Raw genomic sequence first — 121,360 nt, forward strand, 5'->3', positions numbered from 1 at the left:
GCAAGAAACCTTTCATCAGTTCAGAAAATAGGAAGAATAGAATTGCCTTTGTTAAAGAACACCGCTAGTGGACAGAAAAATATTGGTTCAAGGTGCAAATTTAATTTGGCTTCTTCCAACAGCATTCTTCAGACTGTGTTCATGAACATCTTTGATAATGGTTTTGTTATTGACAAGTCGAGGTCCAAATTTAAAACTAATGAAGTATATGTGGGAGATACTGCGCAGATCTGTTAAGCTGAAGAGGGTACCAAAATAAACCAAATTTCTATTAAATTCTCCAGTCTGAGCAGGTCAAGATTCTTCAAGGACACAATATTAAACCCAACTGAATGTATGCCTGCAAGATAAGCAGTTATAATAGCAGCAAAGTCTTATGCAATGAAATATTAACATTACTTGGCACAGAAAGATGTACTTTTCTTTTCCTTTCACTGTATTAAACATTTGATTTTTTTGTCAAAACGTATAGAGCTCTGAAGCTTTAAACTGAATTTCCTAATAATAAGCATTGTTATTAGAATAATTATTTTATTGTGGAAGTGTGATATGTTTATTTTAAGTATATGCAATAAATTAAACAATACTTCCAACAAAACGGTTGACAAAACACTGTCAAAAAATGTTTTAGCACCAATACACCACTTATGGTGCTCCCAGCCTCAGCAATCAGTAGTTGTCATTGCCAGATACTTTGCATACTCCGATTTGCTTTGTTTTGCAGCGAGCTACTCTTTCTTTTCTTACTTTGAAGTAACAGAAGTGGCTCCTCTAAGTTGATTGTGGTCTTTGGTTATGAACCCCACAACCTCTAAATGAAGCACTGGGGGGGGGGGGGGAAGAGCCGAGCAGAATGAGGCGAGGAAGCAGCAAAACTGTGCTCCATGATGGCTGCCGAGTGGAGAAGAGCAGAAAGAGGAATGCAGTGTCGGCAGCTTGCAGCAGTGCTGACAAAGTGTCATTAATTGTACCTGAAAGACCTGTCAAGATGATGTTCATTAAAGATCACTGTCACTTATGTTTGTTTCAAGATGATCACTGGCATCATTGCTTGAGGGCGCATGGTATTAATGATAACTTCAATTGCATCTCCATTATTCCATACACTTGCTCCAGCTGGTGTACTTTCTTGCAGTAACCTTGCCAGTCCTGTGTTTTACACTTAGCATGAAATTGCAAGCAGCACTCAAGGAATTATTGCCCACTTAAGTGACCATCCTTACTCAACTGAATAGTAGCGGCTTCGGACAAGAATATCATCATAACGACCGGGTGGGCGGTGTGCTGATCTCACACCCCTCCTATCCGCATCCTCCTTTGAGGATGACATGGCAGTCGGATCGTCCCGGTAGGCCACTCATGGCCTGATGACTGAGAGCTAAGTGACCATCTTGTCAGATTGGAGATATCACCTCATTTGTTGACATATTCATGCTCGAGAGTTTTAACTATAATTTACGTACCAAAAACAATGAAAAATTAATGTAGATGAATGTACGAGTTACAAAACTATGAACTGAAATTAAAATAAATGACACTTGGAATCTGTTTGCACATTGCATTTATTAAACGCAGACAGCAGTAATGTTTACAAAGTGTCATTAATTGTACCTGAAAGACCTGTCAAGATGATGTTCATTAAAGATCACTGTCACTTATGTTTGTTTCAAGATGACCACTGGCATCATTGCTTGAGGGCACATGGTATTAATGATAACTTCATCAATTGCCATCTCCATTATTCCATACACTTGCTCCAGCTGGTGCACTTTCTTGCAGTAACCTTGCCAGTCCTGTGCAGTAACTGAAATGAAAGCAGCATTAAGAATATTCCGCAATCTTTCCGTCAACATGTCAACAGTGATGATGTTCTCCCTGAAATTGTGTTTTATTTTAGCCTATGCCAATTCTACTGGATTTAGATTGCAGTGTTATGACAGTAAGTGCACTATTTTGTGGGCTCCGCTCTCAGTAATTTTATCCACAATATGAACTTTCACAGCGGGCTTGTTTTCCTTTATTGTAGATCACAATTCAGCCTTACTCATTAAGTTGTTGCAGTTTATTTGCCCATCTTGCAACCACGCTAACATTGTAATCCTGTAATCATATTTATTAAGCATTCTGTCAAACTTCCTGCTGTGATCTGGCACATTATCCATACAATCACAGAAATGGGTGGAATATTACAACCAACCATATCTGCATCCCCCTCCCCCTGCCCCTCTTATCTACATCTGCTAGTTTTGTCAAATTCAAGAAGTTCCCAAGTTAGTGGAAATTGTTTCTTGTATGAAACTTCCTGGTAAATAAAAATTGTGTCCCAGATCGGGTTCTCAGGTTCAAGTTCTGGCTTGGAGCACAGTTTTAAATTGTAAGGAAGTTTAAAAGCAGCACACACTCCGCTGTGTGATAAAAATTCATTCTAGTTAGTAACTAGCATCTTGGTGCAAGTACTTCTCGAATTTGTCTTTTCATGGAAGTTCTTCTCAAACTTACAGAAGTTGTGTGTGTTCAGTACTGGTGCAAAAGTATCATTGTCAAAAAGGAGAATGGCACAAAGACAGGTGGGCCAAAACAAATGTACCGTTGAAACCCCTAGACACATACAATTGGCACCATCAGCCAAGGAACTGCGAAACAAGTCAACAGTCAATTTATTTCACCAGAAAGCAAAGAAGAATTTTTTAATGGTACTGTAAACATTAATGAATTACATTTGTGATATAAAGTAGTGGGTACTACTCGCAAAAATCAAAGAGTAATTAAAAGACAGTCTCTTGGCGAGATACCACGCCCCGTTTTTGTTTCCTGTTATCGAATACTTGAATATACAATAGACAAGAGATGTTCGAAATTTGCATATGACATTGTCAAGGTTTTTAATCAAAGTGAAGTTTTCTGATTTTAGTTAACTGAATAGTGTTTCTTGGTAACATCAATATGTACTACTCTAATATTGTTTCTGTTTTTTTTTTAATTATTTTTTGTGTTTACTCGCCATTTTCATTCACTAACAATAATACAACAACAGTGGCAACTGCTCTGGTTTTTAAGAATGACTGCACTTCTTTAACAGGTACTTTTGGTGAGTTACTGAAAAACTTGTTCCAGTGACTTGAAGTAGTAAGCCGAGTAAGTTTTTGTTCTTGTTTAAACATCTCAGCAAGGGCTTGCAGAAGTTACTTGCTAGTGGAAGCAAGCATTTTGTAATACTTTGCATGTAGGGGAAGCTTGACGTTGGCAGCAGTCATAGACAAATGAACATCTTTCAAGCAGTGCTGATTTTCTCCGCTTCTGACAGCACTCATGGCCAAACAGTACTGGGAGTGCGTCAATTAAAACAAGGGTTTTAATTTCATTGACATTATAGAATGCCACAAAGCGATAAGAACAAGTGGTGAACTGCTTGGGAGTGTTTGGTTATAGCTGACATCATAACATCTTGCAACTAGGCTGTCACCAGGTGTCCTGACCCAAGGGATCATTTTGTTCTAAGGAGCCTGAATGAGGAAGGGTCATATCAGTTACTGCTACTCAGCATTGCAAATGTGGCAGGGGACACAGTAAGCACATACAGATACACACAACACACATCTTCTGGAGGTAATCTGGCACTAGATAGTCAGTTTCGACGTCTCTGCACATGAAGTACCCCAAACAATTCACAGTCTGAGAGACAAATGATTGTCATTGATAGTTCAGGCGGGCAGACAGTAATGTTGCCAAATTTCGTTAGGGCACTTTGCGCCCGGTTGCTACTACATGCGTACTCTAGAAGCAAAAAAAAGTGTGACGAACATGCATGTCATATTTGTACGTGTGAATCTGTTTACAGTTGCTACTTGGTAATATATGAACTCAAAACATTGAAAAGGGTTATTTAGAACCTCATATGCTGAAATATCAAAGTTATTTGTTAAACTTCACAATAGAAATGAAAAATATTTTTGCAAATTATGGAAGATTCCTGATTTTTGTTTCTATTGTTAAATTTAGCATTATTAATTAATTCAACAATTAGTGACAGAATAATTTATCAGTATGTTACTGTCATCTTTTTTGTTGCCAAAGTTGATATCTTATCGTGAACAATGGAATGATATGGGTCCTTTATCCAAAATGATCATTGATGGACTTGTCAGATTTTTCATAAGTGGTGTCTTGTTTTTAAAACATACACTGTTCATCTCTTACTGGTAATTACCTGTCTTTTTAATGAAGCATTAAGAAGCAGTTTGTCAAAAACTGTCTGATGTACCTAGATGTAAAACAGTAATTCTTCGTCCCTTTTTGACAGGCACCACCATGGTCCCACTGGGCACTCCATCACTCCAGCCTCTGTGTAATTAATGCCTAGCATTAAACTAAGTTTCATCTATGCACGCTATATTTTCGAATTTCACACCCACGATCCTGGGAAGAAATCTGCACTGCCATGCAATTACATATGTCCTTTCCATTAATACTTTTCATCCATTAAACACTGAATAGTTTACGCTTATGTCTTTCAGCACTGCATGCAATGCAAATTTGCTTGCTTTAAGAAGATTGTCTTTCTGAATTAACAAGTAATCTAGATAGAATGGGATATTCTCTTCTCTTACGATAGCTATATATGTGATGATGATAAATAGTGTCTTTCTTGAAATTGTATAAAGTTATCACTTGCTTCTTTCTGGCGTGTGCAGCCTTGTTGTGGCACTCTACCACAATTTATACTGTATTGTTCTTTCCCTATCATTACAACAGTGTTCTTGTTTATTTTCAATGCTTTTTCTGTCCTCTTAACAACCTGAGGAACAGGAAATACCTTTTCTTTCTCAAAGTAATCCCTCACTGAACACACCGACTCGTGGGCCTGGCTGTGCACTACACATTTCTTTCTTTGTTTCACTTCATGTGTTGGGCTGACACTACGCATCCCACTGATCATTGTTTAAAATGAAACAGGAAAATAAAGACTGGAAACAACAAAAAGGAGAAACTATGAACTGAACTGTTTAGACAAACGACGAAATGACAGCACCTGTTGTACACGAGATACTTACTGGTATGTTTCAGAGACGTGTGGCAGGATTGCAGAGCAGCAACATGGCTCATGGTACTTGCTGCAGTGTAGTGTCTTGTTGGCTGGCTACCTGCAGATGTTACTGAGCTGTCAGTACCTAAGACTCTATATATTATCCATTTCAGTCATAAGTGATACATAGATTTCTTATTAATCTTGTTTTATTTGTGTGTTAGTTATCTCTGAATTATGGAATTTTAGTGCATACCTTGTGCAGAAAAGCAAGGACTTTTGTTGAAGTGATACTTGCCTGCTTTAAAGATACTGATATACAAACCTGCTAAAATTGCACTTCTTTATAGTCAACATTTTTAAAGCCTGTTAAAGCCAGTCGCCCAGACCACGGTATTTGATAGTCAGCCATTAATGCAACCAACTAGACAAGCAGACAAGACTTCATGGAAAGTAAACTAAAGTGGTATAGCAAATGAGAAAAGAACATGTGACAGCTGTGGATGGGTGAGTGTCATATATATGCTTTTCCTCATCTTTTATATGTAGTTTCTATTATGCCATTTATTTATTTGTCCTGTTCAAATGTGTGTGAACTCCTAAGGGACCAAGCTACTAAGGTCATCGGTCCATAGACCTACAGACATAATTTTAACAAAAGATAAAATTATACAATATTTTCTTACTCCACACATTTTATAAAAACAGTCTTAATCAGTGAGGCAATTTTGTTTTTCTAGGTATTCCCTTACTGTATAGAAGCAGTTCTCGACCAAGTAATCCTTTACAGTTAATTTGAACTTGTTTAAGTCGATTATTATTTTTGTGGATTTGGGTAGTGCACTGTACAGTTCGATGCCAGGGTGGAATTGGTAATAGCACTGTGTTTGTCTCTGGTACATGCACATAATTTATTTGTCTTGTGTGATAGCTATGTACAGATTCATTGTGAGCGATGCTTGGACTGCCACTGTTTAGTTTTTCTTTTATAATAATTACATTTTCAAGTATATAAATACATGGACGTGGTAGTATTTTATTTTTCCTAAATAGTGGCTTGCATGATGGTCTTTGATCTAACCCTTCCATTAACCTAATAACCTTTTTCTGCAATGCAAGTGATTTCGGACTAGCTCCACAATTTCCCCAAAACACTACACCATATTTCAATATTGAATGAACATAAGCAAAATGCATGGTTCTGAGATTATCATGTGATATACAGTTTCCTATTACTCTCATTACAAAACATGTTTTGATCAGTTTTTTATTCACATAGTCCATATGTGGAACCCATTTCGTGTTTTATTGAATCTATATACCAAGAAATTTTGTACTCCTTGTTTTTTTTTTCAATTTTTTGTCCACTTATTTATACAGGAGCTGGTGTCTTGTTCTGGGTGGTGAAAATATCAATTTAACAGTTTTTTTTCCAGATTTATAATCAAACTGTTTGCTTCATCATCTTTGTGACTATCTTAATGTCATTTTCAAAGTTTTCTTTGCTGCTTCCTGTAATTAAGATGCTGGTGTCATCTGCAAATTAATATAGCTTACTGTTTTTACTGTTTGTATGTAAATCATTTACACATAGTAAAAACAGAATTGGACCCAATATGGAACCTTAGGGAACTCCATGTTTGACCACTAATAAATCTGACTGATGAGATATGACTGTCCCATTTAGTTTGTGTGTTATCTCTATGAGCTGTTTTCTTTCATGGAGGTATGATTTAATCCAGTTATGTGCTGCTCCCCTAATACCCCAGTTCTGAATCTTACCTAGTAATTTATCGTGACTGATGGTATGAAACATTTTTGACAAATCTAGGCATATACTTGAGAAATGTTCCTGCCTATCTACGGCCTGTAGAGTTTCATACACAAAAGAAACGATTGTTCTTTCGGTAGAGTATTATCTCCTAAAACCATGTTGAGATGCCGGTATGTATATTATACTTATTTATGAAATTTGACAATCTATTATAAAAGAATTTCTCTACAATTTTAGAAAACACACACAGTAGAGAAACTGGTCTATATTTTGACACCTCTTCCTGGCTTCCTTTTTTGTGTAGTGGTTTAACTTTAGCAATTTTTAAACACAATGGAAAGCTGCCAGTTGAGAAGGGCAGGTTTACGAGCTACATCAGTGGTTCATAAATTACATCTACACACTTTTTTACAACAAAATCTAGTATATTATCTATGCCTGATAATTTTTTTTATTTTAGAAGCTTGATTCCTTGTCGAGTGACTTGTGTGTTAGTTGGTATGAGAAATATTGTGTTTTTCCATTATCACAATTCAAACTTTATGAAAAGCAAGATTTGACAGATTGTACCACCACCAGCAAACAGTTCCTTGTAACAAAGTTGATATGCTGCTACCTTAAGTGGATAATTATGAAAGTTGAAAAGTGTGGCAGTGTGCCTTACCTTGAAGTATGTAAAACAGGTCGAGCTCTCTATTAGTACTACACAGAAATTTAGGTTTTTTCCAGTCAACACTGTGTCATAATGGGCATTTTTAAGATTATTTCTCAAAAATGATGATAACAAAATACATTAATGTAGTTATCACTGAATTTTAGCCAACAAAGAAAACTTGTCATATATGGGAGCTAGGAGGCCGTCACCACTGTTTGCAACAAACGAGCAGATTAATCTTAAGTAAACACATTCCATGCATATTTCAATAGAATTTAAGTTCCAAAACACTGATGTATGGGAAAGTGACTGGATCAAAATGACCCTGGAAATCCTTGGCAGCCTGTACATGTCAAAATGGTCTCACATTCAAACACTTAATACATCCACATAAAATTATCAATATGATGAAACTAATTTTATTTCTCTAGACCACATACAACATAAACACCTTAATAAATTATTTACATTATGTAAATGATTAATACAATGCAGTCAAAAAGGAGACATAATTTTGTCTTTCACAGGAACAAGAAGGAATAGTTATAGTAACAATAGCAGGTGAGAACAACTGCATCAAAACACATTGTGCTCCCTCTCATTTCTCCAGTTTCACTGTGACTTCAAATAATGACATCCAGCATACAGTCAGTAAATAGAACACACATTGCTGTTTCAGTTTCAACACACAATTATGGTAGGTACTATCATATTGACACATTGTCATGTACTAACACTGATGCTACAATGTGTAGATCTCAGTAAAAATTTACATCAAAGACTTTTTTTTTAGGTTTTCTAACTAGTTATTCCATGTAGACACTCAATAAAAAACAATATAATGACTACATTCATGGACTGATGAAATTATATTCATATTATAATGGAAAATGTAATTCTGTCAGAGACAGCAAAGGAATTGGAAGAGCAGTTGAAAGGAATGGACAGTGTCTTGAAAGGAGGATATAAGATGGACATCAACAAAAGCAAAACGAGGATAACGGAATGTAGTCGAATTAAGTCGGGTGATGCTGAGGGAATTAGATTAGGAAATGAGACACAAAGTAGTAAAGGAGTTTTGCTATTTGGAGAGCAAAATAACTGATGTTGGTCGAAGTAGAGAGGATATAAAATGTAGAATGGCAATGGCAAGGAAAGAGTTCCTAAAGAAGAGAAATTTGTTAACAGAGTATAGATTTAAGTGTCATGAAGTCGTTTCTGGAAGTATTTGTATGGAGTGTAGCCATGTATGGAAGTCAAACATGGACAATAAATAGTTTGGACAAGAAGAGAATAGAAGATTTCGAAATGTGGTGCTACGGAAGAATGCTGAAGATTAGATGGGTAGATCACATAACTAATGAGGAGGTATTGAATAGAATTGGGGAGAAGAGGAGTTTGTGGCACAACTTGACAAGAAGAAGGGACCGATCGGTAGGACATGTTCTGAGGCATCAAGGGATCACAAATTTAGCATTGGAGGGCAGCATGGAGGGTAAAAATCGTAGAGGGAGACCAAGAGATGAATACACTAAGCAGATTCAGAAGGATGTAGGTTGCACTAAGTACTGGGAGATGAAGAAGCTTGCACAGGCTAGAGTAGCATGGAGAGCTGCATCAAACCAGTCTCAGGACTGAAGACAACAACAACAACGACAACGACAACAACAACAACAACAACAACAACAACAACAACACAACAACAACAACAATGGAAAATGTAATACTGAATGAGAAAAGAACACCACTCATCAAAATTAAGAGTCATTTTGTAGCATATTAGGAGCATAAACAAAGTGTTGTTTACTGTAACTCGGTTACGGAACAAGGAATTTGCAGTCTATATTTTCCCTCTAACACAAGTTCAGCATGTGCCAAATTAAAAAAGGTTATTAGTCTCATACACAGTAAGCAGGCCATTAACAATCCTTTCAATAACGTTGTCTTCAATTTTCCATAACTATTTTTCAGATTTCTTGAAAAATATTTACATGCAGAACACAAGATGTTCAACAGAATTATTTTTCCCCCTGAACTTAAAAATCATGTCATTGTATTTACGATACTAAATGTGTGCTGATTTAGAGGGTTGGAGAGTCTTCAATATATGCCTCTGTAAAACATCTACCAGAGACCTTTCACAAAAAAATGCCCTGTGCCCCTGGAAGAATGTTCCTCGTATATTAGAAATGAGCACCCGACTTTTGAGTCCAGCCCCAAACAGTTCAAATTTGTTGGGAAAGTTTATATCAGCAGACACTCCATTGCAGAGTAAATGTTTTATTAAGTAGCTATTTTAAATACAGCAAGAACATATGTAAGTAAGTGAAGAGTTTAACATTCAATCATCTGCTTCATAAATGGGTATCCATTTTAACTTTTGCCCCTATTGTACATAAATGTTGACTATATATTGCTAATGTCTGAACTGCAGGCCAACACACTGTGCATTGATTTGAAATGGCCTGCATTACATTTGATGAAAAAAACAGACCAAGTTTCTCCATATACCAGTAATATTTTAACAGGAAAGTCACTTCACTACTTTTCATAAATATACCTTAAAATGTTGATAGAACTATCAACTGCATTGGACACTCAATAATACTGACTCAACACTCAATTATCCACAAGTTTTTGCTAATAAAATGTACACAGTTAATTGTTAGTACTGGAACTGGTGACTCCAGGATGCAGAGATGATTTGCTGCAGCTAGTGTAAGAGTCCTGCTGAGGTGAGCCCTGACGATTAATGGAGACAGAATTTGAGGATGGCCCTTCGCAATCTTCAACTTCTGCTTCTGAAGACCTCCTGCCTGAATTTATTGGCTTTGGACAACTGGCTAACTCACTGGAGGTAGCGACAGCAGTGCTTGGAAATGTACCATCAGAGGTAACTGCTGCAGCGGAAAGAGTTGAACCTGCAGCCTTGATAGCTGTGGCATGCAGAGATGATCCTTCACACCTAACAGCTGTAGTGTGCAAAGAGGACCTATCAGAGCTGATCGCTGTTGCATGTAAAGAGGACTTGTCAGTACTGACAGCTGTGGCATGCAATGACAATCCATTTGATATAATGGCTGTGGCATGCAGTGATGACCCATCAGACACAATTGAAGTGGCGCGCATCATAGAACCGTCAGAAGAAACTGAAGCAGCAGTCAGCGCAGAACCGTCAGATGACATAGTGGCAACCTGAACAGATGAGCCAAAAGTAGAGAGTGTGACATGTAGTGCTGACCTGTTGGCAGGGACTGCAGAGGTACCTTTTTGGGCTAGGCAGTTGGTTGCTTGCTGCACAACAGGTGAACCTGCAGCAGTGCACTTTATGAGGGGCAGTCCAGCTGCACTAGAAGTCTGAGACAGTGGCGGCAAGCAGTTGGATGTGCCAGACCTGTTCGTAACACTCTGGCATACTCTGGATTGTACAGTGGTGTTTCGGCGTATTAGAGGTGGACCAGCAGCCGTCGCAGCATCCGGTCGATGTCTGACTGTTGGCCCAGAAGCAGCACGAGCACGCTGAATCACAGGGGTGCCAGTAGCAGCATTTGCCCACTGCACAAGAGGTGAACCTGTAGCAGCATTGGCCCAATGCGCATATGGATACATGCCTTGTGAAGCTGTGTGGATTGTGATTGGTTGACCAGCAACAAATGACGACCTCTGGGCAGCGTTCATTGCACTGGCTTGCAGAGGCGGCCTGTACAGATACGAAAAAAATTATTAATTTGCAGTACATTAAATGAAAAACAAAAATAAATTTAAGGCAAAAATGTATGTTTTAACAATCAAACCAAAATACTTAGGTACTATGTCTGCCACTAGCTTTCACAAATTTGTAAAATATCATTACAATACACATATTATGCACATTTGTTCATTTATTCATATTATGTTAACACTCTTTTGCATTCTGTTGGTGTTTTGTTTAGGTAACAATAAGTTACACACATCAACAAGTTTTTCGTTTTTATAAGTACTTGTGCCCTTTCATCATGGCGGACGAAAGAGACAAGACTTACAATGAAGGCGCGGACGTCTTGTCTGACGTTCCGGACGACTCGGCTGACTGGGAAGAAGACATTAGATATCAAAAAATGAAAGTGAAGCAGAATTGTAAGAAGATAGTGAAATACGTCCAAGAAGAATTCGGTGAACACTACGGTTGCCAACTGATTCGGTTAAATCAGATGAAGAAGGCAGTGCACAGTGGTCAGACTGATTTACAGAGGACCAATACTAAATTTGAAGGATCCCCGGGTCCAAACATATTTCCCAAAGATACACAGAGCATCAAGGATATCGTAGAATTATACATTGGGAATGATCTGTCTGAATATATTAGCAACAGAAGGAAACTGGATCAAAAAAATGCCAAATTTGTTGATGTTGCAGGACCCAAACTTATTTTTCCGACAGCAACAATAAACCGGATAATGCCGACTGGCTTGTCAAAGTGTAATTTGTAATTGATTATTTCTCCAAAAAGTTTAAAGAAACGTTTAATCTAAGTCAAAACATCTCAACTGATGAAGGAATGACACAGTGGTGTGGTCGATTAAAATTTAAAGTTTACAATCCGTCGAAAATTACAAAATACGGCAAATTCATTCGGATGCTGTGTGATTCGGTTACGGGATACATTTCCTCATTCAAGAGATATTCCAGTGCTGGACAGCGTTTAGCAAAAACAGTGATGGAACTATTGACACCTTCTGATGGAAAGTAGCATCACCTCTGCATGGATAATTATTATAACTGTGTAGAACTTGCAGAGATGTACCTTGAAAAGAAAATTTAAGTTTGTGGAACGATACTGCAAAACAGAGGATTTCCGGAAAATTAAAGCACGCAAAAGTCAATGTGTTTGAAGGTTGTCATCAACGGAAAGGTGACAAGCAGCCAGCAACAAGCCAAGTAATCCGAATTAGCACTGCTGGCACTAAGTGAATAAATTTGTACGAGACTTGCGGACAGAAAGTGTTAAACGCAATGAAAATGTCTCTCTCTTGTTAAGATGTGCAACCTGGTGTGCTGTATAAACACCCAGAGTGTCTCTTGTAAGAGCTGTCAGGTGCATTTTCTTTGCTATTTCCTCAAATATTTGCAACTTCAGTTTTGCAGTATGTAGCTGGAGTCAGCCCAAACAAATAGCATTCATCACATCTTTCACACAACACCCAGTGTCAACGGAAAGCACAAGTTTGTTTCCCCATTACAAACAAAATTATTTTTAAAGCAGAATTTTATGCACCCCATTTGATAGAGGAGTCCCAATGTAGTCTAGTGTCATCAGCAGGGACATGAAAACAGAACAATCAGTACTCCAGCAGTGACTGAGCAGCACTGCTGCATGGTGGTTGGTTGGTTGATTTAAAAGAGGGGAGAAGGGACCAAACTACAAGGTCATCGGTCCCTTGTTCCTAATAAAACATGTGACAAGCATGAGAATAAAACAGACGAGACATATAACACAAAACGGAAAGAAAGGGAGAACCACAAGAACGAAAGAAACAAACACTAAAAGGAACAAAAGAGGAAAAGAAAACAACACAGAGTCGCTAGAAATAGAAGAGAGTAAAACAAAAAACGCAGATTACAGTGGCTGGCAGATCACGAGAATAGAAAGGAAAAGCCAGCCACTCTGCAACACATTAAAACCTCCACCCTAAAGGCACTAGGGTGGAAGACACAGAGGGACAAAGGAAACGCGCGAAAACTTAGATCAAATGATAAAACCCACCCTCACGAATAAAACATAAAACTAAATCAGCCAATGAGGCGTTGTTAGATAAAATGAGGGGCAACGAGTCCAGTAGCCCAAGATTTCGTTGCTGGGCAGTCAAAGTGGGACAGTGCACCAGAATATGGGCCACTGTCAACCGGGCACCACACCGACACTGCGACGGGTCTTCATGGTGCAAGAGGCAACTGTGGGTCACCCAAGCATGGCCAATGCAGAGCCGGCAGAGGACAACTGATTCCCTGCGAGAGACCTGCATGGATGACTTCCTCGCATTCAAAGTCTCCTTAATGACATGCAGTTTGTTGTGCGTACTGTTATGCCATTCCGTCGCCCAAAGCTGAAAAATCCTGCAGTCTAAGTCTGAACGCAGGTCAGGTTCAGAGATGCCCATCTCCAGAAGCGGTTTCCGTGTAGCCTGTTTGGCCAGCCTGTCGGCAAGTTTGTTGCCTGTGATGCCGACGTGTCCTGGGGTCCACACAAACACCACTAACGACGGGACCAGTCCAGGGCATAGATGGACTCCTGGATGGATACAACTAAAGGATGGCAAGAGTAGCACTGGTCGATAGCTTGTAGGCTGCTCAAGGAGTCAGTACACAGAAGAAACGATTCCTTGGGGAATGAACAGATATACTGAAGTGCATGAGATATGGACACCAGCTCGGCAGTGAATACACTGCAGCCATCGGGCAAGGATTGCTGTTCAATATGGCTTCTGTGGACAAAGGCGAAGCCAACATTACGATCAGCGATTGAGCCTCAGAGTAAACCACTTCAGATCCCCGGAACACTTCAAGTGACAGTGGAGAGCCGCAGGGTTAACGGTGTCCTTAGGGCCACGCGAAAGGTCCAGGTGAAGCTTCGGCCTACAGCTACATCATGGAGGTGTACGTGAATAGACCTTGTGGAGAGATGTTGGGAGGGAAGGACTCCAGTTCAGACAGAAGCGATCGGACGTGAACCACAATCTTTCACCCTGGCCTGGGCCACCTATGTGGGAGGTGAACTGCCGTGGTTGGGAAAAGAAGACTGTAATCAGGATGTTCAGGAGAGGTATGAATGTGTGCAATGTAATTGGCGAGCAGTTCTAGATGTCTGATCTCCAATGGAGGGACTCCAGCCTCCACCAGTATGCTGGTCACCGGACTCCTCCTGAAAGCTCCTGTCACTAGTCTAACTCTGCAATGGTGCAATGGGTTGAGCAAACACAATGCTGAGGGCACTGCCGAACCATAAATCACACTCCCACAGTCAAGGCGGGATTGAACAAGGGCTCTGTAGAGCTGCAGCAGTGTGGAGCAATCTGCAACCCAGCAGCTCAGCAACGGAGGGCATTGAGATGCTGCCAACACTTCCGTTTAAGGTTATGAAGATGAGGAGGCCAAATCAAACGAGTGTCGTAAATCAGGCCTAAGAATTGATATGCCTCCACTACAGTAAGTGGTTCATCATTAAGGTAAAGTGCTGGTTAAAGACAACGGTACGACACCGACAGAAATGCATTTCAAGCTAGAAATACACAATTAAATTTAGTGAACACTAGTTTGTATGAGCAAAACATGGAAGCTGGCAGCAGGCTTGTTAGTAGTGAAGATTATGTACCTGATGGTCTTTATTGTGTTCAATTACACATAACAATATGACCTACTGTAATAAGTCCACATAATTACCACCACCACAACCCTCCAGCCTATATTAACCACAAGATGTATTACTAACTGGTGGTGTAGGTTTCAATCTTTAATAAAGCAAGATAACTGGTTTACAGGGAAGTCATAATTGGTTATGTTTAGGCACTTTTAGGACTAACAACAGTTGTAACCACGTGCTTACCTGTCAAAAGAAAGTTAAAGCTAAATGAGTACAGTATCAGAATGTTCACATAAAATTATTCAGGAGGCAAATCCATGGAAGATTGCCCATTGAGAATTGAAATGTGAACAAGTAATGTTCAAAATTCAGGAAAACCACATGCACTTAAAAAGTCAGCTCCACTAGTAACTCTTCCTTTTAGGATTCACCCAAATCATTTGATAGCTATTTTTCTATCACATCAAAAATATCTTGTCCTACTTCTAAACTTTGTAACTACAGAAATATGACCAATCAAAAATGTTGTTGCAATATAATTCAAATTATACAACAAAACTTTTTCAAAATCTATTTTATTATTTTACAGTTTTTAAGTTCCTGTACCAAAAAATGTTTTCTTTTACTACAAAACATGTTGGTTAATGAAATGCCTCAAATATAAAATAAATTTCTCGGAATTTCTAGGAGAGCTTTACAAGAAAATAAGAAGAAAAGTGTTTGGTTAGAAATTTGCAGAAAACAGAACCTCATATTAACGCTATTTTGTGAATCTATAACAATAATTTGAAAGACTTTATTGCCAGACATGCATGCATTACATATCATTCCTATCTATAATGTGAGATTGCTCTACATTTCACATTTTATACTAAACATTTTTTTCGCATATTACTTTCTTTGTGTTAAATAGAGGATGACAGCAGCAGAGACAGCCAGAAACATTTGTTGCATGTGTGGGGATAATGCCATTGGACAGAGCATCACAAGAAAATGGTTCCCTCATTTTGAGGAGGATTATTACATTCAGGAAGATCTTAAAGGATTTATAGAGAATATTTAAAGGCATTAATCCACGCCAGTGTACTCGAGAATTGGCAAACGTGATGAACTGTGATCATTCCACCTTCGACAACATTTGGATGCAAAGTGGAAGAGAGATAAACAAAATTTTAAAAAATTGGTGTGTTTATGCTAACATATGGAAAAGAAAGGAATGGTTGAGCCAAAACAAAGAAAGAACTCCACATAGAAAGACCTGCATGCACCTACAAAAGAATGTTATGCATCTGGTGGAACAGTGACAGTGTGTTGTACTATGAATTGATTCCCCAAGGTGTAACCATCACTGCTGACATTTATTGTCAACAACTGAGATGTCTTGCAGATGTAATACAGAAACAACGAGCAGGAAGACTGCATGAAATGATGTTACTCCATAATAATGCATGCCTACCCACATTCTGCTAGACTGAGACAAAACACTACATAAGAGCTGGGTTGGGAGGTCATTTCGCACCCACCTCATTTACCTGACCTTGTGCCCTAAGATTTTTACCTTCTCCCTTCTCTATTAAACAACCCACATGAAAGTGTACTCCGTACATGTCTCAAGTTCCTCACCTGAAAACTATACGTGCGGAATCAAAACGTTATCCCAGCGGTTGCAGGCTGTCGTAAATAGTGCAGAAAAATATATTACTGACGACTGAAGTCTATGTTATGTTTATTAAGCTTGCGAAAAATTCTATGAGCTTATCACCAACCCAATGATAATCATTCATCCTGTTCCATTTGTGTGTGGAGTGCAGAAAGAATGACTAATTAAAAGCCTCATTGGGGGCAATCTGTGAGTGGCTGCAATATATTCATAGATTCCTCACTTAATACTAGCTCTCAAAACTTTGTGAGTAGGCTTTTGTGGTAAAAAAATGACTATCCTTCGAATATATGACAGTTCAGTTCTTATATATTTCCCCGAGTTGCGCCAAACAGATCTGTGCCCATTCTTGCTGCATTTCTTTGTAGGAGTTTAATATCCCCTATTAGTCCTATTTGGTATGAGTCCCACACACTTTAGCAATATTCGAAGATGGAACGAGTATTTTGTAAGCAGTCTTCTTTATAGACTGACTGCATTTTTCCAGTATCCTACCAATTAAATGAAGTCTGCCATTGGCTTTACCTATCAGAAGATGGTTTGAAGTTTTCCTCCTTGGCTGTTTTCACAAGTATTCAAATTATTATACCTTGCAGGACTGGACATATTTGGCCCTACAGGCCATTTTCAAGTGCAGTAGGTGTCAATGTGTTGGACAATTATCCCATTAATAAACAGTGATACAGCCAATCTGAAAACAAGCACATAACGTGCAAGCATCAGAATTAAAACCAGAAATCTTACTGCATGCAATAACAGTCATTTTTATAACTAATGCCATGTTATAGGACACTATAGGTGCTTGCTTTTGTTTAACACCGTGTGTAGGGAGTGTGGGAAGAATGACAGCTTAAAAGCCTCAGTGAGTATTTGACAACAAAAGTGAGCACATACAGTGTCCCATAACATGACAATAATTACGAGGGTAATTTAATAATTAGAGACACAAATTGGCCTGGAGAAAAAAGCATTTATTTTTCCAAAACAATACTTTTTCTACTTTTCAACATAATCCCCTTGACCATTTATGCACTTGTTCCAACAACAAGCTTTTTTATTCCAGCTGTAAATAACTATCTTAATGTTTGAACCAATTTCCCACAAAAATTTTCACGTCCTCATTGTCCTGGAACCTCTTCCCATGTAATGCCTCCTTCACTGCACCAAACAAATGGGGATCACTAGGTGCTAAACCAGTAATTAGAGGGGGGTGAGGCAGTACTTCCTAGCCCATTTTGTTGATGGTTTCATAGGTTAGTTGAGCAATATGAAGACGTGTTGTCTTGCTGGAGAATCACACCTCTCCTCTTGGATCCACGTCGTCTCTCTCTCTCTCTCTCTCTCTCTCTCTCTCTCTCTCTCTCTCTCTCTCTCTCTCTCTCATGGCTGGCTTCACCATGTTTAAAATCAAATCCGAGTAGTATTGGCTGTTCATTGTACACTGCTCTTCAAGATAATCACAAAAAACTCGACCTTCAGCACCCCAAAACATTGTTAACATGAAGTTTCCTGCTGATGCTTCGGTTATGAATTTTTTCTTGACAGGTGAGTTGGTGTGCTTCCACTCCATGCTTTGTCTTTTTGGTTCTGGCTCTTAGTAGTGAACCCAAGTTTCATCACAAGTTAAAATTTTGTTGAGAAAGTGTTCACCTCCTCTTGCACAACGTTCCTTTAGCTCTGTGCACTCTCTCAACCTTGTTTCGTTGTGTAGCTGCATCAACTCCTTTGGAACCCATCATGCAAATGTTTTGTGGTACTTCAGCTTGTTACAGATAATGTTATGAACTGTACTAGTACTAACTTTAACCTTATCAACTATCATTTCCAAAGTCACACAGCAGTCGGCAGGAATCATGTCATCAATTTGACTTTCAAGTGAGGAAGTTGAAACTGCAACTGGTCAACCAGAACAGTCTTCGTTAGTCGCTGAGTTGCGACTCTTTTTTGAATTGCTCAACCCACTTGTAAAAATTTGCACGATTCATACAACCTTCACCGCAAACTTTAGTCATTCTACAGTATACAGGGAGTTACAAAAAGGTACGGCCAAACTTTCAGGAAACATTCCTCACACACAAATAAAGAAAAGATGTTATGTGAACATGTGTCCGGAAACGCTTAATTTCCATGTTAGAGTTCATTTTAGTTTCGTCCACCTACACTTAATGGAGCACGTTATCATGATTTAATAGGGGATGCTCTACCTGTGCTGCTAGAACGTGTGCCTTTACAAGTACGACACAACATGTGGTTCATGCATGATGGAGCTCCCACACATTTTAGTCTAAGTGTTTGTACGCCTCTCAACAACAGATTCGGTGACCGATGGATTGGTAGAGGCGGACCAATTCCATGGCCTCCACGCTCTCCTGACCTCAACCCTCTTGACTTTCATTTGTGGGGGCATTTGAAAGCTCTTGTCTACGCAACCCCGGTATCAAATGTAGAGACTCTTCGTGCTCGTATTGTGGACAGCTGTGATACAATACGCCATTCTCCAGGGCTGCATCAGCGCATCAGGGATTCCATGCGACGCAGGGTGGATGCATGTATCCTCGCTAACGTAGGAAATTTTGAACATTTTCTGTAACAAAGTGTTTGAAGTCACGCTGGTATGTTTTGTTGCTGTGTGTTTCCATTCCATGACTAATGTGATTTGAAGAGAAGTAATAAAATGAGCTCTAACATGGAAAGTAAGTGTTTCTGGACACATATCCACATAACATATTTTCTTTCTTTGTGTGTGAGGAATGTTTCCTGAAAGTTTGGCCGTACCTTTTGTACCAGCCTGTATATTCACTGGTTTCTCACAATCAACAACTAAAAACTGAACAACAGAACACTGTTCAGCTAATGTGGACGTTTCAAGCGGACTCACTATCTTGAAATGTATTTTTGACGTTATAAACAAAACAATGTTGATAATCAGCTGATCAGCCCTCATCCCAGTGATGCCAAATTAAAGCCATAAAAGTACCAAACTTGCCCTACAAACAGTTTTTTCCCCAGACCAATGTGTGTCTCCAATTATTGAATGACCCTTCTATAAACATTACTATTGCTGCATGCAGTATGCTTTCTGGTTTCAATCCTGACGCTTTCATGTTTTGTGCTCACTTTCAGGTCGGCTATATCGCCATTCATTAACAGGATAATTATAAAATACATTGATACATACTACACTTGAAAAATGGCTTGTAAGGATAATCATGCAAGGTATAATAAACGGAAGACTTGTGAAATATAGCTATGGTGGAAAACTTCCAAATGTCCTTTAACAAATATGTGGCTGCACGATTCATTATATCTCAGATTGCATATCAAACATATTGCTTTTTTTTTTTTGTGTAACTCTGAAGATAGCTCTGACGCAGGATGAGTTCCCCAAAACATGGTTATATACAGTAATATGGAGTGACAGTAAGAATAATATACTTGTATAAGAACTATTTTGGTGATTCAGTCATTAAGTACTCATAGAATATAATACACAGTTGACAGCTTATTTGAGATATAATTGACACGAGTATGCCATTTAAGATTTTCACCAAGCCATATACCAAGAAATTTAAGAGAGCTCACATTGGACAGCTCTTGGTTGTTAAGGAGCGTGATGGAAATTTTGCATTTTTGAGAGGCTGAAGCTAGTATGCCATTTAAGATTTTCACCAAGCCATATACCAAGAAATTTAAGAGAGCTCACATTGGACAGCTCTTGGTTGTTAAGGAGCGTGATGGAAATTTTGCATTTTTGAGAGGCTGAAGCTAGAACTTAGAACTACTTAAACCTAACTAACCTAAGGACATCACACACATCCATGCCCGAGGCAGGATTCGAACCTGCGACCATAGCAGTCGCGCGGTTCCGGACTGAAGCGCCTAGAACCGCTCGGCCACCGCAGCCGGCCTTAGTCACACATTTGATGATTAGACTTCAGGGAATTATCCATGCATTCAGTCATTTTCATGTTAATTTTTGACAGATTCTGTGCTTGGAAATACAAGAACGGATGGTTTGAAGTGCTGTGGTATCTATTTTGTTTGTTAAGTGAACTAAAGTAAAAATGCAGTGTACACTGAATCACGTATACAAAAATAATAAACCATCTATTTATGATATGGCACTACTCATATGTGAACAAAATATATTCATACACCTTGACCGCAATTGCCTTTATGATGTAACTGCACACAAAGTGTACCTTTCGTACATTACCATAAACTATTCAGGCCCGTGTACAATACACATCTTGGCATTTGATACTCTCTACAGATGAATTATTGTGCTAGGAAACACAAAGGGAAGGACAAACATATTGGGCTATGTATGCCTAATTTCGAAAGTTTTACTAAAGTTATAAAATATTACTAACTGCGTCACAGAACTAAGTCATCAGTTTCCAAAAGACTGGAAGTTACCTGAAATTTAAGAATAGCATTGTCAAATTTCCTAACAGGATGAGAGAGGTTCCACAATACATAGTGTATTTATTACAGATAGGCCATCTGTTCTCCACCAGTGATTAAGCACCAATTAATCTAGCGAAAAATCGATCATGAAGTTACCAACCAAGTCTCATAATACAATAAATGTTAAAAGGTATTTAATTTGGTTCGCAGCAAATGTCAATATATTAGAATGATGGCACAGATGAGAGAGATTCTGGTTGTATGTAAAGTACATCAGCAGCAAGACAATACATTCACTGCATGTTAGCAGTGGCAATGTTACTGATCACATTGCTACTAAAGTTTTGTTAAGTACGGTTCCCCAAAATTCCTTCACCAAATAGGATGGAGTGAATATTCTGGAATTCAATTTAAGAACAGCTGCTAATATCAGTAACTTTGAAGTAGATATCCTTGGTGTAGCGAAGTAGCTTAAATCAATTAAGACAGGCAACTCTTCCAGTCTTGACTGTATACCTCACAGGTTCCTTTCTGAGTACACTCCATACTTAGCAATCATATGCAACTGTGCACTCAACAAAAGGTCCATATCAACAGACTGGTAAGTTGCATATGTCACACCAATACTCAAGAATGGAAATAGGAATAATCTGCTGAATTACACACTCATATCACTGACATCTACTTGCAGTAAGATTTTGGAACATATGCTGGTTTGGAACATTATGAATTACCTCCAAGAGAATGATCTGTTGACACAGTCAACATGGCTTCAGAAAATATCATTCACATGAAACAAAATTAGCTTTTTATTCGCAGTGCTAGTGCTATGGACAGGGGATCTAAAATTAATTCCATATTTATAGATACAACATTCCTGGTCTCAGTTGTGTGAGACTGTTCATGGCAATTGATGGGAAGCCATCAAGTAAAACAGAAGTGATGTCAGGTGTTCTCCAAGGAGATGTCCTTGGCCCTCTGCTGTTCCTAATCTATATTAAATAATTTAGGATACAATGTGAGCAGCTCTCAGATTGTTTGCAGATGATAATGTCATTTACCACCCACTAAAGTTATCACAAGATCAAAACCAACTGCAAAATAGTGTAGACAATAAATCTGTATGGCGTGAAAGTGGATCTACCAAATACCTATGGATTACCATTCTGAACAACTAAATTTGGGATGATTACATAGATTATGTCTTGAGGAAGGTGAACCGAAGGGTGTGCTTTATTTGCAGAACACTTATAAGATTCAACAGGGCTACTCAAGAGACTGCCTACACTATACTTGTTCATCCTCCTCTGAAGTACTGCTGTGCAGAATGGGATCTGTACTGGATAGGACTTACAGAGGACATTAAAAAAGTTCAAAGAACGGCAGCTCATTTTGTACTATCATGTAATAAAGTAAGAGAAACCAACATTTGCACATAAAACTCTAAGCATTCGTTTTTCAGCACACTCTTTGAGACCGGAACTGTAGAGGAACAGACAGAAGGTGCTTCGATGAACCCTCTACCAGGCACTTATGTGTGAATTTCACAGTAGTCATGTAGATGCAGACAAACAGTATATTTCAGTCATCATACGAAAGAACAGGATGATTTTGACCACAAAAATACCATAAAGTAAAACTATCATTGATGACTTTCATCCATCATGCACAACGAAACAGTATAATCTCCACACCAACAAAGCAGAAGACAATGTGCAAGCCAAAAAATACTCTTACCTAAAATCAAATTTGTTAATTTTTTATCTAGTAGAACAAAGAATAGATGCAGCACAGCAGATATTACCAACATTTAGCTATGATCATATACTTCACTGCTGATGCATGCTGCAAGGGACTTTCAGAATTGATTACCAGAATCACCTCAGAAACTACTGATGGAAAAGCCATCTTTAAATACTTGTGGATTTGTAGCAACCATTAACTTTCAGACAAGTCTCAATGCAAAAACTAATTTTTATATCTAAAATAATGTCAATGTGAGTGGTGGCAAATCTTAAGAGTGAGTGAAGTCATCACAGCAAATACTCCAGAAATATTCAATATAGCATAGGGCAGGCAGCTGGGGTCACGCCACCCCAAGTAGAAATTCAAACACAATCTATTGAGATGCACTGGGTGGCGATAATGCAGTGCGTAGCTTGACATGTACCAACCAGGGAAGAGTTTAACCTAGACTTACAAATTGAATAAATTGTTTTGAATCCAAGCAGTGTGATAGTTAACAGCAACTGGTTTATTATTTACTTCTTTTCAACTTGTATTACCGCAAAACCTTTTTTTTTTTTTTTTTTTTTAGTTAAAGTTGATTCCTGTTCACAACGAAATAGTCTGTAACTAATATTTACACAATGAGGATTTCAAAGTTCAGCTTATCAGAGTTCATTTTTTGTGCTCACCTACAAGTCAGTGCTCTAATTCTACCAGCCCTACAGCTAATAACCACTGCAAAACAGAACAGTTAATTTCACAACTGAGTGCTTTGTAAGTCCCTTCTAGGATACTAACTGAAGCATTATATCTGATCTGCCAGGGGCTAGTTTTGAGTGAAGGGAATTAGACAAAATGGTTAGAGCAAGCAGAATTCCACCAGATCTTTAATGAAATATGTTTTACACTGAAACAAATCTTAGCTGATTATTACTAAAATTAATACCATTGAGAATACACTTAAAATAATATGGAACAGTCCTAAAGAAACCAAGTAAACTGGCGAAGTAACGGAGAGATTTAGTTATTAAACAAAATGACTTAATGAAGAATTAAAATACACACATAATAATCATTTTTTCTAAACAGCTGTCTATTCATAGCCAGGTAGCCAGTTCAAAAGGAAAAATGTTACAGTATACGCAAGAGACAACATTTATGTAATCAATCTGAAGTTTAACTGCTACTACAGAAATCAAGAAAATAATTCTCCTTCCTACTTTTCCCTGGCGTTTATTCCATGTCTTCATGGGGTCAGTGTTAAGATGCCCTTCCTGTTGCTGCCAAACCTTGCCCCCATCCTGGGCAGAAATCATTGACCACATTATGTTTGCATCTAGTGTTATCGATGTGAAAGAGTGGTAACATTTTCAAAATGTTTGCAACTTGTGTAACAGAGGCGAGATGTAAGTACTGGCCCAATATTCACCTAGTAAGATGTGAGAAACTACCTGAAAGCCACATCCAAGCTGGCTGGCACATCGGCCCTTGTTGGCAAACCACGGGGCAGATTTGATCTCGAGCCCAACGCACCTCCTGAATTGGTGTGCTAAAGTGCACAGCTACCCGGACAGACCAAATAAACACAATAGAGACTAATGAGGTATGAAATACTGAAAGCCTGTTTTATCATATTTTCTGAACACATAGCAGAATATTTAAATGAGAAAATTTTATTCTTCTTTTTGTTTCATGTATTTGGTTATACAATAATAAATTATTCCACATAAACTGAAATATAGCACCACAAAGGTGCTATTGATAACGGATTCACTTTATAGCAAACAGAGACATGTGAAGCATGAAACTTCCTGGAAGATTAAAACTGTGTGCCGGACCGAGACTCGAACTCGGGAATTTTGCCTTTCGTGGGCAAGTGCTCTACCAACTGAGCTACCCAAGCACAACTCACACCTTGTCCTCACAGCTTTAATTCCGCCAGTACCTTGTCACGTACTTGCAGTTTCAACTCTCTCGAGATGGTATCCGTCCGCTTCAGCAAACTCGCTGAAATCGATGCCCTTCCTCGCCCTACATCTGTTAAGGAACTGCAGGCCTTCTTGGGGAAAATGGCACACTATCACAAGTTTTTACCATCTGCTGCTTCAGTTGCTCAGCCATTGCATCGCCTGTTGCATAAAAACGTGCCTTTCACTGGTCCGCGTCATGCGATGTGGCTTTCCAGAAATTGAAGCCTATGCTGAAACAGGCCCCATGCCTGGCTACTTATCGACCTGGCAAACATCTTGTTCTTGCCACGAACGTCTCTCAATATGGGGTCGGTGCAGTCCTTGCGCACCGTTTTTCTGATGGTTCTGAACAACCCATTGTTTATGCCTCCAAACCGCTCACAGATGCCCAAAAAACTATTCTCAAATTGAAAAAGAAGCTTTGGCCATTATTTACGCTCTTCATAAGTTTAGTGTTTTTCTCTATGGATCCAAATTTTATCTTGTTACGGATCACAAACCACTTGTTTCCTTGTTTCATCCATCAACGTCACTTCCCGACAAGGCTGCACTCCGCCTCCAGCGTTGGGCTCTTTACTTGTCTCGTTTCAATGGTTCTTTGAAACGGTATGGCCAACTTCCTTCCCTGATCTGATGGGACCAATGACCTCCCTGTTTGGTCCCCCACCTTAAATCAATCTACCAACCAACCACACAGAGGCTCTTAAGGGTAGTGAGAGAATTGAAACATACAACACAATTAAAAAGCCTGTGTCACTGGGTATGCTGGGTGGCCTGATATAGGGTGAATAGCTCTGATGTAAATACTGAGCAGTGTTCTGGAAGCCGATACTGAAAATGACTGGTTCAAATGATGAAGGCACATCACACACCTCAGTTGGTCTTAGAGCTATCAGTGTACACATACATTCTGTCACTAAGTTGTGTGCAAAGGTTAAGAATATTAGTGCGACAGAATCTGGAGTAGTTTCCTCAGGAAGCGGTTGAAGTCCAAGGTGAACATGAGCTGCCAAATGAAGCTAAGGTGGTGAAGGGTTCGCACCCATTGGGAACATGACAGGTACACTAAGATTAAGCTGATGGAGCAATAGCCGAAAGCAAACTCCGTGAGGTAACAGAGAAGGACAACACGCCTCATACTGGCAGTCAGTGGAGTCATCCAAGGAGGTGGCATAGGATGGGTGGCCAGGCATGGCACATAAACAGCTTGCATATCAGCTAATGAGGACAGCATGCCAGTACGACAGCAGTATTTCACCAGGTTCTGTACAGCCTCACATCGAGGCTAGTGTAAAGGGAGCCTGTGGCAAAATGATTTCCATGATGGTGGATTGTATGAAGACTGCATAAGATGGCCAGACATGCAGATGAATAAACGAAACACCCACAGCCTAGTTTCAAAAGTCAAGGAATCCGTACAAACCGAGGAGGGTGGTCCAATCTGCTCCCTTGGAAGTACCGCTTAGAACCTGTAGGACACAGAGACTGGATGCAGCATGTGGCCAGCTAAGAAACATGGGCAGATCAAGAAAGTTTTCTATCAAGCATGAGCCCCAGAAATTTTGTAGTTTCAGTGAGTGGAAAAGCAACAGGCTCAGATGTAAAGGCAGTGGAAGAAACTGATTCCACCATCAGAAATTCATACAAATTGATTTGTTAGTGGACATCAAAGTCTATTGTCAATACTCCATAAGTAAAGATGATAGCGACATTGCTGAAGACGCCACTCAAAAGGACAAGTCTGCAGAGAACTGCAATACATCGCTAAGTCATAGATGAAAATGGAACCAGAGGTGCCTGGCGGGAGGCAGGCCATAAGAGAGTTATTGGCTACAGCAAAGAGGACGATGCTCAGGATGGAGGGATGTAGACATTGCAAAGACAAAAGTTGAAGTGAGGAAGGATAAGGAGGAGTGCAACAGATTGCAGGTGAGTTTTCACAGAGATGGTTTGGCTATTGATGTCATCCTGGAAGAGCAATGAGCAGCATGACTCCCCAGTGAGACGGAGTGCCATCCTCGCCTCAGGGATGAAGGATGAAGGCATGGGGGGAATGAAAGCTGACCAGAAGGAAATGTGCGAGGTCAAAAGCAGTCTTGGAGGCAGGAAACAAGTGGATGCTGCAATTCCAAGAGCAGTTCTAATTCCTCCTTGTTAGATCCAATTCTGCGAATGTTCCATTGGAGAGGAATCATAATGGGGAGAGGGGAGGAGGGAACAAATGAAGGGTTGCCACCTTGGTGACTGACGAGTCTCAGCTTTCAAAGACTCACTGCTACAAGGTGCAAAGGCTGGAGGATCCTGTTCAATGAGATCTAGGGAGGCGTCGACATTCTCTCTGTGTAGGACTGCGGACTCCAGGGCGGAAAAACGGTATGCGGTGCGCACCGGTGAAATGGATGGGTCAGGGTATCACATGGTGACACCACTGAAGAGGATTTCCGAGTCAGGAAAGGAGAAGGCCATTTGCGTTTGTTTGATTTCTTACAGCCTTTCCAGATGGCAGAGAGTAATCAGATGTTTGTTGGCTGGAGGGTCATAAGAAGTCTTCATGGGAATGTTCCTTTTGTCCTTTTTAGCCTGCCACTTGTGCAGCAGGTGATTTCGCCTCTGTAGACGAATATTTGGTGGCTTGTGTAGCTAGATGAGGAGATGGGGTTGCTATCATGATACTGGGTGATTTTAAAACTGCAGTGCTGTGTCTGAGGTTCCAAGTCTACATGGCCACGTCCTTCGCAGAGCGAGGCATAACAAGAATGATACTGTAAGAGCTAGATGGTAAAACTCAGGGCTTTTGATTAGCCAACAACTTGCAAGTGACAGCGTATGATACTTTTCCCTTCACCCAGGACTCCTGGATGGCCCGCTCATCGAGATACATGGAACATTCTTGGGATGAGGCTGGATGCTCGTTAATGCCACTGGCACAGTGGAGAGAAGTAGACGCACTATCACCCGTGGAGAGAAGTAGACGCACTATCACCCTGGTGGCAACCCTACCGCAAGTAAGACATTTGATCACATTTTGACAGAACTCTTGAGTGGGGCTGTAATGTTGACACTGGTAGCAACACATTGGGTTTGGATGCATGGTCGGACTGTGATGACTTCATAGCCTTCTTTGATGGAAGCACTACGCAATCAAATGTGAGAAAAAGAGGGCGTGTAGGCACCTGAGTTGCATCAACCTGTTTCATTACCCGATGGACTGCAGTGACACCCTGATCAGAGAGGCAAGTTTGGATTTCTCCCTTGGTCGGACCATCAAGCAGCCAAGTGTAAATAACACCACATGAAGAATTCAACATTCAGTGAGCCTCGACACAAACAGGATAGCTGTGGAAAAGTGAAGCTGTAAGCAGTTGTTGAGCTTGAAAATCACCATTGGTCTCCAGAAGCAAAGTTCCATCCATTATGTAAACATGAGCAGGTTTTCACACGGCCTGAAATTGTATCAACACCTTTCTGAATAAGAAATGGATTAACGGTAGCAAAGAACTGACCCTTTTCAGTATGTGTTACCACGAGGAACTAAGATGCAGTTCGGAGATTCTTTAAATCTCTAGCCTCATTCTGTTTATGTTTAGTAGATGTAGACTGAGATGGTGATTGGCTCATTGTGAAAAAATGCCCCACGATTGCCAACATATCCAATGAGGAGCTCCTTCCAACTTGGGTCTACCCCTCAGTTCACATCTCCTGAACTCCTGACAGAGGAGACCAATTGGCAATTTGGAAAGGTAACATTTCACACTATCATCCCTCCCTCAGCCTGACCTGTACTGGGGGTACATGCAAACGCTATCTGTCAACCCGGGGCAGGGAATTACGAGTTACCGAGTCACCTTTTGCATGCCAAACACATGGATCGGTCTTCAGGAGTGCAAAAGGAGGAAGAAGAAACATAGAGGAACCTCAAATGCTGAAGTGGAGGAAGGGTAGCAGATGGGGAAAACAGATGAGGGGCTGTTCTGATGTCAAGCTACAAAACCTCAAAACACATTTCCAAAAATATCCCAGATGTGTTCCCCAATGAAGGGAAAAAAAGAATAGCAGAAGGATAGACATGCAGCACGGAAAAGGAAGAGGTGCTGCAAAGGCTGGGGCCCCATAGTATCCAAGCACGTAAACACTAAAGAGCAGTGAGCCCCTTGTGGTGGGGGGGAGGGTGGACCAATTCTTGTCCTTAGATTATATGAGAGATTGTCTGTCCCAGATTCTGGAACAAAGGAGGAATGCAAAGCCCTACAACCTGCAACCTATGGCTCGTTTAGTTATCGGCTGGCATCCAGTTGCAGGTCAGCTGAGTCCCAGAAAGGGGTGGATAGTGTGTCAACACTCCCAAAGGGGCTGTGGGGGAAGTAGAATGAGGACGAACCACTGGGGGAGCGGATGTAGTCCAGTGGCCCAGAGGGCAATTTGTTGAAGACACTGAGTGTGATGGCACAGCCAATAAAGAGGACATCATCATAGCAGTAGCATACATCGTCGTCATACGTGTAAAATAGGCGATCATATTTCTTTTTGGCCCCTTGATATGTGAGGCGGTCATGGGTCCTGTATGCCTGGATTTTCTTTTCTTGTTTGAAATCAGTGCAGTCTAGTGAACAGAGGGAATTGTGCTTCCCAGAGTTGACATAGATGGGTCAGGGGAACAAGAAGTGTTTGTGTGCAACTGATGGCCAAATCCTTACAGATGGGGCTACTGTTGCAACACAAAGGCATGTGTCAACATTGCATGCATTTGTAGCACCACATGGGAGGAAGAATATATAGTTTGACATCAAAACGATACACAATCATCTTGACCTCCTTAGGCAACAAATTCTCTTCAAATGCCATGATGAAGGTTCCAGTATCCACTCTGTTGTCTTTTGGTCTCCTCTGGACACAACAGACAAAATGCACACCTTGTCGTTTCAAATTATCATGTGACTTGTCATCAACTTGTAAAAGATCTAAGTGGAAAATGATACCCTGAGCCATACTCAGACTTTAATGTGGGGTTATAGCAACAAGAATGTCACCCAGCTTGTAGCAGGTGAGCAGTGCCGTGACTGAGCAGGGGAGTCATTTCAAGCAGAACAAAGCAAATTTTCATTTTTCAAATTGCTGCCACTTTCCCAAACATTTCTCCAAGGTGTTCAATGAAGAACAATGGCTTTGTAGACAAAAAGGAATCCCCACCTCTTCTAGAACAAACCAAGAATTGTGTGTGGATTTCTCACCTTATCTCTGAGCTCTATGCTCCTTGCATGGTGTAACCAGCAAAAAGCAAGGGAACATTTTGTGGTCATACTTCTCCACATTGTAATACATCTTAGCTTCAGAAGAGACTGCTGGGGCTATGCGGCCACCAGCAGAAAAAGTTTAATTCACATAATGTGCAAATCTTCTGCCAGGATACCACCCACACAGAATGGGGGCTCCCCTCACCCAGCCACAGCAACAGTTACCTGGCCAGTAAACTGCTGCCTGACACCCCAATCATGACAGGCACATATTCCTTGGCTTGCATGGGGAGTTTCCAGCTCAGGCACCAACCGTGCAACCCCTACATGGCCAGGGGGCTACCATTTGGGCACAGTACTGTTGCAAGAAAAGAGGGTGCAAAGAGGGAAAGGTGCAAGAAGTGAAATACACACTGCACAGCCCACAACTCTGTAAAATTTAGAAAAGAAGCAGCAAGTCAAGCCCAACTAGGGAACCAAATAGTTCATAATAGAAAGTTGCAGGAAGGTAAGAAAATGAGTGTCTAGTACATAACCCAGATCCAAACACAATCGGTACCAAGAAGACCACCCAACAGGAAGGTAGGTAGAGAGAGAGAGAGAGAGAGAGAGAGAGAGAGAGAGAGAGAGAGAGAGAGAGAGAGAGAGAGAGAGAGAGAGAGAGAGAGAGAGAGAGAGAGGGGGGGGGGGAGAAGTAGTACTGCAACAAGCATGTACTCATGAAAGAGATGTGAGCCCTTAAGGAGGAAGTCATAGGCATATCACCAGAAATAGTACGATACATTTTATAGGATTAATTGACCGAGAAAGTTGTGTTCCTTTTTAGTGCTATAGTTCTTGAATCATGGCCAAAAGCAAGTGAGAAAGTGAAGTTATCAGCTATTTTTGAATCATTTCCTACATAATATAATCACTTTCGTACACCAGCCTGTTGCTTTGGATGTGTGTCCACTAATGCGTGCAAGAAATTAATGCTGTCAGGCAGTTTATAACCAGTGTTTTGTGGGATGCAAAAGAGATTATTCTTCTTATTTATCATGCAAAGAATAAAAGAGTAATTAGTGAATACTAAACAAGTCTTCCACATCACTTCCACACACGTTCGAAGGAGTTCGAAGAAAGATTATAGCAGCCATAGACAGAAATACTGCACATGAACCAGATTCACAGCACAAAGACAATCTCCTCATGCCTAAACCATTGGAGAAAGTGCACTGAAACAGAAACTAACTGGAATACCCAGTCCACTATTGACTTAAAAAAGGTAGTCTATCACTGTCTCACCATGGAGTTCTCACGCTTTCCTCATGAGTAAGATTCTAATTACTACCCATTACTTTATGAAAAGAATATATGATATAAAAATTGTTGTTCCCTCTCTCCACATTGTTATTCATTTTACCCTTTCAACTTCAATGAAAAAGATCTTACATACCTATCTTTACTCACAGATGAAGTATTTCATAACTTAATCAATCAAGATAATGTAACCACTCACCCAGCTGAGAACTGAGATGCCATATGCGGTTTTAGTCGCTTAACTTTTGGCTCCATGTCTTCCCTAGCAGCATGTTCTTACAAGCCTGTAAATCAAATGAAAGGCAAGTAGTATAAAAAGCCAGTAGGCAACAAGAACACATTTATTTGTGCTAAGAAGCATCAGATTTCTTCTCAATAGTTATTTCATCCAGCTTTCACAAATATAGCCAGAAAGTACTATTTGCATGAATCTTTAATGCTACTCTCTGTTCAGTACAACACTGTTTCAATAACAACATAGTAACTGTTCAGAAGTATTTTAAGGATGGAAGTTTACGGAGTTATCACATATACGTTAACTGACCAATGGAGAAAGGTATTTATATCACATTTTGAGTGGAATGTTAAAACACTTATTATGCTGATTTTAATTACACTAAATAATTTCAATGTATTTGTTAAAATACCACAACACAGCTTACACAAACACGAAAAGAAAATTCACAAGTCTGACATGTATTTAAAATTATTTAACATACATACAAGTACCATATCACTAAAAAATGTTTGGGGAAGTATACAGTCATTTGCAAATTGCAAGAACCACAAACTTGTGGACACACACACACACACACACACACACACACACACACACACACACGCTTTAAGAACCATTTACTAAAAAGTACAAAGCCTATATCAGGCTGCAAAACGTGACTACAAAGAGTTTCGAAAATAGCCCTTAATGACATCTTCGAGAGAATTATGGGGACTACCCAAAGTAGATCAAATGGAACTTGGGAAAATGTTTTAAGAAGGAAAACAACTCTACAAAACTGGAACATTATGTGATTCCTCTACTTCACAACAAAGGAGACAAAAAGAAAAGAAGAAGAATCTTAACCAATCAGCCTCTTCTTGGTAATGTACAACATATTCACAAGTTGTCAACCAAATTTAAGAAAAACTTTGTTTTAATCAAACAAAGGAACAAGCTGGTTTCAGAAATGGATACAGCACAATGAATCACTTGCAAGCCATGAGAAGAATTACTGAACATAGCAATGAATTGGATAACCACTTTGCTTTGGCATCAAATGTTTTCATAAAGCTTGTGACTATGTTTCAACATAATCTGTGCAAGCACACCTTCAGAAACAACTACTCTACAGACGAATATATTCTTGAATGTTACTGCTTCAATTGAGCTTTGTCACAATGGTAAGAGATTCAGGTCTTAAATAGTTGGACAAAGTGATTTCATACACCAAAGTTATTTTCAGTTGCCCCTGATGTTATCAAGTCCTTAAACAGGGAAAATGAAGGTAGACAGGTAAATGGAATACACCCGAACAGAGTCATTTCATTGCAGATGTTTTACAGTTTCAGACTCGTGTGGCATGCCGCAAACTTCACATAGTGATGGATCCTCCTGCCAGAGAAGGAAGCAAAGTATGAAAGGGCTATGCCCGATGTGCAGTCTTGTAAGCAAAACCTCCTTCCAGTGGCGAGGCTGACATGTAGCCCGCCAAGCCTTTGTGGTTGATTTGAACGACCACAGATTGTTGTCTGTCACCTGCAACCATTCAGTCTCCCACAGACGCATGATGCATCTGTCAGAAAATGAGATGATGGCATGCAATGGGATGGGACATTGATGGACAGCACTATCCCAACATGCTTCCTTGGCAGCTTTGTTGGCCATGTCGTTATCCTGTATCCCAGCAAAAGATCACCTCCTAGCCATGGTGTTGGAGCCCATTTAAGGAGTCACGGATGAGCTGAATCAGCAGGTCTACCGGATACATTTGGTCAAGTGCGTGCACTACACTACGAGTCTGAACAGACAAGAAAACTCATATGGTGATGTCTGTAAAACCTCTCCAGTGTTATCAGAATGCCATATAACTCCACATCATAATTTGTAAATTGTTCCCTATCAGGGAAAGCAGCAGAACAACCAAGAGCATTCTCCTGCTGGGATCCACCTGTATAAATAATGGTTAAACTATGGTATGTACTTAAAATAGATGAAAACAAAGTTGTTAAAACAAAATCTAGAGTACAAGTTTTTTTGTACTGTATCAAGATTAAAATCACTTTGGGCCTCTGAAGCCGCCAAGGCAGCAGTGCGTTCCATCCCTGGGTGAGTATTTTGATGCCCGAGAGATCCAGAGACAGTCTATAGCACGCATGTCAAACAGTTTTGTCACTTGGGGTCAATTCCTGAACAGTCGTTCGAAGGTGGGTTGGATCACTGAACTAAATGCCAATGACAGGCGATGCTGATATTTCCAGCACCTGTCGAGCCAAAAGCATACTTTGTCAAATCCAGAGTGGTGGTTCACCAGCTTCAGCACACAGACTCTGAACTGGGCAGGTCAGAAAGGCTCCACGAGATATTCGAATGCCCTCACGAAGGATGGCATCTAGCATCCGCTAGTAGGAAGGATGGGCCGATCTGTAGACAATGCTGCCGTAGTCTAAGTGTGATCAAACAAATGCCCTATAAAACTGCAGGAGGCGGGACCTGTCAACTCCCCATGTTTTTCTGCCAAAGCATTTCAAAATATTCAATGACTGAAAGCCCTTTGTTCATAGATCTTTCAGGGGTGGGAGCCACGTTAATTTTGAGTCAAACAATAAACCCAAAAGGTGCACAGTGCCTTGAAAACTTAAGCCCTGGCAAGCACGGTTAAAAATGACACATTTAGTCTCCTCTGGTGAGAACCAAAAATCAGTTGTCTGGGTTCAAGTTTCCAGCCTCTTAATGATCAGCTGTAGCTGCCTCATTGTTGAAAGATCAGAGGAAGATTAGAAGATTGCAAAGTCATCCACAAACAAAGAGCATTTGACAGGTCTCCTGATCATGGGGAAAAGGCCACTGATAGCGATGGCAAACAATGTGAAACTGAGGACACTGCCCTGGGACACATCCTTCTGCTTAACATAGCAATCAGACATGGCATCACCAATCTAGGAGTAAAGAAAATCAAGACATTGCTGCAGATGTCGCTCAGTAAGACAGGTCCATGGAAAATGCAATAGATGGTAAAATTGCCAACAAAAAGGGAGCCGGAGATGCCCAGCAGGAGACAGGCCATTATAGGGTTAATCACGATAGCGAAGAGGACGCACTCAGGACAGAACCCTGAGCGACATTGTTTTCCTGGATTAAGCGCTCCGACAAGGCAGAAGGTGACTGAAGGAAACAGGCAAGCTGCCACGGAAGCCCCTCATGTAAAGAGTACAGAAGATACCAGTTCTCCAGCAGATGATGTGAGCCTTTTCCAAATTGAAAAAAACAGCTGCAATCTGAGATTTCCGCAGAAAACTATTCGTGACATGGGTGGACAAAGTAACGAGATGGTCAACTGCAGAACGCCATGTTCAAAATCCACACTGTGCATTTGTCAGTAAATTGTGAGACTTCATCCACTATAACAGTCGGGCATGAATCATATGTTCCATCACCTTGCAAACGCAGCTGTTAAGAGAGATGGGGCGGTAGTTAGAAGGAAGGTTTTTGTCCTTACCAGGCTAAGGTATGGGTATGAAAGTGGCTTCACGCCAGTAGCTGGGAAATGTGCCCTGTGCCCAGATGCAGTTGTACGTGTTAAGCAGAAACTGCTTGCCTGCAAGAGAAAGGTGCTGCAACATCTGAATGTGGCCGGTGTCTGGCCCTGGGGCGGAGGATGGGGATGAACTGAGAGCATGATCTAGCTCCCTCATAGTAAAGGTGCAATTGTAGCACCCACAATTCGGAGAAGAGAAGGGTATTGCCTGAGTCTCCTCCACTCATTTCCAATGGAGGAAGGCAGGGTGATAGTAGGAAGAGCTCAAAAAGTCCACAAAATGGCAGCCCAAGGTGTTGGAGATAGCAACAGGTTCGGCAATGACATCATTTGCTACTATCAGGACGGAAATTGGGGACTGGACTTTGGTCCCAGAGAGCTGTTGGAATTTGGCCCACACGACAGAGGAATGGGTGGAACTGTTAAAAGAACTAGTGAATGAAATCCAGCTAGCTCTCTTGCTAACCCGAAGAACGAACACGACCACACTTCGCATGCATCTGTTTATAATGAGTACAGTTTGCCATCGTAGGTTGACAGTTAAAAACGTGGAAGGCATTCTCTGAGCACGAATTGCATCGTGGCATGCCTGAGTCCACCAAGGGACTAGGACACAATGTGGTAATGGCGAGGAGTGAGGAATGGAACATTCTGCAGCAGTAAGGATAATGTTTGAGAGATATTCCACCTGGACATCACAACTGGGGAAATCCTGTTCTTTGAAGGTCGCCGGGGAAGAGTAAAACTGCCATTTGTGTGCGCACATGGATGGGGTAGGAGTCAACAAATGGATATCACATGGGAAACGATCATTCGAGTAGGTGTCTGAAAGAATGGACCAACCTACACAATGGACAAACTGGGCAGTGTAAAAGGATATGTCCAAATTGGAATAGGTGTGTGAGGAGTCAGAAAGCAAAGTGGGTGCTCCAGCGTTAAGGTAGAAGAGGTTAAGCTGGTTAAGGTGGTCAGCCAAGAGGGCACCTCTCTGACAGGTCCTGGGAGAATCTCAAAGGGGATGATCCACATTAAAGTTACCAAGTAGCAAAAATGGGGGAGGTAACTGCCCAATAAGCTGAAGGAAGTCTGCCCTGGTGACATCAAACACCAGAGGGATATAAATAGTACAGAGGGAGAAAGTCAGGTGGGGAAGGAAAAGGCAAACTGCAACAGCTTGAAGATGGGTAGTCAGGGAGATGGGTTAACTATGAATGTCATTCCTTATGAGCAGCATCATGCCCCCATGAGATGGAATGCCACCCTCAGGGGGAAGGTCAAAACGAGTAATGTGAAAGCTCAAGGCTGTCATAAGGGCACAATTTCATCTCCTGAAGGCAGAGTACAAGGGGATGCTAAAAGCAGCCGTAAATCCTCTTTGTGGGACCATATGCCACCAACATTCCATTGGTGGACAGTCATGATGAGGAAGTGATGTACGGGTGTCAACTCGGCGGCTGCCGAGTGAAAGCTTGTGTACAGTCGCGACTGTAGGGCACAGAAACAGGAGGATCCAGCTCCATGGGTTCCACAGAAGCATCGGCTTGCTTGTGAGGTCAGTCTGTGGAGTCCAACACTGAGAAACGGTTGGTGGTGCGCACCAGTGATACGGAGAGTGGCCGAGCACAGGTACCACAAGGTGACACCTTTGAAGAGGCTCTTTGGGTTGGTGAAAGAGAAGACCGTTTGCCTTTGATGGACTTCTTCAAGCCATTCCAGTTAGAGGAAGACTAGGGTGTTTGGCTGGAGGAAGTCTACACTGGAGTACTACTTCTGTCCTTTCCTGCCTACCTGTTGTGTAGCTGGTGGCTTCGCCCCTTGAGGCATGAGTTTGTCTGTTTGTTGCACAGCTGGATGGGGCGATGGCGATGCTACCTTGATACTGGGCGATTTCACAACCTCATAGCTGAGTTTGGGGTCCCACGTCTGCGTAGCTATGTCCTTCATATGCGACGGGTGCATGGAGAATACACACACACACACACACACACACACACACACACACACAAACGTGCGCGCTGGAAGTGGCATATAGGGATTCACATCGCAACAGTTATCATTTCCAGAAAGGTATGCCCCTCAAAAGAAAGGATGAAAGCTCTGGTGTCATCTCAATTGTCCTTAGGACCTCATTGGGCGAAATAAACATTTCGCCTTGCCAGATTAGTCCTGGACTACTTCACACTGAAGGAGGAAGTGCCCATGGAAGATTATGCTCTGGGTCATGTTTAAAGACTGGTGAGGAGAGATCATCACTAGGATGTCTCCTAAGTGCTCACAAGCACAAACGGAAGCTGATTGACAGACAGAAAGGGTTTTAATCAGTAAGAAACCAGATTGCATCTTACTAAGGAGTCAACTTCACCAAACGTATCTTCTATATGTTCTACACAAAAGAAGAGATGCTAGGGAGGGAGTTCTTCCTCAAATGTCTCATATAATGGAAACAATTAAGAAAAGGGAGCTCAAACACCAAAGAGAACCAGAAGAACCAAAAAGGGGTTGGTTGGTTGGTTGATTGGGGTTGAAGGGACCAAACAGCAAGGTCATCAGTCCCTTGTTACAAAGGCGGTCAGTTCCGACAGAGGGACAGCTCAGAAGAGTCAAAAACGATAAAAGGTAAAAGGCAAAAGGCTAAAAAAGTGCAGTTGTGTCGTCAATGATAAAAACACAAGGAGGGAAGTCAGTAAATGGGCAACCTCAAGAGAGGAAATATCCCACCTGTGATGCAGTACAAGCAAGACCACATGCTATTTAAAAGCGTTCAACCGCCAGAGTGTAAAAGGGCGGATTGTAAAAGGGATTAAACAAACCTAAAAGGCGATAAAAACAGTAAAAGGGAAAAAAGAAGGAACATGGCCAGGGAGGGGAGTCAGGAATCTCCAAGCACAGCCTACAGTGGGAGACATCCCAACCCTCACCGCCCTGCCCCTACTCCAGAGGGAGATGAAAATCCTTAAAACTGAGAATAAAAACCACTTTCACGGAGGAAACTGAGAACCAGTTCAACCATCCGGGAATCGTCTGCTAATATTAAGGGTAAAGTGCAGGGAAGTCTGTACTTAGTACGCAGAGCTAAAAGAAGGGGGCATTCCACCAAAATGTGGGCCACTGACTGGAAAGCTCCACAACCACAAAGTGGGGGTGGCTCACCACGCAAAAGAAAACCATGGGTCAGCCTGGTATGGCCGATGCGAAGACGACAGAGGGTGGTTGAGTCCTTTCGCGAGAGGCGTAAGGAAGAACGCCATGGGACAGGTGTCACCTTAATCACACGAAGTTTATTAGACAAGGAGGTAGCCTCCCAGGATGTGGCCCATGATTGCGCAAAGTGGGATTTGAGATGAAGCCGTAAATCCGCCACAGGAGGGGTGACAGGGAATGGGGGGTAAGTGACTGCTCCCCCAGCCAAACGATCAGCAAGCTCATTTCCTTGGATGCCCACATGGCCAGGGACCCAAAGGAAGCTAACAGAACAAGCAGCATGGTGGAGATCAGCGAGATGGTCATGGATGGAGGAGACCAAGGGATGACGGGAGAAACACTGGTCAAGTGCCTGAAGGCCACTCATTGAGTCTGTGCATAACAAAACGCGATTGAGCTTGGACTGTTTAATAAAGGCCAGGGCCCGGGAGACCGCCATCAATTCCGCAGTGAACACCCCACATGCATTTGGCAGGAGATGATTTTCCATGCCTACAGAGGAGGTGAAGGCATAGCCCACACGATCAGCAGATTTAGAGCCATCAGTGTAAAAAACAACAGCATCCCGAAACTCAGATAAAATGCGGCGGAAAAAACAACGGAACACCATCGGGGGAACGGAATCTTTCGGACCTCGGCAGAGATCCATCCGAACTCGGGGCCGAGGAACTAACCAAGGAGGTGTGTTGGGGAGGGAACGTGGGATACAGGAAAAGGAAGGAAGCTGAAAATCACGGCGAAGAGACGCTAGGCGGAGCCCAACCGGTAAACCCGCCCGAGGGCGGGAGTCAGGTGGGCGACTTCCTTGGGCAGGGAACAGGATAGAATAGGAAGGATGAGTGGGAGAGGAACGGACAGCGATTGCATACGAAACCAGAAGCTGGGAGCGCCGAACGGAAAGGGGGGGGATCCCAGCCTCAACCAGGAGACTATCAACAGGGCTAGTCGGGAAGGCACCGATGGCCAAACGGATACCACGATGGTGGACCGGATCCAAGAGGCGCAATTTAGAAGGGGCAGCTGAACCGTAAACTTGACAACCATAGTCCAAGCGAGACAACACTAAGGCCCGATAAAGGTGGAGGAGAGTGGAACGGTCAGCACCCCAAGAGGTGTGGGCAAGGAAGCGAAGGACGTTTAGTTTACGGAAACATCCTATCTTCAGGCGTCTGATATGAGGCAGCCAAGTGAGCTTGTTGTCGAAAAGAAGGCCAAGGAAACGAAACTGTGGGACCACAGGTAATCATTGTGCATTGAGATAGAGCTCTGGATCGGGGTGGACTGTCACACGGCGACAAAAGTGGACCACTCGCGATTTTAAAGGAGAAAACTGAAATCCGTGTGAGATGGTCCATGCAGAGGCACGCCGTATAGCACCCTGGAGCTGCCGCTCTGCAGCGGCCATCGAAGAGGAACTAACCCAAATGCAGAAATCATCCACATACAGAGCAGGAGTGACCAAAGGACCGACGGAGGCCACAAGTCCATCTACAGCAATGAGGAACAGAAGTACACTCAATACGGAACCCTGAGGGATGCCATTCTCCTGGGTTCGCGGAGAACTTAAAACTGTACCAACCCTAACCCTAAACGAACGATGAAACAAGAACTGGCGGATAAAAATCGGGAGTGGGCCCCGAAGACCCCACTCATGAAGTGTAAGTAAGATATGATGGCGCCAAGCCGTATGATAGGCCTTGCGAAGGTCGAAAAATACAGCAACCAAATGGCGGCGCTGGGAAAAGGCCTGCCGAACTGCGGATTCCAAGCGAAGTAAATGATCGATCGGAGACCGTCCCTCTCGGAAGCCACACTGGTAAGGGGACAACAGACGCCGAGATTCGAGGACCCAAGTGAGCCGACGGGCTACCATCCGTTCAAGTAACTTACAAACAACGTTCGTCAGACTAATTGGCCGATAGCTGTCGACGAACAGGGGGTTCTTACCGGGCTTAATGACGGGAACCACGATGCTATCCCTCCATTGAGAAGGGAAGTCACCCTGGAGCCAAATACGGTTAAATACCCGGAGAAGATGTCGCTGTTGTGGAGCACTGAGATGTTGAAGCAGTTGGTTATGAATGGAGTCTGGGCCAGGGGCCGTATCATGAGAAGAGGAGAGTGCGGAAAGAAGTTCCCATTCAGTAAAAGCGTCGTTGTATGATTCTGACTGGCTGGGGGTAAAACATAAGGCGGAAGCTTCGGCCCGCTGTTTCTGGGGAAGGAAAGCAGCCGGATAGGAGGCTGATGCCGACGCTGTTGCAAAATGGGTCGCAAGGTGTTCCGCGAGAATCAACGGGTCCGTGCAAAGGCCATCCGGGAGGTGAAGACCCGGGAGGGTAGACTGCCGATGGCAACCTTGGAGAGAGCGAAGTGTAGCCCATACCCGCGACAGAGGGACAGCAGAACCAAGGGAAGAAACAAAGCGTTCCCAACACATCCGTTTGCTCCGTTTGATTAAGTAACGGGCTTTTGCGCGAAGGCGTTTAAAGGTAATAAGATTGGCAACGGATGGATGCCTCTTAAGGTGTTGCAAAGCTCGACGGCGATCACGGATGGCAACGGCAATGTCCGAACTCCACCAAGGGACCTGCCGGCGGGGAAATGGTCCAGATGAGCGCGGGATAGCAAGGCTAGCAGCGTGAACAATCGCGTCAGACATGTCACGTATGACATCATCAATACCATCCGACAATGAGGGAGAAAAAATGACCTGTGCAGTATACAGAGGCCAATTGGCACGTTTGAAGGACCAACGAGGTGATCTGTCCATAGGGGAGCGGGAAGGGAGCGAGAGAATCAACGGGAAGTGGTCACTATCGCAAAGGTCGTCGTGCGGTGACCATTGTAGGGAAGGGAGGAGGGAGGGAGAAGAGAGAGAAAGATCAATGGCAGAAAAGCTACCATGACCGGCACTGAAATGGGTAGGGGAGCCATCGTTAAGAAGGCACAAGTCGTGGTCGGTAATAAACTGGTCAATGAGATGACCCCGACTAGATGGAAATGCACTGCCCCACAAGGGATGATGTGCATTAAAATCGCCAAATATAAGGAAGGGAGGAGGAAGTTGCTGAAGGAGGGCACTTAAGGAGGCAGGTGTAGGAGTTCTGTCAGGAGGGAGATACAGATTGCAAATTGTGACCCCAGAGTCCAGGTGGATCCTAACAGCAACTGCTTCCAATGTAGTTTGGAGAGGAATCCACATGCTGGCAATGTCCGTTTGGACCAACGTGCAAACTCCGCCAGACGCCCGTAGGGGGCCGACCCGATTTCGACAGAAAGCACGGAAGCCACGGAGGGTTGGTGAGTGACCACCAGTAAAATGAGTTTCTTGTAGAACCACACAAGCCGCAGAGTAAAACGAAAGAAGGGATTGCAACTCCGGTAGGTGACGGTAATAGGCATTACAGTTCCATTGGATAGCCAAAGAACGATGAGTCAATTGGGGGGTGAACAGGCTAATGCCAGTCATGCCTGTGGGTCACCACCCGTCACCGACAAGGAGGGGGCGACATCCATGAATAACAGGTCAGAGTCAGGTTGTGAAGATGGGGACGAGACCTCTGGCGACACCAGAGACTCCTTGTCCCGGGACTTGTGCTTCTTCTTTCTTTCTGTTTGGGATCGTGGAGGGCTGTGCAACAAAATGGAGCCAGCCACAGCAAGATCGGGAACAGAAAGAGAGCGGGCGATCTGGGGGCCCGCAGACCGTGGTTCTCGTGGTGGCCGCGTGGCAGCAGACCTTTGGCCTGGAAGGTGCCGGGAAGGGGGATCCCGCGAGGGGCGCCCATGACCGGCAGACGCCGAAGAAGCAGGACACTTCTCCAGCCGGGGAGAGGAAGCGGTGCCCGGAGGGGATGGTGTGGGAACCGCAGGGGGAGGGGGGAGGAAAGGGGTTCGGGACTGGGGTAAGGAATGAGGAGGAGGGGGTGAAGATACTACTGAAGCATAACTAGTTGTCAGGGTCACTGGATGAAGGCGTGTATACTTTTTACGGGCCTCGGTATAGGTGAGACGATCAAGAGTCTTATACTCCTGTATCTTTTTCTCTTTCTGATACACTGGGCAATCCAGTGACCGTGAAGAATGATTCCCACGACAATTTACGCACACAGGAGGGGGAACACAGGAACTTCCCTCATGGAACGGATGTCCACAGTCACCACAGAGGGGGGCCTGCGAACAGCGCGAAGACATGTGGCCAAAACGCAAACACTTGAAACATCGCATAGGTGGTGGGATGTATGGCTTCACGTCACACCGATAGACCATAATCTTGACCTTCTCAGGGAGGGTGTCCCCTTCAAAGGCCAAGATAAAGGCACCAGTGTCAACGCGGTTGTCCTTCGGACCCCTCTGAACCCACCGAACAAAGTGAACCCCCCGCCGGCTTAGATTGTCCCGAAGTTCCTCATCAGATTGAAGGAGGAGGTCTCTATGGAAAATTACACCTTGCACCATGTTCAAGGACTGGTGTGGGGTAATTGACACAGGAATCGTACCAAGATGGGTACAGGCACGGAGAGCTGCAGACTGGGTAGCTGAAGCGGTTTTAATCAACAGCGACCCAGACCGCATCTTGCTGATAGAGTCCACCTCGCCAAACTTGTCTTCGATGTGTTCAACAAAAAACATAGGTTTCGTATGAGTAAAAGTATCCCCATCAGTTCTGGCGCAAACCAGATAGCGAGGGAAAGGTTTCGCCCCCAGCCGACGAGCCTGGCCCTCCTCCCAGGGGGGTAGCCACGGAAGGGAAGGCGGAAGGGGCAGAGGAAGCAGCACGTGAAGAATCTTTTCCAGTCAAAGAGACGGCCGGAGAACGGCCAGACTTGTGGACTCTTATGCGTTTCATGAGCATAGTGTCCGCCCTGATACCACCCACTCCGATCAGGGGCTCTCCTCATGGGCGCCACCCAGCCACAGCAAGGGCCGTCTGGCACGGCGGCCATTGCTGGGAGTTCCGATGCTCCAGGACGACAAGCAACCACTCCTAGGCTTACGTGAGGTGGTCACAGCTCAGGTATCAGACGTGTGATCCCTGTGTTTTCAGGGGGCTCAACCAAAAGGGTACATAGCGACCCCACCACATGGGCTGGCTACCGTGCTGGCTATGGACCCTAGCGTCAAACAATGACGTAAAGGAAACGATGGAATCAATGATGATGGCACACGCCGGAGACACTAGTAAGGTGCTCTTCCCCAAATGGCTCACACTACGGAAGAAAATTTAGTGATGGAGGTCAAACCCCAGAGGGGACCAGAGAATACCAAAAGGATGAAGGAATTACAGAACAAGGCCGAATTGCAAGGTCAGCAGAACCAGGAGAATAGCAGGGCTAACATAAGGAGGGACGCCATAAGTAGGGACACCAAGAGAGGGAGAGGAGAGGTCGGAGGGAAGGATGAAGGACAGGAAAGGAGGGGAAGGGAAAGGAAATGCAGCCCGGAAAAAGAAGGAAGGTTGCAATAGCTCGGGGCCCCGTGCTCGCCACGCACGTACTCACGAAAGGACCGCGAGCCCCCTGGGGGGACCAAAAAGGGGGAAGAGTGATAACAGAAGACAAGAGTGAAAGGGGATAGTGGAACAGAGAATAGCTGGGTCGTCAAGAAGGGGAAGATGAGGAAGAGGTGATAGGATGGCGAAAGGCTGCAATAGCTCAGGGAACCATGCACACCACACATGTATCCGCATAAGAACTGTGGGCAACCATTGGGGGGGGGGGGGGGGGGGGGGGGTCTATTTTCGGACCACTTTTACAAAGAAAAAGAGTCTTCTGTAAATGGTTTTAAACTGGTTTCATCAGAAAGACCACGTTATAAACCACCTAAAATCTAAATTTTATTTTTCACTGTGAGCATACAAGGCCCTAAAAACAACTGTAAGATGGAGGTGCATTGCGAATGGGTCCATATTCCACTGGTACTCAAATTCAGTGTGACATCCTTTATTACGTTTTACAACTGTTTAGAACTCTCTGTGGAAGATATAAAATGTCCTGTTGACTAAGAAATGACCTTTACTCAGAAAACTGCAATTAAGTATTTTTTTCACAACTCTGCAGCATTCAATTCCACAAAATTCTTTTGGCAAAAAATGAAATGGAATAAGGACTCCAAAAAAAAGAACAATTTTCTATTTTCTTGTGGTTCTAATACTTTGAGCCAATCTCATTTCAAAAGTGTAAATTTTTGGGTTCTCTCTTCTCAAAATTTCTTCCTAAACAATCCCATCAGTGACATCTGGTCAGCAGTATCGATTTCCTCGTGACAATCTACAGCAAATTAATGCAACATGTAAAAAAATGCAAGTAGCTTGAAGTACACATTAACTTAGGATCCTAAAAAGAGATCACCTCTAGCTTTGGCCTCTCACAATTATAGAAATGTATCATCAGCTTGGGATCCTGTGTAAAGAAACTGTTACCAGATTTGGGAACCTATGGTAAGGTATGGGAATCTATGGTACAGAAACTCAGCCACAGCTGCTGTTCCACAGCTGCTGTTCCACAGCTATTGGTCGTGGCCCCTAAGGTGATAGGGATACTGGTTTTCTCACTGTAAAAGGAGCTAGCAGTGGTTAAGCCATCACAGGCCATACCAAGACATTTATACGATTTTTCTTGGAGACACTGATGTTCCACACTACCCAGAAACTATGCTAACATGCAGAAACTATGCTAACATGAAGTATATTATACATTAAACCAGAATCAAACTAGGACATCAATAGCATTAAACACTAAAAAATGTCAGGAAGACTGCTGTTAACTCCACCAAAATTTACACAATATGATGTTGGTGTAAAACCACTGGCTATTTAAACAATGTGTATTACAGAGCTGTTATGCAGCAGTTTTACAACCATGGTTTCCACTTCATTGATAATGCACAGTTAAACTGTGAACTTTATAATCAGCTTGATTCTGCAGTTACAACAGAAAAAAAAAACAGACTGAAATATAATATGACAAGTCATGTCAGAAAGACTCCCCTTTTCGGAAGTTTTTCTGAGTTAGTCGTACTTTATCTCACTTCTTAGTCATACAACTTTTGATATCGTCTTACCAAGAGAGTGATAAACAATTTTGGAACATAATACAAGATGTAAAATTAAATTTGCCTATCAGCAGAATATGGGCCCTATTTCCAATGTACCTCCACCTTGTCATGTATTAGGGGCCTATACACTTGAATTGCAAAATCAAAAACAGTTTTGTAGGTGGTTTGGAACATTGTATTTCTAATGAAAATAGTTTAAGTTAGTTTTTAGAAGACTCTTGTACAAGAGGGCAAAAAAAAAAGTGTTGTTAGACAAACTGTCAAATTCGCCCTCAATTTCTGAACAACTGAAAAGCTGTAGGGGAATTAAATTTTACATTCTAAGACCTTGTCTCAGTAAGTTGTTATGTGCAGAGTTTCAGGTGTATCCCACATTACTTCCTTAGATATAAAGGAGAGACGTCTACAGGCGTTAAAGTAACCTCTGGTGTGCCACAGGGGAGTGTTATGGGACCATCGCTTTTCACAATATATATAAATGACCTAGTAGATAGTGTCGGAAGTTGCATGCGGCTTTTTGCGGATGATGCTGTAGTATACAGAGAAGCTGCAGCATTAGAAAATTGTAGCGAAATGCAGGAAGATCTGCAGCGGATAGGCAATTGGTGCAGGGAGTGGCAACTGACCCTTAACATAGACAAATGTAATGTATTGCAAATACATAGAAAGAAGGATCCTTTGTTGTATGATTATATGATAGCGGAACAAACACTGGTAGCAGTTACTTCTGTAAAATATCTGGGAGTACGCGTGCGGAACGATTTGATGTGGAATGATCATATACAATTAATTGTTGGTAAGGCGGGTACCAGGCTGAGATTCATTGGGAGAGTCCTTAGAAAATGTAGTCCATCAACAAAGGAGGTGGCTTACAATACACTCGTTCGACCTATACTTTAGTATTGCTCATCAGTATGGGATCCGTACCAGATCGGGTTGATGGAGGAGATAGAGAAGATCCAAAGAAGAGCAGCGCGTTTCGTCACAGGGTTATTTGGTAACCGTGATAGCGTTACGGAGATGTTTAGCAAACTCAAGTGGCAGACTCTGCAAGAGAGGCGCTCTGCATCGCGGTGTAGCTTGCTTGCCAGGTTTCGAGAGGGTGCGTTTCTGGATGGGGTATCGAATATATTGCTTCCCCCTACTTATACCTCCCGAGGAGATCACTAATGTAAAATTAGAGAGATTAGAGCGCGCACGGAGGCTTTCAGACAGTCATTCTTCCCGCGAACCATACGCGACTGGAACAGGAAAGGGAGGTAATGACAGTGGCACGTAAAGTACCCTCCGCCACACACCATTGGGTGGCTTGCGGAGTATAAATGTAGATGTAGCTAAACTTCACATTTTTTAAGAGTAATTTTTCAGCCTACTTTGCTTCAAATTATCCCTACACAACTTGCTCAGGAAATCTTTTTTATTAATTCGTTTCTTTCAAGACAATATTGTCAAAGATCTTTATGTCTCAAAGTTCCCCAGAACTTGGATGGCTGCCCTACGGGGTCAAACAAATGACTATATCTTTGGAAGTATTGAATTAATGATCATAAAACTTTACTAATGTCCATTGGGAACATAAGCAATTGTTCCAAGAAAATTGCATCACAATCCATGATGGTCATTGGGGAACCTTTATAGCAGTTGGCATGGAGTGACCCAATTTACTGTTCACTTGTACCTGTGAAAGGTGCTGTTCCATAAGTCATCCTTGTATTTGAAGTCAATACCACACTCTTCTCTGCAACAAGTTATGAATTCTTTCAAAGATCTCCAGATCATCTCAGATTTGGACTAGATTGTATAGCTCACTGCTCCAGTACTTCAACTGTATCAAAGGGACTGCAGTACATTTCCTTTCTGAGATGATCCCAGACATAAAAGTCCAGAGGATTGAGGTCAGGTGACCTCAAGAAGCAAGGTACATGCTATGCGCAACCAACATATTTTGATTCATATTGGCACATTGGATATCTTCTTATATCAGTGGCAAAATCTACTCATGACCCATCATGCATGTAATGCATTCCCCAATGTTGTGCAAGGTAAGGTAGATCATGAGTGAAATTTGAGCCTTATTATTATTAGGTGAGGACATGATTAAAAAAAAAAAAAAAAAAACACTTTTTTAACTGTCATTGCCCTGTTGCCCTCAGCAGAGTGTAATATGTTGATTTCAATCATCACTTTACGTCCCTAACTGTGGAGAGAGAATTAAATATGTAACTACAGCTATGTAAAGTATCTCCTGTCACCTAGCACAAGAAGTCATGGCACAAAAAATTAATTTTATTTGATTGTAATTAAAAAGGGTAAACTAATAATTACTGACATAAAAAATGTCCATTCAAAATACATTTGTACTAACTAAGAAAATATTCCAGACTGATGTCAGTGGCACCTTATATCCCCCCAGTCCCAATTATCTCTCAAATTTACAGTAATGTTTTTGCTTCCATTATTAAACACACTTCCACAAATGTCAGTTTTCACTATTAATCATTGTCCACCCTGTATATATAACAAAATTTTGAGTAATGTTTATAGATAAATTAAAAATATATCTCTTCAGACTCACAGCCCTCTCAGAATATTTTTAACCTGATGCTACTTAAGTGATGGCCATGTTAATTTAAATTGGTGGTATCAAAGTAATCAAACCAAGGTCCACTGTGTGGGAAGCACAAATGCTACCATTCAGTTAGAGAGGGGCATTCTAATATTTATGACACGTAAACTCTCAAGGAAAGGTAATTAATGTCTCATGGAGGGTGCCAAATGACATTCACATATGAAAACATTCTCAAACAGGCCCGGAAAACAGATTAACTTATTTCCACCTGTATGGAGATGTTTTGTAACAGAAGTGACTCCTGAATGTCTCTGTTTCTTGGGTACATGCATACATAAAATAGTTTCAATATGAGTGGCGGACCAGTCATAGAATCAAACTGTATACGAAAACCAACTCTCAAATGCTCCACTTTCTGCAGGGATGGATAAAATTCTGCAATGAAACCTTTAACTTGATTCTGCAGTTGAGTTTTGAATGACAAGGTCAAGAAGAATAAACAGCCATGATAGCTGCCACTTCAGTCATCAGTGTTTACAACAATGAAATTAGAGTGGAACTCTCTATTATACGAGGTTCTCAAAACTTGGTCAAGCACCTATTTTTTTTTTTTTTTTCCTTTTTTCACTTCATACTCTATAAAACAATTTCCTAATATGACAATGGATGGTTTACTCCATCCCTGGTGAATAACAAATGTACATTTCTTTACACAGAACAGTTCTTTGGACAAATCTCAAGGAGTGCCATTGTATATGGTAACGACTCATATCAATGACACATTCCCCTTAACTGAGTGTACAACAATATTGACTTGAGAAGTGTGGAAAACAGAAAGGACTTTGCATTTACACTACTGGCCATTAAAATTGCTACACCAAGAAGACATGCAGATGATAAACGGGTATTCATTGGACAAATATATTATACTAGAACTCACATGTGATTACATTTTCACACAATTTGGACGCATAGATCCTGAGAAATCAGTACCAAGAACAATCACATCTGGCCGTAATAACGGCCTTGATACGCCTGGGCATTGAGTCAAACAGAGCTTGGATGGTGTGTACAGGTACAGCTGCCCATGCAGCTTCAACACGATACCACAGTTCATCAAGCGTAGTGACTGGCGTATTGTGACGAGTCAGTTGCTCGGTCACCATTGACCAAACGTTTTCAGTTGGTGAGAGATCTGGAGAATGTGCTGGCCAGGGCAGAAGTCTAACATTTCCTGTATCCAGAAAGGTCCGTACGGGACTTACAACATGCGGTCATCTATGATCCTGCTGAAATGTAGGATTTCACAGGGATCGAATGAAGGGCCACGGGTCGTAACACACCTGAAATGTAATGCCCACTGTTCAAAGTGCCGTCAATACGAACAAGAGGTGACCGAGACGTGTAACCAATGGCACCCCATACCATCAAGCAGGGTGATACGCCAGTATGGTGATGACGAATACACGCTTCCAATGTGCGTTCACCGCAATGCAGCCAAAAATGGATGTGACCATCATGATGCTGTAAACAGAACCTGCATTCATCCGAGAAAATGACTTTTGCCATTTGTGCACCCACGTTCGTCATTAAGTACACCATCACAGGCTCTCCTGTCTGTGATGCAGCATCAAGGGTAACTGCAGCCATAGTCTCCGAAGTGATAGTCCATGCTGCTGCAAACATCGTCGAACTGTTCATGCAGATGGTTGTTGTCATGCAAACATCCCCATCTGTTGACTCAGTGATCGAGACGTGGCTGCAAGATCCGTTACAGCCATGCGGATAAGATGCCTGTCATCTCGACTGCTAGTGATATGAGGCTGTTGGGATCCAGCACGGCGTTCCGTATCACCCTCCTGAACCCACCAATTCCATATTCTGCTAACAGTCATTGGATCTCGACCAACACGAGCAGCAATGTGGCGATAGGCTACAATCTGACCTTTATTAAAGTCGGAAACATGACTGTACGCATTTCTCCTCCTAACATGAGGCATCACAAACAACGTTTCACCAGGCAATGCTGGTCAACTGCTGTTTGTGTATGAGGAATCGGTTGGAAACTGTCCTCGTGTCAGCACGTTATAGGTGTCGCCACCGGCACCAACTTTGTGTGAATGCTCTGAAAAGCTAATAATTTGCATATCACAGCATCTTCTTCCTGTCAGTTAAATTTCGCGTCTGTAGCATGCCATCTTTGTGGTGTAGCAATTTTAATGGCCAGTAATGTATATTGCATCAAGGGAGATGCAATTTTATGTTATGATGAATTACAGCTAATAATTTCAATCATGTACATCAGGCTTACACATAATCAAGATGGGATTGTAAATACGCTTTGTAAAATCAGAGGCAAGATGTGTCCACACACTACATAGCAGGGTTCATGCATCTCAATTTGCCAAAATATCTAAACAACTGAATATGAAGCCCAGAAGCCTCCAATTCTTCTAGCACAGAATAATGCTCTGCAGTTTAAGGAAAGGTAAATTAAAAACAAGATCTGAACAACAAAAAGAAAACCCACAGATTTTTAATTAAATAATTTAGAATCTACAACTCAATTAGTAGCACTGTGTGTTGTTGATGGCATGCTTGAAGTACAAATAACAGAAAATATGTTTCCACAATGAGATTTTCACTCTGCAGCGGAGTGTGCGCTGATATGAAACTTCCTGGCAGATTAAACTGTGTGCCCGACCGAGACTCGAACTCGGGACCTTTGCCTTTCGCGGGCAAGTGCTCTACCAACTGAGCTACCGAAGCACGACTCACGTCCAGTACTCACAGCTTTACTTCTGCCAGTATCTGTCTCCTACCTTCCAAACTTTACAGAAGCTCTTCTGCGAAACTTGCAGAACTAGCACTCCTGAAAGAAAGGATACTGCGGAGACATGGCTTAGCCACAGCCTGGGGGATGTTTCCAGAATGAGATTTTCACTCTGCAGCGGAGTGTGCGCTGATATGAAACTTCCTGGCAGATTAAAACTGTGTGCCCGACCGAGACTCGAATCCGGGACCTTTGCCTTTCGCGGGCAAGTGCTTTACCAACTGAGCTACCGAAGCACGACTAACGTCCGGTACTCACAGCTTTACTTCTGCCAGTATCCGTCTCCGTCTCCTACCTTCCTCGGTCGGGCACACAGTTTTAATCTGCCAGGAAGTTTCAGAAAATATGTTCTTACATAATGAGGGCTGCACTACCTGTTAGCTGTAGATGTTACATTACTTGGGGGGAGGGGAGGGAGGAGAGAGAGAGAGAGAGAGAGAGAGAGAGAGAGAGAGAGAGAGAGAGAGAGAGAGAGAGAGAGAGAGAATGGCCAAAATGATCATAAATTTGAGGATTAGGGCACAAAAATTAGGATTACATACAAAAATCATAAATGTACGCTCAGCAGTAGTTTAATGTGGTTTGAAGTGTCAGACCAACCTCCTTCACTTGAGGACCACGGAAGCAGAAACATGAAAACAATAGCCAGTATGTCTTGTCACCATCAAAGAGTGCTCTATCAGAATGAAAGTTGGGCTCAAACAAGGCACAATGATTGGCTAATAGAAAACAAACGACATTACAGCTTCTACAACAGTTGTGCATGTGTGGAACCAATGGTTAGCATAGGGTCATAGAATCGGAGCAAACGTATGACCTAGTGACACACCTGCTCCCATTGTTCTGGCATTACCAATAACATAGGCTGCAATGTCCACATATGATAGCCACAGCAATGTCGGAAGTTACTGTGGTGACAATTTTTTGGCAGCTTCTGTTGAGTGGCATAACATCAGACATCAACTAAAATGGTTTGCCTTATCAATAGATATAGCATGTAATCTTTGCTATTATTAATCTATATCAACCTAAACAGCAAAAGGTTCTCGGGGAAGACTTAACCCTAGAAAATGCATCCCTAGGTGGCGGATAGGGGAATGATCTGCACCAGCTCCTGGCTGTTTAAGAACAGGAGGGAAATGAAATGCAAGTACAACTGATATACGCGGATTCATTACCTACATTTTTGCAAGTGTGAAAATTCAGTTTTAAATCTAGTGCTACTATCTGTTAACAGTATGTGGAAGCAGTAATGCAGCACCTCATCCCAACACACATCACCTGTTGTGTATGTCAAAACAGATAAGTAGAGACGTGAAGTTGTACTTGACAGGTCTGTGTTTAATGTGTGGGGTAAAAGGAAAGAAAGTGAGCCTGTCAAGAGAAAGAAATGTGTGCAAAGTCTGTATTCATTTGAAAGAAACTAGAAGTTTTAGATTGCTATGAGAAACTTGAGCATATTGTTGACATTCCACATGCTTTGGGTCTTAATGAATCTACTGTGAGAACTATATGTGACAATGCAGAACCAATTCAAAAAACTGCTCCATATTTAACTTACATGTGACTAGAGTGACAATATCTTGTTCGAGGAGATTGGAAAAATGCTACACCACTGGCACAGCCAACAGCACATGCCTCTCTGTGGAGCTGCTATTCAAGCTAAAGCCAAGACATTGTATGCTGATTTAACAGAAGGAGAGGACAATCCAATACTTTTCTCGGCCAGCTCAGTTTGCTTTGATAACTTTCAGCATCACCTGACATTTCATCATTGAACCGTCACAGCAATACTTGAAAGTAATGAAAAAGTGACTACCAACAGAGGGCATCCTGGTAAGAGGGCAAATAGAGATTCTGGATAACATTGGAAGGGGACATTACAATGCTCAATTACCAACGGAGGAAAACACAAAAGAGAAGCTACTGAAATGTCAAAATTGCCTGAAATGTGATGAACTACTTCATGTTTGTTGCTTTTTAACTTATAATACAGATGTATAAAATATCTTTTGAGATTATTTTGTTTATTCATTGTGTTTATTAGGAGTTTTAACCCCAAAGCTCAAATTTATTTACATCTATTTGAAAATAACTAAACATAGGCCTAAAGAAGATGACTGTTCCAAGTCTTTAACTTCACAAAGTTACTCTATTGTCCTGATGTCCTTCTGGAAGCATGCCCATTTTTGTAACTAGTAAAAACAATACATACTCAAATTGTTTTTGTCTTTCTTCCTTACAACATTATTGCAGAATGAAGATACCATAACTAATTTATGAAAAAAAAAAAGAAATAAAATAATTCAGAACTATCTGGGTTAAGAATTTCCAGTTGGGTTTCTTTTCATTGGGAATACAGCAGTTGCAGCACCTTGCTCAAAGTATAGTCCACTTTTTTCAATGGCTTCCTAGTGGTCTTGGGATGTAGCGTCATCTGTGACGTGTATGTACTAGAAATACTCTGCCATTGTTTGAGCAATAATGAGTTTTTTAATGCCATGGTAATCTCGTAAATATAGAAAATCCTTTGATTCATTTTCATAATCTTGTGACTGGAATGATTAATGAAATTCAGGCTCTCTTCATATGTATTCTCACATTTACCTTTGCCAGCTGAAATGCTGGTAGATTACCTTCCTTTGGTAGGGATTGAATCTTTGAGTAAAACTCCACCTGTCACTCAAACAGGAGAGAATTGCCTTTTAATTTCTCCTGGGGACATCAGAATGGCTGTATTAGAAGGGTGGTGAATCATTATTGTAATAACGACCCATCAGTTTGCATTTATGTTTTGAAAAGAGACTGTATACCACCCTGTTTGTCAATCTCCAAAAAATCTGTCACTCCCGCAGCTCACCAATCTCAGCGCAAAATCTGTTTACAAACTAATTTCCACATCACAAATATACCTGGTAGTTGTCACAACTGCTTTGCTGAAACATATCCAACACTTTCATAACTATGTCGGAGACAACCCTTATAGGGTTGGGGGCAGACATGGTCACTCTGATACTCATCATCTGTGGATGGGCTATGATTATGTTTTCCTTGATAAGTATCACAAGTAATGACAGCATTGAGTTCAGTTCTGCAGATGGAGTTTTCAGATTCATTAACAATATCAGTCTAAGCTACTACCCAAAGGAATGCCGTTCACACCCACAACTTTCTTACTCAAGGACCAAACTTTTTATTTCATCTACTCTTTAAAGAATTAACTTTTGCGGATACTCAAGTGGAACACACACACACACACACACACACACACACACACACACACACACACACACACACACAGCATGACTGGATTACTCTACATAATATCACAAGTCATTCCTCACATACATTCAGAAAGGCATAAGTTGTAAGAATTGTGCAGCAAGATTAGTGTTTTACCTAAAGTGCACATTTATCAATATTTCTTCCAGAGCCAGACATTTCCATACAATTCAAATACCATCTATCCTTCAAAAGCACAATCATCAATATCCAGTAAAAAGAGAGCATTGGTAAACATGATTAGGACTGCAGCTGTGGACATTTTTTGCTACATTACAATAATCAGGCAGCCAGACACCGACAATTGCATTGCATTATTAGCACAATATATTATAGCGGACTTCAAAGTGTTGCTTTGTCAAGTGACTACACAAAATTTTGGACTTGCAAGAACTCTACCTGACAACGCAGCAAGCATGCCTTAGAATTTATGGGAGAAACTGAAAATGACGAGTAACTTTGGCATATTAATATAAGAAGTAGTGCTCAGTGTTGTGACATTTGGCGGACGGTGGACGGAGGGGAGGGGAGGGGGGGGAGGAGTTTAATGTTTAACGTCCCTCAACAAAGACGTCATTAGAGATGTGGAAGCTTACATAAGAGAAAGCTGAGGAAGGGAACTTGACTTGCCAAAGGAACTTTGCCGGCATTTCGCTTACGCGATATAGGAAATCACGGAAAACTTAAATCTGGATGGTCAGATAAGGATTTGAAACAATGCGCTCTCTAACGCGCGTCCAGTACCTAAACGACCTAGGGCGAAAGGAGTGGTTGACACGTCTCTTTATATTGTAATACTGCTTATATAATCGTAAAACAAATTTGTCGTTTCTGTGTACACAACAAATAACTTCCATAGCAATCTAGCCCTATGCGCCCAATCGTAAGGTTCACGTAGATCCAACCATGTAGTTTCAATAGAAGACTGGCTCTGAGCACTATGGGACTTAACATCTATGGTCATCAGTCCCCTTTAATAGAAGAAATGAGAGTTAAATATATGGCGCCAGAACAACAGTTATACAAAAAAATGTCAATTCACAGTACTACAATAAAGTACCAACAAATGTCTTCATATTATAAGAACTGACGTAGGCTAGCTTCCACATAATTCCCGGCAACTTCTGTTAAAAAGTCACTTAGTACTAACAAATAATTCATTTACGCCACATACGTGAACAGACCACTCCAATTTTTGCCGATTTCTTTCATGCTCTCCAGACAATACTACAAACGCGTTGTATTATCATTTATTTTCTGCAGTCGGGGCAATTGAAATGGTTTACTCATATCCTCGTTCAACAGTAACAGCACTTTAAAGCACCACAGAACATGTTCGGAGGGTATATACTTTCATTTGGCAGAATATGTACTCTAAATTTTATTATAATTCGTATCTAAAGTAGTCATACCTAGATATAATGATATTCAACTGTTTCTTGTTAGCATGCACACACTATATTAAGAATGATACGAAATACACAAAAGCGCTTCTCTCATAGCGATAAGGCATAAATTAATACAAATACAGTATGTTGCACTGAATTAGAAATTTGTGATAATTTACAACTACTTTATTCTGGAGTTAACAGAGGCATAATTTCATACGAACTTAATATACTTTCATAAACTGCGCTACACACCTGTTGATTCGAACGACAGTCAAAGCTTTCCTATATAGCTATTCACGCTCACTCTTCGCACTTTACAAATGTCAAATTTTTGCATTAAACTAAGTTACACACTGAAAAATACTTACACACATATCACAAACTTTTTCTCTTTCACAGGCAAGTAAACGTTTCCCCTTAACAACACTAAGGTAGGTAATAGGTATACTTGATTATGAGTATCTCAGGAAATTCTGCAAAGGTTCGTTTGAGCAGTTGCCAGCGGGCTCGTGCGCATGCGCAGAGCTGTATTCGCGTATGAGCAGTGTCTTCTCCCGCTTCTGGTTACTAGAAACGTGGCTGTTTGCCGTTTGAGCAGTAGCAGCAAGTAGACAGATGCTACCCGGAAAAATTTTCTCGGCGCGCCCAAGCTCCCAGATACGCGCATGCGCAGAGCAGGCAGTTTGGGAGGGGACTCCTTCTCCGCGTGATCCGTGTATATAGAAAACAAAATAGATTTCTGTGGGCGGGAGCCATCAAGTGAATTAATATACATTCTCATAATCATGAAAGATCAAAATAAGTTAGTAGTTTCAATTTTCTGATTTCATATATTTCCAAGTTATTAGCAATCAACCATTAATGTCTTAATGAAACTGTTTCTGTCAGTTTTGTAGAGAAATTTGCTTCTATTATTTTTTTCCGCTGAGGCAGTTAGTTTATTTGAAACGAAGTTTTTTCATTCCGCACAATTGGCTACTTTCAGCTTCGTTCAATTTCAACTGCAAATTTTCAGTTTCTGGGAGGAATGACATTATACCATTATAAGGAACCAAACATGAGAATACAGTACTGGACCTCCAAGAACACTGGTATCACAAAAACCACATAGAAAATCTGAATATCAGGTACTTCAGAGTGCATCGGGACATATAAATGTGCAATTGGAGCAGAATGAAGCACTTTAGTATGGTTTATGAAATTCCGATGGTGCTGGAGTAGTCTCTGATGTCCTGTTCCTTTTATGACACTGTAAGATCTCTTAATGCTATATACGTACGAACATACGTAAACATTGACTTGAAGTTGACTAAGTAGGCAAATTTGGTCAGTAGCTTTGAACTATATATTTTGTTCCAAATATATTGACCACTGTAGCAGAATTTTACAAATCTGGCCTCTGTGAAACAGTGTTTTTCGATCACGAGGCACCTGTCTAATACTTTCTCTAGGCCTGAAGTTATTTCTTAATTTGTGTTTACATCTTAAATTTATAGAATGCCATTCTGTGCTAAATTATAGACTGGCAGCATACCGTGTTTTATCGTTTTAACTCCCCACATGGCTTTATATTTATTCCTAAAGTAGAATGTGAACTGTCAGTTGTCCAGTTTCTTTGCCTCACAGACAACCTTGTTAATTTCTTACACAGTTTGAAATAGTCACAAAATTTGTTGTCCTGTGTGTAGATGTAAACCTGATTGGAAATGCTACATAACAATATTACAGGGTACGAATTAAAAAAAAAAAAAAAAATCTGTCGAAGTCACCACATAGCAAAATGTTATGGTACTTTGAGCTGTGGAGTCTAGGTTTGAAGTGATATTATGCAAAGAACTGCTTCCTTATTTGCGTCCTTTATCTGGGTGGGATATGATAAAACAGTTGCTCTAAGTACAACTCTATATGTCCCCGTAACAACATGCCGCAGGGCTGCACATGGTCACGTGATGCCCCACCACGCACGAAATTCAACTCGGAAATGCGATGAAAAGCGAATGAGAAGAGCAAGCACAAAGTAGGGGCTGCCTACGTCATAGTAGCCGCGCATGCACAGTACAGCCTGTTGTCTGGAGCTGTCTGGCAACTGCTCAGACGAACAAATGTAGTTTCGGCTTTTCCATTGATTTTGAACACTTCCAAATTCCCACCATTGCTTATTTTTAGTGAGTCTGTGTTCGTACACGGCAACTAGGCTGGGAAAACACAAAGGAGATTGATTCTCTGTAAGGCTACTTGGAGTATCTAGACCATGATTTTACAATGTGAGTGGATAGTTTCTAACTTTTTACTTGCCGGAGAAGCACTAAAAGGTAAAAGTAATAACAAGTTTGAAACTTCCTGGCAGATTAAAATTGTGTGCCAGACCGAGACTCGAACTCGGGACCTTTACTCTAAGACGTCTGTGCAGTATCCTTTCTTCCTGGACTGCTAGTCCTGTAAGGTTCGCAGAAGAGCTTCTGTGAGTTGAGGTATTTGGGCCTGTTCGCAAACATGAAAAAATTAAAACAAGACACTTCGACTACACTGTAGTCGAGTTATGGACAATGTAAGAGAACTCCTGCATAACGACTGGGTATGAAATGAATTCAAATTTTCTTATAACACAACTGTTACTAAAGGTGAAAAGTTAAACATTGTAGCATTGTGTGTACAAATGAATAACGTTCCTGCGAAAAACGAAAATAATGGCGGTAAAAATAAAGTGTACGTGAGTTGCATCAATGTAATCGTGAAGCTAGATGAGTGTATTTCTGCCTCCAGTTAATTATTAGTACACTGAACGGTGATGTGTCAAAACTTAAAAAAGAAATGAGTGAGCCGTGAGACAAACAAAAAATACACTTCTTTCCCGCCTAAATATTCTAACGAGTTGACTAAAGTATCATCCAAAAACAAAAAAGTTTATATACACAAAAATCGCCAGAAAGTGAAAATATCGAACAATTGGTGGTTAAAAACAAATTCCAAGCTCTTTCCGTGAGTGAAGAGACTGAACCAATATCGATAAGGAAAACAAAATTTCAAACCAACCGTGTCGACAGAACGGTGAATCAACGTAAAAATTCATTATCAGGAGAAACAGTGATGGGGGGAAGCTGTCCATACGTTCTACTGCATGTAGTAATGAAACGGTTGTGAAAGATACTGCCAACAAAAACGTACATCACAAATACGACAGTAGTGTATTATTTTTAACGGATAGCCAAGGCAAAAACGTGACTAGACTTCTCTAAGAACACAGGAAATGGTATGCAACAGGTATTGTTAATCCAGTAGCAACAACGAAAAATATCGTTAATGCCAGTCCTCATGACAAAATGTTAACAAAAAATTATTATATGGTGTGTATAGCACGTACAAATGATCTTGCAAAAAAACGAAGCAAATAACTGCGTAGCAGCACTAAAGAAGTTCCTAGAGCGTAATAAACAACGTAATACAATCATTGCACCATTATCACAGAGACATGACTTAATGCACGACTCATGTATGAAAAAAGAAATACGAAAAACTAACATTAAAATAAAATAGATATGTTCTTTTTCGGAAATGCAGCGTCCTAGATACAGGCAAATTAGACAGGTGCCAGTATACCAGGCAAGCAATGCATTAGAATTATGTAGAGAAGAATACATATATGTAAAATGGCAAATGAAGTCATTGGAAACAGAGCGACGGCGAATAGGATAATTCCATGTGTGACCACGGATTCATCATATGCAGCAACAGCGTTATCATCAAAAACAGCAGTGCCATCATTACCAGAGGTATCAGCAATAGTAACAATCACTGCAGCAACATCATGGAAATGGAAATGAGAGTTTGGCGTTATTGCCCGGAGGCCCCTTGCGGGGCAGGTCCGGCCGCCATGGTGCAGGTCCTATTACACTCGACGCCACATTGGGCAACACGCGGGCCGGATGGTGATGAAATGATGATGAAGACAGCACAACACCCTGTCCCTGAGCGGAGAAAATCACCGACACAGCCGGGAATCGAACGGACCCGTAGGACGACAATCTGTCACACTGACCGCTCAGCTGTTGGGGCGGACAGCAACATCATGAGCAGCAACGACTCTTAACAGCTCCATCACCAGCAGTAGCAGTAGCACCAAGAACATCAGGTACAGTTAAGAGCTAACTTAAGACCAAGGCGGTTTGCAACAAAGGAAGATTTTTTCTATCCCACCTTAAAAGACAATCAGATTTTACAGCTGCTGTAGCGGGGGGGGGGGGGGGGCTGTTTGAGGGAGGAGACCAGAAAGTGAGGTCATCGGTCTCATTGGGTTAGGGAAGGATGGGGAAGGAAGTCGGCCGTGCCCTTTCAAAGGAACCATCCCCGCATTTGCCTGGAGCGATTTAGGGAAATCACGGAAAACCTAAATCAGGATAGCCAGACGCGGGTTTGAACTGTCGTCCTCCCGAACGCGATTGGTTGGTTGTTTTGGGGAAGGAGACCAGACGGCGAGGTCATCGGTCTCATCGGATTAGGGAAGGATGGGGAAGGAAGTCGGCCGTGCCCTTTGAAAGGAACCATCCCGGCATTTGCCTGGAGCGATTAAGGGAAATCACGGAAAACCTAAATCAGGATGGCCGGACGCGGGATTGAACCGTCGTCCTCCCGAATGCGAGTCCAGTGTCTAACCACCCGAACGCGAGTCCAGTGTGCTAGCCACTGCGCTCGGTCAGATTTTACAGTTTCAGTTAAAGTTCCTATGTACTGTAATGGTACAAATAAATCCAAACATTCAGTTGTAGCTAATGAAACAGTGCCAGGATTTTGTTGTGGAAATGCATTGATTGCTGTGAAACATTACTCTGCCCAAAAAATGTATTTTCGTAATGTACAGGGATTTAAGAATAAGCTAAACAAGTTAAGACTTCTAACGAGTATCAACAGCGAAATGTTGAATATCAAAAACTGTTAATTACTAAACACTTAATGAAGTCTCTCGAAATAGAATCGGTTGTGTTACCACAATTCAAACTTATGCATCATTTTTTAAGGAAAATATTCAGAGGTGGCGCAAGGTGCATATTTGTAAAAGGCAGTGCTACAGCTTCATGAATGGACAAACACAATTCCCACTCCATATGGAGTTGTCAGGTATAAAATCAAAGGTATTGGTGTTTGCATAATAGCAGTTTATAGATCTCCTTCGGGCAGCTTGTGCTCCTGTTACAGAAATTTTACACCAGTATCAGAAAAAGCAATAAAAAGGAAAACCATGAAGAGTTATGATCTGTAGTGATTTTAATATCAGTTTCCTTAAGGAATGCGATTATCAGCCTAATTTTAAAAATTTTACAAACTGTTACAACCTTTATATGAAGCACGCATCACCATCTATGGTGACCAACCGAAATCTAAGTGCTCTTGGCCAAATAATTAGCAACATGGTATGTACTATTAGGGCTGTAAATCTAGGATTTAGTGACCATAATGTAGTCTTTCTGGAAAGTAAACTTCAACACAAAAATTACAGTACAAAGCAGAAATCTTTATCAAAGCAATGGCCTTAATTTTTTATACTATGTGCACAGAGGAAACTGGGAGACTGTATGGCACTCTCAAACAGTAGATGAAAAATTTGAAAATTTTTTTGAACATTTTCTATTACAATTGCCATTTCCTTTTCTTTAAAAAAATATGTGTAACAACAGAGCATCCTCCAACTGGATCACAGCAAGTATCATAACCTCAGCAAAGAGGAAGAGCGAGATTTTCTCCATCAGCAAGGCTAAACTTCGCAAAAGTGAACCATTTAAGAAGTAATTCACTGCATACAAAAGAATACTTAGAAATGTGATGAATGCTACAAAAAAAAAAAAAAAAAAATACACAATGACACTCGTCTGAAATCTACGCATAATAAAAGCAAATGCATGTTGCAAATAATTAATGCAAAAACAGGTAGGAATAGGAACAGTATTAGTAACATTGAACTTATAGTAAATGCAACATTGATTTCTGACTAAGAGGAAGTAGCTCAGGACTTTTAACTCCTACTTCATTGAAAGTATAGTACAACTAACAGAAGATGTAAAAAGTAATTGCCCCTCAATCATTCCTCATTATCTTCATCTACACAATTGTTCTATACCCAACATCAGAAGCAGAGACAGAAAATATAATTCACAGTAAAACAAAGAAAAATCATCAGCAGGACAAACATTCCAACTTAAAGTGGACCTAACAGTGATTTTTTTTAAAAACTGAATTACATTATTATAAAAGCTTTCATAAATAGTTTAAACACTGTGTTTCTTCCAAATAAGCTTTGTCTTTTAAAAATATGTAGTATTTTAATTTCTAGAAGTATTTGTTTTTGGTATGTTTCAACAAAATATATAGCAGTGAATTTGTTAACATTATGTTCTCTGCCCTGCAGTCAAATTAGCTGTAACAGTGCTTATTTTACTGTAACTGGAAGTTAGAGAAGGTTATTGAGAACCTTACTACAGTTATTGTTGAAGGTAAGGAAATAATGACTTTGAAGACAGTTATGATCTATTACAACTGTTAAATCACAGCAATTACCAAAAAGAGAAAAGTTTCTGTAAATTCCTAATTTAAAATAGCTGGATATTGCATTTTTAGGAAAGTTAGACTAAACATGTGGTATTTGAGAAACCACACCACCGTTATAAAATATTTAATAATTAACTGATAATTTGCTGTACTGGATGTTATATATTTTTTCGTACTGGGTGTTAAATGATTTTGTGTTGAGAGTTAAATAGAATCTATATGGGTTTGAAAGTGAAATGTTACATAACCTAAAATATTGCACCGAATTACACGAAAATATCAGCAGTTTACATTTTAATTAAAATTTTTATAACTGAATAAGTTCATGTGCAATTTTTGTGAATTTAAGGCCATTTTACATTATATGTTCATAAAGTGGAGCCTCCAACAACAGTTGTTAAGTGTAACCAAATGACAACGTACCAAGAAAAGTTAAAACCTGATCCAGTCAAGTACAGGCAACATTTAGAAAAACAAAATGAATGCGACAAAGCTAGGACACTGAAAGTGAACGAAAGGTTGGGTAAAAACAAAAAGCTTGTAGATGAAAATAGGTAGGAGGATCTGAGAAAGAGTTAGATTGCACAGGCAGGAAAAGCAAGGTCTTTTTTAAATTGCAGATACTTCTAGCTCATCTATTGGGACATATAAATGTGTTCACTCCTTTGGAAGAGTAGTTAATAAAGCTAAAAAAAAATCTTTGCCAATTAGTCCCGTCTAAGGCGCTGCCGTCATGGACTGTGCGGCTGATCCCAGCGGAGTAGTGTAGCACTTGACACAGTCACGTTGATTAAATATTTGGAGGTAACATTGCAGAGCGATATGAAGTGGGAGAAGCATGTAATGGCAGTTGTGGGGAAGGCGGATAGTCGTCTTTGGTTCATTGGTAGAATTTTGGGAAGATGTGGTTCATCTGTAAAGGAGACCGCTTATAAAACACTAATACGACCTATTCTTGAGTACTGCTCGGGCGTTTGGGATCCCTATCAGGTCGGATTGAGGGAGGACATTGAAGCAATTCAGAGGCGGGCTGATAGATTTCTTACTGGTAGGTTTGATCATCACTCGAGTGTTACGGAAATGCCTCAGGAACTCGGGTGGGAGTCTCTAGAGGAAAGGATGCGTTGTTTTCGTGAATCGCTACTGAGGAACTTTAGAGAACCAGCATTTGAGGCTGACTGCAGTATAATTTTACTGCCGCCAACTTATATTTCGCGGAAAGACCACAAAGATAAGATAAGAGGGATTAGGGCTCGTACAGAGGCATATAGGTAGTAATTTTTCCCTCGTTCTGTTTGGGAGTTGAACAGGGAGAGGAGATGCTAGTTGTGGTACGAGGAACCCTCCGCCACACACCGTATGATGGTTTGTGGAGTATGTATGTAGATGTAAATGTAGATGTAGATGTAGGTTCGAGTCCTCCCTTGGCCATGGGTGTGTGTGTTTGTCCTTAGGATAATTTACGTTAAGTAGTGTGTAAGCTTAGGGACTAATGACCTTAGCAGTTAAGTCCCACAAGATTTCACACACGTTTGAACATTTTTGAGTCCCAATATGAAAGCAGCTGTTCCTAAAGAACTTGCAAGTGACAGTATTGGACCTGCAATGTTTTCAGCATCTAAGAAAACCAGGAACTCATCAGGTTTCATGTATGAAGTCAAATTACCATTCAAGAGTTCTTGTACAATTGTGAAATTGGTTGGCAGGTACCTAGCAGACAGGTTCTTAAGTATGTCAAAAATCTTGTATCTGGGGAAAGATACCACATGAGAAGCGATGTATGGTGATGTTTATAAGGAAACCATATGAAAAATTCAAAGCTTCTCATCTAGAAGTAAACACTGGCAAGTCATCATTGTTTTCTTTGCATGTTCAGCATGTTACTCCAGCGGATAAAACTCCTCATAATGTTTGTGTTTGCAAGCACCACAGCAGTTTCATGAACATCATAGAAGCTCCTTCAGAACACATACTGGATTTCCCACAGATTCACAAAGAGCTACTATCAGCTATAACATGCAACTAAGAGGATGACAAATGTATGACAGATAGTTGGAATGTTCCAACATTACCTTCCACATTCAAAAATTAACTGAGTCCAATGCCAGTTTAAAATAAATTATTAACTGGCAATAATGGGATGTTGATGTCAATGGTAACCCAAAAGTGAAGAACACTGGAAAGACATGTGAATTAACAGTAGGAGAACATGTGAAAAAAATACATTTTAAATTCACAGGTATGTGTAGAAAGCTCCAAGCTGCATATTTTGAGAGACAGAAGGAAGACTGAACTGAAAAAAAGTGTAGTGCTTGAGATTGATTTCACAGAATATTATTTAATGGTATAATAGACAAATTTCAATCTGCTCACTTGAGTAATAACAAAATTTCCATTTTCACTTGTTTATAGTTACAAAAAGATATTTTCAAACCCAGTGTTACTGTTAGTAATAAACTGTCTCACAATATGTATTATGTATGTGAATTTCTTGATGAAATCATCACAGCAATTAAGAGGGAAGTACCTACAGTTGATCATATTATAATTATTTGTGACAGCTGTGCAAGACAGTTCAAAAATAAATTTATTCTGAGGAACATTTCCCATACAAAGTTTGATTATGATGTAGAAGTGGAGTGGAATTTTTTGCCAGTAGCCATGGCAAAGCAACTGTGGATGGGATTGGCAGCAATGTAAAGTGCAGTGTTTGAATGGCTGTGACATCTAGGAGGATTATTGTTTCATCAGTGGAAGATTTCCTTACTTACATTAAGAAGCATGTGAAGGGTAAGAAAGGTATATATATTGCAAAAGAGGAAGTTCTTGAAAAAAGAGTTGGCATTTAAGGAAAGATGGGATAATGTTTGCCCCGTACCACAAATATAGGGATGCCATCACTTTAGGCTGTACAGCCAGAAGCATTTGTTGACATCAAAAGCATCTCAGTCAGAAGTGAAGAAAGTTGATATTTGTGCTCTGGAAGTTGAGCAAATAAGTGAAAGTACAAGGCTTCACTACAACCAAGTCTACTCTGATTATGAAGAAGCGTTAGGCAAAGTAAATAAGGAGGAAATAAGAGTAGGACTGATTTTTTTAGTTCAAGTTACTCCTGAAAGCAGTAAGGAGAAAATATTGAAAGAATCTAAAACAGTATGTTGGTGTATATGCTAAAGTGCTGTGGATGAAGAACGTGGTGTGAAAATAATCTTTCTGCAATCTTTTGAAAGTGGCAAAATGTAATTTTAATCAAAAGACAGTTATGTTTTTCATGTAAAATGAAATGATATAATGGCTAAAATACCTATGCCAAATATTAAAATAAAAACATAAGGAGTTTTTTATGGATTTGAAAAAATAGTGATGTTACATAAAAATACGTTAAATACGACTGCTGCTCGCAGAGCCTTCAAAATGATAACTTTGTTTCTTCTAGAATTAATAACGTTATTGGTAAAAAGATCGACAGTTAAACTTTAGAATGTAAATGATTCTAGAATTCATAAGCATGATGTAGTATGTAAACCACATTACAATCTATATGACACCCAATAAATCATATTGATTTTTTATATTTTGTTGAATATTAAAATTACATACTCCACAATAACAACTAAATCTGTCTGTTCTTTACTTGTATCTCAGAATTTTATCATCCTGATGTGGTTTTAGTAGTCTATTTTAAGTTGTAGCCATAACACTACTTTCTCCATGAAAAAAAGTTATTTTCGTAAAATTATGCACTTTTCTCATCAATACTCAATTATAGACACCAGTTCTACATACTCATGCAACTCCTGTCAATCATCTTACATGCATCAATAAAAGTTGTTCTTCACCCCAGTTCCCAGAACTCCTGAAGATAGATATTCACTGCGGATATTGTATAACAGGCACAGTCCGTTTGACTTTTCAGAGATGTCACCAAACCCGCCTAAAGATGTAAATAACCATACATGAACAGCATATATTAGATGGAAGGGGTCTGACAGCCGATCAGTTCGAGTCATTCTACCAGGAAGGAGGTACACGGCTCGTGTAGTTTGTAGTTCAACCATGCCTAGACGGTCAATACAGCGGTTCGATCGGGTCCCCATTGTTACTTTTGGCCAGAAAGGGCTCTCAACAAGGGAAGTATCCAGGTATCTTGGAGTGTTGTCTGGACATGGAGTAGATACAGAGAGACAGGAACTCTCGATGACATGCATCGCTCAGGCCGCCCAAGGGCTACTACTGCAGTGAATGACCGCTACTTACGGATTATGGCTCGGAGGAACCCTGACAGCAACGCCACCATGTTGAATAATCTTTTTATGCAGCCACAGGACGTCGTGTTACGACTCGAACTGTGTGCAACAGGCTGCATGACGCGAACTTCACTCTCGACGTCCATGGCGAGGTCCATCTTTGCAAACATTACACCATGCAGTCTGGTACAGATGGGCACAACAATATGGCGAATGGACTGCTCAAGATCAGCATCAAGTCGTCCTCACCGATCGGTATCGCATATGTCTTCAACCAGACAATCATTGGAGACGTGTTTCGAGGCAACCGGGTCCGGCTGAACGCCTTAGACACACTGTCCAGCGATCGCAGCAAGGTGGAGGGTCCCTGCTGTTTTGGGGTGGCACTATGTGCGGCCGACGTACGCCACTGGTGGCCATGGAGGGCGCCATAACGGCTGTATGATACGTGAATGCCATCCTCCGACCGTTAGTGTAACCTAGAGGAGTGTTATATGGTTCAAATGGCTCTGAGCACCATGGGACTTAACATCTTAGGTCATCAGTCCCCTAGAACTTAGAACTACTTAAACCTAAGGACATCACACACATCCATGTCCAAGGCAGAATTCGAACCTGCGACCGTAGCGGTCGCTCGGTCCCAGACTGATGCGCCTAGAACCGCTTGGCCACACCGGCCGGCGGAGTGTTATGGGACCATTACTTTTCACAATATACATAAATGACCTAGTAGATAGCACTGGAAGTTCCATAATGCTTTTCGCGAATGATGCCGTTGTATATAGAGAAGTCACGACGCACGAAAACTACCGAAATGCAGGAAGATCTGGAAAAGATCAATACTTAGTGCAGAGAGTGGCATTTGATCCAAACGGAAACAAATGTAACTTAATACGAATACATAGACAGAAAGACCCCATTCTTTTATGACTACAAAATCGCAAACCAATCACTGGAAGCAGTTACCTCCATAAAATTTTCTAGGAGTATGCGTATGAAACGATTTGGGGTGGTACGAGCACATAAAATTAATCACGAGTAAGACAGATGCCAGACTGAGATTCATTGGAAGAATCCTCAGGAAATGGGTCGATCGACAAAAGAAATACCCTGCAAAACACTCATTAAACCAATACTTGAATATTTCTCGTCAGTATGGGATCCATGCCAAATAGGACTGATAGAGAAGATCCAAAGAAGAGCTGCATGTTTCGTCGGAGGCTACTTTAATAAGTGAAAAAGCGTCACAGAGATGCTCAATCAACTCCAGCGGTAGATGCTGAAAGAGAGGCGTTCTGCATCACATTGTGGTCTAGTGCTGAAGCACTGACAGCATAGTTCATAGAAGAGTCAACCAATATATTGCTTTCTCCTACGTATTTCTCACGAAAAGACCATGAAAATAAAATTAAAGAGATTCGAGCCCACATGTAGGCTTATCACCAATCGTTCTTCCCACGAACCATATGTGACTGGAACAGAAACAAGAGGAAATAACATTGGTACACAAAGTACCCTCCTCCACATGAAAGGTAGCTTGCAGAGTATAGATGTAGATGTAGGTTATGAACAAATATCTATTGACGCTCGTCACTTCTTACATAATATTACAAAATACTTGAATGAAGAAAACTATTACACCTCATGAGTTGCTGACAATGACGATTCTTGGAAACATGTAGAAGTTACACTCCTGGAAATTGAAATAAGAACATCGTGAATTCATTGTCCCAGGAAGGGGAAACTTTATTGACACATTCCTGGGGTCAGATACATCACATGATCACGCTGACAGAACCACAGGCACATAGACACAGGCAACAGAGCATGCACAATGTCGGCACTAGTACAGTGTATATCCACCTTTCGCAGCAATGCAGGCTGCTATTCTCCCATGGAGACGATCGTAGAGATGCTGGATCTAGTCCTGTGGAACGGCTTGCCATGCCATTTCCACCTGGCGCCTCAGTTGGACCAGCGTTCGTGCTGGACGTGCAGACCGCGTGAGACGACGCTTCATCCAGTCCCAAACATGCTCAATGGGGGACAGATCCGGAGATCTTGCTGGCCAGGGTAGTTGACTTATACCTTCTAGAGCACGTTGGGTGGCACGGGATACATGCGGACGTACATTGTCCTGTTGGAACAGCAAGTTCCCTTGACGGTCTAGGAAGGGTAGAACGATGGGTTCGATGACGGTTTGGATGTACCGTGCACTATTCAGTGTCCCCTCGACGATCACCAGAGATGTACGGCCAGTGTAGGAGATCGCTCCCCACACCATGATGCCCGGTGTTGGCCCTGTGTGCCTCGGTCGTATGTAGTCCTGATTGTGGCGCTCACCTGCACGGCGCCAAACACGCATACGACCATCATTGGCACCAAGACAGAAGCGACTCTCATCGCTGAAGACGACACGTCTCCATTCGTCCCTCCATTCACGCCTGTCGCGACACCACTGGAGGCGGGCTGCACGATGTTGGGGCGTGAGCAGAAGACGGCCTAACGGTGTGCGGGACCGTAGCCCAGCTTCATGGAGAATGGTTCTCGCCGATACCCCAGGAGCAACAGTGTCCCTAATTTGCTGGGAAGTGGCGGTGCGGTCCCCTACGGCACTGCGTAGGATCCTACGGTCTTGGCGTTCATCCGTGCGTCGCTGCGGTCCGGTCCCAGGTCGACGGGCACGTGCACCTTCCGCCGACCACTGGCAACAACATCGATGTACTGTGGAGACCTCACGCTCCACGTGTTGAGCAATTCGGCGGTACATCCACCCGGCCTCCCGCATGCCCACTATACGCCCTCGCTCAAAGTCCGTCAATTGCACATACGGTTCACGTCCACGCTGTCGCGGCATGCTACCAGTGTTAAAGACTGCGATGGAGCTCCGTATGCCTCGGCAAACTGGCTGACACTGACGGCGGCGGTGCACAAATGCTGCGCAGCTAGCGCCATTCGACGGCCAACACCGCGGTTCCTGGTGTGTCCGCTGTGCCGTGCGTGTGATCATTGCTTGTACAGCCCTGTCGCAGTGTCCGGAGCAAGTATGGTGGGTCTGACACACCGGTGTCAATGTGTTCTTTTTTCCATTTCCAGGAGTGTATAATGACTTTTCGACTGCTATGTCGAAGCAATCATTGAGCAATATAATACAGAAACCATATGAACTTATATATATTGTTCTGGCGAAGGGTTTCATGTAGGTAAGTACAGTATATCAATTATGAAAAGTTTCATTAATATTTTTACATTTTTAGAGTTCTTTGGAACTCCTTATATTCTAGGCTCGTCAACAGCTCTACGAACTAAGTTCTCCTTGGGCTTACTGCCATGGCACTGCAGGTTATCCGATGTCTACTTCAGCACATAGCCGCCCAGAGGGCAGCAGGTCGCTTACTGTGTATGTCAGCTGACTACTGCAATTGCAGCATGGGTGCCTCACAGCAGTGAGCATACCCTCCTATGACTCATCTGAGGCACTGATTGAGACTGAAGCAGATACAGCATTGCCGAGTATACACTCACACAAAAATACGCGCACACACACACATACACACACACACACACACACACACACACACACACACACACACACACTGGTGCAGAAATTGCATGCCCATCCTATGTGACGAGGCTGCCATTGCACCACAAAGGTGTCTCTGCATCAGCATTGCAGTGTGTGCAAGCAGCAATCAGGTATGTGGCCAGCTGGCAATTGATCTGGTTTACTACACAATGCTGATGCTTCAATAAACAACTTGTTGCCTTTGTGGCTTCCTTTCTCTGGAGGCACCTGAATAGGACTGCAGGAAGCGGGCGTGCAAGGCATGGGGTGCACTGGGTGGCACACCTAGGGGGAGGGCAAAATGAGGCAGATCTCTTACGTCGGATTCGTTTCAGTGTCTCCATACCTGCATGATAGAAATATTTAATCCACTCCGAAGGAAGCAATGTATATCTGGCAGTTCGAATTAAAACACGAAACGTCTGTGTGTTGGAACTACATTAACAACAGCAGGTATACCTACGAGGGGCGTGTGAAAAGTCTGTGCAACCTGCGAGAGATGGCACCACTGGCGCGTATCGAGGTCATGTTTAGTTAGTAGCATCTTTGGAAAGAATGCACACCAAGTTTCAGCCGTATTGCTCTATTTCTTTGTGTTTGGTATTCGTGTAAATCAAGCAAGTCGAGTGATTGTCAAAAAGTGGACACAAAGAATTTCGTGTCGTGATTAAACATTACTCAATGAAAGGCAAAACACCTCAGGAGACTAAAGAGAAGCATGATAAACATTACGGTGAGTCTGCACCTTCGATTAGAACAGTTTATGAGTGGTTTCAAAATTTTAGGAGTGGCCATATGGGCACAAGTGATGCTGAACATTCTGGACACCCTGTCGAAGGTTACGGCTCAAGAAATCATTGATAAAATACATGTTATGGTGATGGATGACAGAAGAGTTAGGGTGCGTAAGATTGCTAGTGCTATGTGCATCTTGAATGAATGGGTGCATAATATTTGCATAAACATTTGGACACGAGAAAGCTATCCACAAGATGGGCTTCTGCGACTGCTCACACTTGGCCAAAAATGGAATCGTGTGAAGTGTTACAAGGATGCTTTGCAGCTGTTTAGGAAGAATCCGCAGGACTTCAAGTATCGTTTCGTCACTGTGGATGAAACATGGATACTTTACTATAAACCTGAGACCAAACATCAGTCTAAACAATAGGTTACCAAAGGAGAAACTGCACCAAAAAAGGCGAAGACCATTCCTTCGGCCAGAAAGGTTATGGCGACCGTCTTTTGGGATTCGCAGGGGACTATCTCGAAAAGGGTAAAACTGTTACAGGTGCATATTACTCATCGTTATTGGACCGTTTTAAAACCGAGCTGCAAGAGAAACCCTGGCGATTGGGCTTCAACAAAGTCTTTTACATCACGACAATGCACCAGCACACACCTCAGCAGTTGTCGCAAAATTAATGGAAATAGGATTCCAATTCATTTCACATCCCCCCTATTCTCCAGACTTGAGCAGTGGGGCTACAGGGGTGCTGGGCCATTGCCTACATCAGGGGCAGGTATGCACTCAGAGGCAATCCTATTGTTCTCCTTTGATTGACAGGTACTTAACCTATTGTCCTGTTAAGTGGTTTTACATGTCACTGCCCATAACCTATTGGTCCCCCTACCCTTCCCCTCCCACTCGCTGCTAGAGGTATACTTTCATGTCTGAGTTATTGGAGCAGACACTGTCACTACCATCAATTTCATTGACTTCTTCATTAAATTCATGAATTGGTTAACAACTCTGGTGGGAAAGTGCCACCCCCCCCCCCCCCCCCCCTGGTGGGAAGTTTGAACTCAATCAGGACAATGCAACCTCTACTAACCTAAGAAAATTGTGGGAAAAAGAGCACGTCCACTAACCTATGCCATCCAACCACCACCTCTTTCTAGGAATTGGCGGGAAAAGGACTCAGTTGATCGATCACTTGGAGGGAATTAGATTTTCCTGTGTGGAATATTGTTTAAACAATTTAGACAATGTACAGAATATATGGAAGTGGTATACTGTTTATTTATTTTAAAAAATCAGTTTGTGGGGGTTGGATTTCTCTTGCTCACCATTCTCGGCTGTTTGGGAGCATGTAGGTCTTGCAAGAAGCAGTTACATGGGGCAGACATGTTGCATAACCTAATGTTACGCACTGTATTCTGGGTGTCTTAATCTAATGTTTGGGCCTTTGTTGGCACTTAACCTATTATTCTGTTAAGTAGTTTTAGATGTCACTCAAACTATTGTACCACCTTTGGTACCAAATTAGGTAAGCAGTTATGTCCTCCCATCGTTTTCCAGTACACTTTTCGAATTTCACATTCTCTTCAACGTCATTTGTGGTGCACTCTTCTTTGTCACCCACCCCCTTAAACTTTTGTAGTGCATTTTACATAAAAATTATGCAAATTAACCTAGTGTTATGCACTTAACCTGCTGTTCTGTTCCATGTCACCCACTTAGACACACCCCCTTTCATTAACTAATGTACCGCTAACACCACTTGATATAAGAAAACACATCCCACCACTCAACACCCTATACCACTGCCACCCCTGCCGCAGCTGTCTCCGCGAGCCACCACAGGGCACAAGCCAGTGCGAGCCATCGCTGTCACAACGCTGCAGGTGAAAGTTGGGTCTCTTTTCATGCATACAATTAGAATTATTCGAGTGTTACACTGACGTCAGGCGCGATCACACTGATCCCTTACGAGACGACGCGTAGCTTCGATGCATGTCCAGGGCCGAGAGATGTTGCAATGCTTCCCAGAATAGCACATGGTGCATTCTTCCTAGCAATCGTCACTGAATTTACCCTTCAAACTGTGGCTGCTGCCAGTGCCAATACGTTAAGGGCAGTGACATGGAAATCGACTTAACAGGACAATAGGTTAAGTACCTGTAAATCAAAGGAGAACAATAGGATTGCCTCTGAGTGCATACTTGCCCCTGGTGTAGGCAACCTGCACTAACAAAATCGCCCAGCACCCCTCTAGCTCCCCTCCACTACTACTGACTTGGCTTCCTTGGACTTCTATTTGTTCCTCAATTTGAAGAAATGGCTGGTGGGAAAAGATTTTATTCGAATGAGGAGATGATTGTAGCAACTAATAGCAATTTTGCAGACTTGGAGAATTCCTATTATTCGGAAGGAATCAACTAATTAGAACAGCATTGCACAAAGTGTGTAAGTCTAAAAGGAGACTATGTCAAAAAATGAAAAAGGTGTACCTCAAACACGTAAGTAGTTTTTATTTTTGCACAGACTTCTCAGACGCTCGTTGTACTTGCGAAATAACATCTCCAGTGGGGATATTTCTAAGTAGAAGTTGGCAGAGCATTCCTTTAGATGTCAGTGCCCGTTCAGGGAATTCAATACGCATCCGCAAAAGACTGAAGGGCCATGTAAAATCACTTGGGCACCTACTCCATTCTTCATACTAATAGTAATAGCCACACTTGCAGCAGCATTGGCACGGACTAGTGATTCCGCTTTATTATAGGAGAAGGCGTTTGCGCCTTACAGTATATAAAGCTACTGATAATACTGCTATTTGTACGAAGAATGGAGTAGTTGCCCAATTGATTTTGCATGGCCCTTCAGTCTTTTGCAAATGCATATTGAATTTCACGCTTATGAATACAGATGCTAATGGACATGGTAATGGTTGGGTTACTTTGGCTGTAGTATGTGGTCCTAAAGTAGGCACTGTAGCAGGTATGGAGAATTTTAACAGTCGAGAAATTATTGCATGTTGGACATTACTGATATGTGAGGTCTATGACAAAGATAGAGGTACATCTTGCTATATGTCTACAATACCGTTGGTTCTCAGGACAAGGAATCGCTGTAAAATAAATGAGTGAGAGTCTGTGTTCGTATGGCATAAAGGAGCTCTTAATTGTAGCAAGATTTAAAATTGTTAGTGATGTGACACATTATTATAGAAACTGAAACAAACTAACTGTCCTTTTCTCATCTCACTGGAGATTTTAAAAAAATCAGTCTACACATTGATCTTTCCAAAAGCCGAGAAACGATAATGCTTGGCGCTGTAGCTCTCAGGGGCACCCTGAGATGCTCTATGTGTGAGGTACCTCTGGGCATCTCTGTGAGTCTCGTAGCTGTTGAAACATACTTTGATATATATGTGTCATATTTGACTGACGAAACTCCCCTCTCCGTTCACTTGTTTCGAGCCGTTAGCGCGATGCTCAAAGCCGCAAATTGTGCTGCACATTTTGCTGCAACTTAAGAGTGCTATCAGTGCATATTCCTTTTAGTTTTATAAAATATAGACTGGGAAAGAAGCATCCAAATGGTGATTACGGTTTTCTGTTTTAATTGTACTAGTTTCTAATACTAAATAATACCTATCTTATAGTCGCTGATTTGACGTGTTAATTGCTGAACCAAAAGATAGTAAACCTCCCCTTATTATTAATAGTGATGTTGCTAATATTTGAGTTAAACGTGGTCCTGTTCAAGTACATAATCATACTTATCCCATTAACGACGAGGGAAGAAAGTTTACTGACACTTGCTATTAGTACTTATATCTTCCAAACGACGAAAATGTTAAAAGAGACTGGCTTCTTTAATCTTTATCGAAGGATTTAGAGTATTGCTTCTGTTGTAAAATTTTGGCAAAAGTTAACTAGTCTGTCTGATATGAATGGATTTTCATATTGACAGTATTTATCACTGACTTTGAAAAGACATGAAACAAGTTATACCCACAATGAAAATGTGAAGTCACTGTTTTCCAATTGAATAATATTTTATGAACAAAGAGAAAATGAGACTAATAGAGAAGGAAAAAGCGCTGGTGTGATGTACTAGAAAGGATTATTGCTGTTATTAAGTTATCATCTCGACAATGTCTGGCTTTTCGCGGTTCTACCAAAAACATACATGAACATGAGAATGTAATTTTTTTTTAGTATCAGTAGAGATGCTGACACCTTTTGATTCAGTTATCTGGGAACATAGTCAAAGAATTGATTCAAAGGGTGTGGCCCACAATTTAGATCACATTCAAAATGAAATTATTGGTTTCTAGGGATAATGATAAAAAAAAAATTTGAAGGAAGTAAGAGAATCTAAATATTTTTCCGTCATATTAAACTGCACACCAGATGCAAGCCACACAGAAAAATAACAGTAATATTTAGTCATGTTTATCTAAATCACGCAGACAAGAAAGCAGAGGTATGTGAACATTTCATTGGTTTCTGTCCGATTATTAGTTCAGCTGGCGAGAGTTTGTTAAATTTCGTTTGGAATTTATTTTCTGAATTGAACTTGGACATTCAAAATTTGCGCGGACAAAGTTATGTTAACGGCTCTAACATGAGTGGAAAACACAACAGACTGCAGAAAAGAATTCTGGATATCAATAAGCGTGCATTTTACGTCCCATGCTCAGCTCACAGCTTAAACTTAGTTGGTAAATAATGCAGAAAATATTTTTCACAAGACCATCAATTAATTGACGTAATTCAAGAACTTTACGTCTTCTTTTCATCATCAACAATTAGGTGGTCAATCATGGATACAGCAAGTGAAATAGAAGAGGGAATTAATTGCTGAAAACCTAGATGACCTGAAGGTACTGACTAGAAAGCTGTTGCAAAAAGGAAAGGAAGTTGAATTAGAGGTAAATGAAGAGAAAACAGAATTCCTGAGGGTAGAAAGGAATTACAAGGCAAAAAGACAAGAACCCATGCAGATTGATAACTCTATGTCTGAAGAAGCAGAAGAATTTAAATATCTGGGGTTTGTAGTAAACATTAGGAATGATGAGAAACAAGAAATAGAAGCGAGGTTCAAAGCAGTCTCCACAGTCATCATTCACTCAACATATTGCTGCTATCCAAAATGTTTTCAAGATGAACTAAAATGAGGATGTATAAAACTATAAATCAGAACAGTATTACTATATTGAGCAGATAAAGTGGGGGAATAGATTAGCATACAGAGGGGAAGATGAAATCTTTTGAAAATAAAATCCTGCTGAAGATATTTGGATCAATTTGTGAGGGAGGAGAACAGCGAAGAAGAAAGAACAGGGAGCTCCGAGACATATACAGGGTGTTAGGGGTATAAGTGAAGACAGTGTAATCATTGGTATGTTAATATGAACCCTCTTCAGTGTTTTAGATGTTTTGCTCTGTGTCTAACAGTCTTTCTGCAACCATGTCACGTAATGTACTATCTAATGTTTTCTGCATGGTTGTAGCTGCACTACTAAGTGGATTAAACCTGTTAGTATAAACTAACCGTTTTATGTCCATACTTCTTTACCTGAGCTGCTGCCCAGGGGAAAGTAAGCAGCAATGGCTTGCTCTTTCCACATGAACTTGGATGTGCTACCTACCTAAATACATACTACCCCTAATGGCTGTAATTATTAGTCTTCAAATGAAGTAAATATTAATCTAATGTCATTCAGTACATCGTCCTCGGTCACCAATAAAAATATCTGCACTTATGCGTCTAAAACCATGTATAATGAACAAGGTGTCTTTGCAGAACCGAAGAAAAGGCGACTGAAATGGGCCAATCACGTCTGTAGAAGAGAGGATTGGTCAAAACAGAGAGAAGTGTTAGGGAAGAAACCTGAAGGACAAAGACATTTAAAAAGACCAAGAAAAAGATGGAAAGTAGCTGGCCAAGGATCTTCAAATACTTGAAGAAGGGGAAGAAGATACCAAGGTCAGAAGGCTGTGGAGGAGGTTACTTGACGAGAGTAAAAATCGACTGCGGCTTATGAGGCCAGGACAGTAAGAAATTAAGTAAGTAATGGTTATTTAGGCAATCAGAATCAGCTGATTTCGTTCCTGAAAGTCGTATTCCTTCCTTTAAACCCGACAGGACCCAGTTTTCCTTTTCCTGGAGCTATGTGAGTGGAGTGTGTTTCATGGTACTCTGAGGGTATAACCATGTTTCGATAGCCTGGGTCAGTGATTGCAACATGTAAAGGAAAGTCATCCGAGAAGTCTAAACATTTTGTTCGTAGCAGCCAAAACCCTGGAGACGTTCTTACAAAATACATGCTCATGCATCACTCTTAGTGATGAGAAGTCAAACCTTCCTTCCTCGGAATTGCAGGTCATCTACACTGATGAACCAAAACGTTATACCACTGCCTAAAATAAGATTAAGTGCCGTCTGATGGCGTTACAGGCTTTGTAGCGGGAAAGAGAGTATATAAGCGGAGCAGCGAAGAATAGGGAATCATTTTAGCGAAATCTAGGAAAATTCGCTAACACAGGAGACTATGACAAAGGACAGATCATTGCGGCTCTGTACCTATTCTTATGAGAATGTAAGGAGCGTGGTTGAGGGATGGTGAAACCATGAGTAGGTGACAGGGTATTGGACATCCATCCACTCCTCATCACACAAGGTGGAGGTTGGATGGAGGCATGCCCACTGCATACAGTAGGATCTGTGGTAGATCTGAAGACAGAGTACAATGCTGTTGCAGGCACAGGTGTTTTAGACCACATTGTTGAACATGTTCAAATGTGTGTGAATTCTTAAGGGAGCAAACTACTGAGGCCATCGCTCCCTAGACTTACACACTACTTAAACGAACTTAAACTAACTTATGCTAAGAACAACACACACACCCATGTCTGAGGGAGGACTCGAATCTCCAACAGGAGGGGCCGCGCAATCCGTGACATGACGCCCTAAACCGCGCGGCTGCTACGAGAGGCTGTTGAGCATGGAACTCCACTGTAGGCAACCCTAAATGTTCTCATGCTGATGCAATGACAACATCAATTTCAGTGGGCACAGGATCATTGAGACTGAACAGTGGAGCAATCTAAACGTGTCGCCTAGTCAGATGAATCACATATCTTGTTGCACCAGATCGATGCTCGTGGACGGATACATGGCCACACAGGTGGGCAGTTGCTCGAAACATGCACTGCATCACGGATACAGGCTGGTGGGGCCAGTATTGTCGTATGGGGGACATTCTCCTGGGCTACCATGAGACCTTCCGTAGTAACCAACGGCATTGTGGTAGCTGTAGATAGTGTGAATATTACTACAGAGTACAAGCATCCTGACATGCTTCATGTATTCCCTTCCAGCAGGATTACCGTCCATGACACAATGTCAGAATCCTTTTTACAGTATTTTGAGGAGAATAATAGTGACCTCCCACTGATGACTTGATTACCAGATTCACCTGATCTGAACCCGATGGAACACATCTGGGATGCTATTGGGTGCTAGCTCTGCATCCATTAACAAACAGCCCATAATTTACAGGATTTGTGTGAGCTGTGCGTAAAGATGTGGTTCCACAATCCTCTGAAAACTTACCAAGGACTTGTCAAACTACAGCTGCACAGAGTCACTGCTGTACTGCGTCACAAAGGTGGACCCCAACACGGTATTAAGCAGGTGGTCATAATCTTTTGACTCATCAGTCTATGTGCACTTTGCAGTAGTTACTCAGTCCACACAGGCACTATGCCTGGCTAGACATCAACGTAATACAAGTAGCCGGCACTTACGGAACTTGCATCAGAAATGAAACAATATGAGGCAGACACATTAACTGGTGAATTATTTAACTTTTGGAGGTTTTCCTATGATTAGTTTAGAATTATGAATGCGGATAAGAATCGGCAGTTTCATATGTTTATTGATTCTGTTTACCTCTCTCCATAAATTAAAACTACATTCTTATGTACTCCGCTTACGAAATAAACTTCAAATCACTGTTCTCTCTGGTACTTAGTTCAGACAAAAGAGAAGAGTGATCTCCTATCCTTCTTGTAACACAGTACTTTTCTATAGATAGCTGAAGTTCATTATTTTTCTCCAGAACGCCTGGCTTTTCATATACACTCCTGGAAATGGAAAAAAGAACACATTGACACCGGTGTGTCAGACCCACCATACTTGCTCCGGACACTGCGAGAGGGCTGTACAAGCAATGATCACACGCACGGCACAGCGGATACACCAGGAACCGCGGTGTTGGCCGTCGAATGGCGCTAGCTGCGCAGCATTTGTGCACCGCCGCCGTCAGTGTCATCCAGTTTGCCGTGGCATACGGAGCTCCATCGCAGTCTTTAACACTGGTAGCATGCCGCGACAGCGTGGACGTGAACCGTATGTGCAGTTGACGGACTTTGAGCGAGGGCGTATAGTGGGGTGGACGTACCGCCGAATTGCTCAACACGTGGGGCGTGAGGTCTCCACAGTACATCGATGTTGTCGCCAGTGGTGGGCGGAAGGTGCACGTGCCCGTCGACCTGGGACCGGACCGCAGCGACGCACGGATGCACGCCAAGACCGTAGGATCCTACGCAGTGCCGTAGGGGACCGCACCGCCACTTCCCAGCAAATTAGGGACACTGTTGCTCCTGGGGTATCGGCGAGAACCATTCGCAACCGTCTTCATGAAGCTGGGCTACGGTCCCGCACACCGTTAGGCCGTCTTCCGCTCACGCCCCAACATCGTGCAGCCCGCCTCCAGTGGTGTCGCGACAGGCGTGAATGGAGGGACGAATGGAGACGTGTCGTCTTCAGCGATGAGAGTCGCTTCTGCCTTGGTGCCAATGATGGTCGTATGCGTGTTTGGCGCCGTGCAGGTGAGCGCCACAATCAGGACTGCATACGACCGAGGCACACAGGGCCAACACCGGGCATCATGGTGTGGGGAGCGATCTCCTACACTGGCCGTATACCTCTGGTGATCGTCGAGGGGACACTGAATAGTGCACGGTACATCCAAACCGTCATCGAACCCATCGTTCTACCCTTCCTAGACCGGCAAGGGAACTTGCTGTTCCAACAGGACAATGCACGTCCGCATGTATCCCGTGCCACCCAACGTGCTCTAGAAGGTGTAAGTCAACTACCCTGGCCAGTAAGATCTCCGGATCTGTCCCCCATTGAGCATGTTTGGGACTGGATGTAGCGTCGTCTCACGCGGTCTGCACGTCCAGCACGAACGCTGGTCCAACTGAGGCGCCAAGTGGAAATGGCATGGCAAGCCGTTCCACAGGACTAGATCCAGCATCTCTACGATCGTCTCCATGGGAGAATAGCAGCCTGCATTGCTGCAAAAGGTGGATATACACTGTACTAGTGCCGACATTGTGCATGCTCTGTTGCCTGTGTCTATGTGCCTGTGGTTCTGTCAGTGTGATCATGTGATGTATCTGACCCCAGGAATGTGTCAATAAAGTTTCCCCTTCCTGGGACAATGAATTCACTGTATTCTTATTTCAATTTCCAGCAGTGTATTTTAAACCAGCTCCTTACACAGGTGGACAGGTCTGCAGACCTGTTCGACAGACAGGTCTGCCTAAGTTCGTCCACCTATGAATGGAAACCTTCACATGGCATTATCATAGTGGAATTGGTATCTAATAGAAAGGCAGCGGCACATTGTCATCATTATGCTTCAGGCCTTGTACAGTATTCGTCAAACCACTGTGATTTTTGGGTTGCTACAAATGCTCACCAGTACTCCTGTTTTGCAGAACTGTGGTGGATATTGTTTCCAGTGATGTGACAGTGCCCTTGTACAGTGATAAGTGGTTCTCATATTCTCTCTTTCCATTGAAGAATCTCGGCCAGGAGAGTGAGGAGAATCCAGTTCTTACCTCCCCCTTTTACCCTTCACGATGGATGGTGGACTCTCCACCCATAGCTTGCGGGTTTGCCCAATGCATCACTTCTTCCATTTTGGTTGGGGATCTAACTCAACTAAAAGCACATCTCGATGGACAGAGGCCTGGGATTCTCCTTGCATTTGTCCTGTTGCTGCACAGTCAGTAGCGTAACGTCCTGGCTGGCTGCTATATTGCGATCTGCCTGGAATTCGACTGTGGCCATCAGTTGTTCCAAAGGCTGATTGACTCCTCTTAAATGACAGTGCGCTTACTCGGACATGTGACTATTAACTACGGACACTAATTCTTCCTGATACATAAGGGGGTCGGGTTGCAATGTAGCAGACACTTCTGAGAAGAAAACTCTCTAATACTGAGTTAGGATGTCAGCGTGCAAATCAATAAATCTCCAGAAAAAGTGCCCAGTCACGTCCCACGAAAACTGTGCCTCTAACAGCAGATGACAGTCAAACAAATTGGTTTGCCTGGCCACGATCAGTTGGGTGTCGGCAAACAATTCGTTGAAATACTCAACAACATCAACTGGGTACGTTTGTGAGAAGAAACCTCCGAATTTTTCCCATGTGGGACTCATATTAATGCTTAGCACATAAATCATTTGTTTGACGCACTAACATTTATACCACCCCCACTGGCAGTGTAACAGCATTTCGCTATTGGCTACATCTAGACGGTAAATTGCTCTATTAAATACTGTCGGTTCAGTACTCTTGTTCTCCATATTGTGCGAGTTGATTCATGTTCCGGCTCTGGCGCACAGTGCTGCGCTGCCGCTCTTCCTATGTTCCGCCTGTTTCCTGTCTTAAGCTCATCTGGGCCTGTCCTAACTCCTTTGTTACGTGTTGTGCGACGCCATTTTGACATACATTTCTTAGTTTCCTCTAAATCTGGAGTCTACTTTTTGCTGTACAACTTACCTGTTCATGTTGCCGGTTAGTGAAGTTAACTCAGTCTCAAAGAATTTTAAGCTCTGCCTTGGATCAGAGGTCTGAGCACAACACTCCGCTCCCCGTCCCAGATGACTGGTCAGCAAAACAACCGTAATCTTTTACTGATCTAATCGTGTATTAATGCTATCAATCCAACTAGTCTGCACAACAGAATTCAAGGATCACTTTTCCGAAACTCTATAATCCCCACCCACTGCGACGCTTAAGTTCGAAATTTGGCTCAAAGGTGCGTACAACATTCCTCTGTAATAGTCCAAAAGCGTGGCACGCTGATACGTCACCGATATTACTACTGCGGCAAGGCCATTGACCGACGCGAAATAGGAGGGCTGAAAATGTGTAAGCAGCCTTTGATGCTTCGGATCACGTTCAAATTTCGTCGAATGGTGTTGAACGATCCCCAATGGTTCCAATCTGTACACAAGAGCAAAAATTGTGGTCGCGCTGCGCTCCAAACGGGTACGATCACGTTCGATGGGGATGAAGCCCCGTAATGTCCTTAGTGAAGGGTTGAAACGTTCAAGGATGTAAGCAGTGTCAAAGGCGATGAAGAACGTCTTCCTGTTGCTGTCGTTTTCGATCGCGAAATATGTGGGAAACAACATCCCAGGTAAAGGGATGGTTTCACTGACACCCTTTGTGTCACCCCCTGCGGCCTTTCCGTGCCGATTCTAAGTGGTTTTGTGTCTGGAATGTTTTCCTCGGTCACTCATAAGAAAACCGCGTCATTCCAACGCTGGGCGTCGCGGTTCGACCTCCATCGCAGAGGCGTCGAAAAGAGGAGTGAAAAGTGGGCAAGAGCTTCCAATCGTGTGACACTTCCACTATGGCACTAGGCAGAACAGTGGCGAATTTGGCGCCAATGTGACATGATTAACCAACCTTACACGTCACATGAACTTCTGAGTTGTGACCTTTCTTTCGCATGTGTCGACACCTTTCTGTTTGAAGCGTGTTTGAGCGCGAGGGTGGCATTCTCAAGGCGCCATACTTTTGCACCGTTACAGAGAAAGTTTGTGCACGTCTTTGGGTCAAATTTCATACTTAGGCGTCGCAGTAAGTGGGAATTACGGCGTTTCAAAAAAGTGATCCTTTATGATCCTTTAATTCCGATGCGCAGCGTAGTTACTACTTCAAACTGCTTGTAATCCACTTCTGCGCGTTGACTGAAATCTCTAGCATACTTACCTATTTTTATTTAGTGATTTCGGGCTGACTATTCATCAAATGTTTCACAGCAATTAACACCGATAAGACGCTGGCCAGTACGGCAAGAAGGGAAGAATGAATTGATAGTTGGTGTTAATAACGATCATCCTCCTTTACATCCTGTGCATTACTGCAGATGACGTGTCACTGAGCACATTTGTTCTGTGAATGCAGTACACGTGAGGCGCCTAGTTGTTTCCACTGCACTGTGTGGAAAACGAAGGTTCTGTTATAGTTCACTAACCTGCTGTCTTCAAGTTGATGTCCCCAGCGCAGAAAACAGCACGCAGGTTGTAGGTTCTGTACCTTGAGGCTGAAACTGACTTTTAGCGAGGTTCTGTTCTGAAATAATGTATCACATCCTTGGGATGCCACTCTCGTATTTTATTATAGCCACACAAGAAGACTACATTATCTCAATACAACACCTTCTGATACTGCAAAGTACATGACCAAACACAATGTTTACGAAAATGTATCTTTAGACTATTTGTGGCACGTGTCTGTGCCTCGTGACAACCAGAGTGAATCTTTTAATACTGAATACTGGCAACACATCCTGCGACAGACAACATGTCTGTTCTTCTCGACTGCCTAATCTAAAGCGACGAACAGCAACTTAAATAAAAACTTGGAAACACATCCTACAACAGACAACATGTCTGTTCTTCTCGACTGCCTAATCCAGAGTGACTAACAGGAACTTAAATAAAAAATTGGAAACACATCCTACGACAGACATGTCTGTTCTTCTCGACTGCCTAATCCAGAGTGACGAACAGCCCGAAACACTTCGCGCGCCATACCAGAAAAGGCGTGACCTGAACGCTTCCGAAGTGCTTCGTCTGCAATTTCGTCAGTCTTTTGTTTTTGATTTAAAGTGTTTTTAATAATTCTAAAATGACTGATATATAGTCAGCTATTGATAAATATTTATATTAAAAAGTGAAGTCATTCCAATGAGTAGTTTAACTAATAATAATAACTGTACTTTAACGTTTTGGCGCCCTTGCTCCGAACACAGCAGCCATACACAGAGCAGCAGCATTATGCAGGCGGTCTTTCTTACGTGAATGGTACCGAATCTCACATCTATCACAGGTACCTCACACTACATTTCGTCATCTGTATACTTCTTGCATCTCCACTGGTCTGGGAACAGCTTCTTGGAGCCTAATATAATGACTGACTAAGCCAGAAATATTACACCAGCTGCATCTGGGAAATGCTAGACTGTTTAACATTAAGTCCCTGGCTAGTCCCTTTGGGGATGGCTGACGTCGGTGCTGACTCAGCTGCTGTGGGGATCTCGCAGGCTCGGCTGGTGGTGTCATCGCTCCAGCATTCATCCGCTCTGAAACTGGGGGGCAAGCACTAGCAGCTACAATGAGGGCCCCCTTCGAACCATCAGGTCAGGTGCTGTGGTGACAATGTGATTGCTGATTCATGTGTCGCTTTTTCCCATTACATCGGGTGTGGTCAGGTCTCATACTGCGGGCTGCCATCTCTACTTCCCTCAGTGAAGGCACTATAGCCTTCAGATGGCTCAGCAGCTCTCATAACATTCTCTTTACGTTCTGCTTACTGTGTTCTCACCATAGACATCTCTCGCTTGAATTAAGAAAATGAAATATTACTCCGAGAGTGATTTTTAAAGGTTGCTTGAGTAGAGGTTTGAAGAAAAACAATGATAGGACTCCATTACCTTTTAGATTCACTGAGCAAGTCTTAGAATAATAGGTGTGAAGACAACAACCCGTTTCGTGGTGTAGTGTAGCCTGCTGGACTGGGGGATGGGGGACAATGTCTACTATAAACAATGCTAGGTCGTCAGTTTGGGCTGCAGAATGTATATTATTACATCAACATCTATATATACATGGATACTCTGCAAATCAGATTTAAGTTCCTGGCAGAGTGTTTATCGAACCACCTTCACAATAATTCTCTGTTGTTGTTGTGGCCTTCAGTCCTGAGACTGGTTTGATGCAGCTCTCCAAGCTACTCTATCCTGTGCAAGCTTCTTCATCTCCCAGTACCTACTGCAACCTACATCCTTCTGAATCTTCTTAGTGTAGTCACCTCTTGGTCTCCTTCTACGATTTTTACCCTCCACGCTGCCCTCAAATACGAAATTGGTGATCCCTTGATGCCTCAGAACATGTCCTACCAACCGATCCCTTCTTCTGGTCAAGTTGTGCTACAAACTTCTCTTCTCCCCAAACCGATTCAGTACTTCCTCATTAGTTATGTGATCTACCCATCTAATCTTCAGCATTCTTCTGTAGCACCACATTTCGAAAGCTTCTATTCTCTTCTTGTCCAAACTATTTATCATCCATGTTGCACTTCCATACATGGCTACACTCCATACAAATACTTTCAGAAACGACTTCCTGACACTTAAATCTATACTCGATGTTAACAAATTTCTCTTCTTCAGAAACGTTTTCCTTGCCATTGTCAGTCTACATTTTATATCCTCTCTACTTCGACCATCATCAGTTATTTTGCTCCTCAAAAAGCAAAACTCCTTTACCACTTTAAGTGTCTCATTTCCTAATCTAATTCCCTCAGCATCACCCGACTTAATTCGACTACATTCCGTTATCCTCGTTTTGCTTTTGTTGATGTTCATCTTATATCCTCCTTTCAAGACACTATTCATTCCGTTCAATTGCTCTTCCAGGTCCTTTGCTGTCTCTGACAGAATTACGATGTCATCGGCGAACCTCAAAGTTTTTATTTCTTCTCCATGGACTTTAATACCTACTCCGAATTTTTCTTTTGTTTCCTTCACTGCTTGCTCAATATACAGATTGAATAACATCGGGGAGAGACTACAGCCCTGTCTCACTCCCTTCCCAACCACTGCTTCCCTTTCATGTCCCGCGACTCTTATAAATGCCATCTTGTTTCTGCACAAATTGTAAATAGCCTTTCGCTCCCTGTATTTTACCCCTGCCACCTTCAGAATTTGAAAGAGAGTATTCCAGTCAACATTGTCAAAAGCTTTCTCTAAGTCTACAAATGCTAGAAACGTAGGTTTGCCCTTCCTTAATCTAGCTTCTAAGATAAGTCGTAAGGTCAGTATTGCCCCACGTGTTCCAGTATTTCTACGGAATCCAAACTGATCTTCCCCGAGGTCGGCTTCTACTAGTTTTTCCATTCGTCTGTAAAGAATTCGAGTTAGTATTTTGCAGCTGTGACTTATTAAACTGACTGTTCGGTAATTTTCACATCTGTCAACACCTGCTTTCTTTGGGATTGGAATTATTATATTCTTCTTGAAGTCTGAGGGTATTTCGCCTGTCTCATACATCTTGCTGCTCACCAGATGGTAGAGTTTTGTCAGGACTGGCTCTCCCAAGGCCGTCAGTAGTTCCAATGGAATGTTGTCTACTCCGGGGGCCTTGTTTCGACTTAGGTCTTTCAGTGCTCTGTCAAACTCTTCACGCAGTATAGTATTTCCCATTTCATCTTCATCTACATCCTCTTCCATTTCCATAATATTGTCCTCAAGTACATCGCCCTTGTATAGACCCTCTATATACTCCTTCCACCTTTCTGCTTTCCCTTCTTTGCTTGGAACTGGGTTTCCATCTGAGCTCTTAATATTCATACAAGTGGTCCTCTTTTCCCCAAAGGTCTCTTTAATTTTCCTGTAGGCAGTATCTATCTTACCCCTAGTTAGATAAGCCTCTACATCCTTACATTTGTCCTCTAGCCATCTCTGCTTAGCCATTTTGCACTTCCTGTCGATCTCATTTTTGAGACGTTTATATTCCTTTTTGCCTGCTTCATTTACTGCATTTTTATATTTTCTCCTTTCATCAATTAAATTCAATATTTCTTCTGTTACCCAAGGATTTCTCCTAGCCCTCGTCTTTTTACCTACTTTATCCTCTGCTGCCTTCACTACTTCATCCCTCAAAGCTACCCATTCTTCTTCTACTGTATTTCTTTACCCCATTCCTGTCAATTGTTCCCTTATGCTCTCCTTGAAACTCCGTACAAACTCTGGTTCTTTTAGTTTATCCAGGTCCCATCTCCTTAAATTCCCACCTTTTTGCAGTTTCTTCAGTTTTAATCTTTAGGTCATAACCAACAGATTGTGGTCAGAGTCCACATCTGCCCCTGGAAATGTCTTACAATTTAAAACCTGGTTCCTAAATCTCTGTCGTACCATTATATAATCTATCAGAAACATGTCAGTATCTCCAGGGTTCTTCCATGTATACAGCCTTCTTTTATGATTCTTGAACCAAGTGTTAGCTATGATTAAGTTGTGCTCTGTGCAAAATTCTACCAGGCGGCTTCCTCTTTCATTTCTTTGTCCCAGTCCATATTCACCTACTATGTTTCCTTCTCTCCCTTTTCCTACTATCGATTTCCAGTCACCCATGACTATTAGATTTTCGTCACCCTGCACTATCTGAATAATTTCTTTTATTTGATCATACATTTCTTCAATTTCTTCGTCATCTGCAGAGCTAGTTGGCATATAAACTTGTACTACTGTAGTAGGTGTGGGCTTCGTATCTATCTTGGCCACAATAATGGGTTTACTATGTTGTTTGTAGTAGCTTACCCGCATTCCTATTTTCCTATTCATTATTAAACCTACTCCTGCATTACCCCTATTTGATTTTGTGTTTATAGCCCTGTAGTCACCTGACCAAAAGTCGTGTTCCTCCTGCCACTCAACTTCACTAATTCCCACTGTATCTAACTTCAACCTATCCATTTCCCTTTTTTAAATTTTCTAACCTACCTGCCCGATTAAGGGATCTGACATTCCACGCTCCGATCCGTAGAACGCCAGTTTTCTTTCTCCTGATAACGACATCCTCTTGAGTAGTCCCCACCCGGAGATCCGAATGGGGGACTATTTTACCTCCGGAATATTTTACCCAGGAGGACGCCATCATCATTTAATCATACAGTAAAGCTGTATGCCCTCAGGAAAAATTACGGCTGTAGTTTCCCCTTGCTTTCAGCCGTTTGCAGTACCAGCACAGCAAGGCTGTTTTGGTTATTGTTACCAGGCCAGATCAGTCAATCATCCACACTGTTGCCCCTGCAACTACTGAAAAGGCTGCTGCCCCTCTTCAGGAACCACACGTTTGTCTGGCCTCTCAACAGATACCCCTCCGTTGTGGTTGCACCTACGGTACGGCTATCTGTATCGCTGAGGCACACAAGCCTCTCCACCAACGGCAAGGTCCATGGTTCACTATGTTGTAAAAGTCTGATCGCCGTCTTGCTGAGCTTCTTATATTCCTACCCAGGTACTATTTGCTCTCGCTAAACTGAGCAATTGCCTCACAGCTTCCTGTCCTGATCGTGATCCATGCATAACCTCTTGACCAGTGTGCACGCGCCGCGCCGGTGTGCATGCCTCACGGTCTATGTACGGAACAGTTTGCTGATACGTCTTGGTCGAATTTCTTAACAATAGTTTGAAAATGTTTCCACACGCAATGAGTGATTGTGCACTGCATCATTTTCGGCTGTTTAAACGTTTTGAGAGTGTTTGCAGAGTGTTATACATGCATTACTTATTGACAATTTTACGCATAATGAACGTGTCTGTGCATCAGTGTACTGCATTATTTTGTGAGCATGTCTGTAGGCTGTGGCTGTGGGTTTACAATTAGTGAGCATGTTTGTAGAGCCATTTACATGTATTATTTTGATAATTTACGAGTTATTTGAGCGTCTGTACATCAGTGTACTGCATTATTTCGGTGATTTACGAGTAGTTTGCATGTCTGTAGGCTGTGCAATGCATTATTTCCACAGCTTACAATTATTAATCATGTTTGCAAAGCGTTTTACATGCGCTATTTTGACAATTTACGATTTGTTTGTGTGTCTGTACATCAGTGTACTGCATTATTTTTTAATTTACGAGTAGTTTGCAGGTCTCTCGGCTATGTATTATGACTCCAAGCATGTCACAGCGAGTGTTTTGTTCAGCATAATAAATAAATAAATAACATGAAATCTATCCCAAAATAAATTGTTCCAACTTCCCACTGGAAATAAAGTACACTCCTTCCTCTCTCCAGCAGCTGAACACAGGCTGAGGCCTTTTCCCGCCATTTTTCGTCCAGACCGCCATCTTGGATTATGTCATGGGAGGGACGACAGCGCCCTGTGGTGGCGGTACTATGTACTAGATCAGCTGGACCCTGAACCTCATGGGGAACATACTGGGTGGAGCTACTGTCTATGACAATCAAATTGTTTAAATAAAAATGCATGCAAAATAAATCCATCTTATGGATTTATGTCCATCTTATCCAGCAGCCCAGCACAGGCTTTTCCCGCCAATTCTAAGGAAGAGGTGGTGGTTGGATGACTTAAGTTAGTGGAGGTAGCCAAAGTGACCTATTTTCCAGCCAAAATTTGAACTTCCCACTAAAATTTTCCTGCCATTTTCTTAGGGTAGTGGAGACAGCCCAATTGACCTATTTTCCTGCCAAAATTTAAACTTCCTGTAATGACTTCATTGTGACATTGCCATATTTATCGCCGCCATCTTGAATAAATTTGGCAACAGTGCAACATGGACCCATGTTCTCTTTGCCCTACTACCAATGTAGTGCATCAAACGCTTTCAGTCGAAAAATACGCCAGAGCAGAAGTGAGTTACAACAGAGCCAGCTGCAGGCAGACGAGAGTGTCATGCATTGCAAAGCAAAACACAGCCAACTGGTGTTGCGAAGCAGAACCAGCTGTGCACTTTATAGCAACAGCCAATGCAGTAGTATGCTAGGAGAGTGATGGGAGCCTTTCCTCACTTGCCACCACCAAAGTGTTTAGAGTTTTTGTCTTAAGCACTAAACGAAAATAGTCTGGAATGTGTAAGTACTCAGCCATTTTTGTACTAAATCATTCTCATCTCAGTATCACAGCTACACCATGAGCCTGTGACACTTGGCCCGGAGAACAGAGTTCCAGGGTACAAAGAAACACGGCAAAGGAAAGGAAATACATTACTAACCTGACAACAGTAGATGCTGAAAGTGACCACCGTTCATGTGTTGGAGTTTTGGGCCCTGATCAGCAAGTTGCTGAAGGCATATCAAAGCTGGACTGTTGGAACTGCTGCAATCTCAACCGAAATGTTCTGCTGGAGTTCTTGTAGAGTATGAGGATTCTTACAATAGATGGACTTCAAGGATCCCCACACAACCTAATAGTGTCTTGCCAGTGTACGCAGAAGCGCATAACTGTTGTGAATTAACGTTGAGTAAAGTTATAAATTGGTGTTGCGTGGAAACGCGTTTAGTGTGAATAGCTTCTGGAGAAATACTGGGACTCGATGTCATCTCATATGACCCGTAAGTATGTTCAAAACTATCCAAAACGCAAGTCAGAGGAATTATTACGTTGAAAGTAATCCAAAACGCCTAAAAGTCCAGTGTCGACCGAATGCCACAGCTACGGAAGCGTCGGAAATTAAATGAAAAAATCGCGCAAAACAATTACGAAGTTGAGCCATCGTGCATACAGGGTTCAGCGACAGTTCTAACACCCACAGATCGCATGCAATGCGTCGCTGAACCCAGTACAGAAAACTGTAATAATATTGACATAGATGGAAATGTGACAGTGCCAGACCCCGTGTGTATCGTGACCACCAATTTCCGCCATGCTGTCAACCGACACAAAATGCGATAAACTTGTAATGTATCTATTCTGTAACAATTATTCTACTCCATACAGCCATTCTATTAAATACATACATCAAAAAAAGTTTTGCATCATCCCAGTTCCCAGAACACCTGAAGATAGACGTTGACTGTGGATATTGTATCACAGACACAGCCCCTTTGACTGTTCAGAGATGTCATTTAACCCGCCCAAAGATGTAAACAATCATGCATGAACAGCACCTATTAGATCGAGGGGGTCCGTCAGCCGATCAGTTCCAGTCATTCCACCAGAAACGAGGTACATGGCTCACATTCTCCGTAGTACAACGATGCCTAGAAGGTCAATACCGTGGTTCGATCGTGTCCACATTGTGCCAGGAAGGGCTCTCAACAAGGGAAGTGTTCAAGTGTCTCAGAGAGAACCAAAGTGATGTTGTCCAGACATGGAGGAGTAACAGATAGACAGGAACTGTTGATGACATGCCTCGCTCAGACCGCCCAAGGGGTACTACTACAGTGGATGACCACTATCTATGGACTATGGCTCGGAGGAACCCTGACAGCAACGCCACCATGTTGAATAATGCTTTTTGTGCAGCCACAGGACATTGTGTTATGACTCAAACTGCACGCAATAGGCTGCATGATGTGCAACTTCACTCCCAACGTCCATGGCGATGTCTATCTTTGCAACCCTGACACCATGCAGCACGGTACAGATGGCCCCAACAACATGCTGAATGAACCGCTCAGAATTGACATCATGTTCTCTTCATCAATGAGTGTTGCATGTATCTTCAACCAGACAATCACCAGAGACCTGTTTGGAGGCAACCTGGTCAGGCTGAACATCTTAGACACACTGTCCAGTGAGTGCAGCAAGGTGGAGGTACCCTGCTGTGGCATTATGTGAGGCTGACGTATGCTGTTGGTGGTTATGGTTTAAATGGCTCTAAGCACTATGGGACTTAACATCTGAGATCATCAGTCCCCTAAACTTAGAACTACTGAAGCCTAACTAACCTAAGGACATCACACACATCCATACCCGAGGCAGGAGTCGAATCTGTGACCGTAACAGCAGCGTGGTTCCGGACTGAAGTGCCTAGAAATGCTTGGCCACAGTGGCCAGCTGCTGGTGGTCATGGAAGGCGCCATAATGGCTGTATGATACGTGAATGCCATCCTCTGACCGATAGTACAACCATATTGACAGCATATTGGCGAGGCATTCATCTTCACGGACGACAATTCGCGCCCCCATCGTGCACATTTTGTGAAGGACTTCCTTCAGGATAACGCCATCGTTCAGCTAGAATGGCCAGCATGTTCTCCAGACATGAACCTTATCGAACATGCCTGAGATAGATTGAAAAGGGCTGTTTATGGACGACATGACCAACCAACACACTGAGGGATCTATGCCGAATCGCCATTGAGGAAATTAAATATTCATATGAACACTTAATATGATTTTATTCTGACGTTTCCAAGAAAAATCGATGGCATGAGTTCGAACAGCACAAACAGATTTTTTTTCAAATGGTACTTTAAATGGTCTTTATCCTCTGAACTGTCAATTCTGCCATCCCTGTACCCTTCTAAATTACATCTATACTTTTGAAACTTGGTACATTGGAATAAATTTGTAGATAGGATATGGTGTTGCAACCTCTATGTTCTAACTTATTCCTAAATAGTGGATAGTCTGTTATGTTTTTCTGAATTATAATAAAAAATTTACAAGCTCGAAAATGGTTGAAGGTAAATTTACAGAACACTTCTCTATTATGAGTTTGTACCAAAAAAGCCGGCCGTGGTGGCCGACCGGTTTTAGGCGCCTCAGTCCGGAACCGCGCGACTGCTACGGTGGCAGGTTCGAATCCTGCCTAGGGCATGGATGTGTGTGATGTCCTTAGGTTAGTTAGGTTTAAGTAGTTTTAAGTTCTAGGGGACTGATGACCTCAGACGTTAAGTCCCATAGTACTCAGAGCCATTTGAACCAAAACACACATACTATCATAATTCAAATGCTATATCTTCAAATGCAGAAGATATGAAACTATCATGGATGCCTTGTATAAAGAATGTACACTACTGGTCATTTTAATTGCTACACCACGAAAATAACGTGCTACAGACGCGAAAATTAACCGACAGGAAGATGATGCTGTGATATGCAAATGATCAGAGCATTCACACAAGGTTGGCGCCGGTGACGACACCTACAACGTGCTGACATGAGGAAAGTTTCCAACCGATTTCTCATACACAAACAGCAGTTGACCAGCGTTGCCTGGTGAAATGTTGTTCTGATGCCTCGTGTAAGGAGGAAAAATGCGTACCATCATATTTCCGACTTTGATAAAGGTCGGATTGTAGCCTATCGCGATTGTGGTTTATCGTATCACGACATGGCTGCTCGCGTTGGTCGAGATCCAATGACTGTTAGCAGAATATGGAATTGGTGGGTTCAGGAGGGTAATACGGAACGCCGTGCTGGATTCCAAAGGCCTCGTATCACTAGCAGTTGAGATGACAGGCATCCTATATGCATGGCTGTAACGGATCGTGCAGCCACGTCTCGATCCATGAGTCAACACATGGGGACATTTGCAAGACAATAAACCATCTGCACGAACAGTTCGACGACGTTTGCAGCAGCATGGACTATCAGCTTGGAGACCATGGCTGAAGTTACCCTTGACGCTGCATCACAGACAGGAGCACCTGCGATAGTGTATTCAACGACGAACCTGGGTGCACGAATGGCAAAACATCATTTTTCGGATGAATGCATGTTCTGTTTACAGCATCATGATGGTCGCATCTGTGTTTGGCGACATCGCGATGAATGCACATTGGAAGAGTGTATTTGTCACCGTCATACTGGCGTATCACCTGGCGTGATAGTATGGGATGCCATTGGTTACACGTCTCGGTCACCTCTTGTTCGCATTGACAGCACTTTGAACAGTGGACGTTACATTTCAGATTTGTTACGACCCATGGCTCTATTCTTCATTCGATCCCTCCAAAACCCTACATTTCAGCAGGATAATGCACTACTGCATGTTTCAGGTCCTGTACGGGCCTCTCTGAATATAGAAAATGTTCGACTGCTGCCCTGGCCAGCACATTCTCCAGATCTCTCACCAATTGAAAACGTCTGGTCAATGGTGGCCAACCAACTGGCTCGTCACAATATGCTAGTCACTACTCTTGATGAACTGTGATATTGTGTTGAAGCTGCATGGGCAGCTGTATCTGTACACACCATCCAAGCTCTGTTTGACTCAATTCCCAGGCATATCAAGGCCGTTATTACAGCCAGAGGTGGTTGTTATGGCTACTGATTTCTTAGGATATATGCACCCAAATTGCATAAAAATGTAAACATATGTCAGTTCTAGTATAATATATTTGTCCAATGAATACCCGTTTATCATCTGCATTTCTTCTAGGTGTAGCAATTTTAATAGCCAGTAGTGTATGTTCCCAGACAAGAAATACTCTAATGACCACTATAAGGGCTTGTCATAAAAACTGGCATCTAACCCCAAGGAGTATGACTGGATGTGTACCACTCTAACAAGACCTACAACAATTTATAGGGTTACAGTATGACAGAATAAAGTAGAACACAAAGTGGCTACTACGGAGCTAGGCAAGGTGTGAAGACTGGTCTACTTCACCATAATTGGCAGGATTAGCAGCACACCCACTGTTAGGATAGAGACCATATGGACATGCCCCCATTCTGGCATGTCTGGGTTACAATAGAGTCATCAGCAGGGGTATACAGGCTAAAATCTGGAAATAACTGGACAGAATGAGATTTTCACTCTGCAGCGGAGTGTCAATAACTGGACACTTTTGGATATCCAGAATCGTATCCCAATATAGTGCGTGTGGTAAATGTAGGAATGGTCAGGGAAATGCTTCAAGGTGCTTAAACAAATCTTTCAGTGTAGCGATTGGATGAGGGACGAATAATCGTGACAGTGTTCTGGTGACATAGTTTGGTTTACTGATGGGTCAGAAACAGACAAAGGCACTGGGACTGGTGTGTACAGTGTTCAGCAACCTCTCGAGTGAAGCGGGCCATGGTATTCCAGGTGGAAATATCTGCTGTCAGAGTGTGCAGAGGAGAATTTGCGTAGGTACCACAAGTATCATAGGATCTAAATTTATTCACGCACCCAAGCAGCTCTGAAATCTCTATCAGCCCCTTCAACAAGGTCAAAGATCATTGCAAAATGCCATGAATCCCTTATGAGAGTAGGGGAACCCAACAGGATAAACCTGTTGTGAGACAATGGACAGTCAGCAATTAGTGGCAATGAACAAGCTGACGGGCTGGTCAGCACAGGTTCAACAACTCCAGTTATTATACCAGAAACTATCCTAATCATCAGTAACATGATGGTAAAATCAAAACTATGTACCTGGATCAGGAGGTGGCATGCGGAATACTGAACTATGATCCAAAATCAAAAACATAGCAAGCTAATGACTCTGATTTCGTGTTTTAAATAAAGTTCTGTAATCCTGAACTTCAAAAGGAGGCAGATTAAACACATGGTAGGTCTCATGGCTGCCCAAAAGCAATTCAGGAAACACCTACACACAATGGTATTTAGAAAGAAGACCCTAAATGTGGACTATGTGGTGAGGAGGATGAAACCACATCACACCTAATCTTCTTATGTGAAGCCCTGGAGGGCAACAGACACAAGCTATGTGGATCATTAAGCCCTAGGGTGGTAGGAAGAGTCTGATCAATCATATGTGAATTGAAAGGAACTCTGGGGGAAACAACTACAGGTGGAATTATGTTACCGGTGGCAGAAATGCTGCAACATGATGTAATGGGATGTTCCTTTTTCTCCACTTACTCAGTTGTTACATATTTTTATCTATCTTTTGGTTGTTTTGGATTGTGTTAGTAAGAGATTCGTCTAAATTAAACATCCTTGTCCCATTTGAAAACTAGGAAAATTCTTTGAAAACACACTGTTGATTACTGAAAAATGTTTCAACATTTGATTTTTTTTAAAGGAACTAGCTCTAGACAGACTTTATCCCTCTGGTCTGTGAATGCAAGTCTTGAATTCCTTGTCATGAAGGATCTGCTGCAATTTTCTGCTATCCCAAGTAGAAGGATGGGATATTTCATATACTAGTATCATACATTGTTCACTTGAGAGCCCATAAAAGGTCTTTGAACTTCATAAAATATAATCTGCTTGTGTCTTTTCCTTTTGCACAGAGAAAACTCTCCTTTATTCATAATTGGGCTAAACTTTAAGTTCCTACAGTTTAGCATTACACTTTTTTGCTTTATGTAAATGTCTGAAAAGGGATGGAGACTTCACTCCTTTCATTTTAGATGCCTTCAGACACTCTCAACAGGTTTTATGGGTTATTTCATTGAACCTTCAGTCAATGGTCCAATAGTCCTTTCCTGATGATGAGTCATTTATCACGACCAAAAAAATTACATCAGTGGTAATCGTCTAGTACAGAGTTATTTTTTTAGTTTTGTGGAGTAGACTGAAACGTTTCAATGTGCCCCACATACTTGGTAAATCAAAACTATGTTGTAACACAGTAAGCAATTGCAAATGGTTAACACTACTTACCTGTGTTTGCATTTAGGTTAATGTTGTTCTCAGATGTGAACACAATAAAACCACCAATAAAATCACACAGGAGAAAACACTGAGATGCATAAAAGATTTACTTTCCTGTGCTGGAATAAACAATCTGATAGACAAAGACTCTGTGCTATGGCAATCATTTTGAAACTGGACCAACAGCAGCTCAATAACTCCAACCTTAAGCACAAGGAGTGCCACTAGTAAAATCTCAAAAAAATAAAAAATAAATAAAAAATGAAGTCGTTTTACTGTGACCCATCTTCCCCTAAAAATGATTTTAGTTGAATGCATGGTTATAAAACACAGGGGCCAATTAATCATTGGGATTAAAAGGGAGATTATAATTAAAATCCCAGTTTCAAAATGCTGTATAAAAAATGAAGCATTGCTCAGAATGAAAAGAATATTACTGAACAAGGAGGAAATGTTATGGAAGGAAAACAAAAAAGGTAATGAAAATTTTATCATTAGCTGACACTGTAAGTAGCAGGATATGCTAAATAAATGACACAGAGTACATAGCCACTCTTCAGTTTGTGTCTGAGACACTTGAGATGACTGTCTCAATGCAGCTGATGGTGGAGCTCTTTTACAAGAACAGTGACTGTGTACCAGTAGCTCTGCAGAGATTCTGGACACACAAGTGTATGAAAAAAGGTATTGTTCAGATGTCTGCTATTTGTCAGGAGAAAATGTATATGAAATTTGGAAATATAGGTTCTTTTGAACTGTAATGTGGCAGAGGAAGGAAACAATTGTTCCTAAATCAGTAGAAGATGTTGCCTCAGCATTAAAAGAGGGGTCGGGCTGTGGTGTGCAGGCATTGTCACTGAAATAGAGATTTTATGAAACCACATATACAAAATTCCTAGGCATTCAATAGACAGCCAGCTAACATGGACAGAACAAATTGATCAGCTGGTCAAAAAACTTAGCACAGTGTGTTTTGCCCTGAGAGCTATTTCTCACCTTGTTAACAGAGAAATATTGCTTTTTCCATATTTTGCATGTTTCCATTCTATACTCTTCTATGGAATTTTTTTTCTGGGGAAATGTTACATGACTTGAAAGAGTCTTAAAACTACAAAAATGAGCAGTGAGCTTGATATGTGGGGTCTCTAACAGAACACCCTACAGAGGTCTCTTTAAGACTCTCAGGATATTTACTGTTACAAATCAATATACATACTCAACTGATGATATTTGTAGCCAGCAGCAAGGAATTATTCCAGAAAATCTGTGACATTCACAAGCATGACACAAGACAGGGGAAATGCTTCCACCAAGGCTCGTAAACTCCGAGAGAAATCCATAGAAGAGTAACTGAGTCAAGAGTAAAAATATGTAACAAGCTTCCCATCAATATAAAAAAGGAAACTGATGCCATGCAGTAACATTCCTCAGAGAACAAACTTATCATAAAACTGTAGAGGAATGTTGGACGAGGATAGGCTGTCAGGAGGTGCTGTATTAGAACTCATCCGAGTTTCCCAAGTGATTTATTATTTCCAGCTACAGTGCCCCTGTTCCTCTCAGTCTCTGTCACCGAGTCCCACAATGCTGAGGACACTACTTCATTGTGTGCAAAACAGATTAGCATGGAATGTCTGCCTCAGCGACATGTGCAGCACATTGATGTGTGTCAACCTTGTACAACTGGGGAGTTGTGACGACGTCAGGATGCGCCGGCAGTCAACTCAGCGGTCTTCGCCCCTGCCGCCTTAGTGCCGCCTGCTGACAGATGCAAGGTGGCCTGCAGCATGCTTCTTTGGAAGTGTGACTAAGATCACAGACACAAGAAGTGCCCGCGATGCAGCATAGGTATCTACGGCCCTCACCTCGGGATGCCTCTGGCATTAGTTTGGAGCCAACAAGACTGCCCGCAGTAGCAAGCTGTGGTGTGGGCCGTTGCTGGGTGGCTGCGGACCCCGTGTTAGTCTCAGAGGGCTAACCAGTGACCTGCCATAGACTGGACTGGAACACTGGCGCCCCATCTGCTGCTGCATGTAGCCGGTGATGTGACACACACCACTGTCCACAAGAGCTGTCATACTTGAATGCCTTGTTAGTGAACTGGCACCTATTTATACACAGCTGTGTGCGCCTCTGTTTTGCTAACACAGCACTCAGAGTCATATACTCATAACACATGGGTTGGGCCTGTAAGTTGCACCATGAAAACTGCTGAGCTTACTCTTTTCAGTGGATCTACAGCCTTGTGGCCTCCATTCTACTTCACAACCACTGGTAGTGCAACTTACTGTCAACAGGCTCGAGCCTGGCTGTATCTTGTGTGCTCAGAAATATTGCAAAAAAATCTAACTTTTTCCTCTCTTAAATGGTGGTGCCGCTACATTATTCCCCCCTTCGGAAAGACCCTGTCTCCGGGTCGGCCTCTAACTGCACTTAAACTTGTTTGAGTCGGCACAATTACATATTTACTACTACTATTAGAAGACTTAGATGTGGTCTAGTCCTCTTAAAACACATGAGATGAGACAAAACGTAAAAATTCCTTACTGATTGACCACTCCATTTAATGCTCAAATATCCCCTTACCTACCCGTCTTAAGCCCTCGGTATCCAATCCACAGGGATTTGGACTACAGTCGCTTCCTTCTTGGAATTAGCTCTCCGCCTTAATAGAATGAAAACAACACACAACAAAGTTAAGGTTGCGATGGCACTTGGCACAGAGGTGCTCAAAATGATCGTCACTTGGCGTTGCCTTTCCCTATATTAAGCGACATGCTGCACAAGCTGTTCGGCTGATATGCTCCCCTCTTGCTCTGAAATGAACTGTTTTATGGATCTAAACAGACCTGACTCCACAATTTGATTTAACAAGGTCAAATTCTGCCTTGGCAAGAACTCTAAATTCATTTCTGGCCAGTTCAGCGGTGGCTGTGTAACATTCCATTGCGTGACTCCTGAAACTGACACTGGCAGATGGAAGGTTGGTTTTACTATGTTACATGCAGTTCCATTGATTAAAATTCCGCTCCCCTGGAGATCTATACGTATCACTTCAGTAAATACTCCCTGCTCAAAACAAGTCGCTACTGCTATTAATTTTTTATAGGTGGAGAAGATCCAATGCATCCCGACCAGTTCCAAGCTCAATTTTCACTTTTGTCCCTTGGACAGTCTATGTCTTTCTTACTGGCTAAAAATAACTGCACCTTGCATGTGTTTGGATTGGGGCTTATCACCCCGTCTGAACATACCATTGCCTTCCCTCTATGGCAGCTCAGTAATTCCTCCCTTGTCATCTCGGCATACTGGCTATTAACTGCTGAGATCAGCAATACCTCCTCAGTTTTTTATTTCTACCAACTTGCTCAATGCTCCCCACTCCACTGTCCAGAGGACAGGGATCATCATCACCTTCCCTCTCTCTTGTAAAAGACTGCTGTCCCCAGCAGGCTCACAATAGTCGGAAACACTTATAAACATATGAAAATACAATGCCTAATTAATCTACGCAAACCCAACGATACATAACAGAAAAGAAAAAACTACAAATACTCTACTACCTTCTGGATTGCAAAGCATACGGTACATCATGCTGTACTCTATCTTCCTCAATTTCCCTGCACTTAACACCTCTCTCCACTCTCTCTTTCTTTGTCTTCCCATCCTGTGACGTGAGTGGAATCACATCCAGACTAAGCTTAAATGGCCACAAACAGCCAATGTGTACTATTGTTGTTCTAGTTGGCAGCTGAAGCTTAATATTAATGGGGGATGTGGTTTCAACTACTTGATATTGCCCTTGATACCTCATGATGAACTTCTTCATTTTTCCTTTGGGTGTGTAGGGGGTGGATAGAATTTCCCATTGTCCTACTCTATACTGCAGTAAACTTCCTTTCTGCTTCACTGCATCTTCCTGCCTTTCCAAAGTCATCATATTCGCCTTTTGTACCCATTTCCAAACATCCCGAATTGTTCTCGCGAATGGACATACAGATTCACCAGTCCTTCCTTTCTGTAGCTTCACTAAATCAAACATTGACGGCATCTTTCACCCATGAACTACCTCATACAGAGACAAACTGGTATGGACTTATACATTGTTTGCACATACAATATGCTTCAAATACTTGTCCCACTGACGATGATGAGAATGCACATAAAAACTCAGCATCTTCCCAATTGTTCTGCATACTCATTCTGTCCTCCTGTTCGCCTGTGGATGCAATGTGCTCATCCTCAACTTCTTTATGTTCAACAATTTACACAGTTCCTTCATTACATCCAGTATGAAGTTGGTCCGTTGGTCAATAATTATTGTCTCTGGTACACCAAACTTCAAAATCTAGTTATTTACTAATGTTTGCGCATCCATTGCTGCCTATTGATTTGGCATAGCCACCATCTTGACATATCTCGAAAAATGGTCTATTATTGTCAGAACGAATCTGTTCTCCAATAGTGTTCAACTGAAAGGTCCCAAGACATCAATTCCCAACACAGAAAACAGACATGTTGCTTCTGTCAATCATTGTAGCAGTATCTGTTTCTGACTCAAATCTGCTCTCTGCGCACATGGTGTACAATTCTTGACATACTGATCCACATTCACTTCCCTACCTCTCCGCCACTCTCCTATTCATCACTCTACACCCGCTATGACCAGATAACATGTGATCATGTGCTTCCTTTAAAACCTCATCTCTTAGTTTCACTGGCACTACTGCCCTTGGCCCTAACTTCGTTTTCTTGCACAGAAGACCGTCGTACATATTAAATTGTGGCAGTGTCCGATACAATTTACAGTTGTCGTCAGCATTCTGTAATTCTTGCCATACTGCTAGGTCATAACCTATGACTCCTACTTTTGCCACCTTTCTACTCAATGCATCCGCATTACTGTGTTTCTTCCCAGGCTTGTGCACCACCTCGTAGTCAAATTCATTAAGCCTCACAGCCCACCTAGCGAGCCTAGTGGATGGATCCTTCAACCCCAACAACCACTTCAACGCAGCATGATATGTCACTACCCAAAATCTTCTCCCATATAAATAACATTTAAAATATGTGATTCCATAGATTACGCTAAGCATCTCCCTCTCTTTTGTTGATTGATTCCTCTCTGCTGCATTCAACTTCCTAGACGCATAGGCTAAAGGATGTTCTTTACCATCAATTCCCTGCGTAAGAACATGCCCTAATGCTTGATTCAATGCATCACATGCTAGAATAAATTCCTTTCCAACATCTGGAAACACAAGAACTAGACTTGATGTTAACACTTCTTTCAGTTTGTCAAATGCTTTGTGACACTCTGCTGTCCACTCAAATTTCACGCCCTTCTGTAACAATTGCATCAATAGCTGTGCTAAATCTGCAAAACCCTTCACAAACCTTTGATAGAAATTACAAATTCCGATGAGTGATTGCATTTCCTTAACTGTTTTTGGTTCCCGAAAATCCCTTACAGTCTGTACCAACCTTGGATCTGTTCGCATCCCATCCTTTCTGATGATATGACCTAAATATTTCACTTCTTCCAATGCAAAATGACACTTCTCCAGGCTCAACGTCAAATAAGCTGCTCTTAACCTCATAAAGACTTCCCTTAACTGCAGTCTATGCTGCTCCACACTATTTGAAACACTATAATGTGATCCAAACAGACAAGATACTGCCATGGTTTCAAACCCCTCAGCACACTGTCTAGCAATCTCTGAAATGTCAGCGGAGCATTTTTCAAACTGAATGGCATTCTGATGTACTGGTAATGGCCTCCACGAGTAGAGAAAGCAGTTTTTGGACAATTCTCTGGAGCCACCTCTAACTGATGATAACCACTTGTCAGATACATCGAAGAAAAGTACTGGCACTGACCTAGGTGATTTCCATCCATAGATTTTTTAGGCACAACAACAATGCCCACTCCCCAGCAACTATTACTATGCTCTATAATACCGTCTGCAAGCTGTTGATCAATAAAATCCTCCACAATCAGCTGCAAATACCTCAGTATTCTGTATGGTTTATGGTAAACAGGTGTTTCATTACCTGTTGGTATCCTATGTTGAACTAATGGAGTTGCTGGTAACAGCCCTTGCGGAAAAAAACAAATCCTTAAATTCCCACAACAATTCTTACATATGATCTTTTTCTCCTCCTTCCAAATGCTTAACTTTGTTATGCAGTGCAGTTCTATCAACAGTTAGTGGTTGATCGCTACACCTACCTCTTGAACACCAGTCTTCGTCGTCTGGTACATCCAAATTTGCTACTAAAACTCCTTTTCCCAAATTCGCGTCTACGGCGCTAAAATTATCCATGTTCATGGGGACTACTCGTACACCATTTCCCTCTTGTACTTGTACAATACTACATTTCACGAAACAACCTAATGGATCCAAAAATTCATTATAGCCCAGTGGTTCAATAACACATAATAATACTTACCATTCCCACAGATAGATTTGACTCTGAACTTACACAAAGCAACTTAGCGGTGCCACTAGACACACTCTCATGCGAATTAAGCCTTATTGCTAATGTACATGGTTCAGTTGGTTTGTTCTTAACGTTGAGCACCCCTTGCGACAGCTGTGCATTGACAACAGTTTCCTCTAGCTAAAATAACATTCCACCAAGTTCCACAGTTCATTATCCAAGGTCAATTTTGGCATGATGTTGATGCAAGAAATCTACTCCTAGGATCATGTCATAGCCCTTGCATACAGTACCCATGGTACTACCTCCATGCATACATCAAATTGGACTTTCCCTAAGCGAAAGTCAATTGTCACTGACTCCAAAAGTGTGACCTCCTTATGCCCCACTCCATGCAACCTATAACGTGGTGGGTCTAACTTCCCTTGACCCATTAAACTCTTAGTAGCCCATGACACTTGCACCCCTGTGTCCAACAAAATCTTAAACGTTTTAGTTCCTATGGATCCTACCACTGAACATTCCACCTCTGCATATGTATTTGAAGCATTGCAATTAAATGGGAGCCTCCTTAGGTGGGTCTTGGGCCCCCTCTGCCATTTAATGATTGTCCACCTCTACTAACTCCACTTCTCCATCCTCCACACTGCTGATTTTCACCCAATCCTCTATTCCTTGATGAATGGGTATGTTGCCTCTGCATGTGTCCCGTAAGACCACACCTGTAACATTTTATACACGCTGTAAACATTGCTTGTCTATCACACATCACTGTTGCCACATCTATTTCCTCATGTTGAATTGCCAGCTGAATGGCTGAATACAAATCTTTTGGAGTCTCTTCATGCACTTTCCATGTCATATGCACTGGTAACCCCCTCAAATATACAATTGCCCTTTGCTCTGCCTCTTGCAACAGAACACCATTTGCTTCATCGCTCTGACTCAACTTGTAAGTATACTCATTAATTTCTCTTATCCTGTCCGCAAATTTCTCTACCGTCTCCCCCTGCCTCTTCATCACTGTACTCAATCTCTTCCTAAAGTACCGAGCGCTATTCTGTTTCTTGTACCTCTGTAAAAGCCCCTCTTTCAACTGCTTAAACTGTCCTGCCTTCCTTAAGGCCTGAGAACAACCTACATATGTCTTTGCTTCATCCATTAATCTAATCTTGGCTACATGTAACAACTGTTTATCAGACCAACCATTCATCAAAGATGAAGTTTCTAAATCCTCCACAAACAAATGCACATCCTCAGATGCCTTGCCAGAAAATGGAATAATCAAACTCGCAGTGGCTGGATCAATCACCTGCTGTGGCACCCTAGGCAAAAATGACTGATCCGATGCAGTTTCCCACTTACTTCTAGATATTAATTCACTTTTCAACTATGTATTGTCTGCTGTCAATTTTGCTACCTTTTCCTACAAAATTCGTAAGGCTTCTGGTTCTGACACACCCTGCGTCCCTGACTCTGTCATTATGTTGCTTTTGTTCCCAGTTAGTCCTGAAATGCAACATTTAAGTACAAGAATAACCTGACTTCCTACAGCTCCGTGTCACCATACTCGATATCATCATACACCAATACAAAAGTAATCAAATGCCCTGAAAAACAACATCTTACTGCCCCAAACACACGAACACTTATTCTGACAAAAAAATAATATGACTCCACAAAACATCTAAAATGGCCTGCAAGGAGTCATACTAAAAAAAAAAAAAAACATCCGACACTCAATAAGAATAATTGGTGAACACTCACACATTTTGTGACTGTAATGTGGGCTCAAACATCATGCTGTACAGATGACGCCCATTATTCTGACACTAAATGTAGAGGAATGTTGGTCCAGGATGGGCTGTCAGTATGCAAATTTATTAAAACTCATCCAACTTTCCCAAGTGATTTATTATTTCCAGCTACAGTGGCCCTGTTCCTCTCAGTCTGTGTCACTGGGTCCCGCAACGCTCAGGACACCACTTTGCTGTCTGCAAAACGGCTTGGCGTGGAATGGTTGCCTCAGCGACCCGTGCAGCTCACTGCTGTGTGTCGGCCTTGTACAGCCTCGGATTTGTGATTACGTCAGGATGCACTGGCAGTCGACTCAGCAGTCTTCGCCCCTGATGCCTCAGCGCCACTCGCTTTGAGCTGCGAGGTGGCCCACGGCGTGCTTCTTCACTGGAATGGCGTCCGAATCTGTGACCCTTGCCTTGGGATGCCTCTGGTGAGCATTGGGAGCCAACAAGACTGCCTGCAGTAGCAAGCTGTGGCATGGTCCACCGCTGGCTGGCTGTGGACCTCGCGTTGGTCTCAGAAGGTTGAACCAGTGACCTGCCATGGACTGGATCGCTGGCACCTCATCTGCTGCTGTGTGTAGCCGGTGGTGTGACATACCCCACTGTCCAGGAGAACTGTCACACTTGAATGTCTTGTTAGTGAACCAGCACCTATTTATATGCTGTTGTGTGCCTCTGTTTTGCTAATGCGGCACTCTGAGTCATGTACTCATAACACCTGGGTTGGGCCAGTGGGACCCTTCTGCCTGTAACTTGTGTCATGCAAACAGCTACGTTTACTCTTTTCAGTGGGTCTATGGCCCTGTGGCCTCCACTCTACTTCGCAACCGCTGGTAGCGCAACTTACTGTCAGCAGGTCCGTGCCTGGCTGTAACTTGTGCGCTTAGAAATATTGCACTGAATCTAAAATTTCCCCATCTAAAACGGTGGTGCCACTACAAAATGAATGAATTCCTGGAGTAATAAGGCATCCTTTTGAGTAAAAATAGGTGAAAAAAAATCTTTACCTATGTCATGAAGACAAAACTGTGTACTGCACACATAAATTATAGTGACAAAATGTAAATTTATTTATATCATAGGTTAAAATGTGTACCACTATTATTCTACAATATTAGCTATTCACTTGAACTTACTTATGTGACAAAGATAAAAATTTTGTATTTTAATTTAAATCATAACAACAAAATGTAAATTTCATTATTATTTGTGGCACTGGGATAAAAATGTATACTTCCATTCATTCTGCTACTTTAAGCAACCACTTGAACTTATACCAGTAAAATGTTTGGTTGTAATATTATGTGCAGTCACTCATTCATAGAAAATAATTATTTGTATGATATATAAAATGCTCATATAATTTTGTATTATTTCACTCAACTTGTTCCATATTACTAGTACACCCCTTGTACAATATTTAATCAACAAGACCAAATAAAAAATCAAACAAATCAGATCAAACCGCATTCTGAATGTCCCCCCTGAGACACTCTGCTCTCTTGTCAAACATGCTGCTTATTGATTTCAACTTGTGGCAGAAAGCGGTGGACAGCATACTGCCCATGTCTTGTGCCAATCTCACAACAATTAAAAACTGACTTAATTGTTGCTTTTTATGCAGTTTTTGGTTTCAGAACAATTAAAAACCGAGTTTTCCTGTTTGATGTGGCTTGTCTGTAATGTGTGAAACTTTTCATAGAGACACAAAACTTCCATTATACCACTAAAATTATGACAAAAAGTTAACTAGAGAAAATACTCTTTATATGACTTAATAGTGTCAAATATGTGGCCCTGTCTCGGTGTTTGTGGGAGGTTATGCCAGTTACATTATGTGCATTTGTCAAACTGTACTACCCAACTTACTGACTTTAAGGTGTTTTTGTTACAAAAATATAACAAGACTTAATTATTTGATATTGAACAGCTGCAGAGAAAAAAATGTAAATCAAATATACATTTTGTTCCATTAAGTACCAATGGCACTGCACTGGGATGAGCGAGTCAGTACTCTCCAAGAAGAGGTTCACTCGTGAGGGATTCTGTCTTAATAGCCATGACAGACATTATGGAGAACAGCTCTAGGTACTAGTAAATCACCCCATTTGGCTCTCTTTCTTTTTCTATAATTCTTAAAGTCGCTCAATCATAAAGCCACATGTAGTAATGTAGGCACCAATAGTAGACTTTATAAATTCATGGTTTAATTTTTTCATTCATTTGGATATCAGGTCATACTGAATAATTAATGTAACCATTGTATCAACTGCAACTGAAGTGGCAGTTTGAAGAAGGGAACAAATTCAAAACCTCCTTTTGTGAAGAAATAGGAAAACCTTCCTCCTGTTATTTGTTTTAATTTTGTCTTAACCAAACATTTTTACGAGATTATTTACATTAACCTCCTGTCTTAATATCTTGGAGAATGAACTGAATTGTCCTGAAGGACACATCACAAAATTAAAAACTGAAAATTTGTTCCAATCTTCAAAGTGACATGAATTAGGCATTAAAATGTCTTATTACAGCATCAAAAATAATTATACTTTCACAACAGAACATACGCAGGAAATCTCTATACTACACACAGGTTTTGAAAGTATTATCTGTGAAAATTATGCTGAAAATCATTACTGTCCTTCATTTTCATCCTTCTCTGCAGTAGCTGTTGTTGGTCTGATCAACACCTCCACATAAAATGATCCATACCCATGTGGACTGTATGTAATTATCTTGAATACATCCTTGATCATCTTGTCTTGACTGGATTTTTCCACTGGACACCTCCTTTTCTGTTGGAATGTGGGGCACTCTTGTTCTTTTGCAGCAAGGAAGTGTTCTTCACCAAACCATCAAAGAACTGAGATGTGGTTACATAATCTTTATTGAAGAATTATTCTAACTGCCTGTATTTGGAAATCTAATATGAGGACATTCCAGAGATTTTGTTGTTGATGCTGCTGTCAAATCAACATGCTTTTAATCCATCTAGAATATCTGCCATTCATTTACCTTTAGTGAAGAATATTTAGACATCAGACATCAAACACAAAACAATACTCTGATACACTGCAAACATGAAGTTTTAGGCAACTGAACGGTAGATACAAAAACGAGTTTTCAGAGCAGTGCTGAAGGTGGATGAGCTCGAAACTGAGATATTTTCCCTTCTTCAGACTGACGAATAACTGCAAGTGCAATTAATCAAGCACATGAGTGGTTTTCATTCCTGTTTTGTAGCTCACAATGTGCATCTATGTGCTGACACACAAAGTTGATGGGAAAGAAAAATAGAAAGAAAAAAGTAAATATTTTTTATATTTATTTATTTATTGCACTTGTTCCATTCTTCAAATCGCTGACTCAGTTATCACATTCCTATTCTTATACATACAATAGGCAGAATGCAAAATGATTTTGACAGGATTTTCCTTTATCGTCTGGACAGGTGGATTGCAACATACCCTCACAAGGCAAAACACCTTGCAAACAGTTCCCCTTGACTCCCATCAAACCAGTAACACACTGCAGCATCATTTTCTAAACTGTACACTGTAAAGTTTGGACAACTCATTTTGTTGTACAAGGGATATTTGAAAAGTAAGTTCTGATCAGTCAATAAATGGAAACCACTGTGAAAATCTAATACAGCTTCGCACATATGTGTTCGACAGTGTCTCTACTATCCCTGTCTGTTGCATCACTTTGCTCTTTTTCAGTTCTGAACGCATGGTGAGCACATAAAGATGCATAGAAAATAGTGCTCCCCACCAAGTATGAGGTCCTGGTGAGATATTTTGCCTGATGTTATGCAGCCCACATTACAGAACTGTCATACAGTTCCTACTTCATGACAATTCTTGATTGCAATCTGCAGGGGCAATGAAAATGCTCCTGCAGCATTTTCGATGGGAAGTGTTTGATCACCCAAATTACAGCCGGTAATTGGCTCCCTCTGTGTTTCATCTCTGCTCACATTAACTACTGGCTATGAAGACAACATTTTTGCACAGACACCGATCTTTAGATGAGCGTAGAGAATTGGTGGGAAGCACATGCGGCTGCCTTCTATGACGCGGGTATTGGAAAGTTGGTATAACGGTGTGACAGATGTCCTAGATGAAGCGACGACAATGTAGAGAAGTAGCTGGAAAGTAGAGCCAACTGTCACAAACAAAACATTTCTGATTTTCAATGTAGTTTCCATTTCGCGACTGATCGGAACTTACTTTCTGGACAAGATTTGTATTACAGTGTTTTCCTCTCAATAAGGAGCTAAAATTTATGACTGCAAGTTTAATGTGTAAACTGAACAGAGCTTCTGCCTATATTATCTTCTTTTTGCAACAATATCTGATCTTTTCTTTCTTGGTGAAGTTACCAAGCGTGTAATTCTAACTCAATCCACACTGATCTTTCTCCTTGAAAGATAAGCTAAGATTATTCTTTTTGAATAGCAAGTTAAAGGTTGTCTGTCATAGAGATGAAACACTCTCCACCATGCATTTTTTCTTTGTGGCATCTGTAAAGCTGTAGCTACAGGGTGTTTCAAAAATGACCGGTATATTTGAAACGGCAAAAAAACTAAATGAGCAGCGATAGAAATACACCGTTTGTTGCAATATGCTTGGGACAACAGTACATTTTCAGGCGGACAAACTTTCGAAATTACAGTAGTTACAATTTTCAACAACAGATGGCGCTGCAAGTGATGTGAAAGATATAGAAGACAACGCAGTCTTTGGGTGGGCCATTCTGTACGTCGTCTTTCTGCTGTAAGCGTGTGCTGTTCACAACGTGCAAGTGTGCTGTGGACAACATGGTTTATTCCTTAGAACAGAAGATTTTTCTGGTGTTGGAATTCCACCGCCTAGAACACAGTGTTGTTGCAACAAGACGAAGTTTTCAACGGAGGTGTAATGTAGCCAAAGGACCGAAAAGCGATACAATAAAGGCTCTGTTTGAAAAATTTCAATGGACTGGGAACGTGACAGATGAACGTGCTGGAAAGGTAGGGCGACCACGTATGGCGACCACAGAGGGCAATGCGCAGCTAGTGCAGCAGGTGATCCAACAGCAGCCTCGGGTTTCCGTTCGCCGTGTTGCAGCTGCGGTCCAAATGACGCCAACGTCCACGTATCATCTCATGCGCCACAGGTAAACACCTCTATCCATACAAAATTCAAATGCGGCAACCCCTCAGCGCCGCTACCATTGCTGCTCGAGAGACATTCGCTAACGATATAGTGCACAGGATTGAACACGGCGATATGCATGTGGGCAGCATTTGGTTTACTGACGAAGCTTATTTTTACCTGGACGGCTTCGTCAATAAACAGAACTGGCGCATATGGGGAACCGAAAAGCCCCATGTTGCAGTCCCATTGTCCCTGCATCCTCAAAAAGTACTGGTCTGGGCCACCATTTCTTCCAAAGGAATCATTGGCCCATTTTTCAGATCTGAAACGATTACTGCATCACGCTATCTGGACATTCTTCGTGAATTTATGGCGGTACAAACTGCCTTAGACAACACTGCGAACACCTCGTGGTTTATGCAAGACGGTGCCCGGCCACATCGCACGGCCGATGTCTTTAATTTCCTGAATGAATATTTTGATGATCATGTGATTGCTTTGGGCTATCCGAAACATACAGGAGGTGGCGTGGATTGGGCTCCCTATTCGCCAGACATGAACCCCTGTGACTTCTTTCTGTGGGGACACTTGAAAGACCAGGTGTACCACCAGAATCCAGAAACAATTGAACAGCTGAAGCAGTACATCTCATCTGCATGTGAAGCCATTCCGCCAGACACGTTGTCAAAGGTTTCGGGTAATTTCATTCAGAGACTACGCCATATCATTGCTACGCATGGTGCATATGTGGAAAATATCGTACTATAGAGTTTCCCAGACCGCAGCACCATCTGTTGTTGACAATTGTTACTACTGTAATTTCGAAAGTTTGTCTGCCTGAAAATGTACTGTTGTCCCAAGCATATTGCAACAAACGGCGTATTTCTATCGCTGCTCGTTTAGTTTGTATTGCCGTTTCAAATATACCGGTCATTTTTGAAACACCCTGTAGAAACAGATTTGCAGTATAGCCATGGGCACCTCCATGACACCCTTCTAATACCAACCTGTTTATGGGCCATCTAGAGAAAACCTTCCTAGTCCTCAAATCCTTTGTCTCATTCAGATTCATTGATGATAGCTTCATGATCTGGACTGAGGACCGAGACAGACTGTCCTCACTAAATCAACCGCACTGACTCGGACCTCTGTCAACCCTCCCTCCGCATTCGTAGCCAGCTGCCACCCTCTGTATGATTGTACAATGGGCCCTACATAAAGCATGCAGGAGGATTTTCATCAGTAATGTGGTGGTGGTTTTGGAATGGTGTTCAAGAGCTCTTCCATGAAGGCCTTGCAAATTTACTTCATTCGTTTTGTTCGGGAAAGTGATGTTTCTGAAGCAGGGGTCATTGCACACATGGAATTAGGCAATATCACACAGTTCATACTTTGATGTCAAATACCTTGAGAAACATTTCTCCACACACTGTTTTCGCATTTGATTTCTCAAATGACAGCCAACCACGCATATTCTTCTGGATTCACTGGCTGTCTTCCCAGAACATTTTTTCCGAATGTCCACAAAACTAATTATATACATCTTCCTCCGATCACACCAATCATTTTACAGAATACACCTTTGCCTATCATCAGCAGAAAACTCATGATCTTTCTTTGAACACATTTCTGCTATTTTTGAAGTACATGTTGGACCTAATTTTATAATCTCTCTTGGGGTGTTATGAGTAATTTTGCCACTTCAGTTTCATAAATGTCCACTGTACAAGTGGCATTTTTCTTAGTCATTAGCCTTTGTTGCCTGTCATTGATTATGTCACCATAAAATACTTTATCTCCACTTTCAACATCCTAACTTTCATTACCTTGCAATAAGGAGGTTAACCTGAATTTTCGGGTAAAAATTCAGTGCCATCATTTAGTAATAAGTGTAAAAAATTGCTGATTCCTCCAGTGCCACCTGTGACTGTATTATCATTTTTGATATTGTTGGACACAGCCACTGAAGTTTCTAGAGGAAAAATATTTAACACTGTTTTAAGATCAGAGCTGAAGTTACATTTGCCCAATCTCGGCATCATCATCATCATCATCAGCAGCAGCAGCAGCAGCAGCAGCAGCAGCAGCAGAAGCAGCAGCACCACCACCACAACCACCACCACCACCACCAACAACAACAACAACAACAACAACAATCTTTTTTGTGCACGTAAGTTCATTACGTTCCCTCCTATTGTGTGTTATACTTCTATAGGAGAACCTACAGTTAAGTTTGTACTGTACAATCTTTGGCAGACATCACAAAAGCATAGAATTACTGATATTTGTCATTCTGATTTATGACACACTAAGTACAGCCGATCAGCAAAAGGTTGGTCCATGCAACAATCTGTTTATGCAGTTGTCTGTGCTTACAATAAATTGCCACAAATCTTGTCAGTCCACACAACACAGTTTAATCTATTGCTGTCCTACCATCTGTCAGTGGCAAATGGCTTCCATTTCACAAAGGATTACAGTTCAGAACATTAGCTCACATTGCAGGAAGTTATACTGTGGTCTGTGTATGCAACTAGCCTTTAAAATGTTAAAAAAGTGCTGTAAGTGGGAAGAATGATCTAAATGCTAGAGACAATGGTTCACTGACATTCTGACTGCCATGTGCTTATAGTGATGGCTGTTTCACCATCAGGCCAGCCTTAGGGCATGAGACTCTGCTGTGGCCACATGATATCAGGTATGTGGTTCTGCTGTATCTGCCAGCAACCACACAACAGTATACATGATAAACAATTGTGGTTTTCATATACTGACTTACTTCATGTGATACACATCAAACCCAATGAATGGCAGAACTGTTTGCAAATGGACATGGGTAGAAACAAATATATGTTGACACTTGTAGCTCTTCATATAACATAGCAAAATATTTACATGAAGGAGAGTAATTTCACCCCAAGTGATATTACAGTTCCTCTCAACATGTAAAACTTTAAATGATATAGAATTTTTGACACTGGTGTCCCAACAAGCATTGAGCAAAATAATATTTGACACATACCATGCTATACACACTGTCCAGAAGGATGAATTCATGAAGGCAAGTACCTCAGTTTTGTGACACATCAATTGAGACAAGTTACTAATAATATATTTTTAGACATGTTTTGAAGTCCATACATTTTAATAAATTATAGAAGTGACCAGTGAAGTTTCTTTTACTTCTCTTCTGAGTATCTAGAGATATTCAGTTTCTTGCCACCAGTCACTGTCTCAGCCACAGTCAAATTAAATACATACTCATCATAAAGATGCCGAAAACTTTGTGTGGTTTCAGAGCATATTATAAAATATTAGGAATTATAATTTTATTTTTCTTGGTTCATAAGTAAATAATTTTCAAATGAATACCACTGACATGACATTATTCTGCAGCGACTGCAGACTGACTAATGTCTTCACCAGGATCACTGAATTTCTTACCATCACCATTGCCACGCCACTGCTGTCCCCATCAGATATGTCCACAAATGCATTTTCTGGAGAACAAAACTAACAACTCTGGATCAGCCAAACCAAATTCCAAAATATCAGTACGTCTTCATCATTGAAACCAGCTGTTTTTCGACATTTACAATTTCATTATGTCTCACTGGTAGAGGGTATAGGATCCATTCGAGCTAAAATCACTTATATTATCCAATAGAATAAAATATTGATGTTAAAATTGTTAAACCAGCCCCTGCACCTGATTTTCTCTTCACCAACATCAAAGCAACTACAAACATTACAAAGCGATGCACAGAGCAGCAAGAAGTCTCCAACAAGGAGAACTGTAAGAAGCCACAAATGTGGCCAAGGCTCAACTGATCATCTCATCAACACAACATTGCACCTACATGCTCATTAAATTTGGTTGATTTTATTAAAAACATGAGACAGAAATGTCCTAAACAGAGTGGATCATATGGCTGCAGGCACACCCACACAGTGTCCTGTGTGAGGCTCTACTGTGACTTCTGAAGGCCACATCAAAATAGAAGGGAAATTGTTGAAATCATTCCATTATTATGGCCCATATTACCCTCGAATGTAGACACAAGAATTTTTTACGATATTTACTTTCTGTATGCTTTGTCATGTCTCATCTTTACAGTCCTCTAATATCGCCGGTGGGTGGTGGGTGGAGGGAATATTTGCTGGAAATTGAGAAGCTTTCTATAAATTTAGTTTGTTAGATTACATTGTTAAGGGTTTAGTGCTGAAATGGTTTCTTACACTTACACCAGAGTCTTTTAAACAAACAGTCCACGAAAATTCCATTTTTTATTTCTGTGTCAAATTAAACGTTGTCTCATCAAATGTAGCCTCAATGAAGTTACTGTAAACAGTTCACTTCCAGAAATAGGAACAGAAGGGCACAGTAATTGCTGACTAAGTCGGTGAGGACATGTGGAGGCTACAGACAAAATTGATTGGTTGTTTCGTGTGTGTGAAGAGGCGACAAGTCTAAATTCCTGAGATTATTTTTTCCAGCATAGAACTGTCTGCATTTTCATTTCAATCAGGTCATGGCAGGTGTCTACAAATCATTGTTTTTGTTTGGGAACTGAGGTGTGGGTGACAAACTTTGTACACACTTTTCTCTTTGTCAAAACATTCTGAAGAATGTCTTGGAAATTTGATTTGATTTCTACATTTTAATTTATGAGAATGTTGATACGCAACAAAGCTGAATGTCCACTACTTGACACTGCCTGCTTCCACTTACCTGGCTGAATGCATGCCTGTTGTTTACAGCTGTTGGTTCAAGCTACCACTGTAGTTACTCCATTGAAATCATTCATATGCCCAGAATAAGATTAGTCTTGGAATTTTCTGGACAGGTGGTGTGTAGTAAGGTTATCTGAAGTGCAATGAAAAACTGATGACCAAATAGAATTAAAATAAAGGTGCATATTACTGGAGAAAAGCTGGCAGAAAATTTGGGTGTACACTTTGTTGTGTAAAAAAGAATAATATTGAAAGAACCTTATAAGACATAACAAGACATGTTAAAGGAAAATAAAAAAAAGGCAGAAGAAACATTCCATGTATATCATTTAAGAACACATGAATGTGCTCCTATTTGTAGAGGACCTCTAAGAAAATTTACAGGACCTGATAAATGACAAAATTTAACTATATGATGAGATGAGTGGGTGAGATTTTAATGCAAAAGTAGAATTAAAACTAAAGAAGCACTGTTCGATTGGAAACTGAATATGATACCGGAACTGATGAGTGTCAAACTTTAGTAGAATTTACCAAGAAAACTACATATCTTCAACATTTTCCCACACAAAATTAAATTGGAAAAAAATTGCCAAAGGCAAAATTAAACTAATCACGAAACTAATTTCACTATCAATAACGTGTGATGTTTTGTGTGTGTGGTTACCTTTAATCTATTTATTAGTCATGAAGTGTGTACTAAGCAGCAGTGAGGAAAGAGGGATAGGTCTGGCAAGATTGAAGCAGCAGATCACTCAGACCCCAATTTGTGGGTGGTCCACCTTGTTGAGGGTAAGTAATGGCCAGCCGTTCTGTCTATTAGTCTTACAGCTTTCTCCATGGAATACTCATTTTGATACATAAGAATGTTTCATTATGATATAACAGTATAGAGATTTAGTATTACTGATGACTGTTCTACACATCCATATAACAATAAAGTAAATCACGGATTGAAAGCTCAACAGTTTAGATATTATTAGTGCTAGTGCTGCAATTTGGCAAGTGGACTAGCTTGAGGTGGTGCTGAGTCAGGTTGGGTGGGTAGTTAGAGGGGGGGGGGGGGGGGGAGGAGAGAGAGAGGTAGGAGACAGGAAATAGGATTTGAGGTTGGCTGGCTAGTGGCTCAGAGGGTGGCAGCTGGCTACGAATGCGGAGGGAGGGTTGACAGAGGTCCGAGTCAGTGCGGTTGATTTAGTGAGGACAGTCTGTCTCGGTCCTCAGTCCAGATCATGAAGCTATCATCAATGAATCTGAATGAGACAAAGGATTTGAGGACTAGGAAGGTTTTCTCTAGATGGCCCATAAACAGGTTGGTATTAGAAGGGTGTCATGGAGGTGCCCATGGCTATACTGCAAATCTGTTTCTACAGGGTGTTTCAAAAATGACCGGTATATTTGAAACGGCAATAAAAACTAAACGAGCAGCGATAGAAATACACCGTTTGTTGCAACATGCTTGGGACAACAGTACATTTTCAGGCGGACAAACTTTCGAAATTACAGTAGTTACAATTTTCAACAACAGATGGCGCTGCAAATGATGTGAAAGATATAGAAGACGACGCAGTCTTTGGGTGCGCCATTCTGTACGTCGTCTTTCTGCTGTAAGCGTTTGCTGTTCACAACGTGCAAGTGTGCTGTGGACAACATGGTTTATTCCTTAGAACAGAGGATTTTTCTGGTGTTGGAATTCCACCGCCTAGAACACAGTGTTGTTGCAACAAGACGAAGTTTTCAACGGAGGTGTAATGTAGGCAAAGGACCGAAAAGCGATACAATAAAGGATCTGTTTGAAAAATTTCAACGGACTGGGAACATGACAGATGAACGTGCTGGAAAGGTAGGGCGACTGCGTACGGCAACCACAGAGGGCAATGCGCAGCTAGTGCAGCAGGTGATCCAACAGCGGCCTAGGGTTTCCGTTCGCCGTGTTGCAGCTGCGGTCCAAATGACGCCAACGTCCACGTATCATCTCATGCGCCACAGTTTACACCTCTATCCATACAAAATTCAAATGCGGCAACCCCTCAGCGCCGCTACCATTGCTGCTCGAGAGACATTCGCTAACGATATAGTGCACAGGATTGAACACGGCGATATGCATGTGGGCAGCATTTGGTTTACTGACGAAGCTTATTTTTACCTGGACGGCTTCGTCAATAAACAGAACTGGCGCATATGGGGAACCGAAAAGCCCCATGTTGCAGTCCCATCGTCCCTGCATCCTCAAAAAGTACTGGTCTGGGCTGCCATTTCTTCAGAAGGAATCATTGGCCCATTTTTCAGATCCGAAACGATTACTGCCTCACGCTATCTGGACATTCTTCGTGAATTTGTGGCGGTACAAACTGCCTTAGACGACACTGCAAACACCTCATGGTTTATGCAAGATGGTGACCGGCCACATCGCATGGCCGACGTCTTTAATTTCCTGAACGAATATTTCGATGATCGTGTGATTGCTTTGGGCTATCCGAAGCATACAGGAGGCGGCGTGGATTGGGCTACCTATTCGCCAGACATGAACCCCTGTGACTTCTTTCTGTGTGGACACTTGAAAGACCAGGTGTACCGCCAGAATCCAGAAACAATAGAACAGCTAAAGCAGTACATCTCATCTACATGTGAAGCCATTCCGCCAGACACGTTGTCAAAGGTTTCGGGTAACTTCATTCAGAGACTACGCCATATTATTGCTACGCATGGTGGATATGTGGAAAATATCATACTATAGAGTTTCCCAGACCGCAGCACCATCTGTTGTTGACAATTGTAACTACTGGAATTTCGAAAGTTTGTCTGCCTGAAAATGTACTGTTGTCCCAAGCATATTGCAACAAACGGTGTATTTCTATCGCTTCTCGTTTAGTTTGTATTGCCGTTTCAAATATACCAGTCATTTTTGAAACACCCTGTATATATGCCTGGGAATAACTTCTCTGAAACTGCACAGCTGGCCAGCTGTTCACTTGCTAATTTCACAAGTGTGGAAAGGGTTTGGAGGACAGTGAAACTATGACTTGGGTTGAAGGTGTTAGACATCCACATCTCTTAACCAAACTTGGAGTTTGGAGGCTTGCCCACTTTGTAAAGCAGGATAGGTGGTGGTCTGTGGCAGATCTGAGAACAGGAGTACAGTGCTGGCTTCAGGGCATACCACTCAGTGCACAATGTTGAACACAGGGTTCCACATCAGATGACTCCAACGTGCTCCATGTTGGCCCAACAACACAATTACGATTGCAGTGGGCATGGGGGGTATTCAAGGCTGGACTGCGAGTCAGTGGAAATGTGTTGTCCTGTCAGATGAATCACATTTTTTGTTGCACCACATCTACGGTCACATCCAGAAATGCCATCTTCCAGTGAATGGCTGCTCAAAATATGCACTGCACCGTGGATGCAGGCTGGTAAGAGCAGTACTGTGTCATGGGGGACATTTAAGTTGTCTTTCAATGAGACCTGTGGTAGTAACAGAAGGCAGCATGACAGCTGTGGACTAAGTAAACACTATTATGGACCACCTGTATCCCTTCACACTTGATGTCTCCCCCAATGACGATGGCATATTCCAGCAGGATAACTGCCCATGTCACAAGGCCAGAATTGTCCTGCAGTGGTTTGAGGAGAATGATGGTAAACTTATTTTGATGTCTTTGTCACTATGACCTGAACCTGAAGAAACCCACCTGGGACATTACTGGGCACCAGCTCCACATCCACAAAACACATACCTGTGCATAAAATGGTGTCATGTACCTCCAGAAACCTACCAAGCACTTGTTGAATTCATTCCATGCAGTATCGTAGCTGTACTGTGTTCCATGGGTGGACCTACATGTTACTAAAGAGAAGGTCATAATGCTTTGGCCAATCAGTGTAAATCTAAAGTGGTAATTCAGAAAACTGTACTGCTTATCTAGACACAAGGAAAACAATCATTGTTCTTTGGTAATGAAGGAACATTAGCAGATAAAACTGTTCTAGTTATTTCATATGATTTCACTTATGTGGTGTTACATTCTAGGTCATGTGATGACTGACTTGAGTGGGTTAATTTAAGTGTTGAAGCAGAAAGGATCATGGCCTCTATAATAAATATTAAACCTATTAGAGGATTGTAGTATTCAAATTACCCCCTCAAATTGGTCCACTTCAGTTCCACATAATTACTGTACATCATGGACTATGATAGTTGATATAAATGTTGAGGGTAACTGATGTTCTATAAAAGATCAGTACACACACTTTTTAAAAAAAATTCTGACTGACCTTTCCCTTAACCAGAAGGCAAAAATTCTACAATTTCCATTATAAATGCAATGCACTGCTAATTTCTGTGCTTTAAAACCTGATTGTAATAATGCATATGTCCCTGAATACAACAACTACCATTTTTCCAAGAGGCTCCTTGAGAAATTTTTATTTTAAACATATTCTGACTGATCAAATTTACAACCTATTTTATTGATAGAAATTATCTTACAATATACCTAAAAGAGTGAACAGTACCTATTATGGACACCTATGGTGCATACTTAGTTCATATGATGCTGAGATGCAAGCAGTTTTTTGTCAAAAACTATGGAAAGTTGCTAAGCTAATAGCTGTGTTGTAATGCAAGCCACATACTCTTTGTTTTCATGCACCAGCTCTTACTTGCTTTGAATTCCATGACACGTAGTTGGAAAACTCCTTATCTCCAGTGGATTCATTCGGATAATTTCTTGAGTAACTGGGAAGCCTTAATTGAGTTTCTTTCACACATACTGAACAATCTACTATTTCAATTCATGAAACCTTTCCCAACTTGGTCCTGTAAAAGTTTGGTGGGTAGAAATTGTGATCTCTAATTTATACTTCACTTTACCTACCTATGAACACTCACTTATGTGACATCGAATTTTTTGCCTGCATGGCAGTTGTATGTGGCCTTTGCATCCTGAGTAACATTTAAGTTAAGGTTAGTTTCGTATTACCTATGTGAACCAACTGTGAACTGCATAGTTGTAGTTCTATAGTTTTTCAATGGAGTCACAGATGTGATTTACATCCACTATAAACCAATAAAATTTACTGTTCTTAAAGCATTAAGCAAACTGAATAACAATAATGTTATCATTTCAGTTCCTTAGTGATAAATTGGCAAAAATCTGACCAATTTGGGCTAAAAGTGCACTACTACATTTGTTGCCAACATTGAAAATCAAAAAAATGTCAAGTAGTTGTTGAACCTCATTTCACTTATTACGCCACATTTTAGGTGATCTGTGTGAACACATTTATGTTAGAATTCATTTGTCTCCTACACAAATGTATACTATTGGTGAATATTTATCCTTTTGCAAAGTAAGTTCAGGTCCAAATACTTTTTGATTTAGACAAACTGCAGTTTAAACACAGTAGATGTTCATAACAAGCAAGACGAGTTCTCATAGTCAGTAGCACAATGAAATTTGCTGCCCATTTGCCACTACCCTCCCCACATTCGACAATGCGTCTTCACTGTGCCCCATTCCACCTTTCCGGAATCATGAAACTAAATCTAAGTGTGACCTCAGCAACCAAAGCTTTGACCCTGTATTTTCTTTTTGAGTGACAACTTTGGGAAAAACCCTCATCTTACAGGCAAGTAAACAACACACAAAGGCAGGTTAACAACAGCTAACTCCACTCCCCTCCCAAGTTATTTTATTTCTAACTTTTGGTTTTTCCTCTATCACAGTAATGTTCACACTAAACTGTTTATCTCATCAATTACTTTCACACTCTCGTGCCTGTTGTTAATCCAGTACCCACACAAAAGCCACAAAAATATTAAGGGTGAATACCTGAACTTCTGTCTGTTTCTTAATTTACTTTTATTTCTTACCCACTCTGCACCTGTTTGTAAAGGTGGTTCGCCAGAAACCTACCATTACCATACAGTTTCCCACATTGAAGAACTGTCCCACATTAGCCGTAAGTATGCAGGGTGGATAGAGTGTTAATATCAAATAATCAGTGGTGAACAAGCACTCTGTTCATAAATTGTACAGCAAAAATTTATATTGAAATATATTATTTCATTTAATACTTGTCTTGATACAAAAATATCTGTCAATGAGGAATGACACAAAGTTTTTGCTATAGTGTAATTTTTGTCATATATCATCTGAAAATGTACTGTTATGATATAGTGACTGATGCTAGTCACAATGTTGAGAAAGAAATAAAGGTAGGGAGGAGGTGTGGGTTTCGAACTTATACTCCACATCAACTTCAGTTACAATTCATATTCTGACAATATCTGCAACAGGCACAATCACAATGTAAAAACTTTTAATGCCTTACATTATATACTTGGATCAAGTTAATTTAACTGTAGCACACCAAAATAATAACTGAGCATGTCATTCAAGGAGAAAGGACAAGATAATATGATGGACTATAGTTAAACTATCATTTGCCAACAGCACCCAAAAATTTAAATCACATGTGGTTAGGTGGGTACTATTTAACCCTGACCTGCCTACTGCCCTCCCGTAAGGATAGTGGTAATGTTTGTAAATTTTATTATTTAATGTAGGTACTGCTTTTGCAACCAGTTGGCACACATGGTTAGCACAGCTACACATTATCAAGGCTGCTTGTGTTTTGCATTCTTGGAAGTGACTGTTGATGCAAATAATCAATATCTTGGCTGATCTTTTCAAAGTGGCCTTTTGCATCATCATACATATTGAAAGGTAAGTTTTCGTGTGTTTATCTTGAAGTAATGATCTGTAAAATAATGTTAACTCCCAAAAGCATATTTTGTTTTAAAAGTAAAAAAAATTGCAGTTTATAGTAGCTTTGTTACAACAAATATTTTTTGATATCCTTTTTAAAGGTCAGTAGTCATTCTCACAAACATATCAGCACTATTTCAGCAATACAAAAAACTATAATCTCATATTAATGTTTTTGGGGTTGAACACTTGATGAAACTCTCTGTACTCTTGAGCAGGAGGATGAGACAACATATGATAAAACTTTAGAAATAGTTATGCCACCTGTGAATGCAACAAACCCTGACTTGTCAGATGAAGATTCTGGAGCAAAAGATACCATGTCACCCAACAACTTACCATGGAGTATGTAGCGGTCTGAAGTAGAAAGCTGCATTCATATAATGGTGGATACAAATTGAGATAAAGAAAGTGAAGAAGAACAGATAATGGAAAATCAGTTTCAAGGAGATGATAAAAGTAGGAATATCAGTAGTACAAGTAGTAGTCATGAAGACAATAATTTGGACACAAGTAAAACAATTACAAGTGGCAATGAAAACTGATATATTTGGAAAAGTGGTAAACTCAGTGTTTTGCCTGCTGTGTGGCCTGAATTATTATTTGCAAACAGAATTAATCTCCTTTAGAATCATTTCCATGCTTTTTTTGACAATATGCACTGCCGCTTCTAGAGGAGACAGTAACAGATTTGCTGCAAGAAAGAACAAACTTTGTGACATTAGAACTGCAAAATGAAGTGTTTCATATGTATCCTGTTTCTAAGTGGTTATGTTCGAGTTCTGAGATGAAGACTGTGGTG

The 121,360-nt window shown here is 41.7% G+C and overlaps 1 protein-coding gene across 2 annotated transcripts; it reads right to left on the minus strand.

The window, feature by feature from the left end:
- Positions 1-7,855: 7,855 nt before the first annotated feature.
- On the minus strand, positions 7,856-55,917 carry LOC126298860 (uncharacterized). 2 transcript variants are annotated; one of them, XM_049990369.1, is made up of 3 exons: positions 55,429-55,917; positions 31,286-31,370; positions 7,856-11,152 (listed from the first exon to the last, which is right to left on the minus strand). In XM_049990369.1, the coding sequence occupies exons 2-3, from the start codon at positions 31,339-31,341 to the stop codon at positions 10,111-10,113; spliced, it is 1,098 nt and encodes a 365-aa protein (XP_049846326.1). In that variant the 5' UTR covers positions 31,342-31,370; positions 55,429-55,917; the 3' UTR covers positions 7,856-10,110. The 2 variants fall into 2 exon arrangements, with proteins under 2 accessions (XP_049846326.1, XP_049846325.1); XM_049990368.1 differs by having other exon boundaries at positions 55,545-55,763.
- Positions 55,918-121,360: the final 65,443 nt, after the last annotated feature.

Source organism: Schistocerca gregaria, chromosome X (genome assembly GCF_023897955.1).
Source record: "Schistocerca gregaria isolate iqSchGreg1 chromosome X, iqSchGreg1.2, whole genome shotgun sequence".
NCBI classification, from domain to species: domain Eukaryota; kingdom Metazoa; phylum Arthropoda; class Insecta; order Orthoptera; family Acrididae; genus Schistocerca; species Schistocerca gregaria.

Excerpts from the sequence above, each read along its gene's own strand:
- LOC126298860 (XM_049990369.1), bottom strand. The coding sequence starts at position 31,341 with ATGGAGCCAAAAGTTAAGCGACTAAAACCGCATATGGCATCTCAGTTC. Across the intron at positions 11,153-31,285 it reads GCATCTCAGTTCTCAGCTGG|GCCGCCTCTGCAAGCCAGTG; the intron begins GTGAGTGGTTAC and ends GTATCTGTACAG.